Raw genomic sequence first — 120,309 nt, 5'->3', positions numbered from 1 at the left:
AAGTTGTGGTTAACGTTAACCTTACCTTACGACCTTCCATGGGGCATGGGTCGTTACTTAAACATAATACATGTATGATAGTGTTGATGCATAATATGTAGTGTTGCTATTGGAAAGAGGACCAGTAAAACGAATGAAGTAGGCTAATATTAAGTTATTTGACCTCCTGATTTAGGGGCTGTAGTGTTGTATGCTCATTGATAGATCTGTCATATAGTGTATGTGAATGCGGGGGCATTTGGGGAACTTCTATTAGCAGAAATATAATGCCGACAAGTAAAGGGATTTTTAGTTTGTTTATGGTAGTGTTGGGCTTCATGTTCTTCATTTTATAGCCTTGTTTGCCATGTATGCCATGTTTGATGACTTACACCGAGGCATATGTTTAGATGCATGTGAGTGCAGTAGTGCATCAGTGATGGTCTTTTCATGTTCTGTGAGTTTTGCAATGTAATAATGTTAGCCTTCTTCTGTTCCCCCTGTTTGCAGGTGGTGTGAGGACTGCTGCCCTGAGACCGCTGTGTGCATTTTGGAATGTTCCAAATGTGTGTTACGTCCATACAGAAGAAATTCCAAGCCTGCAAGTGAGTTCACTCACCAGATAGAGACACATACTGTATACCCGCATATAGCATTATAATATGTGTGCATTTCTGTCTGTAACAGTTTAGTTTATCCCCTCCTTTCATGTGTCTGTTATGACTTTGTAGTGGGCTCTATCAACTGTCCAGGGCAAAGTCGGTCTACCCTGATGGCACTACCTGTTACCCTGACCTCAACGTAGTGGGTGTGGACTACAGGGTATGCTATTGAGCATGCTCTTTGTTTGTCATATGTGCTATGTAATGCATTAATCCAGAAAGTAATCATGATTATTGCACTTACCTAAAGTAGTATTGAATTTTGCAATTTAGCCATATTTTCCATTGTTTGCTACTAATTCAGTTTGTTGTACAGTATACACATCATTTTGTTTAACATTATATTTTATTGACAGAGCCCTGATGTCAAGAATTAATATAGACGGTGATGGTGGCAAGGGTGCCTCCATAAGGTAATTATCATTTCTACCTGATTGACTTACCTTGCTTTTTTTTATTCTATGATTTTATATCTTAATCAACAATAACAAATTGTATGGCAATTGCTGTTTTCTTTTTTTTTTTGTAGGTGCCAGAATTCCCAGCCTGGAGCCAGAGGCTGCTATTGCAAGTCAGATGGGGGATGATCTATGTTAGGCGTCAGAAAGGTGGTGTACGCAGGAAGACAAGGCAAAGATGTGATTAGGTATGATATCACATAGACATACTACTGTGCAGAAGTGTAGGGTCACTTTGAAATGTCCTCTGTATGAAAATAAATCTATAGATAAATATATTGCATCCCCAAACTTTCTAATTGTGGTGTATATATTGTATACATCTGCATTACTTCTAACTATTGCACCTGACTTGTAGGCTGCTAGTGTGGGTTTGCTTTTATTTGTCACACAAGCTGAGAAGTTTGCATTAATTACATTCATAGAAGCTGTCAATTGTAATGTATGCTTCCTTCTCTCTTACAGACTACAATAAGACAGGGCAACAGACACATGACAGAAAGTGAGGGAGGGACTTTGAATGGACTGGCCTGAAACTGAACTGGGTTTCCAAGTTTATGGTTGAGTTTAAATGTTAATGCTATTATCAACTGTACTTTTATCAAATTGCTCATGTATGATGACTGGATTTACTGCTTTTTAACTTTGTATACATTTTAAATAAATTTAAGATTAAATGTTCAAGATTGTGTTAATTCCATCTCATTATACTGTAGCAGTAAATGTGTAACACAAAAACACATACAGTAGTGATAGATGTACTATGTAAGTAATGATAAAGCACTAAGTGAGTAATTTGTTTAAAATTGTCAGCATTATATTCTTTAAACTTGTTTGCTTCTTAAAAAGGCTTTCTGCCATCTAAAAAATGAGCATAGCATAATTCAACATAATTGATGGGTCAGATAAACCCAATTAAAGAAGTTAATCTAAACCATTATTGGGTCAAAAAGACACAGTAATATTCTGGGTCACTGTAACCCAACATCCTGGTCAGAATGACCCAATATAACCCAATATATGGGTTGACTTTCTTACCCATATATTGGGTTAAATAACCAACCCAACATGCTAGGTCATTCTAACCCAAGACGTTTGCTGTCCAATAGTGACCCAGGCCCTGGGTGAGAAACAACCCAATTTGGGTCGTTTTCAACCCAGTAGTTTTTAGAGTGTACCACCATGCCTGTCATGAGTAATTTCCTGCTATTATTTTCTGAATTACATGCGCACCCTAGTGCTGATTTCAGGCATTGCACTATTACACAGAGTTAGGGCCTACAGCTAATGGAAGCAGGCTGCTAGTCAGACACAGATGACGGTTGTTGAGATGGCACATCATGGCCATCCCTAACTCAAAGTGCAGTCCACTGAAAATTGGACTATGGAAACAAATTGACAAGCGTGATTTATTTTTTGCAGAGAGAATGTTCAGGCCTGAGCGGCAGTCATATTTACCGCTTTGCGGTACATCTAGTTATCATTATTATTTTTTTTAAAACAATATTGACCAAAAAACATTTCCTAAAAAGCCAGTTCTAGCAATTAGTTCTACAATCATTATGATGCAGTTATGTGTCATAATCCAACAATGCATAAAGTTCTATGGGTGTCATGGTGATCATGGTAACATTTAAAAGGGGATGCCAAGAGCTGCAGAGCTTCATTCTACAGCAATCAGTCAAAAAGTACAGGTGATTACAGGTGAGTGTAATGTAACATTGTTTTGTTGTGTCAGTATCTTTGAACATATTCAAATAGCTTACATCAGATGATGTTCTTATTACATATGAAAAGATTTAATGATAAACAAAATTCTTAAAGAATGAGACTTTTCTCTCATTATTCTCTTTTTTATTCTCTCCGTTTTTATTCTTTTCTTTTTTTATACATTAATAAGCTGATACTGAATGCTTATGTACAAGCACGATACTCATATTTCAGTTGTTAATTGCATGCACTCTTAAAAGGAATTATGAGTAGTGCAATTCTTGTGCTCAACTTTAAAGAATAAATGAAAAGTAGTCATTAAAAAGGTATAATGTGTGAGGTTATGGGGGAGTTTGTGTGTGTGTGTGTGTGTGTGTGTGTGTGTGTGTGTGTGTGTGTGTGTGTGTGTGTGTGTGTGTGTGTGTGTGTGTGTTTCTTTGTGTGTGTGCTGGGGGGTGATGAAATGGTGTGTGTGTGTGTGTGGGGGGGGGGGGGGGGTGGTATATTGTGTGTTTAGGTGATGGTTATGATTATATTTGAAATTTTTCGGCATGTTGGTTGATTTATAATGTATGGGTTCACTCATTAACACAGTGTTTTTAAATCTACAATATCTATCAGGAGAAGATACAGAGAAGGTAAAGACAATAGAGATGGAGGTGAAGAAAGAGGAAGAAGGGATGAGAATGCTGGAAGAGAGAGTGAAAGAGCAGCAGAAGATGAGGAGAGAAATGCAGAAAAAAACAAAGGAGGAAAGATTATTGAAGGAGATGGTAGAAGAAGCAATAGAACGGAAGAGAAAGCTGAGAGAGATGGAGAACAGAGCAAAGGAGATAGGAAGAGGACTGAAGAAGATGGTAGAGAAAATGAGAGAACAGGAGCGAATGCACAGAGAAATGGGGGACACAGAAAGCCACACGTACACGGACTCGGACGATTCTTGGATGGAGGAGGATGAGGATAAGGAAGCACTCAAGAGACAAGAAGAAATAACAAAGCTTAAAGAGAAGATATCTCTGGAGGGCCAAAGGATAGCACAAATACAGAGAGAGGCAAAGGTGAGAGACGAGGAGAGAAAGAAGAGAGAAATTGAACAAAGAGCAAGAGAGGAGGAGAGAAAGAAGAGAGAGACTGAACGAAAAGAACAATTAAGAAATGCGGAAAGGGAAAAGAGAAGATGGGAAGAAGAGGAGCGGCTGAGAAATGAGAGCTGCTGGCGGATAGGAAGGGAAATGTTTGAGGATTTCTATACTTTTTGCGTAGAAACATATCTACTGCGAAGGATGATGAAGAGAGAGGAAAAAATGAGAAAGAAAGCGGAGAAGGAGGAAATATTGAGAGAAAAGGCAAGAGAGAAGAGATACCAGGGATGGGCATCGATAACCGGTTCCGTCTTGGAACCGGGTTTAACTTATCAATTCCATCGACATCGTACGTCTTTTTTGTTATCGATTCCCTTAACGATTCCCTCAGCCTGCATGACGTCGGACCTTTTCCGGTTTTCCTGAAATTTTGTGTTACTACACGCCCTCTGCGACGACTCATACAACAAGTCAAATCGTGTAAGGGTAGTAATACCAGCAATATGTTAAAACATTTGTCCGTGAAGCATGGGATTAAGCTCCAAGAGTGTCATGTGTTTGACAGACTATGGAGGGGCTAACGTTGCCCGGTCCAGGGCTCCAGAGTGCATATGCGCCCAAAATGTTTAAGAGTGTGCCTGAAAATAATTCTAGGTGCACCTGACGCTGCTCGGGTGAAAGCATACGTTTCCTTCACAAGTTTTAATTGTAGACTATGCGTGCAACTTTGCCAAACTTAGTAACCCCCTTGGCCCGCTCTCTCTCCCTCTCCCTCTCTCGTGCGCGACACCCGCCCCTCGACATGCACATTCACAATCGTGAAAGCAATGACGCATAGAAGACAACTAGCGACATTTAATTAATTTCGGTTAGCATCATAGCGTAGGCTACTGAACAAATTTGATTCAAACTCTTGCATTCAAGTTGACTGATCATCTCAATGTTTTCCAACTCTAAGACTCAAAAGGGCCTGTCCCAAGGAGACAAAGTATTAGCCTACCTTGCAACTTAAACACACGTGGGGAAACTGAACAGTCCAACCAGTAGACTATAATAAGCTAGCCAACTATGCTACTTTGTTTACAATTTGAGGCTTCAAGCCGACAGCTGAATTAAAGAGGCAGAGTTGTAATATGAATAGTCATGAATGTCATGAATATCAGAAATGTCAGTAGTAGGCTATAGATTAGAATATATAAAGAATTATATTATATTATATACACTGTAGGCTATACATCTTTATAATTCTTTATAAAGAATATGTAGCCTATATTATTGTGTTTTAAATAAAGACAAGCTTTTTCTACGCCTTGTTAAAAAATCATTCACAATATGAAAGGAGAGCGATAAAAGGTGACCTTTTGGCGTTAAAGGCGATGCAATGAAAAATGTGGGTGCACCTAAATTTTTTGGGAATCGATAAGAGAATTGATAAGGAATTGGATTGATAGGCAGAATCGATAATGCCATCGATATTGATAAAAACTTATCAATACCCATCCCTAAGAGATACCGTTGAGAGAGGCAGAATAAAAGCAACAGAGCAAGAGAGCAATGGAGGAAGAAAGAAAAGTGACAGACATGGAAGAGTGTTACTAAGAAAATAAAAATAAAATAAAAGTGTTAAAATGAAAATGTACAAAGGCCTGATTTAGTCCGTTTGTCAAAAACTGCATTTACAAATATTAAAGAAAAATGAATGCATGATTAAGATTATTTAAAAATAAAATACAGTACAGAGTACAAATAGTTAGATACAAATATCAATCAGTTTGAGGGTAAACTTTAACATTGCACCTCTTCCTTGGATTTTGTGTCTCCCAACTTGTTTGGTGTGATAATGCAAATTTAAATACGCCAATAAAGCCTTTAGACTTGAGATTTTTGACAGCCTCATCAGATGATCAGCTGCTTTGTTTTGGCACCATGGTCCAGAAATCTTGCAAGGAGATGTGTGACAGAGAGAAGGACCACACAAAGTTAATTGTGTGAAAAAAAAATCACTTACCTGTTTGGTTATGTGTGCACACACACACACACAGACGTAAATTTATTCTGCCACTGTAGTACAACCGCTAGCATAAGGTGTACCTCAGAGGTCAAAGGTTAAACACTAAGGCAGGGATCACATTTACCAGTGACAAGGGGGATGCCCATCGTTTGCTATGGTTAGGCAGCAGAATAGTTGAAGCGGCATCGTAACACTAGCATTGAACTAGCATTGAACTTGGCTCAACTTTAAAAGCGTAAAATGAGCGATCAATTGTCAATAGGCTATAGAACTTAGACTGTTTTTGTAACTTATATGGTCAGAGTGTTGCGTTCCGGGGCACATGGGCATGTAGCCCCACTAGACTTTAACAGAGAGAATTAGTTTGAAATGTTTATAGTACAGTGGTATGTTGTTGGTCTCAAAGGCCAGCATCAACCAACCAACTAACTCATAACCACTCATTTGTGAATTGCCCCCCCTCCGCCAGCAAAAAAACCCAAAATGCAACAATATACTGCTTAAATTGCCCTTATTTACAGTTGAGCTCTTCTGCACCAAACACACATACACACACACACACACGCACACGCACACGCACACGCACACACACACACACACACACACATACATACACATGCATGTTTGCACAAATACAGTACATGCATGTTTGTACACACACACACACACACACACACACACACACACACACACATACACACACACACAGAAACACACACATACATACATACACATGCATGTTTGCACAAATACAGTACATGCACGTTTGTACACACACACACACACACACACACAGAAACACACCCACCAAAGTTACAAGAGTAGGACATGGAGACAAATTAATTTTTGTGGAGAGAATGTGCAGGACTGAGTGGCGGTCATATTTTGTACTGCTATGAGGTACATCTAGTTTTGCAGACACTTTTGTCCTCAGTAACTAACACAACTGGGGAAAAAAGACAGACCAGCACTGTCTGAATTTTCTGTATACTATCAGGTGTAACAGCTTTTGTATTTTAGGTGTAAAAGGCCCTCTCTTGGGGAGAAATGGGCTCCAAAGTACAGTTCACCACCCCATCAACCGCTAAAAAAAAAAAAAAACCTGGGTAAACTGTAATAGATTGGATTCGCATTCTCTGTTCTCTTTTTGACTTTTTGTTGACCTTGATGGAACATGTCATGACATCAAGGAAATATGTTAAGAAGGACTTAGGAAACTGTGGTATTACAGTTTTACCCAATTTTGCAAACTAGACTGTTTTTATTTATTTATTCATTTATTTGATCAAAATTCACACACAATGCCCCAGCCGTGGCGTGACTGGCTGGGGCACCTGCACTGCACGCTGGCCACCCGGGTTGGATTACCGCACCGTGGTCCTTTCCCGATCCCAACTCAACTCTCTCTCCCACTCGCTTCCTGTCTCTCTCTCTACTGTCCTGTTCAATTAAAGGCATAAAAGCCCCAAAAATATACTTAAAAAAAATAATAAAATAAAAAATGCACACGCAATTCAGAAAGCCAAACACACACACTGCAAAATGCTTCATATATCCTGCAAGCACTGTGGTGACAAAACCTGTCAGCAGTTAAGCTTTGTCCAACCAGCTAACAAAAAGATTACCTGGGCTGGGCAGGCTGAACTTGCTGCGAATAGAGCTGCATGAATTGCAGAGATGCAGATATGTTTGGAAGCCATATTGGTGGGACCCACTTTATACTGGCCTGCTTCACATAGGCCTAATTGTGAGTATAACAGCAGTATCCACCACTCAGCATGTGCCATATGGTTTGTCCATGATAAAGGCCTACAGTACCATTGGAATTCCTCCTCATGATAAGAATTACTCTTATTGCAACATTAATGATATAAACGAGCTGATGAAACGTTTACACTCACAATCAATGGCAGCTCACAGAACACGAACAAGTAAGGCAGAAAACAAAAATTCAAACTGTAGGTGAGGAAAAAGAGTTGATTGTTTTACGATAAACAGGATTAGGCCACTTTTTGATATGACTTGTGGATAAGGTGGGAAAAAAGTGAAATAGGTAATGTTATAGTCTAGTCACCAATCCCAAGCCATTACAGCGAAGCATACTAGATCTTGTATATATAATATGCATATATTAAACACTGCTGAGCTATGTTTGATGCAACAAAAATATTGGCATGGTTTGAGACTCTATCCATGAAGAGCTTACCACCATGCCTGTCATGAGTAATTTCCTGCTATTATTTTCTGAATTACATGCGCACCCTGATTTCAGGCATTGCACTATTACACAGAGTTAGGGCCTACAGCTAATGGAAGCAGGCTGCTAGTCAGACACAGATGACGGTTGTTGAGATGGCACATCATGGCCATCCCTAACTCAAAGTGCAGTCCACTGAAAATTGGACTATGGAAACAAATTGACAAGCGTGATTTATTTTTTGCAGAGAGAATGTTCAGGCCTGAGCGGCAGTCATATTTACCGCTTTGCGGTACATCTAGTTATCATTATTATTTTTTTTAAAACAATATTGACCAAAAAACATTTCCTAAACAGCCAGTTCTAGCAATTAGTTCTACAATCATTATGATGCAGTTATGTGTCATAATCCAACAATGCATAAAGTTCTATGGGTGTCATGGTGATCATGGTAACATTTAAAAGGGGATGCCAAGAGCTGCAGAGCTTCATTCTACAGCAATCAGTCAAAAAGTACAGGTGATTACAGGTGAGTGTAATGTAACATTGTTTTGTTGTGTCAGTATCTTTGAACATATTCAAATAGCTTACATCAGATGATGTTCTTATTACATATGAAAAGATTTAATGATAAACAAAATTCTTAAAGAATGAGACTTTTCTCTCATTATTCTCTTTTTTATTCTCTCCGTTTTTATTCTTTTCTTTTTTTATACATTAATAAGCTGATACTGAATGCTTATGTACAAGCACGATACTCATATTTCAGTTGTTAATTGCATGCACTCTTAAAAGGAATTATGAGTAGTGCAATTCTTGTGCTCAACTTTAAAGAATAAATGAAAAGTAGTCATTAAAAAGGTATAATGTGTGAGGTTATGGGGGAGTTTGGTGTGTGTGTGTGTGTGTGTGTGTGTGTGTGTGTGTGTGTGTGTGTGTGTGTGTGTGTGTGTGTGTGTGTGTGTGTGTGTTTCTTTGTGTGTGTGCTGGGGGGTGATGAAATGGTGTGTGTGTATGTGTGTGTGGGGGGGGGGGGGGTGGTATATTGTGTGTTTAGGTGATGGTTATGATTATATTTGAAATTTTTCGGCATGTTGGTTGATTTATAATGTATGGGTTCACTCATTAACACAGTGTTTTTAAATCTACAATATCTATCAGGAGAAGATACAGAGAAGGTAAAGACAATAGAGATGGAGGTGAAGAAAGAGGAAGAAGGGATGAGAATGCTGGAAGAGAGAGTGAAAGAGCAGCAGAAGATGAGGAGAGAAATGCAGAAAAAAACAAAGGAGGAAAGATTATTGAAGGAGATGGTAGAAGAAGCAATAGAACGGAAGAGAAAGCTGAGAGAGATGGAGAACAGAGCAAAGGAGATAGGAAGAGGACTGAAGAAGATGGTAGAGAAAATGAGAGAACAGGAGCGAATGCACAGAGAAATGGGGGACACAGAAAGCCACACGTACACGGACTCGGACGATTCTTGGATGGAGGAGGATGAGGATAAGGAAGCACTCAAGAGACAAGAAGAAATAACAAAGCTTAAAGAGAAGATATCTCTGGAGGGCCAAAGGATAGCACAAATACAGAGAGAGGCAAAGGTGAGAGACGAGGAGAGAAAGAAGAGAGAAATTGAACAAAGAGCAAGAGAGGAGGAGAGAAAGAAGAGAGAGACTGAACGAAAAGAACAATTAAGAAATGCGGAAAGGGAAAAGAGAAGATGGGAAGAAGAGGAGCGGCTGAGAAATGAGAGCTGCTGGCGGATAGGAAGGGAAATGTTTGAGGATTTCTATACTTTTTGCGTAGAAACATATTTACTGCGAAGGATGATGAAGAGAGAGGAAAAAATGAGAAAGAAAGCGGAGAAGGAGGAAATATTGAGAGAAAATGCAAGAGAGAAGAGATACCGTTGAGAGAGGCAGAATAAAAGCAACAGAGCAACAGAGCAATGGAGGAAGAAAGAAAAGTGACAGACATGGAAGAGTGTTACTAAGAAAATAAAAATAAAATAAAAGTGTTAAAATGAAAATGTACAAAGGCCTGATTTAGTCCTTTTGTCAAAAACGTGCATTTACAAAGAAAAATTAAAGCATGATTACGATTATTTAAGAATATAATAAAAGAGTGCATTCAGTGCAAACAGTAAGATGGAAATAGAAAGTATTAATCAGTTTGAGGTCAATTTTAACATCGCACCTTCCTTAGATGTTGTGTCTCCCAACATAATTTGGCAAGTAGCCATATAATAAGCGGAATGTAATGTATAGAATGCAGGTATATCGGGAAAATAAGTACCTTCAGGGCAAAACAAGTCCGGTTCGCCCTGTCGGTCCTTATTTTCCCGGTAATGACCAGCGTTCTATTATCCCTTACTTGAAATAGGCCAATAAAGCCTTTAGACTTCGAGATTTTTGACAGCCTCATCAGACCATGATAAAGGCCTACTATTGGAATTCCTCTTCATGATATAAGAATTGTTCTTATTGCAACCTTAAAGGTATACTATGCAGGATTGGCGATTTCATTGCCGGTTTCGCTTTCACATTTCATTTTCGCTCGTTTTATGCTTGCATATTTCTCTGCAGAGCTTCCCCTACAGCTTTAGCGTGTATATTTGACAAAACTCCTCAATCGGTCAGTCTGCCGTGCCTTTTCATGAGACTTTACACGACACTTCCTGGAGTAGAGCATGGGTGCGTGCCCGGTGTCTCCTGAAGTTGCAAGTGTGGTTTTACCGCTACAGACCACTAGAGCGGCCAAAAAACACACCGTTTGACGGGTAATGACTCATTTAATCATATATAACAGTATGGAACGAATTGATTAACTGAAAAACGTTGCATAGTATACCTTTAATGATATAATTGAGCTGATTACATGTTTAGGTACACAATGTGGCAGCTCATAGAACAGAAACAAGTAAGGCAGAATTATGATGAACTGTATTATGTTTTAGGCCCACTTTTGGATAAGGTGGGGGGAAAAGGTGAAGTGATGTTATAGTCTAGTCACCCATCCAAAGCCATCACTGCAAGGTACACTTGAGAGTTCAAAAAGGACTATCTTTTAGTGTGCATACATTTGTGAAACACTGTTGCAACAAAAATATTACCATGGCTTGAGACCATAGGCAGTAAAAGAGACTCTTTCCATGGAGACCCTACCAACATGGCTGACATGAATAATTTCCAGGCTTCACTTTCAGAACTAGATGCGCACCCTGGTGGTCATTTTGGACATAGTGCTATTACGCAGAGGTAGGGCCTACGGCAAATGGTAGAAGGTTAGGCTGCTAGTCAGATGCAAAGATGCCGGTTGTTGAAATGGCACACCATGGCCATCCCTGCCACATATCGCAGTCCACTGAAAATTCGCGGTCTCTTTCAATTTTGTTATCGCACCAAATTGCAGATGACGTGGAATATTGCGGACAGGCGTGAGTTTAGCTGCTCGGTGGATACAAGGTAAATCATCGCTTCAAACATGCCAGAGAATACCAGAGTGCCTCCATGCGGGGTTTAATGGGTAGTACAGATTATATGAAAATAATTTGAGTTGAGCACATGAATGGGAATGTTATTTAAAGCGATTTAAGCAATATTTCGACTGTCGACTGGTGTTTTGCTTTTCGCGAGGTATAGTTGGCTAATTGCACCTGCTCGTTCGAACAGAACTCAAACAAAACGGATATTAGCCTACACTACAATTTACCATGCAATTTACGCGCTGCTAAAATATCCATTTAGCACGTTGCTGATCCTAGCTCTCCCAACAAATATAAACAAGACTGACATAGATTTCTTTTTTTTGAGGACCGGGGACCCAGATTATTTCATGCATTGATGTCAACACAGGACGTAAAGTACAAGAGCCAAGTGACTACCTTGTTGTGTTAACCCATCAGTCGAGTATATCCAGTTAACGCTGTAAATAATACTGAACAGGACATGCCATGCTGACTGTTTTGATCATGCAGTGATATGGACAGATTGAGGCTTTGCCAGTGTGTAATAACTCATCCTTGAGTAAACTAGGCTTGGCCTAATTCACCCTCGCCCAGCCTATGCCACAGACAGCTTTTATTATTGTCGGTTGGCCATTACACAGATTGTCTAACATGAAAAAGATGGAATTACATTCCAGAAGCATTTATGTCGTGTTAATCAGTTACCAAGCCTGTATTACACAACAATGGAGTAGACAGAGAAAAGAAAGAGGAGAGAGAGGAGACTGTAAAAGTATAAGAAACTGGAGAAGTATGAGACACGGGTACAAAACTGTAACATCGACAGGTGTGTTTACAGGTATGAGAGGATGGCGTAGAGTGACCTAAATAAATAGGGAAGTTGGCATTTTCCCACATAGGCTATAGCCTGAAAGGCAGCCCGAATTTACCGCACCTCAAAATTTGAGAGGGAAATTCGGTCTGGAGTTGCTCCATTGGTTAAGATTTGTTAAGGCCAATTAAATCGTTTAGGCGGGCTTTGTACATCAAAAATAGCTGTTTACCGCCAAATCAATGCCATCCTGCCACTGGAGAAGCGAGATGTGTAGATTCCGCTATAGCATCTGTTATAAGATATTGACAGAGTGCATTCTTTAAAAGAGCATTTGGCATATTAAAATTTTGTGGGCAGGGTAAATTTGGTTGAGACAGAGAAAGTTGAGACACACCTCATAATCAAATTCAAATGCGTGTTACCAGACTCTCATAAGAATTCAAATCTGTATGTGTTTCTGTGTGTGGGTTTGTAGTCATCCTGCTATAGTTCTGTCTGGCACAGCAATTGCCCGGCAGATCCATAAGGAGATACAGGCCAGTGTGGAACAGTTAGTGGCTCACGGAAACAGACGACCTCACCTGGCCGTGATCCTGGTAGGAGATGATCCAGCGAGCCGAGTGTACGTCAGGAACAAGACCAGAGCTGCCTCATTGCTAGGTAACGCCCTGATACAAATAAACACACGTGCAGTCACACACACACACGCACACACACACACACACGTGGTGCTCACCCAACCGTGCGCATCCGTTCTGGCGGTCATGTTCTACTTCCCTTTGCAGGCATCTCCAGCAGTGCTCTGCTGCGACCTGCTGGTGTGAGTCAGGCAGAACTGCTGGATCTGATCGATCAGATGAACAGAGACTGGAGAGTCAGTGGCCTACTGGTGCAGCTGCCACTGCCAGGTTTCAAACTCTCTTTCTTTCTCTCTCTCTCTCTCACACACACACACACACACACACACACACACACACACACACACACACACACACACACACACACACACACACACACACACACACACACACACACACACATAGACAACACACAAGCACTGTGTGACAGAGTGTCTTATCCCCATTTTATGTGTGGATGATACAAATGATGACAAACTTATCATTTTTCTGTGTCTGTAGACGTGTGTGACGAATATGGGGGTTTTGGGAATACATGGTACAGTATAATACTTGGGTGTGTGTATGTAGAAGACACGGTAATGAGTAGTCTTGAATGTGTCCGTGTGTGAGTGTAACACAATAATGAGAGGGCCGTGTCTGTGCTTGTGTGCAGGGCACATTAATGAGAGGGCTGTGTGCAACGCCATTGCCCCAGAGAAAGACGTTGACGGGTTTCACATTGTTAACATCGGGAAGCTTGTGCTGGATCAAAGGACAATGGTTCCAGCAACACCCGCAGCTGTGTGGGAGATCATCAAGCGCACAGGTATCACATGTGCACGCAAAAGACATTCAAACACACTAAGAGGAGTGGAAGGATGCTATTCAAAATCACATTGCCACTCTAAGTAGATAATCCTTCTAATTCGTTGCGACCAAAAGCATGAAGCCTCCCAAATAATGATCACTGTCAACTATTTAATTCGATCTGTCTCATGCCCTTAGAGATGACATTAGTGACGGTTGTGTGTGTGCGTGACCTCTAGGAGTGGCCAAAAGCTAGATAAGTCTTGGGGCCCTATTTTAACGACCTGAAACGCACGGTCTGAAGCGGGTGGTTTAAATACGTTAGGGTGTGCCCTGTCCAAAATCGCTATCTTGACGGCATAACAAGTTCTAAACTTTAAAACAATACACCTACTGTAGCGCCTGGCGAACTTAAGAAACATAACTAAGAACAACCCTTTTGAATGGAAAGGGTTGTTCTTATGTTTCTTAATCAGTCATGGGTGTGTTTTGGGCATAAACCAATGAGAGTGACATCCCCTTTAAGAGCAAACAGCAGGTCAGTATTTTAACAGTCTGCACATGTGAAGGAATCTGATTGCACGCTGGACCTTGAATGCAACACCAGGATTCTACTAAACCATGCGTTACTAAAACGAGTGTCACTAGCAGAGTATAGCCTGCCAGCAGACAAAGGAAGGTTCTCCGCGCTTTTGAACTTCAGCGGCGATCTGGTGCAACCAGGCCAGGACAGATAACGTGTGAGAGGGAGAGGGGCACTGGTGCACCTCAGATGTTTTCCTTAGTTTTTATTTACTTAGATGGTGCAAAACATCACTGACTAACATTTCGATGTACTATACAAACATCTTCATCAGAATCCTTGGAGAGAATGGGGGTAAGGCCTTACTATAGCCTACCCGCATCTGCCTATTATTAGAACTCATAGGAAAACAAGACTTGGCACCGCGTTGCGCAAGGTGTAACGTATAGGGCCCTTGATGTGGTGCGCCACCTCCGCCTTGTGGGTGGATTGAAGGTTCTATCCATTGCTCATACTCACAAACCCTACATTCCTTTCTCTGTCCCCATCCTGACTGTGTTTAAGACATGTTGCTGGCATTCAATTTGAATTGAGCTGATGTAATAGTCACATTTTCAAGTTTCAACATTTGATACATTATCTTTTCGCAATTGAATATATTTGCATTTTACCCTTTTCTGGTTACAGCATGTAACTCTGACGTGATATTGAAATTTGACGGGTGATATCAGGGAATTACAAGCGAAGCTGGACAACTGAGAGGAAAAGAATGTCTAAAGGAAAGCTAGAGAACCGCAACACTATGCAGTCTCATACATATACTGTACATATCCGAGTATCATCTGAGTGGGGACAGGCATGCAAGGCCCTCAAGGGAAGAGCAATGCAAAAATAGCTAAATGTAGGAGAAAATGCTTTGTCTTAGGATGTGTATTTCTGTGTAGGCATTGAGACAGTGGGCAAAAATGTGCTGGTGGTCGGACGCTCCAAGAACGTGGGAATGCCAATCGCAATGCTGCTGCACTCGGACAGAAACCATGAGCGTCCTGGAGGTGAGACACAGGTTCACTTACTCACAACATTTACATTTACAATAGATTCCTCACAATGACCATTTGATTATAGTGTAGGCTACCTATTATCATTTATAGCTATTTCATTATATTTTGTAATCATGGGTTCATTGCTGTCAGCGCATAATATCTATGATCAAAGTGTTCCATAAATATATACTATCCCAGTAGCAAAAGGTACAGAGTAGTGGAAATCATTGCATTTTCATGAATGACATGAGAGTAGGCATTAGGTTCATATCAAAATGGTGTATTGTATCCCTTTAGTGTAATGGACACCTTCACTGATGTGTGAAAATAGATTGATAGATAGACTGTAACAATGTACTCAGCAACTGCCAAATGTTTATTATGAAATATTCTTGCAGTTGTAATGTAAAAGCAACTTGATATTAGAGGGACCAACCTTTAGTGAAAGCAACTGTTTTATCTGAAAGTTTTGTCTACCTAGAATTGTTTTCAGTTAAGTGTGTGGTGACAGTAACACTTTGACATCGCTGGTGAGCCACCCTGAAGCCTGACTGTAGACATTTGGCTGAAGGCTAATTGATGATGATGCTACCAGTATCTTTCTGGTACATGGGACTCAATGAATCGTATTCCAAATGAATGTGAAGTATGACGTTTTGAGAAATGCTTAGTCAAGGAAGAACCACACCCTGTTCTGCCAGAGGGTGTGCAATTAGGATTCATTAATTCAACTATCACGGTGTTAAGTTTGGTCTTGACAAACTCTAACCGCAGTTGAAAACCCCCAACAGAATGAAATCACACCCAGGCAGTGTACGCAAAGCAATAAGGCTCAAAGCATATTTACGAGTGGTGCTGGCTCTGCTTCACGCAGTGCTGCGCCACAAGGCATCTAGCTGCAGGTGCCACCATCATTCATTTTTACAGGTTGTGCTTCTTTGCCATGTTTTTTGTTGAATAAGGGTGTCTATCCATCCTTCATGAATCTGATAAGCAGAGAGATAAGGTGAAATATGGAGGAATAAAAAATCCTGTTGCTTACTCATCAGGTTGAGACCAGTTTTATCTTGCGCAAGATCCAACACTTGTGGACCAAGGTTGCATAGTTCTATTTGTAACTATGCTATTTATTTTATGTTACATTCCTTTTGAAGAAAAATAGTTTTCAAGAGAAATGCTTTCACGCTAACCATTTCTATGCTTTTCTAATTGATGCTAGTATGCTCCTGTGCCATACTGCAGAGTATAGAACATAATATGGCCATTAGTGTTTATTCAGTGGTGCTAAAGTGAGCATGAGCATCCCTGCATCACTGGGTTTGAAGACCGCATTCAGAGAACAGAATCAGTGCATTCAGAAAGCATGCAAATCCGCTCACTTGTTTACATTTTGTAAGGTTGCGGTGCAAGAAATTGGCCCTGGTACCTGAATGGTCCGAGTTTAGCTTCCAGAGGGACAACTTTCACTGAAACATTGCTCCAACCAGGGCTTATTGGCAGAGTGGCCAGACAGAAGTCTTTCCTCAGTGAAAAACCCTGGAAAGCCCACTTGGAAAAGCTCCTACGGAACAGTAGATTCCCTGATGACACCGAGATTGATCGGTTTGGCCTCAATCTAAGTGTCATGTCTAGAGGAACCTCTCATTACCAGGTCAATAGTATCCCAACAGTGAGACAACACAGCAGTGACTTTGGGATGTTCTTGCTCTGACTTGAACCCAATTAAATACGCTAGAGAGACCAGAAAATGGCTGTCCACAGACAATCCTCCTCCAACCTTATAGAGCTTGAAAGGATTTACAGAGAAACAGAAAAAGAGCTTGTTGTATCTTACCCAAGGTGACTTGGGGCTATAATTATAGCCAAGCACCTTTTACTAAAATTCTAAAGATAATGGTAAAAGACAAATTACAAGAAGGCCAGAAGTGCGTCTGGGGCTTCTGGCCAACATGAATGAATCAACCGCTTTCACGTCAACACAGGGATCATGCGTGTTGCTCAATGTTGTGATTTCCCGGTAAAAATGAAATTGGTCAAGGAAGCAGTGGGCACTTTGCCAGCCCCAATAAACAGGATGTGGTTTGCTCTGAATACAGCATAGGCAGGACAGGATGTAGAGAAAATATTCCCCATATATGGTCTTAACTGCCTTTTAAGGAGGTTGTGAAAGTTCCTTTTATTTTTGGCCAATCCAGTCTGCAGCCAGAGAGAATTCTGCTGTGTCAGCCAATAGCTAATAGGATGAGCAGGCTACACTCTCTTAGCTCTTTACATGCACACATACTGTACCAAACAATTATTCCATGAGATATGTGTTATGTGCTCTGGATATGCACTGTGGCCAACAGCTATACTTACCCACAGTAAATGATCCTGGTGTAATGCTGTAGAGCCATGCCCATTGCCCATTTTTAAGACATCTTTGTTTTTATAGGCTACCTGAAGTGCATTTCTTAGGAGTTTCCATTACCCATTCTTTTTTCTGTATTTGTGTTCCTTTGTGAGCTTTGTTTTTGGCTCTAATTGGCAGCTCTTTCACTCTGTTGGTTGCTCTCCCCTGTGTCTTGTTTTCCATTTTCCGTTGATAGGGGTTATTCAAGATATGTGCGCTAATGATGAAATGATTTGAAACATTCAAATGTATGAAATACTGGATAGAGGCAGTTATGTTGATGTGATAAGGTGCAGGGAGAGTTGTATAGAGAAACTCTCTCTGCATCATCAGTAGTGTCAGATATATTCATTAATTAACCTTGCATGTTGTGGCACACAACAATATAGGCACAAAAATAATTATGAAATACAAAAGTGAATACAAAACAATTAAGAGAAGTATAGTGACTAGACACTGGTGTGGCAGTAGGAGGAGGATATACACAGATTCCACCTCTCATTTCTTTATTCATCTTTTGTGTAATTGCATAGTTACCTGAGAGGGGTTACTTGATCATAGGCCTTATCAAGCTTTTTGCCTCCCTCCTTGTCCAGTTTATGGGGTTTTTTTATGAGGTCAAGTTAAATAGAATATGAAAAATAGTAATTGAAGACATGGAGCTTATACCGGTAAGTTGTCTGACTGACCGACATCTGACTATTACTGCTGCCAAAGGGGAAAAAATCCACACAGTAAAGGAAATGCTTTTTGTTTCGTGTCGGAATCCCTCCCAGTGTCTCAACTTGCCAGAATGTCATTATCGCTCATTTGTCAGTGCTCATTGTCAACTGTGACATGCACGTGATGATGAGACATGACCTTAATGTAGCTGCAAAGTTGGTGTATCCAACATGGACAACATTCTGACAAGAATTCAGTCACACAAATGTATACATTTGGATCAAAATGTAAATAGTTTATACATGCACAAGCATATACACAGGAATTTCCATTTAGGTTTGAGATACACAAGAGTTAATCCAGAAAAAAAGTCATCACATAGGCTATACATATTTTCGCAGACACACACACACACCCTTGATCATGCTATGACTAGCAAAGCATTCCTCGGAAGGATTGCAGAAAAAAGGGCGGTGTTCTCTGAAATGAAGGTTGATTGCTTATTATGGCACACCTAGATATTGTCTCACATTGAAATGACTTCTTTATGGTATTAGCAGTGCACTTGTTAATGATTTATGTCTCTGAAAATGCTTGTGTGAAGGTGTTTTTGTCCTTTTTCCACCATTTTTCTTCTCTTAATGTTGAATGTGTTTTTGATAGACTTTGACAATGTGACAGATATATGCCTTCACTGACACTTGCAGGCTGAAGAGATTCATGATTTAAAATACCAGAGGGGTACTGGCAGGCACAGCCATGTTTGCTCTCTACATAACATCCAAAGCATTTGGTGGACTAATTTGGTTTTGATTACATTCATTAATGTTTAGGGTTGAAGATATTTCTATTCATTTGATTGTGTGGGAATATATATTGTAGCATGTTTACAAATTAATATATGATGCATCAGCCAGGATATCCAATTTACCACCTCATTCATGCATTATGCTCACCTTGCTCAACACATTATAGTTTATGTCTAAAACTAGCAAGCTTCATAGCAGAAATCATATCAATCCTTACAAGAAACTCCATTTCCTGAACAATTCTGATACAGGTTGTTGTTACAAAATTAATGGCTTCCTTCCTGTTGACTCGTAAGGGGATGCAACTGTGACCATCGCCCACAGATGCACTCCTCGTGACCAGCTTGCACATCACTGCCGGTTGGCGGACATCGTCATCGCCGCTGCAGGTGAGGGCAGTTGCACCAGATCTGGCCAATATACCATTGATGAGTGAGTGCATACAATGCGTGAATATGAATGGGATTTTGGATGATATTTCTATTATAGAGTGCTTAAACATGTACTGTTGTTTGGCAAGTGTAGAGTTGGTTTGTAGTTGAGGATGCATGTGAGTAATGCCAGTATGAGAGATGGTGATTACTGTACTTGTGTAGTTGCAAAGGTGTTTATGGCTGCCACAGGCTGGCTTCGGATTAAGGTCCTGTTAAAAGGCAGTGTAGTATTCAGGAAGTGGCTCTTGCTGCATGGATAGACATGGCCGTTGTCTGGCTGTATAAGTGTTTAGATAACCTGGAACTTTGTGTTTGTTTCAGGTGTTCCACAGCTGATAACGGCAGACATGGTAAAGGAGGGTGCTGTTGTCATTGATGTGGGCATCAATCGCATCCATGAGACCGGCTCTGGGAGGATCCGCCTGGTTGGAGACGTTGACTTTGAAGGTAAACATAGTAATAATAATAATAATAATAATGATATAATATGTTTCATTTATTTAGCGTTTTTCTCAAACCCAAGGTCATCTTACATAGTGCGAAGGAAAAAACAAACAAACAATACAACAAAGAGAATCTAAGTGCACAGAGCTATGGTGGTTTGGAGGAGAAGTGATCATTAAACAACTACTGTAGAAAGGCTCTCCGAGAGCGCAGACCTCGGCCAAACGAAAACATAACCGCTTCCTGGATCCAGACGGTAGTACGGATCACTCCCAAAATGTAATCGTTGGGTCATTTCAGACCTCTCCTTTGCAAACAAACACACAAACAGACAGACAAACAAACAAACCCTGATGAAAACATAATCTCCTTGCAGAGATAAAAAGGTCTTGAGGTGTGCTTTGAAGAAAGGAAGAGAAGGACAATTACGAAGAGGTTGGGGGAGGGAGTTCCAGAGTTTGGGGGTCAAGGCAATGAAGGACCTGCCACTCAGGGTGGAGAGTCTGGTGCGGGGCATATTTAAAAGGTTTTGGTGAGCGGGATCAAGAGGTCCCAGGGGGGAGCAAGGTTGAGGAGGGCTTTGAAGGTGAGTAGTAGGACTGTGTATTTAATCCAGGATGGAACTGGTAGCCAGTGGAGGTCATGGAGAAGATAAACAGTGGAGATACAAGGGTATTGGATTCTTATTGTGGTGACATTAGAAGACATGTATGTATCAACTTGTCACTTTAATGATTGTTGAGAATGAAGCAGCTTTCATCTAAAAATGTGAGGAAAGATTGGCAAGGCCAGCAACCACCACATCTGTCACACCGTGAAGTGAGTGTCTCCTGCTGGAGCCTCACTTTGAAACCACAAGGTGTTAGTTCTAGGCAAATGAGGTAGCAGTTACGCAAGACACTATTCAGTACAAGCCACTGCAAACAGTAATATGTCAGGCTATTGAGGAGGAGATATGCTTGGCAAAATTGAGTAGTTACGATGCAATAGAATACAAATTCAAACAAGATCTTACCACTCCTCCACGTAGACACAACATGCCACTACGGCTCACATTTTGTTGCTCACCAAAGAAAAGAACCTGATGCAAGACAGAGGATGATTTTATACAGCGTATGATTGGTGTCTTAAGTGTACAAATCTTATATATATATACTACAAACACAAACTGTGGAAAGATTAGGCATGACTGTCTGAAGAGGTTTTTATTAAATTAGTGCTCTGCTCCTGTGAGATAGTAGGCTGGGTGAACCCTGCCTGAACTTTTGGGGAATTTGAATTTTGCCCGGCAGCTCAGGCCGGACACCAGCAGGTCTACTTTCGCTGTTTCATTGCCAGAATCTTTGGCTCCAATCAGAAACGGCCATACTCTAGTCCTGGTACGCTATTGGCCGGTGACGTGACTATAATGAAACTTAAGCAGCAACGAAACGAAAGCAGCAGCTGCTGTCGCTTCTGTTTTGGAAGATGTTAATGGCAAGTTTTCTTTGAAAACATAACAAAAACTTGCTCTGGAACAGTTCATACAGCAGAAGGACATGTTTGCGATTCTACCAACCGGCTTTGGTAGGCTAAAAGTTTAATTTACCAACTAGCCCCGCCCGTAGTCATTTGAACGATGCACATTGATCACGCCTCTTTTGCAGTAGAATCAAAGCGCATCTTCCCCAGACAAATGTTCAATCTTAAAAGATTGAGCTTAGTACGGTGAAAACCAGACTAGTGAGATAGGGCAACTTCAATGTTTTTGTAGCCAAAATGGGCCCTTGAACACACCAAAAACCAAGACCCTGTAACTTTGAATGCATTAATCCAATACTGATATTGTTTATCGGTTCAGTAGGCTACTAACACATATACTGTAGCTTGATGAAATATTGGCGAGAATGGGGCAAATCTATTCAACTGAATTTTATATTATTCTAAATTTATATCTTCATGCTCAAAGATATGGCTAGTATGGCTAAAATAGCATCTAGCAAGCTAAAAATAGACAGTAGGCCTAAGCAGTTTCAACTCACGCTTGCTAGGCTAACATGTTCCACTGCCATATGGCATATCAGCTCAATACTCAGTGCCCAATATCCCAAAATACCCCAAATCCAGTTGTTGTTATCGGTTGCTGAAAAAGAGACCAGTGCAACCCCATAAACACTTGATCCTTCATCCATGATGCAGGCACAATAATATTACTCTGTTCAGGTGGAAGTATGAGAGTTGAACCATGGCACACATGTACATTTGTCACTAAAGACCCTCTTTATTCGAAATGGCTGCAGCAAAATGTAGAGATTTATATCCTTTTACCTGCACTCCCCCTGTCACTTTATTCATGCCCAGGGGGCAATTACAGTTTTTCTCAAATGCTAAAACACAAAAGCCAATCCTCTAAACCAAATGACCAGTTGTCTAAACACATTTACTAAATCTAGCCACAATTTTTCAATACCATAAACACATTTCACATGAAGACACAACTCACAAAACACAATCCTCCGTTCTCATAAATCTAAGCAAATTTTTCCTTGCTAAAACACATGTTGCAAAACATATTCTCAAATGAAAGCTCATGTGATGCAAAATGCTTGCCACAGTCAGCAATAACTAAACACAATAAACACACCTGGCATCATTTATTATACACAACGACTCAAAATGTAAGACACTTGTTGCTAATGCGCACAGTGACTGTGGTGTGTGTGTGTGTGTGTGTGTGTGTGTGTGTGTGTGTGTGTGTGTGTGTGTGTGTGTGTGTGTGTGTGTGTGTGTGTGTGTGTGTGTGTGTGTGTGTGTGTGTGTGTGTGTGTGTGTGTGTGTGTGAATGAAGAAAATAAAACAACTTCACACCCTGATCATGTTTTCAAGAGTACTGTCTGCATGTGTGCAATAGATTCTGTTTTTTGCACTGAGTTGTGTTACAGTAGTGTACTTGCAGAATTTTCTGTGCTCTTCATATGAAACTCACAACTCTAAATGAAGAGCTCTTTTCCAAAACGCTATAAATCCATTTTTGAAAACATTACTGTACTGTAACAAAACATGTTACTGTATTTACAGTAATTGTGTGTTTATATCCATAAAATATTTTTATTGAGTAAAGATAAATTACAGTAACTAAACATAACCAATACAGTTTCCCTGAGGTTAATGTAAAAATATATATTTATGAAAATTCATTAGTAAAATGGTGGATATAGTGTTTTGGAAAAGAAATCCTCTGCAGAGATCTAAGAAGATCTGTTACTCTAAAGTTTTTTTTAAAAAAATGCATTGGCGGTTATGAAACAAAGAACCTTCTCACAAATTGAGCATTGTGTTTTCAATTGTTTTGCTGAAGTGTGTAATGATGTGTATAGTGTTTGCATTTTTGAAAGCTTCGAGCTGCTCTTTTGGTGTGAAAGTTTGAATTTTGAAGTAAGAAGGTGTGGTTGTGCTTATGTAGCTTTAGAAAATGGTATTGTGTTTAGACATTGGGGAACATGGAAGAAACGTTTGTGAAATGTGTTTTAGCATTTGAGAAAAACTGTAACTGGCACAAAGAGCAGCATATTCCACAGTCAGTGCATCACTAATAAATAAGTACATAAACAGTGTAAGAGAGGGAAGGGATCAGTCATTAGTCCACTGTGTTGTGCTCCAGTCCAAAGATTTGGCGGTGAGGGCTAAGGGCTGTCAGTTTGAGCTGGACAGCTCTGAGCACAGAGGTCAGCTTCCTCCTCTGGGTCTTGCAGCCTTGACAGCGGAGTCTACATCCTGAGGGGAGGCACTCAAACATGGGGAACATGACATGTGATGGATCACAAAGAAATACAGGCAGTCTTCAGGGTCACATAGGGTGGACAGAACTCTCAGGGGGTGTCCAATAATTCTGGAGCAGACCTTAATAATTTGATGTAAGCAGTTCCTGTTTTGAAGACTGATCAACAAGTGAAGGAAAAGGTTATCACACTTTCAGTGAATGAGTAGTAGAATGTGGTCAGAATGGCCTTGCTTACAGTACATAAAATTATCTCAGTTTCCTGAGCGGGTACTGCTGCTGATGGCTTTCCTTCAGAATTTCATTTGTGTTGGAGGAAAACTTCAGCTGTTTGTCAAAAATAGCCCCAAGGTATTTACATTCCTCTACTGGCTTTCCCTGGATGGTGGTAGTGACTGCTGCAGCTTGCCTTTTATCCAGAACCCATCTTGCCATCTTATCATCTTTTAGGTTATTGGTCTTGCATCATGTATCAAGTTTTAACACTAGAAGCGCCGCGCCGTTCTGACCCACTTATACCTAGAAGCGCCGCGCCCCGGTCATTTGACCGCTTTGACGACCTACTAGAAGCGCCGTGCTGTTGTGAACTACTTAAAGCGCGGCGAGGCGGTCAAATGACCGCTGAGTCCTTAGACTGGGAGGCTTTTACTTACACATAATGATCGCAAGATGGCGCTTCGTGCACGAATGAAATCGTTTGGTCATAAATTCAGTTTGCACTAAGCCATGTCATTCGTGTCAGACCGTGTTGTTGATAATCTGTGGTTGTTTGTTTCATTATGACATACAGCACGTTTGAGTTATCTGTTAATGTATTTGTGTTGATTTGTGTTGTTAAAAACTTTGGAAGAGTTCTTGAACAAACCTTAAGCAAACTTGACTTTCAACTAAAATGCTCTAAAAGTGAATGTGGCTAGTTCTAATTCACTCCCCAAATTCACTTCTATTCATTTAATAGGTAGCCTATGTTCGCGCTGCCGAAAATGATCGGACCTGGTCACCTGGAACAAAGAGACTAATAGTCTGGTTTCAATTACACAGTAGCCAGGATTTCATGCCGCATTTTACAGGCTACCGTGGCTACGTTCTAAAACAACTTTCATTCATTTAGGGAGAAGATCTAGGGTCTAGCTACATCGGAGGGAGGGAGATAGAGAGAGCTATGCTGAGCAGGCATAGGCGTGAGAAGTAGCATAATTTAAAATAATGAGTGAATGATATTCTCTGTTTTGCGAATGTGTAGGCTGTTTGCGATGTCTGCTGAAAAAAAGCTAGGCCTATTGTTTCTACAATTTAAGCTAACTTCTATGTGAATTCGAGATTCAGCATTGAGACACACATTTTCTCCAAGTTAACAAGTAGAGTCGTAGCTCACTGGTTAGAGCTTCGGCTTGATCACCCAAGGGTTGCTGGTTCGATCCCCAACCTATTCCTGACGGAAGTTCTTTTGAACAAGGCATCAATAAAGTAGGCTATATTTAGGCTATATTATTTTCGATTCACATAACTACACGCACGCTGGCGAATTCGAACATTCTGAAACGCGCATATGCGATGAAACATGATTGCGCATTCTTCCACGGGTTGCCTAAACAGCCAGCTTACAGCCTAGTCTATGCAGGGGACAGATAGATGGGGTGGGGGTGGGGAGGCAGTTCCTCAATGCCTCGGTAATATCTGTAGCCTAAGTATCCTAGACGAGTGTATGGGGGAGGGGGATGATCGGTTTCAAATAGGCTGCAATGGATAGTGTGTTGTATAGACCCCGAAGCCATTTGCTTTGAGAACGGCTGGCTAATGAAGTTGTTGGCTGGCTAGCTGGCTCAGCCAAAACCTTAATGCAGCCGTCACAGTTTTCATGACTGATAATGGCTTTAGTTGCCACTTCATGTCTACAGATGTGTATATTGTATTAGATATCAACACACAATGTTATTGTATTGTTTTGGACAACGCTCTGCACGTTTCACTTCAATGTAGACTGCATGCGTTCATTGCGTTGTGAACAGCGCAGCAATCTCTGGAAAGGAAACGGTGGAAGTCGCATCAGTAGGCTAGCTAATAGCCTATCACGTTCAATGCTGTAAATCCATCTGTTCCAGAATATTTGGTTCATATCATCAATCTTTGGTTTTGGTGTTTGTGCAACCGGGCCCTGACGATTTAACAAAAGTCTGAGTAGCCCTACGTAGGAATTAGGAAAGTAGCCTATGTAAGGTGAGATCAAAATCAGGCTACTTTGTTTGCTGCTTTTCCCCATGTCATTTTCATTGGTCGTCAACTCACTGGGAGTCCTGTGTGTCGTAGCAACGAGCACAATACTGATGTGGTGTGTCCAGTGGGAAAATCTCATGTAGGCCTAGTTTCTAGGCTATCGTTTATTTTTTCGCGTGCCACTATGATATAATTATTTTTAGATGCAAAAAGTCTAACTGGCTTTGTCAAAGTTTGTCAGTTGGCGGCAGAAAATGATTGGCTGGCGAAATTATTTTTCGTTAATGGTAGGCCTAAACATATTGCGATTCATCCGTTTATTTCAGATAGGTTGTTATTAAAAACCATTAACAAAAAATAATTGTTCATCGACGTTGAAAAATGGTCAGTAAATTCTATCGATATAAGGTTTTGCATTTCGCTCCTGCCGAGATGTGAACACGGGTCTCCGGCGTTGCAGACAGAAGTGTTAACGATGCGCCAATTGACATTATACAACAAGTGTGTTAGGATAGGTCCTTGACTTGACGTAACTCAGTCAGTCCAGCAAATATGTAAGAAAATGCTTATACATTAGTCTGAGCTTTAAAAGATAGCCTACAAATAGAAGATAAGATGTACAACTATGAATGTACGTAGGCATACGCGCCCTACGTACATAAATAGGCTACGACGAAAATTACACATGTAGGCCTGTCGCAACGTTTTCAAAACAAACTCGCATTTTACCACTGTAAATCGCCTCCATAGACTATGCCATGTAAATGAAAAATAGTTATTAAAATAAAGCACATATATAATACATGTTGCACATATAAACGATATGTTTTATGGTAAAATATTATTCTCATGCCCGACTGACAGGAAATCCTTGCGACATCTGCTGTGAGAAAAGAGAATAGCAGCCTGAACAAAAATGGCCGAACGCGAGACAACATAGTGTTGTCACATAAGTGAGCGCAAAATAGCTCTAAACTAGCTTGTACCGGTGTGCTTTTGATCATGTAAAAATTCTGGGTGACAAAACACGCGTATTTAGGAAAAGTCGTGAACGTAGGGTCCTGGAATTTAATCGAGTGAAAATATTTTTTTTTTTTTGTAATCGCTGCGGTCAAATGACCGCAGCCCGGCAGTTCTAGGTATATCTAGGTCAAACCCCCACGGCGCTTCTAGGAATACGCGTCAGCGGTCAAATGACCGGCGCTTGGCGCTTCTAGTGTTAAAAGATTGCTTGGCAATACTACTAGACTTTCATTTATTAATTTAGCAGGCACTTCTATCCAAACTTCTATCCAAACCGACTTACATGTCACAAGAGCCATTATCTCCAGAGCAACTAGGGGTCAATTCCCGCACAACTTTTCATGCTACTACATACTAGTCCAGCGCCTTAACTATTACACTGCCCACTGCCTACTTTCACTAATTAATTGTATCCTTTGATGCTTTTGACCACACTTTTAACTATTTTTCTGAAGCATTTGCTTGGTGCATACATTTAGATTCTGCCTCTTTTGAGGACAAATGAGGGCCCTGTGTGTTCTACTGTACAATACTTGGTCTCATGTAGTTTCTGTGTGTGACTATCTTTCCTATAAATGTGAGATAATACAAAATCTGTGCAACTCTTGAAATTCCTTTCAAGGAGAAGCGTAAAACACCATCAGCGTCACACCTCAAGAGAGACTTTCTCTGATGCTTTTCATAACATTTTACATTCCCTGTGCCTTCGTGTCTTGACACATCAGATATTTCAGATAATGTTGCTACACTGATGGATGGCAATGGCTTATTTCAAAACAGGGAAATCAGAGAAGGATGAGAGGATTCAGGAGGGGTAGGGTGGAAGGTATGGGGTGAGAAAGAATGTCTGATTTATAATTTTTTTTTAATTCTTTTCATCTGTTGCAGGTGTGCGGCAAAAAGCAGGCTTTATCACTCCAGTTCCTGGAGGGGTTGGTCCAGTGACCATCGCCATGGTGATGAAAAATACTGTTACTGCAGCAAGAAATGCTCTGGCACACTGAAACATGGAGACAGACAAACACACTGCACACATATTACACCGTGACAACTGTCAGAAGTTCCTTTGGGGGAATTCTATGCTTGAAGAAACAAAGACAAATGTCTGACAGAGCCAGATGACAAAACGTATCACAGATTTTTCTGTGCCACTCTATGTGTGTTAATGTGAGGTCTGAATGATCTGTGTAATTCTGTTTATGTATGTTGTGTTTTATTTATGGGGTATTGGAGTAGGCCAGTATTGATGCTTATTTAAGTGGTAATTTTGTTTCGATGTCCATGGTATGCTTGAAAACGGTTTTTGTGAAGAAATAGTTTTTAAATGCTGTTATGGTGAAGTCATGGAGAAATGTCATTCTGATATGGTTAAATCAAATGAGAATATAGAGCCTCTGTTGTACCAAAATGGGATCTGGGATATTGGCTTCTGTACAATAAAACATCAGGTTATTCACACATCGTTGACTATGCCATTGCTTTTCGTTGGGGCCTGTTGTCAGACATACTGTACCAATTCCATGTTATAAAACCTTAATAGTTTAAATGTAAAATATAAAATGGATACATATCAACATTCATAACATAGATAGATAGATAGATAGAGAGATAGATACTTAATTGATCCCTAAGGGGAAATTCAAGAAAGTACACATTAACAACTTGTCTTGTTTTGATGTGGTAAGGTATTGTAGGTTGTCTGAACTGCAACTTATAGTATGTAAGTCATAAGTGTTTAAAGTAAGGATTTCAAATGCAGTTCGTTACCTCATGAAATCTGAAGCACAAAGGGACATGCATCTCAGTCACGAAGAATCTGGCTTTCACTCATGTAGACTTGTGAAGGTCCAAAAATATATTCTTCCAAACATTGTGTGGTCCAGAAGTAAGAAACAGCAATCTAGACTGTTCCTCAATAGACAAAATAGACAAGGAAAAGTCCAAACGTTCTTTTTACAGTTTTTGCCCGTTGCTTGAACACTATAGACCCATGCTTAGACTAAAGTAACACAACTTTAAGTTTTGTTGCCATATCTCAAACACCTATACCTATACCTTAAACAAAAGTGCTGCTTTGCACTCTAGTTGCAATTCTGCAACACACTTACTCCTTTATGCAACACACTTGGTCCTGCATACTACTCTCTATGTCATACTAAGACACTTCGGTCAAAAATGAAATCTCAGAGTACCATTTGTTAAACACATGTATCCAAAATACAAAACACATCGGGTAATTGCAACCACTCAAATACACACCTGAACGCACTTACTTGCAAAACTGAACACCAATCAGCCATCTACAAAAAGTCCATTCGTTTAGCCATTGGAAATGGTGATGTGAATGGTATATTTCCCAGTGTTGTGTCATTGTTTCCTTGTGTGTAGAGTTTTGGCACAATGAGTGAAGTTTTTCTGAATGTATTCAAGCAAATATGTTTTATATAAAGTAGACTAGTGTATTCCTCCTGATTTGCAAGTGTATGCATATGATGCAAGTGTGTTTCATTTTGTCACCAGAGTTACATTTTGACAAAGGATTGTTGGGTTTTGATTGCAGAGTTTAGGTACTGATAGAAGAGTTTCAATTTGGCATACATGTGAAAGGTTTATTTCCTAGTGTTGTGTTATGTTCACTAGTGTGTAGAGTTTTGGTACGGTGAGCGAAGTTTTGCAAAATGTGTTCAAGCAACGGGCAAAAACTGTAATACTGATCTATTCAGTACATTGCCATGTTTGCTGCCTATGCAGCTCACTTGTGTGACCTTGTCTGTATCTAAGCATATAATGGGAAATAATAATAATAATAATAATATGTAGGTATCATATAGCACTTTTCAGGGTACCCAAAGACGCTTCACAAAGACAAAGAACAAGAAGGATACAAAAGGACTCTACAGTACATACAATACAGACATGTATACAAACAAATACGCAAAAAGAACAATACAAAGAGTAGATGGGGGGGTGATGTTGAAAAGATGGCTTTTGAGGTGATTTTTGAAGGATGGCAGTGAGTCAGCATTGCAGATGGCCAGGGGGATGGAATTCCAGAGGGTAGGGGCGGCGAAATACTTAGCCTTGACAGTGTCTACCTCCTTTAACTTTCTGTCTCTTGTATAATTGTTAGAATTATGTGTTTTTTGTTTCAATTGGGGTAAAAGGCTTATGTTTTGGTGGGTATTGCTGCGGCTGCCATGGAGTTTTGCGGTACTTGTCTCATGCAAATACACATAATTCACGTTGCTCATCCTAAAATATTAACCCTTGGGCAAATCACCCCCAGGTTGTGGTTAATTACAGAGTTATGAGAGTTTGTAGTCACCAGTTTAAGTGTCAGTGTTTACATTCCTGAGTGAAATTGCCTTGGTACGAATATCACTGTTTTTTTCTCCTGTAAAACATGTCTATGTAAACATATGACAAGTGTTTGCCCAAGTAAGATTTAGTGATGTTAGATTTAGTAGTTTTTTCAACAGTTTTTTTATCTGACTGGCATAGACATGTCTGTGTTTGACTCTGTGATAACAATATTGAGAGATAGGACCTGATGTTCTACAAAACTACAAAACTGTTAAACCTAATATTAAAAATCTAAAAGTCCTCAAACTGCTTGTGGCCCTACGTATATATTATAAAGTTCAAAGTTTATTATCATGTACTCATAAAATGAATGAAATTCCTTGTGCTCAAATGTCCTTTCAACTACAGAAATGAAATAAAAATAAAATAAATAAATGTATACCATATAAAAAGAAAATGAGCATACTGTATCTAAGCTGGGGATGGCTGTGCTCCATCAAATTAGCTGAATAATGAGTCAAACATTAAACAATTCGAGGAAAACGGATCTTCTTGGAATTACTGTAACCTGAGGCGAATGCTTTCACCTCCATGATTGTGTGTGTGTGTGTATGTGTGTGTGTGTGTGTGTGTGTGTGTGTGTGTGTGTGTGTGTGTGTGTGTGTGTGTGTGTGTGTGTGTGTGTGTGTGTGTGTTGGAGGAAGCGTTTACGGGTGAATGATTCTTCTTTGCCGGGGTGCAGTCCCTGCATGCTGCAGTCCTGAGGGCACAGGAAATGATGTGTTTTCGACATACCGGCAAATATTTTAGCTCTGGATTTCGAGCCTGTGATTGGTTGACTCATGTATCATCAAAAAGTATAAATCCCATTCCCCAAGGGGTAAATGAAAGGGAAAACACGGGACTGGGCTGCTGGAAAACACTTGTGATTGAGAAGTTCAACAATTAAGCGCTTAGAACCTTCGGAAATTTCTCAACAAATCTACACAGCACAAGCAATGGCTCAACAGACATTTCACCTATTTCTGCAGCACGGTGAGTATCAGCACACACACACACACACACACACATTGTTTTGGGAGTGTTGACTGAAATTGTAGCGCATTGAACCATTTAATGAAATCTGGAATCTTCTGGAATCCTGCAGTGTCTGCTTTTGCTGTCATGGCTCTTCTCATGACTTTGAGTGGAGAGTCCACAGAGATGCCACAGGGTAGTTTGTCTGCGGCACAGAACCATTCAGCAACGTTGGAGAACTCTACTTCTAGCCAAGGTATGTATGACTGTCCATATGCCATGCACCTTTTGTTTTGTTTTCCAGGAGAGAGTTGCAGAAACCCAATAAGTTTTAATCAGGAGAAGTTTTTTGGGGGAATATACCTGTTTGTAGAGAGCAAACTGCTCTTCTCTGTCCATTGTACATATAAACTGTCCTAGTTCTGTAAATGGGAAATAATCATAGAGGCTTGGACCAAGTCATAAACTATTCCATCTAGCCTGGGAGGAAAGGGAGTAATTTGAACATCCCCGTTTAGATAAACGTTTTGCCATCATTGCTGATGGTACCATTTTAGGTGTATTTTTATGTTTCTGTGAGGGGAAGTTAAACCATAGTTGCTATACATGCTGGTCCCCCATTAACATGTACAATGGACTCTGAGATGTTCCTTCCTTCTCCTCATTATCTCTCCTTTTTCTAGAACTTGAGATGCCAAGACTTCTGAAGTTGCAGAGATCTTGCACATCAGAGCACACAGACTTTTGTGTAAATGGTGATTGCCATTACACCCCAGACACAGACACACCGAGCTGTAGGTAAGAACTGAGCAATTACCAAACTACACACTATTCCATAATCATTGTTATAAATACCAATGTGTCAGTTTGAAAAAGTAGACCAAAATTAATAGATGTGTATGTGTTTCTGTGTCATAGATGCCCTTCCACGCATGTTGGGGTACGTTGTGAGCACCTGGCACTGAATACAAACTCTCAGAACAAAACCACTACAGAGGAGATCATTGGCATCTGCCTAGGTGTGGCGTTGCTGCTTGGCTGTCTCACTGGCGCCATCTACTGTTGTGTGAAGAGAAGGTAAGCTTACTGTGAAGTTCAGATCGGTGCACTTATGGTAGCCTACTCAGCCCTGGTACTGTATGTCTCCTCACATCACTGACTAAAAGCACAGTGTCTCACATGTTGAGGAGTTCACAGTCAAACCTGTGACATACATTTAGAGTGTACCTGGGACTAGGTGGTCTGTGACATTTGTGAAAGAGGATTATCTTGATGATAAAGATAAAACAAGTAAAGCCATATGATGAATTTCTAATTCCCATTTTGTGGCAGACTGCTTCTGCTGTTCTGACATGTTTTTGTTCTGTTTTATCACAGATGTAAGACGGAGACTCTTCCATATAAAACCTGTGATGGCAAAGAAAATGTTTGACTGATCCCTACACTTCATTGCACTTCACTTGTTTCACTGAACTTATTTATTAATAAATTAATTGTCATGTATTAGATATTTAATATTCTAATAAAGTTACTAAATATACTTGCCCTGTCTGTGTTGCACTGTGTTTTCCTGTCTCGTAGCACTAATACAGACAATTGCACTCATGCACTTATTACAGTCATTGATGCACTTATTGTTTTTTTTTTTTTTTAGAGTTGCTCATGGTGTAAGTCACTTTTGGTTCAAAAGCATCAGCCAAATGTAATGTAATGTAATATATGCTTTAACCACATAGGAAGAATATTGTTAGTTGTCTCATATTCAGTTCAAGTGCAACAGTTCAATTTTGTTATTGAACTGTCTTTAATGTTTCAGCACAGGGTGGGATCAGCCACAACCCCTTTAATCATCCAACATTATGCTGTTTTTTCTTGTTGCAACCATACCTCCAACATTCACTCATGTCTGCAGTATTTTGTACTGTAGGCTACAAACATATTCAAACACCCCCTTTGAAAGTAGTCTTCTGAAGTGTTCTAGTGGGACATGAAAGGAACTAAAGAATTCTGGTAAATTGAAAATCTAGACCATCACTGGCCAAAGGGCAAATGGCAAATTCTACAATAAGCTTGAAATAATTAGCTATGCCACCATACAAAACTACAAGTACCAGATAAAAACTAATATTGTTTTTAGTTGCTCATATTAGGGGCATACGAATCGTTTAACTGTTAAACTGGATATTGGCAAGACGTCCTTGTTGTTATAGTAATAATATCCTCAAGCCTCCTCTCAGCCAACAATCCTTTCCTACCTTAATTTGCATCATATGTTTTCTTCCATGTCCTTAAGGGACCAATTTAGCCTATAGGACTCTTTGATCTCTCGCCTAAATATCAGGGGAGTTCATGCGTCCTATTTACACCTGCTCATGATCCAGAAGCGGTAAACACAGCGCAGCGGTTATCATCATCATCATCGTCATTATTATTATTATTATTATTATTATCATCATTATCATCATTATTGTGTTGTCTGCCAATCCCATATTTTGTTAAAACTGGGCTATAGGTAGGATAAGCGCTATGCGCGTGTGTCCAACGTCTCCCCGTTCCCGTCTGTGCGCCACTGATCTGCTCGCAGCTAATATGTTTTTCAACAGCACGAGTTGGGTGTTATTGTTTGAGCATGGATACCGACACCAAGGACGCCTTTATCCGCTTTCCTGGCATTCTTCTTCGCATTTGACTGACTGGCGCTCTCTCCTGGCTGCACCTAAATGCATCCAATCCCCGGCAGATAATGAATGAAACGACAATTGCATAACGGGACCTGCATTTTTTTTTACACAAATAATTTACACGCACATACGCTCACATTCCATTCACACACTAGCACACAAACACAAACACACACGCGCGCGCGCGCGCGCGCGCGCACACACACACACACACACACACACACACACACACACACACACACACACACACACACACACACACACACACACACACACACACACACAGAGAGAGACTCTGCATTAATTAGCCTCTTAGATCTGAACAACACGCGCTCTCAAACAAAAGGGAGTGCAGAAGGAGAAGTTAAGCTGTCAGCAACCTTACTGTACCTCTTCTTGCACATTCTACAGCAATTTGAGGAACACCTACTAGAACTTTCTAATTCCTTTTCGCAGATCTGGAGGAATCGCGGCTAAAACATAAATGAATTTCGATCAGATTCTATCTGTTGTGGGTGGCTTTGGTAGATTTCAAAAGACTCTGTACGTATGGATCTGTCTTCCGCAGATCCTGTTGGCATTTCACATGATGGCCAGCGTCTTTACTGGCGCTACGCCTCCGCACTGGTGCCGGGATTCGCCGTCGTTTCCTGACCCAGATCCTGGAACGGTGGGTAACAGCTCTGACACCGGAATGGCAAACCAGAACTTGACCGTCTCATTCTTCCTTAAGCGCGCGCAAGCCTGTGGACTATTTGTCAACCAAAGCAGTTCTGCCTCGTGCAGTCATGGATGGGTCTATAGTCGCGAGACATTTCACAGCACCATTGTCACCGAGGTGATGTAACTTGTTTTTAATTTCATAATTTCTCATAAATAAACTATTCCTCACACCACAAAAATAACTATGTCAACTGAACATGCCATTCAATTGTTTAAGTGATTAAAGAAGTGTGTTCTTTTGTGTTCTTTATGAATATGCAGTGGGATTTGGTTTGTGACAGAGCCAGTCTGAACAATCTTGGGTCCTCCATCTACATGCTGGGTTTATTAGTGGGAGCAGCCGTGTTTGGAGCAATGGCTGACAGGTACTCCATTCATTCTTATCCAAGCTTCCACATCCACCTTTACACTATAGTGTACCTGTCTTTTACTCCTCCTCACTTTTCTTCCCTGTCCTCCTGGTGTTTGTTTATGCCTGTTCCACTCTCCCTCCCTTCCCCCTCACTGTTTTGTCACTTGCACTTTATCTCCCTTCCCCCCTTTGCTTCTCCTTGCCTCTCCTCCTCCCATATTACCTGTTTCACTTCTTCTGGCCCTCCATCGCTCTCTCCCCCTCTCTCTCCCAGGTATAGATGTAGGTTCATCCCTCTCTCCCTCTCTCTCTCTCCCAGGTATGGACGTAGGTTCATCCCTCTCTCCCTCTCTCTCTCCCAGGTATGGACGTAGGTTCTGTTTGCTATTGTCTCTGGCACTACAGGCTGTGTTTGGCATCTCTGTTGCTTTTGCTCCAAACTTGCCCACATACGTGCTGCTGCGCTTTATGCTGGGAACCACCATCTCTGGAGTCATCATCAACGCCTTTGTGCTGGGTACACATGCTCATAAACAACACACCCACCCACATGCACTACACCAAGAGGCCTCTGGCACTAGACAGAGTAGCTTACAGTTGGGAGGGGCTATGTTGCCCATACTGATTTCTATGGTCAATGCTGTTTGAAGTGATAGACTGCATAGAGACAACATTATTGGGACGTCTGCCATTACACCCACATTAACTTCAGTGCCAATCCCATTTTGAATTAAGTTTGTCTCTCCTTTACAGCAATACGGCTTCCATGGTTCTGGGAAGGAATTCCTCAAAATATTTGTGTCTAGAAATATTTGGTCATTTAATCAGAGGAGTATTGTGAGGTCAGGCAGAGATGTTGGACAAGAAGGGATAATGGTAGAGTGGCTGTTCAGCGTTGGGCCTGGCTAAGTGAAGGGAAATCGTAATGCTTCAGTATGCCAAGACATCTTGGACAATAAATGCCTCCAACTTGGCAGCAGTTTTGGGAAGCCCTTTTCAGTTCCAGCACGACTGTACCCCAGTGCACAAAGGGAGGTCCATAAAGACATTGTTAGGTGAGTTTGGTGTGGAGGAACTTTACTGGCCCACTGAGGACCAAGTCCTCTTTGCCATCAGACACTTTCGGGATGAACAAGAAGAGAGAGCCAGGCCTTTTTATCCAACATAACAAATACTCCAAACTCATCTGAATGAATAGGCACAAATGTCCACAGACACTCTAAAATCTTGTCGAAATCCTCCCCAAAAGAAAGAAAGAGTAAGATCTTGCAGAAATCTCCCCAAAATTCTATAATTTGTTATACAGCTGCAAAAGGGGGCCAATTCCGTGTAAAATGATGGGTTGTCATTTAAGTTGCCGTGGGTGAAATGGCAGGTATCCCAGTACCCTTATCTGTATACTGTATCTGGAATTATACAGAAAGCAGAAGTCGGTTAAGCTCTTATTTGATGAGTCAAATTTTCATCTCGATTAAGCTACTCAGCTGTTTACATTTTGATAACAAATGGAACCCTCAGGCTCAAGAGGCTTCAGGTACATAGCATGTGCGTTCATGCGCCAGGGTCAGAAATCAGGCAGGAAATGTCTTAACTGAAGGTTAAGGAACATCTCATTCAGTTGCCCTCAGTCTGACCCTCTGTCTATGACCCAAGATCAACTAACCAGTTTAGTGACACAGATGGACATCTTCTCTGCATGTGTTCTCGTCCACAAAAAAGCTCCTCACTTTGCAGATGCATGCCACCTTTGTAGGGAGTGTCTGTCTGTCCCCAAATGTTCCACATAATTCAAATAACCAAGATAAGTAACACAGCACGCCACAAGAGTTGATACTGACCCCAGTTATGACACCTTGACCTGAGGCACTTGCTTTCTCCGCTGGACCCCATCACAGGCACCGAGTGGACGTGTACGGAGCGCCGCATGCTGGCGGGCATCTTCACGGACTACTTCTTTGGCGTGGGCTACATGCTGCTGGCGGGCATGGCCTACCTGCTGAGGGACTGGAGGCAGCTGCAGCTGGCCATCTCTGCCCCGGGGTTCCTCTTCATATTCTACATCTGGTAATTCAGACCATCAATCCACACACACAAGCCACGGTGTCGCACAACACTGATGAACTGCTCTAGGTTAAATGGCATGCTGGTTCTTTTCATACAAAGTATTCCTCCCGATGAGAGGGCTTCCTCATCATTGTGTTCATTTTTCCATGATAAGTGTGTTTGTGTGACTGTGTTATCTCCCTGACCACAGGCTCGTCCCTCATTCTGCTCGCTGGCTGCTGGTGAAGGACCGCACAGAGGAGGCCGTTACTCTCCTGAGGAAAGCAGCCAAGGTCAATGGACGACCTTTCCCCTCCTCTGCGCAGGTGTGTCTCTCGAGTCTCATCCCAAAAAGTATTGAGAAATGTTGTTAATGTTACCACTACTGAATCAACTTTTACAGTAATGCTAGCAGTCACACTGGCATTGGCAGAAGTGATTATAATTAGGCTAAGATCACTGGTTTAATCAAAGGATTGGGTGAAATTGCATTTCTTTGTATTCTTGAAAGTTCCATGACTGACAGTCTAACGAGACTATACTGTACGTTCTACTATTTGTCTGGCTTATTTCTCCTAGACACAACTGTGCTTAATTTAACATGAATAAGCATCTGTCCATTGTCTCATATTCTGTTGTTTGGGCTGAAATAGGTAATTTCATAGGAGTTGAGTTCAATTTAAGGTCAACGTATGATTCCTCTGCTATTATTGTGTTCCTAAAGAGGTTTTTAGGAGGAACAGGCCAGAATTTGGCAAGGGCTGATTTATTTTTGTGAGACTAAGACGAGACTGCTTACAACAGGAATCTTATTGTTTAATCATTGATTTCGCTACTGCCAATAATGCTGAATCAGATGTTTTACATAACTGGGTGGACATCATAGGCCTCATCTTTCTCCTCTTTCCCTTTCTGAGTGCTCTAAAGTCTGGCCTCTCTCTGTATCTCTCTTGCATCTGTGTCTTCCATTGGTCTGTCCTTCTCTTTCACTGCCCACTCCACTCAACTCTGTTCTTATGGACGGGCCAGAGACAGATGGGCCTGCCAAATGCTCCTCAGCAGTCTGCTCCAGGTCTCTCCACTTCCTAGGATTTTTTTAAATTAAAATATGGACAAACATCAACTCACTTCAGATAAATATCCTACTGTCACATTTAAATAACTAACAAAGGTTGTTCAGTAGATAGATAAATAGATAGATAGATATAGATAGATAGATAGATAAATAGATAGATACTGTAAAGCGGTGTACACTGTTGTCAGCGATATAAGTATTTGAAATGAGCATGATTTCTTAATGTCTAGTGACATATCAGGGCCATTTTACGATTAATTGAAATACATTTCTTACATAGGGTTCCTCTAACATTGCAAATCTTGACCATTCACATTGAGAACTTTATCATTACAATATCATGTCATTAGTTTTGTCATTACGTCCATACTTTGTCTTTGTTTATCTTGGGTCCTGGCGTCCATAATGATTCTGTGCTCTCTGTGTGGACAGCTGGAAAGGTGTGATATTGCTAGAGACGGGAGGGGTCAGTGTGGCATCACCGACCTGTTTAAAACTCCACAGATGAGGAAGAGATCCTTCATCCTGTTCTACCTGTGGTACGGAAACACACCTGATGTGACACACACACACACACACACACACACACACACACAAACACTTATTGAATGCTGAAATGATAGCATTTGCAGATAACAATTGCAGTCTGTGAGTGCTGTTTTTATGGTTTTCAGGTTTGTGAATGTGCTGGTGTATTATGGCCTCTCTCTGGGTGTGTCCAGTCTGGGGGTGGACCTCTACCTCACGCAGTTCATCTTCGGATTGGTGGAGATTCCTGCCAGGTCAATGGTTCTGGTGGCGTTACCATGGAGTCGCAGGATTCCCCAGAGCTTCTTCTTGGCTGTGGGCGGTGTGGCTTGTCTCCTCACACTTACTGTGCCAGCAGGTAAACATGCGGATCACCACAAACATGTTTACCTGTCTAGTAGAACATAAGTCACCTACATGGGGCCGTGTTGTATGCTGCTCCACTGTTTCTTTCCACAATGTCTTTTTGTTCTTTACTCAAAGTTGTTTTTAAATGTGCTCTATAAATGAATTGGCACTGCCGTTCTGTTGTTTGTTTCTTGTTGGCTTTCAGATAAGCCTCAGGTGGTCACAGGTCTGGCTCTGGTTGGAAAGTTTGGGATCACCGCCTCCTTCGCTATTATTTACATCTATTCTGCAGAGCTGTTCCCTACAGTTCTGAGGTACACGTCACATTTCACACAAACCCTTTCCTTTGGACCAGCCTCTCTCTCACACACACAGAGCTACAGTAGGATTTCACTGGATATGCTTACTGAAGCAGACAGGCAAATTATTTTTGCTCTCTGTTACTGTATCTCTATCATTAACATAACACACACACACACACACACACACACACACACACACACACACACACACACACACACACACACACACACACACACACACACACACACACACACACATACAGTATATTAATTGTGTGTGATTTTCCTCCCTGCAGACAGACAGGGATAGGCATGGCTTCCATGTTTGCGAGAATGGGAGGAGTCTTGGCCCCTCTCATCAACATGCTGAGAGACCCTGCCCCCACCGTTCCCATGGTGATCTTTGGCTGTGCCCCTCTGCTGGGGGCAGCTCTCGCTTTGGCTCTGCCAGAGACGGCCAACCAGCCACTTCCAGATAATCTCGAGGACATCCAGGAGTGAGTGACACACACACACACACACACACACACACACACACACACACACACACACACAAACACACACACATACACACACACACACACACACACACACACATGCACATACACACACACACACACACACACACACATTGCATAACACCATCAACAATCACTATCACATCAAATATGTGGTGCTGTGTGTATATGCATAGTAAAGGGGCTCTGTGTAGGATTTGAGTTGTCTTCAACACACCTTTACGTTTGGAATTATTACAGCACTGACCATATGTGGTGCAAAATGGTATAGGACAGCTGGCACCAGCTGTTTTGCATGCTAACTTTAGAGGATATCTGGGCAGCACAGAGCATAGGTGTTTTTAACATTACATCTTCATTATGTTACATTACGTTTCTTCATATTCAGACTAGTTGCTATTTTGTAAAGTAAAAACAACTACATATACTGTAGCACTATTAAAATAATGAAAGGCACCCTTAAGTTTTTTTTTAACTTAACATAACGTTTCCAAAATCATTTTGATGGCACGTAACCTCATGACATGACGAAAGGCACTTCTGCCATTGTCTGAGTGGTCCTATTTAGGCGACTACCGACCTAGCAACTTTCAGTGTTCGGGTAGAGCTCCCTACACCCACCCCCCCCCCCCCCCCCCCCCCCCACACACACACCTTTTTCCTAAATGGAAAATAGCTCCATTTTCTACAGATGGTTGTCAGTGCATTCCCTCTACAGTATATTGTATCAGAGTTATGTTTATGCTCAATGTTGCAAAAGACGCATGTTTAGTTTGTTTCTTATTGCGCTGTTCAACTGCAGGGGGACCCTGAGAGCAAATCTTGTTTAGCGCTGCTCCCACCGTCTTGTCCTAACCATGTGCTCATGTCTTCCTCTCCTCCTCTGTGCCGTAGACCTTCAGTGGGGATCAGCCAGCCTCACAGTCCATCAGAGGGACAGCAGCTACAGCACTTGGCATCCGACTCTTGACCCAAAACCACTGACACACTAAATATACACAAGCTCAGGTAGCAAGAGGTTGGGGTTGCCAACGTACAGTAGGGGCCAGTGGGTGAACTGCACCAACGGAGAGCATGGCATGGCATGGCATGGCATGACGGCATGATGAAGTGGGTGATGGGTATTGTAATGGGGGCAAGACAGGAAACGTTGTGGAGGCTGAATTTGAATGCTAAAAATACCGCTCTGATTCTGATCCAGCTACTCCCACACCGTCTGTGCCAGGAGTGGAACTGGAGCAGCAAATCACAACTAGCTCTTCAGAAGGCCATTTCCTGCGTTCTTGGAAAGCCGTGACAATATGCAAGTGACCTATGGTCATCATTATTCCTTTACTCAACAATGAGGAAAGTCATTTTAGTATTTGAATGAAGTTGCTTAATTAGGGATTAATACAGGAGTGATGGAGAGTTAGTAAAAGGGTTCAGAGAAAATGTGGTGAGTTTCAGAGGTGTGTAACTTAAGGACCTGCTGTGTTTTTTCTACACTAGTCTACAAGGCAAGGTTGCACTTAAAGCTGTACCAGTGGACAGTGGAGTTCTACATAGATAGACATGCAATTCAGAATGCCTTTGAGAGCTGTTCCCATGTAAGGGTGTTCAGATCACTTAGTCTCACGACTAACTTTGCCACGTTAAGTCTGAGTAAGTGACTAAACCACATACTTGGGATATCCCCTTGAACTCTTTCGGTAGACCACACAGTGCATGCAGAAGTAATGTTAGTATATATGCAATACATGGTCTGTGTATGGTGATTTGCTTAGGTATAGAGGGGTTAGGTTAGGTCCAAAGACAGAGGTGCTTTCAATGGGCTTTGACATGTACTTTATATAACCAATAAACACTCCCATTTTATGCACAAATGCTAGTCTTCACTTGATTTTGATGGCAAAAATAGTATGCATGTGTATGTACTGTACGTAAAAATAAATGTGACAGACATTATCCATCATTTTGTTTTTTATTAAAAACGATCCGTTAAAATCACTCATTCAGCATTGCATTAAAACAGTAAAAGACTCAGTCCCCACAGGAGGCCAGTGTCTCAGTCTGGGAGTCGTACATGTCCTTGATCTTCAGGCCAGAGTGACATATGTCGCATCAGTCGCCACTCCGCAGTTGTTGTCTTTCATGGACATGAGGATGAAGCCACTGTTGCCCCAGTAGCTTGACCAGCTATTCTTCACCAGCCAGTAGGGCTCCTTATCCAGCACCCCATAACCCACCGCAAGCACTGCATGGTCCAAGTCATCGGGGCCATTTTCTGCAGAAGAAAACCAGAATCAGAAAGCATGCTAACAGAAGATGGACTACATGCCTAGTCATATTAGCAAGGCTTCATAACACACATAGCAGTGTGTGACAATCACTAGACCATAGCCCATGATTATAGTGTTATGCTGAGAATGTGTGTGTGTGTGTGTGTGTGTGTGTGTGTGTGTGTGTGTGTGTGTGTGTGTGTGTGTGTGTGTGTGTGTGTGTGTGTGTGTGTGTGTGTCACTCACTGCAAGCAGGTTCATAATAGACTCCATGGCTGTAGAAGGTGAAGGACTTGTGTGCAGCATCAATGCTGACTGCATTTGGTCCGTTTTTGAAGAGCGCCACCTTCAGGGCTTGTGCATCACCACTGGTAACATTGGTGTAGCTTTTCACACGGGCGGTCAACTTTGAGGTGTTATAATGGCAGAAACCGTTCTGTGAAAACACATACAGTACACCCGATGGTTAAAGACACAGACAAATAAACATTTCTGTTTCAATGTGATATGGTGCAACACCTTTACCAGCCATCTTACCAAACTAGTATCTTTGCAAAAGAAAGTCATACGAGCTCTGTCCAGGTCAGAGATAAATTCCCCCACCCATCCCCTATTTCATCGTTTTCAGTTATTAAGACTGGCTGAGCTAAATGTTTATCATAATGCCTGTCTTATGTTTCAAATTGTCAATAGGCTCAACCCTAGATTAAGTAGTCTTGTTCCAATCTCCAGTCCCCAGCACACATACCCAACTAGAACTAAATCACAAATCTCAGGAAAACTGCGCCGACATGTGCACACTAGTATGAGTGTTGTCTGTAGGGGGCCGCAGATTTGGAACAGGATTGATGAGGGCCTTAAGGTGTTGCCCTCTATCTCCAACTTCAAAAAACAACTAAAAAATAATCTTTTACTAACCTATATCTAATATAAATATTGTCACTTCATGGACCGCTGGGATGTATGTGTATGATTGTATATGTATGTAATGTAAGAATGTATGTTAAGTGTTTTGGTGTACTATGTATGCTCTTACTGTACCACTACCTTCCCTATGATCTTTAGGCCCCTGCCTATAAGCTTCCCTAGCTTCTTTGGGGGACCCATTCACTTTACCCATCTTAAGTTTAAAACCCTACTGTAATATTTGTTTGAAGTGGTATTGTGAATAAACTAAACTAAACCAAATGCCAATTCCACAAACCCATCTAGCATTTGAACCATTTAAAACTTGCATAAGGTCATAGAATTTCTTTTAAATACAACAGGATTGATTAGATTTCCCAAATTGTCAAAACTTCAAAAGTGTTCCGTAAAATGATCAAATGTCAGTGGAGCTGATGACTGGGTAATATGGGGTGAGACCTTTTCTGCTTGAAATAATGGGTCAATACTGGCAACTGATGCCAACAGCACTGAAGGGTAAAGATATATCAGAATATACCACAACAATCCATGTATCGTGCTAAATAACCATGTTGTTTTTAATCTTAATGTGCACTGTGGTCCATTTGTCACCTACCATGCCAGTGTAGGCTCCATAGTCATCAGTGGTGCTGATGCCGCCATGTTTCATGAGCCACTCGTATGCCCTCCACTCCTCTCCACCATCACAGCCGTTATTCCCGTAGCCCCAGGTGCAGTCCACCAGCATCTGCTCCGATAGCACCTGCTGCACCCCCGTCTGCACGAGGGCACGGAGAAGGAGAGAGAGAGGGAAAACATGGGAGGAAGTTGAACTGTGGTCAGTTAAGCACAGGTGCAACCAGTTTGATTTGATTGCCCTATGACTAGTTTCAAAGTCTCAAAGATTCCACAATACATTATTGATGGGACGTTTCCACCAATTGAATTCAATAATAAATGTGGTGCGTTTCCCCAGAACTTAGAAAAATGTATTCAAATACAACTGGGTATTGTGGTGGTCCAGGTGAGCATACTCTATATGGAGCATCCCAACTCCAATAGTTTCATATTGATATTCATGAAGTGCAATATGCCTTTGTTTTTGGTGTCTCAGTGCTGTTCCAAGCTATAGCAAAAATATAGTCCATGAACTCCATCTTTCCTCATGTTAGACATACCTTCGTTTAGCCATTTTACGTAAATAGTCTGACTATTGGGATATAAATAGTCTAGCTATTGGGAATGTCACTGGGCAGAAATGCATATGTGACAATTACTTACCTACAGTACGTACTGACAGCCTAAACAACTACACTATGAACTGCCACTTGTTAAATTGTACCTTGAGTGTGCACATGTAGCAAAAATGTTCATTGCAGCATTAAAGAAATGTGTAGACACACCTGGCTGCCTACTTGTACGTTTGAAGCAATGCGGTGTTACCTTGAGGAAGAGTGCGCCCTCTAGAGACCCTGCTGTTGCAAAACTCCAACATGATCCACAGATTGCTTGATCCTTGACTGGAGTTACAGCACCTGCACACAGATACAGACATATTGTCTTACAGCAGAGTAAGAATACTTTTGACTAAAATCACACACACACACACACACACACACACACACACACACACACACACACACAAAGTCAAAGTCAAAGTCAAAAAACAGTGACTGAAATATAGACATGACTGAAATAGGTACCATAGAGTCTCCAGTCCAGCGACTCTGGGGGGGTGACACTGTGCAGCTCTTGGGGGAAAGGCAGACCCCTGTTGGGTGTCCGGTGACGCCTGCCCCTGAGCACCGCCAGCTCGGCAGAGGAGCGATCAGCCAGGTGATTCACTGCTAGGGTGTATGTCAAGCCCTGCCTGTTCTTAGAGTGCACATATCTGAGGGCAATACAAAGACAAACATATTTGTACATTATTAGAACATGAAAGTAATGTATTGGACAAGACTGCCATCTAGAGGCCCAAAATACACACCCTCAACAGGTGACATTTAAATACACACACACGTTGAGTCACAGAAGTAGAGGGGGCATTCCGCGGCTACACGACGGCTGCCTCATTTACAGAGAGTGCCTGTTCCCAGAGAGTGAACAGGGAGACAGCACAAACAGGCACCGCTCCCCTGCCTCACTGGAAGAATTACTCTGGCACTGGAATGGAACCCAAACTTCAGACAGGGTGCTGAGGCAGGTTACGAACAGTGCAGCTGCTCCTGATTCATGCATCAATCTAGCCAATCATACTGTATATGCCTACATTGCTGCATGCAGCTAGTCGCAATGTACTTCCTACTGAATGTCCCCTTTAAGTATACTAACTGACCACATATTGCACTACCAGTTCCTACCAGAGAAGGGTGTCCATCTATCTTCAAAAAACTCCTGAAGACCCAGCTCTTCAGCGAGTACCTCCTCTCCTAACTCCATGCTTAAAGGTGCACTATGAGATCCTGAATGATGTTACTTCTGTTGACGTTCCACGTAAACAAACAAAACACTACTTTCCAACGCATGCTACTAAATCAAGTTCTCACTCCCCCCAACACATATGTGCATGCTCACTAACACCCAACCCATCTTGTTGCATAAACATATTTTGGCTGAAATATGGCTTGTTACAGTATGTTTTGGTACACAGCCTGTGCCCTAGTGTTTGTTTGACGTTTTACAGCCCCTGTGTTGTCTCCAGAGACCAGATTTTTTCACAATGTATTCAAGGAGCAGGCAGCAAGCTGATCAAAGGGAGATGGCTATAATGAGACAAAAATGAAATTGCTCTAAAAACCATGCAAGATCTCATAGTGCACTGCACTTAGCACTTGGCTACCACTCTTCTAGAACGGTCACTTGATTCTGTGCAAATGGTACGGCTGTGCATCAATATCGAAATACCAATATCGCTAAATATCGATATTTTCTATTAAAGCATTAGGCTGTGCAAAAATGTCTATTGCAATATGTTTTAATTATTTGCCTGCTGAATCATTATAATGTGATCTACATATTGTACTGCCCAGGTGATGCACAGCAAGTTGTGTTTCCAGCTCCATTTTTAAATGTTGGGTAAAAAGTATTGCAATATGTTGTGATGTATTGCATCATGACCCATGCATCATGAAACCTATGGTGAGGTCCTTACATACACAGCCCTGGTGAGTAGCACGCATCATGAAACCTATGGTGAGGTCCTTACATACACAGCCCTGGTGAGTAGCATGCATCATGAAACCTATGGTGAGGTCCTTACATACACAGCCCTGGTGAGTAGCACGCATCGTGAAATAAAAAAAAATAGAACATAAAAAGCAATAAAGCAACAGGAGTAAGAGAGGAAAGCTATGTGATAAAGGGCAAGGCATCACAGAAGAGGCTTGCTTGTGAGGAGCATTAATGGGATCAAATCATGCTTCTACAACTCACCGCACATTGTGGACAAACGTGTGCTCTCGTTCCTCGTGCTCCTTGTCATCCTTGTACTGGCGTGCAAACTTGTCCTTAAAATGGCCGAAGAGGTGGTGGGCATGGCCCACCGGGGACGTGTGCAGCAGGTCTCGAATAGGATTGACCAGCAAGCGGTGCTCCACTCCAGGGCCAGGGAAGGGGCCACAGGTCATTCCTACAGAGATAACAAATAACAGAAAGCAGGAGAAATGTTTTCCTGGACAAACACCCAAGCAACCAAAATGTGCAACCAAAATAATGGATTCATTTTCAAATGTGTTCTGGGCATTAAGTCTCTGTACTCTGTATGTGCGTGTGTGTGTTTTGCTCTAGTGTGCTCGTGTGTATGCGTCTACCTTCAGGTAAAGAGAAATCTTTATCCTGAGTGTTTGTGCTGAACTCTGTGTAGTCCAAAAGGTACTTGTCATAATGGGATCCCAGCAGGGTGTTGTAGCCAATCATCTCATAGTGAACAGGTGTTGGTGTTGAGGGTCCTCCCTCTGGGCGGGTCACCCACAGGCTGTAGGTGTTTTGTTTAGGGCCCATTTGAGTGACATTCTGCCACACCTCACATAGGACCCCAGCAAAATAGTCCATCCGCACAAACTACACAGAAACGCACATATTAAACATAATCAAAACACATCATCAAAATTCAAGGGGTTCAAAACTCTCCTAAATAGTCAAAACTCTCTCACATGTGCGCGCGCGCACACACACACACACACACACACACCTGGAAGCTTCTTGTGTCTGGCAGTGCCCCTTGGGGCAGGACTGGGTCTTCCTTAGTTCCATTGACCTGGAAACACTTCATGACGTTCATTTCCGTTTCTGTGGTAACAGGGGTTACCTTGTAAGAAACTCCAGCAGGCTTCTGGCCGCTGAGCTGGTAGGTAGAGACTTGACCTAGTGAGAAACAGACAGGGTGAGAGTTGGCGTGTGAAAGTCAACATGTGTTTGGTTTTCTAGAAATAAATAGATAAAAACAGACTTGTGCAAGTCCCTAGTTTGGCAGCAGGAATGGCTGAGTGCACTCAAGTAGATTGTTATCAATTCTTTCATTTAACTCTCTTGAACTTTGTAGAACTCACATGTTGGTTAATAATAACTCAGGCGTGAACAGAAACACAATTCAGGATTTGGGGCTTAATGAAGTCAACACTCATGCCCTACAGTCAAATTGTGGGATTGACGAGCTGTCCCTCAAATACACAGTGGTTATCAACCTGTGTGCCGTGAGGCAGAGGGAGGGGTCATGGACTATTGAGGAACCCAATGTGAACCCCAGGCTCATGAAACAGGGTATTCTTAAATGCATCAATGACATATTCTAATTAAAAAAGCTCAGTCAACATCATGTGAACATACAGTATGCCGATCACTGTGGTCATAAAAAAGGAAAGACAAAGCCCATGTTTGACATGTGACGTGTGACGTGTGTGTGTGACCGCCTATAATCAGCAGCCATAAGTCTGTGTGCCTTGGTGTGTTTCGGTTTGACTTTTGGTGTGCCTTAGCCCCCAAAAGGTTGAGAGCCTCACTGACAGATGGTAAACTGAGAGAAAATCTTGTTCCTCAATATCACAGGTTTACCCACTAGCACAGTCTTCCCTTCTCTGGGGTCTTCCTAGTCCAGCGAGTGCAGCACTGGGCTTCTCACAACTCAGGTTACACAAGGGTGCCACAGAGTGCTTCCCCATTTTGGAGATGGAATTCAGATAGAGCATGTCTGCTTACCATGGTAATAGTCGACCCGGCTTCTACCTCCCTTCAAATCAAACCAAGCTTCAAAGGGCTCCTTGATCTCCGCATAAGGAAGAGAGATGACTCCTGCACACATGCATACAAACACAGTTATGAGTCAGATAGACACATCAATCCCAACACAGCTTTAAGTGGGCTGCTTTAAAGGGCAAATGAGCAATAAAGGATCCAAAACTGAACACAGCAATACACTGAAATAAGTGAATGAGTATTACAGGTTATAAAATGACCGTAAAGGTTTTAGAAACAGAGCTGGCTGTTTTTTTTTAATTCAGGGGTAGGACAGTTGTGTCTATATTTAAGCTACCACAGACAAACAGATTGCAGGGAGACCTTTCACGTGATATGCCTGTCCAAAGTCTGGCACAGCACGAAGGGGTGTGGCTTGGATATCTGCGGAAACAAGAACACGAGCTTTTCATCAGTAAGGTTAAAGTGAAGCACCAAACTTAGTCAGTACAAATACAAATGGAATCTCGTGTTAATAGTGAGCCAATACGTTTGCAGAGCCCAAAGAGAGATGAAGCTGAACCATGGTAGGCCTACGTTGTCCTGATTATGACAATTGACAGCAAATTGCGAAGGAATCATCATGAACAGTTCCTCAAAATGTGTGACAAACCATAACACACAGTTCATCACACTTTCGATTCAGATTAAACACAGAGCCTCAATGAATGTAGCCTACGGAATATAAGGTTCGCCAGAACAGCAGCAAAATCTTAATAAACCATATTGCCTACTGATATTAACCGTCAATCAACCTACCTTCCACGGCAAACAGAAGAAATGCGAACAAGAGCATGGTCTGCATTGTTAGCATTCGATTACATTAACCCTGCTAAGCCGAAGACAGACTGGTCACAAAAAGTAGGCTATGCTAGACTTTAACAATGTTGCTACCCAACAGATAACAGAGCTTCAGTGTTGACCGCTTCTCGTAATGCAATGTTGCTTCATTGCAATGTCGCTCCAACATCAACAACACGGACACAGACTGAGCAGACGCGCGGTTAAGGAGTAGGTCATATGACAAGGAGGTTGAAAGTCATCTGATAGATCAGCTGACCTACAGCTGAGACAGCGAACATCTTTAGAAGTGAGTTTTATCTGAAGCTGCAAGACTTTTGATACTCGTTAAAACAGCTAGAGAATGTCTGATTTTGCGCAGCTCTAGGCCTATATAATGAACTTTGGAAAGTTATAGACTCTAAACCTAAACCCCTCCATTGATCCAACCACCCCCTCTCCTGGACAGTGGGAAGACTGTCCGTTTGGGTTTTAAGTTTTGCTCAGTAGCCTAATAAGCCTGCATTTAAGTCGTCAAAAATACCAAAGATTAAACTCGTAACAAAAATACACATCGTTCACCTTCAAGAGAAGGTGTTTGAAAGAAAAAATAACATGCCAGGTCTAGGTCTATTTGTATTCTCTTGCTTACAGCAAGGTCAAAGTCAAGTTTCTCATGGATCCACATTCGCTGTAGTAGCCTAGGCCTATATTAAACAGTGTAATCATTGGCCACCATTCATCAACAGTACAGGCTATCTGACATCACATAACATTGACTTGGGTTTGACTCTCATAGAGGCCTGGCATTGATGCAGTCAGTGATCGTACCTTAATTTTAACGAATCCTTTGTTATAGTCTTCATGTAGGCTAAATGTGCCAACTGAATGACTGTAGGCCTAAATGACTGAGATTGTTCTGAGAGGTGCCAGATATGTAGGTTGTAGCTACACATGATGAATCTTGTCTGTTTTTTCTGGCATCTGTCTACACCAATTTCTATCAATATGTAAAATGTGAGGATTGGATCAATACAGTATGTGGTAGCCTACTGCTAGAATATTCTGTCGGAAACCTTTCAGCTTTCTCACTAGAAACATGCAAACAATTGGGCTTTTTATATAAACCCCATCAGCATGAACGACAGGTGGTTGATCTCTGTGCCCAGGTATTTAAAGAGCTCCACCTGTGCCACTTCCTGCCCCTCTTGCCCGAGTTGTCTGGGAGAGGGTGTGGTAGGTCTGTCACTATCAGGTACCCAGCTACCCTCACAACAAAGCTCTATGGACTTACTGATGTTAAATTCCAGAGTTCTCATCAAACCAAAAGGCAATGTTGTTTAGGCGGCTTGTCTGAGGATAGGGAAAGCTCAGCTGTTAGGTCGGCCACCAAGGCCATGCCATCAGCAATAAAAATCCCTCGCAATAGTTTTAAATTCCCTCAGAATAGTTTAGACTTGCAATGCAGAATGCAAAACTATTATGAGTGAACGCAACATGTGAAGGAATGCAAAGTTTATTGTGAAGGAACGCAATAGAAGATTAAAGCAACACTAAAGAGTTTTTCGTACTTTAAAATAATGTTTCCAAAATCATTTCAGCGGTTCATCAACTTGTAACAGGGTGAATGGCACTTCTGCTTTCACTTCGCGGCCCTCTATCGGCTATAACCGTACTATGTAACTTTACGAGGTGGGGTAGTGTATCTGTAGTTTGATAAAATGAGACATCAGAATCTACAAATTTGACTTGCTTCGATGTCGCAATACATCATACTTTCATAAAATCATGCAACATATTCTACCTTGTCTGTTATTTGCTGGATAAACAAATAGCGTGTGTGCGACAGAAGAAAAGTGCTTTAGTGTTGCTTTAAAAAAAAGAATTCTCATCTTCATATCAAGTCCCTTTGTGGGCCTCGTACTTATTGTTGTTCAAGTACATGGTGACTCTTAGTTTCATATTAGTCATGTGAACAATGACTCTGGGTTGTTTTCCTTCCCTAAATTCCACCAAATAGCTGAAATGGCAAAGTACCTTTTTGTCTGCTAATCTTTGCCAAACTTTCGGACGACATTCTGTTGCTCTCAACAAAGTGTGCAGTAATAGAAAGGTTGCTGATTCAATGTGTCAGTGTCCTTAGCAAAACACTGAACCCCAACTGATCAGTTGTGCTGGTTAGCACCTTAATATGGCAACCTCCGTCAACGGTATGCATGTGAGTCTGTGTATGAAGGGGTAAGAGTGTGAGACAGTAAGTAAAGCTCAGATGCATCAGATGACAGTAGCCTAATCTGAGTCCTCAGATGTAAATGCAGTTCACTGGAACTGACCATGAAAAAAATAAATAAATGAGATAATAAACAGGGTTGACATCAAGTTAAAACAATCAACATTTAAATTAAAAGTCATAGTAAATGTACTGTAACAGTGATCACTATGTTGCCCCTGTCAGTGCAGGACCCTTGCAATTGGCCAATTCATCCTATAGGTTTCCTACTGTAGATATCATAACACCAAAAACTGTTGTTGTGTGACAGAGGTGGTACACATCACATACTGTGCTTTGGGAACCAATAACAGTAGTTTTGCTCATTTGAATAACTGTTTACTCAATCAAACAGTAGACAGAGTATATTTTCCTACATTAACAAAAAAGAAATTGTGGTGCCCCCCTCTAACATCTCCCTGCTCTGTGTTGATTGCGCCTGACAAGCTTCATTAGCTGACTGTAACACTGAACCAACTACTAGCTAAAACAGAAATTACCTCAAAATGGCGCAAGAGCTGAGAGGATTAAAAAATAAAATCTGTGGAACGGCACATGAGCATGTTTTGAAGGTATGCTTGAAAATGTTAATTCTTATCATTGAAAATGAGCATTAGCAAGCTTGTACTTGTCCACCTTTATTCTAAACTGCCGGGCAAATAGCTAAGCCATAGCAAGAATTTGAGTCAGTGAGTCCGATTCAGGAGGTACGGTTGGTAGTTGAGTCACAATACATGAGTGCACATGTGTGTGTGTGTGTGTGTGTGTGTGTGTGTGTGTGTGTGTCAAAAATCAAGTGAAGACAATGAGCTTCAAATTTCTTGTGCAGTATAGTTCTATAGCAGCAATCACACATCACTCGGAGATTAATTCTACAAAGCACTAAGAGCAAGTCATACATTACATATCTGCACATGATTCTTTATGACCGTGCCTTACTGTATCTTCATCCTTGTGAAATGTCAGTGTTACAGAAGAGAGGTTAAAGAGACGCCTCACTCTATTCACCTACCAAAATTCTTCAACTTCACATGCCTGCTCTTTCCCCCCTTATACATCACACGAGTGGCACGAATAACACTGGCATTCAAAGTTCTAAGTGCAAGTAAGCAAATGTAAGCCTAAGAATTAGATTCAGGTGTAGGGCTGTAGGTCAGTTCTTAGTGGGAGAGCAGTCTCTACCCAGCGGTTGTGATTGTTCATGACTGCCATCCACACTTTCTGCTCCTCCTCCGATGAGTCCATCCAGAGCACTGTCTGCTCATAGCTGACACCTACACACAGAAAAGCCAAATAGGTGAGGTGGGACTACTGGAAGCAGAACTCATTGTGCACCTCTTGCAAATGTTCATATGGAGTGCAATAAACACCCTAGCACAAGTATATACAGTAAAAGACAGCACAAAGGTTGCATACCACACCACAAATCTCTGTACATACACTATACAGTATGTACTAGTCTAGAACACAAACAAGACATTGCACTTAACTTAAGCTACCGTATATACCCGAATATAAGACGACCCTGTATATAAGACGACCCCCCATTTTCCAAACTTATTATTTTATTTGATTCTAGTGATAATTGATTGGAAGAAAACATTTGAACACCATTCATTAAATGTTTAGATTAATTTATCCATGAGTGGGCATTTTTTAGTCATCATTTTGGTGCTCGCCACCTCCGAACGTTGTATTCCGTGACTCCAATTTCTTTGGCAGCTTTCAGCGCCATCAAGTTAATTCATAACACTGTCACTAATAATAAGCCTATTGTATTAGCACCCTCTACTGTTTCCCCCGCTTTCTCCCTTTCTCCTGTGATTTTGTCTAGATTATATGGCGAATATAAGACGACCCCCCCGTTTTTCAACCTATTTTTAGGACAAAAACCTAGTCTTATATTCAGGTATATATGGTAATACAGACATACAACTTAAAAGATGTATGCGTCGTTTATGATGTGTGCGACTGACCGGCGCCTGTGCTGAACCTCACTCCTCCCAAACAGTGTGCGGCGAGAGCGTGCTTGTCCCACACGGTCATCTCCACACAGATGTGTGTGAGGTCAGACGCGTGGATGCCATCGTACACCATGGTGTGGTTGAACACCGGAGACGCTGAGCGTCTGATCACGCGAGTCCTCTGGCCACTAGACTGGTTCTCATCTGGTAACACACAGCTGAGCACACAGAAACAATGACAAGGTTGGGATGCTTATTAGCAAGTGTGTCTGTGTGTGTATGTGTGTGTGTGTGTGTGTGTGTGAGTGGGTATGTGAATTTGTGTGTTTGTGTGTGCAACAGTGTACCTTTTGACGAATGTGCTGGGAACTCTGTGTTTTGAAGAGATGACCGCAGCTTCCCTAAGCCAGATGTGCAACTCTCCTGTAGGGGGCAGGCCAGAGCCTAGTAGGTGAGGAAGAGAGGTAAAGGGGGAGGAACAAATCAAGAGTCAGACACAGTGTTGCCAGAGTCCGCTTATTATAAGCGGCTTGGGCTTGTTGTTCGGTGAAGTTGCGGGTTGCGGTTTTGGGGGCATGTATTTTATGTGTTCGCTTCTTTTGGGCTTGCTTCGTATTTGTTGTTTCTGCGTAGAATCCACACGAAGTCTACACGTACACAAAGGCCATTTTAAACGTATGCCTCTGCATCGACTCTACACGGTAACTATATAGGCTCCTCTAACATGACCGCCCTAAAAATGTGACGTCAGGTGTTCGGGGAGGGGATGCTACTTGGGTCGCTTCTTTAGGGCTTATTTCAGGGACCTGCTGCTAGTTTTTGCTCACGTGACCTGGCAACACTGGTCAGAAACACAGACCCAATTCTCTCACACTTGTTCTTAGTATGTTGTGTGTGTACCTTCGGCGCCAGATGGCACGAACTTCATGGAGAGCAGTATGGTTCCTGTGGTAGTTCCCATGGCAGGATCCATGAGGAACTGGGTGGCAGGAGCACAAAGAAGATGGTTTAGAGTGATAAAGAAGGAGACTGAGGGAGATGGAGGTGACAGTATGGAATAGGGGCAAGTAGTTAGAGAATGAATGTTAATCATTGTTCACAAGACAGAAGTCAAAGTAAAATAAAATAATGAAAAACGTTATGACTAGATATGATATAAGAGATTGGCATGCTTTTATGTCAGTTATTAGATGCTCTCATTGAGCTCAATGCAATTCAACCCAGCTAATTTATTAACAGCTAATAACTGACATAAAAGCATGCCAATCTCTTAGTATGGTGAAGGGTATAGTGTTGATGTGGGGTTATTTTAATTCCAAAGGCCAAGGGGACTTTATCAGGGTGCATAGTGTCCTGGATCCATGAACTAACTGGTCTTTAAAAATAAAAATCCTCTATGGGAATTTAACATGGGCGTTCCAATACTTATGACCCCTGTATTTTAAGGAAAACATTTATTTATTTACAATACATTATTCATTCACAAAGAAAATTGATGTCCTTAAAGGTTGAATATTTCCTATTTTTTTCATTAAAGGCATTAAGATCAATTTCCAAAATATGATTTTATAATTAACTTTAAGCATGCGTTCCAATACTTTTGGAAGGCACTGTATTTTCACATCTCACTGCACTCATGGACACACTCAGAGGTCTAGTAAGGAGTCACATTGACATGGTTCCTAGATGGGTGGGAGGAGGCTGGACTCACTCTGGGCTGTAGGGAGTGCCAGCCGGGTTGGCTCTTCTCCCAGTCCCAGTGGTTCAGTTGGGCCTCCACTGCCCCCAGGAACACATTGGCCCTCAGGGCCTCGGTATGCCACACGGACAGCGACAAAACGCGACCCCTAATGTCAGCTACCTTATACTGGGAGAGAAAAAACAAAGAGTATAACCACACAGACCACCTCATGCTGAGGGAATGGAGTTGCAGATGCAGATGGAGTTAAAAGAGGATGTGTTAGGTCTGTACATGTTCTGTAGGTCTATACATATTCTGTACATGTAAAGGAAATAAGAACAGAGGGATAGGCATGAGGAACAGTGGTTTATCTCTAATGTGAGGACTGGAGGGGACTTACTGTGAAGATCTCGTTGTAGATTGGGTTAACTGTTTTCTTCTTCACAGTTGTCTTCCTTTTACTCTGACTGGACATATCCGGCAGCAAATAGACCTTTACATACCTACAATAGATATGATCTATTGGCACACACTGTACATACAGTAGATACAAAGTACACAACAATAAAACATTTCAGAAATACATTACAAGAAGCTTGTGCTTTCAAAGACTTAGACAGCGAGAGAGAGTGATAGACATGTGACTCTCTCTCTCTCTCTATCTCTCTCTCTTACACACACACACTCTCTCTCTCTCGAAATGTACTCACGGGTTTGTGCGGTTTCTGCGGGCTTGCGCAAGATCCTGACAGCGATACACATACACTACAAGCTCCTCCTTGTGGTGGTGGTACTGCAGGGAGAACTGGATTCGTCCACTCACAACCGCATCCCCGATTTCCCCAACACTCATCAAACTTGTCACACTGCCATTCCACTGAAACACATGCAGACATCAGATATTCATTTTATGTTATGAGTGGAGAGAGACAGACAGACAGAGTGACAGTTGCGGTGGTGTTTACCGTAGTATTGTACTGCAAACTGTTGGTTGAGCCAATTCTGATTGGATCAAGCTCCAAAATGCTGATGGAGTCAGTGTCCTGCACAAACAAATACAAACATTGTCATTCACAATGTCACAGTCACAGATTAAAACGTGTGACTATTTCTAAAATTGTACTTTTTTACAAATGATCTGTTTAACATCAGATAACATCAAGGTCTTACACTGTATCAGTTATTTCAGTAATCATTAATCGGACTGTGTGGTGTTGTTGTTCAGGAGAGAGACTGTCTGAACGTCTGCTATCAGGTGGTATCTGGTGTAGAGGCTCTGGGTGTGTGTGTACCTGCAGTGAGGAGGGCGGCGGCTCAGAGATGCTCTCCTCAGCGTCTTCTTCCTCACCTCTTCCTACTAGAGACACATCACCATGTGTGGAGACTAGATAGAACATTCATAAGTGTTATCTCATCTAAGTCTTTATTGCAGCTGTTCTTCATTTCATTTCTACCTTTTATTTTAGTCTCCCATCATTCTGCATACTACAACATCTAAAACATTAAACATATGCATAATTCTAGCAGTGCATCATCTAATTGAATGATATAATATCAATTTCATGAAGTCATCAAACATAGTGGCGTAGTGGCAAATTGGAACAAATAGTCTTGTCAGCTAGGATAAAAGCATAGTCAAACACAATGTAGTAGAGCAAATGATAGATACGGTACCTTTGCTTTCTGAATTCTTATCATTTTCATCTTCACACTGTAAAAAGCAAAACAAATGTTCAACATCAGTCATAGAGATATCAAAATTGAAGAGTTAACATAACAGATTGAATAATTAATCATACATGGCTGTGTTTGTTGTGATTTAGAAAGAAGACTGAACTGAGGTGTACTAATGTTTTGGTCAAAACGATAGAGCGTGCATGGCACACGTTTTATGGTGAAGTATTTATGATCAGAATTGACTGAATGGATGATATTAATGCCCTTGTCCTCTTGTTTTACAAACAAACAAAAAGTTTTGTCAAAGGAAGAAAAGTCAGTGCTTATGAAGTGTTCAGAGCATGAAAGTACAGTATGGTTTGAGCCCACACATTGACACAGACTTGCAGAGGTGTTTTGACTCTTGGCCGAGGTATGGGAGGCACCCTGGTCTCGGAACTGCAATGGGAAAAGACACAAATGAAACAAAACATCAAATGAAGAGCACATTGAATTAGCACTATTCTAATGTACTATATCAAGAAATTTAAACAGGACCTTCCCTCAAATGCACAAGAAAGCATAAGCAACATATTCAAATGGTGACACATTTTAGCAAATGGTTTATTAAGAGTGAATAGGCTCTGATTGATTGCATACAATTGAACAGAAGCTGCATACTGTTTTTATATTCAAAACTTGAAAATATACACATATACAGTGCAGCAGAGGGAACTTGCATACAAGACCAATCTGTACAGCATTTACATTACTTTCCCTGAAGAATATAGATACATTCAAATAGTGCAGTACAGTGAAACAGTTTTATTTTAATCGATTTACTATTGTGCCAATTACATGCGTGAACTGAACTGCAAACTAACTCATTTGTAAGTCAACCAGCATTAAAATGAGGAAATGTAACCAACTTGATAAGAGTTATGACCTGAATTCATGATACATCCAAGACTTCTCACCCCCTTCTGTGCTCCTCTTCCTCTTCCTCATCTCGGTCACCATCATCATCCTCTTCAGCTGTCTGCTTACATTCAATGTCTGTCTGCTTCTCAAAAACAGTCGTCAGAGGAATGTCTGTTGGGTATTCCAAACAGACAGTTCAGTAAACCTGAAGGTTTATCCGAGTGTATAAAGAGTTGATCAATCCTGATGTGATGATCCTTATCGCACAATGATTATTGAATATGGCCTGTGATGGCCTTTCTAATTTTGGGAAACTCCAACTCATTCAGTAGGATCGCTAGCCCACTGCATTTTCACTCACTTAACATCTAACTACCAATCTACTTTGTGAGAAAGAAACAAAACGATAATGCCAGCCTGCCCCCAAACCTCACCAAAATGTAAAACGACCTCCTCGTTGGATTTAGGAATGTCGTGATGAGTGTTCTAAACACATGATTACTTAAAATCACCAAGCACTTTCTGCACTCCCCAGAACACTAAACATCCCAGCATTATTTACAAAGTGGCATAACATATTAGCCTGACTCTCGCCAGACCCTTGTAGTTCCGCCATGCTCCACCAGAGGCGTTTCGCTGAGCTCCACACAAGGGTCTGGACGCGAGGGCAATCCAAACCCCTGGGCCAGTGATCAAAAAATAAGCAACCAATCAGGAGCGCCGAAGCGAGTGTTTGATTCAAATAACAATGGCGGCACGCAGCGAGGAGTCTTGTGCTGACATTGATTCTGCTATTTCAACCGTTTTGTCGAATCTATCGAGTATTCATTCTTTAAAAGATTAACAGAGAATAGTTTTGAAGACATTTATTGGTGGCAAGGATGTTTTTACTCTTCTTCCGACCGGGTTTGGCAAGAGCTTGAAGAAGCCTAGCACGTCATTCAAGATAACAGGCAAGTGGTTTTATCGAATCACATGCGAGGATGTTTTACAAGGACCCGCCTTCAGAAATACATCTCCTATCGAGAAGTCCCAGATCCTTGTGTGAAGCAGACAGCGAACTACAGGATCTGGCGAAAGTCAGGTTAATAACATATAGCACTTTTTCAAATAGTCAAATAATCTGATAACGTCCAGAAATGTAGCTAAAATCAAAATAATAAAGGCTGTGTAACGAAATATTGATCAATAAATATGAGCGAATAAATATGATCAGGCTGTGTGGCTATTCTAATTGTAAGTTGTGGAGGCCTAAAAACATGTCAGACGTTAACATGACCATATTAACAGGCATTAACATACATCAGTTAACATTCTCATCAGTGAGGTCACACTTAGCGGTAGGAGGGTAGGAGAGCACATGACCTTTGACACGTCTCTTCTGGCGAATGGAGTCATGCACTATGTCCACTCCACCTCTCTGGTGTCGCCTGTCCCTCTCCTCAGTAAACCATGTGCCCGAGAGAAAGCGCAGGCGCAGAGGGTCACATTCTGTCTTCTCCAGTTGGCTGTCACAGGTAAACACACACACACGCACGCACGCACGCACACGCACACATTGTCAAATGTTCAGAGATTCAGCAACTGACCCTAGAACAATGTCTGATACACAGCAAAGGGTCTCATCACTTCATCCCACTTTCTAATCACAACCAAGCATAGGACTGCAGTTCATTGCAATCTAGAGGTCTTGTAAAAGAGGACAACTGTGATCTTTCATCTGAGGGACAGAGACATGTTGCACCTGACAATATCCCACCATCATTTTTAAGCAATCCAATATCAGAGGCGGACATCATCCCTGTTCCAGAAAGTAAAAGGCCAGCCATATATTCTTTTTACCTGTGCACCGAACATAGGTCATATGTATCACTAATTATCTGATCTACCTGGCTGCTAATTAGGAGGAGCTGGTTTGCTAAATGGTTGGATCAAATACTTGGCAGGACTTTTAGTGTCTGAACCCGGAATGTCCGCCTCTGCCCAATAGTGAGGGTGAGTGAGAGTGAGTAAAGCCAGTAAATTCCACAATTCCAGAATTATTCCAGAAATAGTGATTTAGCACGTCTAAAAAACTTTGAGTTGCGGCTTTCACATGAACAGTGGCGCATTACTATTGGAAGGTAGTCTGGAAGAGTACAAACAAAAGTATTCCCCTTATCATAACTAGTGTGGGATATTAGCTTGCGTGTCAGAGTGTGTGTTTGTATGCATGTATTGACTTGTGCATGTATGTGTACACATCCAATGCAAACACAAACCTTAGTCTCCTCTCCTCCCGCTTCTGCAACTGCTTGTCTCTTTCCAAAACATCCAAGATGACTGCTGCCTCCTCATCTGTCAACTCCCCCAATTCAACCTCCATCTGATAAATGCAATCAGAGAGAGAGAGAAAAATATATATAGAGAGAGATGTTGTAGTTATTTGAAGAAATAAATACAATCCCTTCATCCCCAATCACAACAACTTAGGGTGTAAAATTATCCTGTGCACAGAAAGTCGTGCAGACACTTGAGAATGTGCACACATGCAACTGAAACTTCAAACTTTTCCAACCAGAAGTCTGTACCCCTCTGCTGAGTGAACAAACAACGGACCAGAGACAAAAGTGTGGATTCCTCTCCCATACTGCCATTAACCACAAACACAATGAAGCACTTGTCAACACCCGGGAAAGGGGGGGCCATGGAGAGGGGGGGGGGGGGGGGGGGGTGGACAGAGAGAAAGAGAGAAGTGGGATGAAAGCTCTAGATTTACCTTGCATTCATCATCACCACCGACCAGAGAGTTGGCCACTTTGCTTCCCAGCTTGCTTTTCCAGTCTGTTGCTTCCGTGTCTTGCTGCCTGTCTCCCCAGAGTTAAAGTTTGGTTTCTGCCTGATTAGCCCATTCTCCTCATCCGCCCACCCGGAGGATTTGAAAACAAGAACTGGACCGCTGCATGGACATGGATAGGCATGTGCAACAGAGTGCTGTCAAGTTGAGCACATGTACAGGATTACTTCATATGCTAGCGTTTATAAATAAATAAACAAATATCAAAGCACCTTATACCTTTAAACCACACCCCACCAACACCACAGACGGATATTAAGGTCCGGCTTTAGAAATGGGTGTAACCAGGGACTGTCAACTGTTATCTGTCCTCACCCACTAAATACACTTACAAAGACACACAAATATGCACATTCAAGCACACACAGAAAGAATGTTTAATGACATGTGACACTGTAGTTTCATTTTTCAATATCAAACTAATCTATAGCTCTCCACATTTCACAATCAAGAATTGAGAAGAGAAAGCCTCATTTCCTTACAATTCTACAGATCTGACAAGCAAATCAGACTCAACCAATCTTAGGAGCAGAAAACCTACAGTACATATAGCCCTGGCAGAATTTTGAAATGAAGTCAATGAGAACTTCTGTGCATTTCATTGTATTTCGTGACGCAACACATTCTTTTCAGGCCAACAGTTCATGCTTTACATGGTATCCCCTTGCATGGTTTCTGTACTGCAAATATCAGTCAAAATAAAGCTGTATACATTTTCAGTGTTTTCTAAAACCTCAGAGTGAGTGTTCTTAGTGCCAAATGTAGAAGACTACTGCCTTTTGTGAAAATATGTGAGACACCGAACAGCTCCAATGCAACAGACTGCATGCTATATACACAAACTTTTCTAAACTGCCAACTGCAATATTTCCTAAACTTATATCTGGTGCAGGTTCACAAAAGGGAACAGAAAAACCTTCTACCCTCTAAAAATCTTCCTTTAATCTGTTTCCAAGTTGGTATAGTACCAGACCTGCCAACGTTGCAGACATTTTTGTGCAGCAACTTGTCTTTCTCAAATTCCTGAAAAATCCATGTTCAGCCAAAGCCGGAAGTAACCTGAATAATTAGTGATGATAAGTGACATATTACGGCCTGTATTAACAGTGCTTTTTACTGTTCACTCTGTAGATACAAGGATTCAATTGAACGTTGAGAATTATATTCATGGATTAAAAAAGGAAACAAAGACACTATCCTGCTGATTGCCATCTCCTAATGCAGCTAGGCAGCTACAGCGCTACACTCTGGGGGCATGCACATGGGGGTCACTGTGCTATTTTCACTCTGTTGCAGAAGGCAAAGCAAGTGTGCAGATTAGGCACGAGGGTGTGCCAGTCTTTACTGATGCTCTGCTGAACACTAGGAGATGCACGCATGCACTACTCTTAGACAATGTCATTATGTATGTGTAGTGGTGATGAATTAATAGTCAGTAATATTCTACCCCTCTACAGGTACTTGGTGTGGCTGGAGGTATTCCTGACAAATATTGATCATCTCATCCCGGTGCAAAGGAGCTGTTGCAGAAAGGTGGCATTGCAGTAGCACAGTCTCTGATCCCTGGCTCACTGTGCAGCTTGGACAAAACAATGGAGGAGACATTTATGAAATTCGCATAGTCAGATGGTAGGCTACTTGACTATTGAGCTGATGCTGATTAAAACAAAATGTTACTATTGTGGGAAAGGTATGTTCATTACTAAAAATCTAATTACAATATTATCTTTTCAGGTGGGTTCATTGGTTCATGGTGCCGACCAGCGATGGTGTCGTGCCACCTCAATTCTGGCTCAATACTTTAAGAAGATGCTGGAGATCTGTGACCTCATGGAGAACCCTGACAGCTTGAAGGCCGGAAAACATAGTGAACTGGAGAGAGCTGAAGTCAAGAAATCAGACGAGACAGTTCAGTGTACTATCTCTGCTTCTCTCCAACTACCAACAGCATGCTCCAGGCCATTCAAGAGGATGTTGATGAGCATCAACATTTTCTTTTAAGTTTTGCGCCAGCACTGAGGAGGCTTGAGCCTAGCAAACAAGCCATGGCGAGGATGAGGATGCAGACTTTGTTTTTTGACTTGGAATTTGGGGAATAGTTTTATTATTAGTTATTTTTAGTTTTAAAATATTTACAGTGGTAGGCTATTAATAATATATGAAATTACTATATATCTGCAGAGCTCCAGAGTGCGACCAATTTAGTCGCATATGCGCCCAAAAATTTTAAGAGTGCGCCTGAGAACAAAAAAATCTAGGTCGCACTGGTGCACCTGACGCTGCTCGGGTGAAAGCATACATTTCTTTCACACGTTTTCATTGTAGACTATGTGTGCGACATGGTGAGTGAGGATGAGGTCTCTGAAGATGACGAGGAGGACGAGATTTCTCCTCCATTAGATTTATCCACTGCTCTGTCTGACAGGGCTGTTGAGTATGGTGTATCATTGGTGGCATTGTCTGCTCTTCTGTGCATCCTTAGAGTGCATCATCCCTTTCTTCCAAAGGATGGGAGAACCCTTTTAAAAACGGCAACCAAGTACACTCTGGAAAGGTTGGCTGGTGGGGTGGTTTTTTATTTTGGTATTTTGAACATGTTTCGCAAAACCTTTGAGTATTTGTCGTCCAAATTTCCAGATAGAAATATGTTTATGTTGCAGCTTAATTTTGATGGATTGCCACTGTTCAAGAGCTCATCGACTCAGTTCTGGCCAGTGTTAGGCATGTTGCGTCACAAAGATTATGTTTCCAGCAGGCCACTGTTATTGCTTTGTTTTGTGGTGAGACTAAACCCACTTCATTGCAAGAGTATCTTAGTGCCCTTGTCCAAGAATTGACTATGCTGAGAGAGGGATTTGTCATAGGCTCAAAAAAACATGTTTCTGATAGAGAGTTCGGTCATTTGTGATGCCCCCGCTAGAGCCTTTATCAAACAGGTGAAAGGCCATTCAGGTTATGCAGGATGTGATAAGTGTGCACAGCCAGGTGTTTATGCCAGTCACCGCATGACATTCCCAGAGGTAAGTGCTGCTGATAGGACTGATGAGTCATTTGCAAAGGGCACAGATGAGGAACACCACATGAGAGTTTCCCCTCTACTTGAAACAGGTATCGGTATGGTCAGTCAGTTTCCCCACGATTATATGGATTTGGTTTGTTTGGGAGTAATGAGGAGGCTCTTAGATTTGTGGTTTGGCAGTTCTGGCCCTCTTCGGTGTCGTCGATCAGGTCGTGACATGCAGGAGATCTCTGAAAAGCTTGTGAGTTTGAAGACATTCGTCCCAGTTGAATTTGCTAGGAAGCCAAGGAGTCTGGCAGAAAGACTGAGGTAGAAGGCAACTGAACTCAGGCAGTTCCTTCTGTACACTGGTCTGTTCTCAGGGGTGTGTTCCCTGTGGAAATAAATCACAACATCATGCTGCTGTCAGTTGCCATCTCGATTTCAGCCAATCCTCGCCTTTGTTCAGCTCTGTGCAACCCCCTGAGTCACTCCTTCCAGGAAACACCCCTGATGGCGCCTGGCAGAAGGTAGGGGCTGACCTCTGTCATCTAGATGACTCCACCTACCTTGTCATGTTTGACTACTTCTCACGGTCCATTGAGGTCGCCAAACTGCAATACACCACCTCCTCTGCTGTTGTGGAACGCATGAAGTCTTGGTTTGCACGCAACGGAGTCCCAGTTACGGACGTCACGGATAATGGACCACAATTCTCATCCGACACCTTCCGCCTTTTCTCAAGGGCCTGGGACTTTACTCATGTGACCTCTAGCCCGCTCTACCCACAGAGCAACGGTGCGGCAGAGAGGGCTGTTCCTCCAGCCAAGCTGGCCTGACCTCTCAGCATTCACAGGACAAGAACAGCAGTCAAAGCTGAAACAGAAGGTTCACTTTGACACCCGCCACAGAGCCAAACCGCTGCCAGCACTCAACCCAGGCGACTGTGTCTGGGTCCAGGACTCTAAAGGTATCGTACGGCGAGAGGCTGACGCACTACGGTCCTACTACGTGGACATAGGGGGCCGTGAAGTGAGAAGGAACCGTCGGGATCTCACTGTCGCTCAGAAGAACGGAAGTTGCTCTGCTGACCCAGTTCTGCCCGATCCAGTGGATGTCCCACTGGTCCCTGACAATCCTGAGACACTGTCACCCCCGCCTGCCCCTCGCCGATATCCTGAGAGGGTGCGGGGCCCCCCGATACACCTACAAGACTTTGAAACCAATCTACCATAATCCGGTGGCTACTCACACGGGCAGAATAATCCCAGAGTGCCTCCGTGGCAGGGCCAGGTAGTCCACCCTGGCCCTGGTAGTTAAGTGTGTTATGTTCACAATGTGATGCAATGTAAAAAAAAAAAAACACTTTGTGTGGGAGAGGGGGACAGACAACATGTTTAGTTGTTCACTCTGCTATTCACACATTTATGCAGTCTTGTTTAAAAGGATATTCCGCCATTTTTGGAAATACGCTCATTTTCCACCTCCCCTCGAGCAAAACAATCGATATTTACCTTGTTCCCGTTCATCCAGCCATTCTGTGAGTCTGGCGATACAACTTTTAGCTTCAGCCTAGCATAGATCATTGAATCGGATTAGACCATTAGCTTCTCGCCTGATAGCTTCATGTTTAAAAGTGACTAAGATTTCTGGTAATTTTCCCATTTAAAACGTATGTGTCTCCTCTCAAGTTAGAAAGTGCAATAAGAAAATGAAACCTGGCGTTTCTCTAGGCTGATTTGACATGGAACTACACTCTCATCTGGCGTAATAATCAAGGCAACTTGCAAACGTAGGGGAGAACCGGCACAATCGTAAGACTTTTTTACTGTCTCAGTTCAAACTAGCTTTACACAAAGACAATAGACTTGAGAGCTGTGAAACTTGACCAGCACAGAGTCATACATCTATACTCCATGAAAGTTGTTTTTTAGTTGTTGTAGAATTTTAAAAATATTTTATAGTTTGTTTATAATTTAACTGAACAGTGTCATGTACCTTTGTTACAACCTAGACGCAGCCATAAAAAGTGCGGTGCAGTTGTAACGGTACAGCGTCATGGTTGTAACAGTGCTAAAATCGTGTTAAAATCGTGAATCCTATTCATGGGTTTCATCCGGTCCCTTTCCACAGGTGTATACAATCAAGCACCTTGATTATGAATGCAGCCTGCATGGTGCTTGATTAATACACCTGTGGAAAGGGACCTGATGAAACCCATGAATAACATATTTTAACACAAAACACTGCTGGCTTAAACAAAGAACATCTGTTTTCATATATAATCAACAAAAAAAGTCAAAATGACTGTTAAAGCTAATTTATTATATGAGTGATTAGCCATTGCAGACCGTATGATACGATGTTATGCTAGCTAAGAACAACCTTTAAATATGCTTATTTTGGTCATATCGACTTGATAAAACCTGTTAATATAGTTGATAAACTGCTTATCTCTTACATGTCTGAAGCATTTGGTCCAACACTGATATTTGAAGTTGCTGTGTTAACTTTAATTGAGGGTGATCGCGGCACAAAAATCATAATCCATAACTCGCAATCATAACTGCTCACGCATGCGTGATAAAATCAGTTCATTTTGACATAGAGACGTTATAACGTGAAAATATCATGTTATTTCAAGATATGATATTTTCACGTTTTAACAAGATATTTATCACGTTATTACATGATATCATCACGTTATTTCATGATAACGAAACTTAACGAGACCAGGCTGGAGCATAGGCTGAGTGAGAACAGGCTCGTGTCTATGAACATGCACCCTGGCTGCTATTGCAGTGCTGCTTGATGAGTGTTTGTTTTTGTGCATGTGTGTAGGCTACAGTAGCCTACATAGTCGCCATCTGACCAAGTAGCAGCAGGGCTGTATATCAGCAGAGAGCCGCTGGGTAGGCGGATAGAGAGGTGAGCAGGAGTAGCCTGCTCTCACAGTCTGTGTATCGGCAGAGAGCCGCTAAGGAGGCGGACAGAGAGGTGCAGGAGTAGCCTGCTCACACAGCCTGATAGTTCTGCTTCTTCTTCCCATCCACTTAATGCAACTTAACGCAAGAGGAAGAGAGGGCCTTGATACATTTGCGAATGTTTACGCAATTTGGGCGCTTTGGCTAGCTTGCATGTCAGGTCATAGTGGTCATTTTTAGGGCTGCGGGGAGAGGCCGCTGGGAGTGAAAAGTGAAGCGCTGCAGTCACACAGTGCAGGCTGCTGGAGAGTACGGCAAAGGAAATGTTAAAACAACAAGCTTTTTGAGATCACTTCATCACAGTAGGCTAATCATCAGCATGGCCCAAAACGCCACACCGGGATTCTTCCCGACTCTCCCGATTGCCACTCTACTGCATACAGGTGCAGAATATTCTGGACAATGCTTGGGTGTTTGCATTTATAACAATATCATCCACAAGTTTAAAAACTGGAAAATCGCCATAAACCAAACTTAACATAGAATTTGATTGACTTGTGAGCCTAATAACCAGCCTTTCTTGCCCCTCCTTCTGTTTAGTTTCATTATCATGAAATAACGTGATAATTTCAAGTAATAACGTGATAAATGTCTTGTAAAAACGTGAAAATATCATATCTTGAAACAACATGATATTTTCACGTTATAACGTGAAAATCTCATTATCATGAAATAATGTGACAATTAAATATCATGAAACTTATCTTGTTAAAACTTGAAAAAGATCTTGTTATAACAAGAAACTTTCACGTAATTACTTGATACTGAGCCTTTTTTTTACATTTCTAGTGTGACAGCAAGACGCCACCGTAACAACTAACCCGCACAGGTCATGTTTTTATTTTTAGGGCCCGAGCACCGAGGTGGCTGTACTGTAGGTAGCTGCACTGTAGGTGCAAGGCCCTATTGTTTTTGCTCAGATTAAATTTCTTCTGGGCCACGTTTTGCCTTTTTTCACCAACTTGGCATGCTCTAAAACTTTTGAAATTTGGTAGCTATGTGTGGAATTGGTAATGCTACTCAGCGACAGAGCTCTGGCCTTGGGCGTGGCTCAGGGACTCTATAGCGCCACCTAGCGCATTGTCTCTTGTGCTTGACATTTACATGCATGGAAATGAACCATATTTGGTAGGCATGTGTGTTGTATTAATCTGAACAAGTTTCACATTTAAACTACATAGTGAATCTTAGAGGAATTTGAGTTATGATTATGATTATGATTTTTGCACATCATGTATTTTGAAACACTTCTCCCAGACGGTTTATCGAAATCATGTCATACAAGTACTAAAATGATCTTGAGGGGTTGCTCAAGAGGAATTGCGACCAGATTTTTTAATTTTTGAAGTATATTGAAATGGCGAAGGTTTGAATTATGATGTCTTATTTAGAAACAGGAAGTTGGTGTTATAGGCAGAAAAAAGGTTTTAAATTGGATGTAATTTGGCAGCTACATGTGGAATTGCTTCTGCTAGTCAGAGACAAAGCTCTGGCCTAAGGTGTGGCTTTGGGACTATAGTGCCACCTTGCAGCACGTTATCTGTTGTGATTGACACAAACATTCACAAAAATGAACCAAATTTGGTGGACTTGTGTGTTATTGCTATCAATAGTCAGAGACAGAGCTTTGGCCTAGGGTGTGGCTTAGGGACTCTATAGCGCCACCCAGTGCATTGTCTGTTGTGGTTGACACATACATTCACGAAAATTAATCAAATGTGGTGGGCTTGACTGTTATTGCTACCGCTAGTCAAAGACAGAGCTCTGACCTAGGGTGTGGCTTAGAGACTCTATAGCGCCACCTAGCCCACTGTCTGTTGTGGTTGACATGTACATTCACAAAAATTAACCAAATTTGGTGGGCATGTGTGTTATTGCTATAGTTATTCAGAGACAGAGTTCTGGCCTCGGGTGTGGTTTAGGGACTCCATAGCGCCACCTGCACTAATGCACCTGACGCTGCGGGTGGAAGCATAAGTTCTTCCGCAAATTGTGTAGACTATGCGTGCAACTTTACCAAACCGTATTCATGGGTTTCATCAGGTCCCTTTCCACAGGTGTACTAATCAAGCACTATGTAGTCTGGATTGATAATCAAGCTGCTTGATTTTATACACCTGTGGAAAGGGACCTGATGAAACCCATGAATAGAAGTAAACGAATTATCCTTGGCCCACTCTTGTGCGCACTCAATGGACACCCGCCCCTCTACATGCACATTTAATCCAAACAAAACATTCACAATCGTGAGCGCAATGACGCACAGAAGACGACTTGCTGAATTATTGTTAAATACGGTTAGCATCATTAGTAGGCTATGCTGCAGTGCACACATCTGATTAAAACTCTGCATTCAAGTTGACTGACTATCTCAATACCAATGTTTTTCAACTCCAAAATTTAAAGGGCCTGTCCCAAAGAGAAAAAGTATGAGCTTACCTTGAAACTTAAACACACATGGGGACACTGAACAGTCCAACCAGCTAGAGTATGTTAAACTAGCCAACTATGCTACTTTGTTTACAATATTTTGAGGCTTCAATATCAGAAATGTCAGTATACAGAATGTATAAATAATTACGTGTGTGTGTGTGTGTGTGTGTGTGTGCTTTACATCTTGTTAAAAAATCATTAAATAAATAAATTCACATTATGTGAAAGCAAAGTGATAAAAAGTCAGACATGAGGCGACCACCACACATTGCCTTCTAATCTGTGGGAAACACTGTTATTACTCTTTAGAAAGATAATCATTGTCTTTTTTTGAATACCTTAACTTAAATGGTTGCAACTAAATCTTATTCTTCAAATGCCTGCCATCCAATTTCACATATCCTGACAACATGACACATGACATGATTGTAGGTCAATTTGTAACCTGTCAAAGACAAAGATTAGCAGCAAAACTTGATATAAAAAGAAATACTAAATGCTACATGTACCATATTGTAGTGTGTTGGACTACTGCTGCCACCTATTGGCCTTTCTTGGGGTCCAACATCACAAACAAGGCCTGTGTTGTGTGCAAACACTCCAAAAAGTAAACCGGTTTCCAATCGATCGACCAACATAGTGTCGTATAGAGTCGCATGCACGAGTCTAAAAAAGTTCAGGCTCAGGATTTTTTTTCGCTTTAATCCCTGGACAGTACTGTACAATGTACAATAAGACAACAATACAACAGTGACAAGAACAGTACATAAAGATAAAGCGCAATAATGACAACATGCATAGACACTGGAAGAGTGTAGTCACTACACACACATAAATCACGACTACTCACAAATCACATACTTCAGAGTTACTGCTATGCATTAACACAAAATGAACTAAGGATTTTGAGCAAGAACTGGCTTTTGCAGGTAATCCATGTTTTGCTATTTTTACAAATTGTTTTGAGAAATGCACTTACTGTTTTGCAAATCTTGAGGATGATTCAAGAAATGTACCAAAGTGACAGAGATAAACTGTAATTCAGATCCAGCGCAGAACTGAACAAGGGAATCATAAAGTTATATCTTGAAGTTCATATAACTTGATATGCCTAAACATCTTCAACCTTCAAGAATGCAGCTAATCAGGAAATAGAGTTAGGGGACGCTACAAGGCTGGTTATTCAGGCTGATAAGGCTGGTAACACACCCAATGTTCCACTTAATTTCAGTTGAACTGCCTGAAGCTTTTTGGATACAGGCCAAGACCATCATAAGTAAGTCTTTGAACGAAAAACAAAAGACCTATGGCTTAACTATTGCTGAGCCCTGTCCATCGAACACAGATATTAGCCAATAACCGCGGCATGTAGACATCTTCCACCTTTTTATTTGCCTTATTCACGCAGCAGCCATGTGTAAACGAAAGGGAGGCTATGGGGTACACTAACTATCATTAACACACTGTCAGCAATTACTGGCAGATGCATAGAACACAACAATGAAATGGTTTGCGGACCCCATAACCAAGTTTTGGTTTACAATGACCACAGCGTGAATAAGGTGAATAGAGATGATTATATAGAGAAGTTGAAAACAATGGCAAAACAATATGCATATCAATGCAACACTAATACATATGTTTGCTTACAGTCTTGTATGCTCTCTCTGTAAATTAGGCCTATGTTCAATTCAGTTCCTTCCTCCAGATTCTGTGGATTTCTGACTGCACAAAATCATTTACTGACATAACCTAGACATGGGCATCAACACAAGGCACGTGCTGCTTTGTTAGAGTCTGAAATGTCATGGGTCCGCACCGCAGGTGCTCGGGCCCGCCATCGCCGCTTGCGGCTATATTCATTTAATTGCATTTGCTATGACTATATAAATCAAATGGCACTCATGTTAACTTGAAACAGAGGGACTGACGTGAATGGCATGTGATTGAAGTCTACACATAAAAATTTCGCGACGCAAACTTAAACAAACAGTTGCGGTTTAAATTTTTTTTTTAAAAATCGCAATGCTTGAATTTGGCTCTTTTTTTGCTTAATATCTCTGGTTGTATGTACAGTAGACCATTCATATTTGGATGGCTATACGATTGTAGATAATTCCTTGATATGAGTCTATTTACGTTTCTGTAGCTACACCATGTCTTGAGAAATAAACACTGTTACATTTGTACCGCTGTTACAATTGTCCCAGTTCTCCCCTACCATAGGCGCAGTGATATCGTACGCAGCATCTGAAAATAGTCCCCATAGACATCAAGCAGTAGTAGTGCCAGTAGTTTGCAAGTTGCCTTGATTATTACGCCAGATGAGACTGTAGTTCCATGTCAAATCAGCCTAGAAAAACGCCAGGTTTCATTTTCAGTTGGTCTTATTGCACTTTCTAACTTGAGGGGAGACACGTTTTAAATGGGAAAATTTTAAACATGAAGCTAGCAAGTGATAAGCTAATGGTCTAATCCGATTCAATGATCTATGCTAGGCTGAAGCTAAAAGTTGTATCGCCAGACTCACAGAATGGCTGGATGAACGGGAACAAGGTAAATATCGATTGTTTGGCTCGAGGGGAGGTGGAAAATGAGCGTATTTCCAAAAATGGCGGAATATCCCTTTAAGCTAGTTGTGTTTGACTCATGTTTAGTGGTTCACTCTGCTAATCACACATTTATGACATTTATGAAGTCTTGTTTATACTAGTTGTGTTTGGCTATTATAAAGAAAGAGAGATGTGGTGTTAGCTGGCCAGCTATATCATTGTTAGCCCGGTAGGGGCGCTACGGTTATAATTAATGTTAATAAACCGGGGGCTCGTCATTCGAGTGTTCACCTAAGACCTGTCGCCTGTCTGTTATTCAACTCCCCTCGACAGAGGTGAGAAGCTCAAATTTGCTGTATAATGGATGGGAGGGGTCACTGATGATTTTTCTGACTTTACTTATGGTGTTTTCTATGTAGATTATGCTCAGTTGCTTTTGTGGCTTCCCTAATCTTTGAGGCCATGCATGTTGACTATTTTCTGAAGTTTGCTTCTCCACTTGGCATTTAGGTTGCCATACCACATAATCATATTAAAGGACAAAATGCTCTCCGCTAGGTTTTTATACACTATTTGGAGGATGTCCTTATTGACACCAAAGTTATTAAGCCTCCGGATTAGGTAAAGGCGCTGGGAGCACTTTTTAAAAAATAAACTCAGTGTTTTCCCTAAACGTCAATTTGCTATCTATAAAAGTCCCCAGATATTTAAAATCAGACACACATTCAACTGATTGCCCCTTAATGATAACTGGGAGAAGCTGGTCCTTATCATTTCGCAGAATGAGTTCTTTTGTGTTTGAGACATTTATTTCTAGAAAACTACCCTGACACCAACGTTGAAGAGATGTTGCATGATGGATGTAGGCTTGTTCTCTCTCCAAGTCTCCCCTTCTTAATAGACCAATCAGAGCCATATCGTCTGCATATTTAAACAGTTTGAAATATTCCCCATGTATCTTAAACTCATTAGTGTAAATGGAGAAAAGCAAGGGTGACAATATACCCTGAGGTGCCCCAGTATTCAGTATGCTCAAGTCTGACATGACATTTCCAAGGATAACTCTTTGGGGGCGGTCAGATAGGAAGTGTCTAACCCACTGAATTATCCCCCCATTAAACCCCAGGTCCACAAGTCTCTGCAAAAGAATATGAATTTGCATAGAATTAAAAGCAGATGTAAAGTCTATAAACAAGTCTGGCAAGGGTGTTAAACAGTGTTACAGTAGCATCATCTGTGCCCCTTTGAAATTTATATGCAAACTGTAGGTGATCTAATGTGTTGGATACAGTGGTTGTTATGTGCCTGCTCACCACCCTTTCCATATATTTGCATAAAATGGAGGTAAGTGCAATATGTCGAAAATCATTACATTTTGTTGCACCAGGTTTTTTAGGGATGGGTACAATGTTAGACAGCTTCCATGTATTGGGAACTGTAGATGTCTGGAGCAGTACTCGGAATAAACTTGTTAACATCCCCTTTAACTGGTGAGAACAGAATTTAAGCACCTTGCCCCTCAAGCCATCATGACCAGCAGCTTTATTAGGTTTAATGCGGGCCAGACTTGCAACAACTTCATGTTCTGTCAGGATGATTGGACTATATGTTGGGATGGAGTTACACACTTCATCCCTCTCAGTGGAAAAATCCATTGTATCAAACCTACTGTAGAAGACATTTAAATCATTTGCAGATGATAGGGAAGGGACAGGCCTGTGAGAGCACCCCTTTGCTTGGTTTCTCTACCCATCATATGATTTAATCCAACCCAAGCAGCTTTGGCATTGCCAGTGCAAAAACGCCTCTCCACTTTATTTTCATAGTCCAACCTACCTTTCTGTAGTTTGGCCCTTAGTTCACATCTTTTTTCCCTTACAAGATCTGCATGTCCCTGTGCAAACGCACATTCTTTCTCGTTTATGCATACTTTTAAATCACTAGTATCCATGTTTTGTTGTTAGGGAAAACTCTAATAGTCTTGGTCTGAATGATATTACTCTCCCAGAACATTAAATATGATGTGATTGTATCAGTCAGTTCGTGTGGGTCAGCGCAAGAGTCAAAAAAGATCTGCCAGTCCGTTTCGTCCAGACAGTCACTGAGTTCCTCCTTATAGTCGTCAGTCCATTGGATGTCTCTGTGCTAAACTATTTGAGGGCCAGTGCTGGTTTGTACTTTTGAGTTTTGTATTAACAGCAATATGCAAAATGATAAAAAGTCATCTGTGCTCATTCATTTTGGTGAGCCAACTCTCACCAACCTAGTTTAAAATGATAAAGCAAAATTGAGATGTTGAATCTGAATGCATGCCAAGGTTCATGGAACTCCGTTCATGGGGGGGCCATATAATAAATGATTTTATGTGTACATTTAGTGACTGTACACCAACTGGCCTGTAGACACAGTTTTCTGTGAATATCTTGAGAACTGTAGGGCCTAGGGGGCCATGTCAACCTATCCCATAACAACTAATTTCATGTATAGCGCCACCTAGTCAAAGTTGAGAAAGCAAAAATGGGGCATTGTAATCGCAGGTATATTTGGTTGACAGGTTCCACACTGCATGAAATTTAAAGTGTAGGATCATTATGACTCCCTCTGAATGTATGCCAAGTTTGGTGCAATTTGGTTCACGGGGGACCATGTAGTGTACATGTAGCGACTGTACACTACACACACACACACGCATACACACACACACATACAAAGATAAATGCACACACATGTAGACACACACACATGCACGCACGCACACACACACACACACACACATACACATACACGCACGCACGCACACACGCACACACACGCATACACACACACACATACAAAGATAAATGCACACACATGTAGACACACACACACACACATGCACGCACGCACACACACACACACATACACATACACGCACGCACGCACGCACGCACACACGCACACACACGCACACACACGCACACACACACATACGCACACAGACAAGCACAGACACACAGCAGGCACACACGCACGCATAAACACACATACTTAATCACACAGCTATCCTGATTGTTTCCTAAGAAACTACAGGGTCTCAGCTTTCCAAAGAGGTCATTTGATAGGCCAAAGTATGTAGGAGCAATGCCTTCCTAAGTAGATGATTGATGTGCAATGCTGGGCAAAAAATGGGGCATGTGCATAAGAGTTTAAACACAATCATACATTTTTGTGCATATTTTGACCTGCTCTCAGACATATAAAAACATAAAGACACATGAAAACATTCAGTTCTAAATATGTAAATCATGTGGGATTATTTGTTTCAAGACTACTATGTTAAAAACATAGTGGCCCTCATTTATCAAACGAGCGTACGACCAAAAACAGGCGTAAAACAGGCGTACGCTTGTTTCCACGCAAAGTATGGCATTTATCAATGTGAATGTGATCGGTGGCTACGCTCAAATCTCACGTCTAGTCTGAACTCGTGTACGCAAGTTTTTCAGGCGGCATGCATCGCGCAGCAGTAAATCGGCGGTGCATTAGAAAGTTGAATAGTTGAATTGATGGACTATCTCGGACATAACACCTTTCCTGAACATGTGCAGCCTATTTTCTGTAATGAAGCATATTATATTGACACATTTCATGGTTTAGAATAGCCATAGGCGATGATTACTTTCTCTTTGGCAAACGCAACATTCATGAATTAGGCCTAGGCATATATATTTTAAAAGGGCAAATTTCAGTGTCGTACGGTTTTGTAATGAATGTATTGATAGTATGATGCGTTCTCTCTGCGAAAATAAAGTCTGTTGCGCTCAAATCGCTCTAGTTTCCCGCCTTCCTTGATGACAGCTACTAGCTGTCAAAATTAACCCTATGAGCCCGACGGACGCAAAGTGCGTCAAAAAACGCACACATTTTCTTTGTTACATTGCTCCGCTATTATTAGTCACAGCAAGATGAAACTTATATTGCAGGAAAGAGCAGAACCGGGGCTTTCCAACGATACTAGACACTTGTCTGTACGATCAAGTATGAAAATAAAATAAAATCATGAAGTTAAATCAAAGTATATCATATTTACAGTCTATATTGCTCTGCGTTCACCGGCGCATCCAGAACTCTCGCTTAAATTACTCGCGGACCACGCATCGCACAGACATGACACGCATATCAAATGAAAGAGGAGAAGCAGAGCTTTGCATTGATACCAAATACATCGATCATTTCGTATGATAAAATCAGACGAAGTTACAAACAAATAATAATGTCATATAGCTTTGGCTACCTTTACTCTTGTTTGATTTCCTCCTGAAATCGCGATCAAAAAGATTTGGCACGCATGTCAGATGAAAGAGGAGAGCTAGAGCTATCCACAGATACAAAATACAACCTTCTAGGCCATAAAACAGACGAAGTGACAGCAAAATAATAACTTCATTTAGCTCCACTTACCTCGTGTTTTTGTGTAGAATAGCCTATGTTCATAATCCAATGTTATCATGTGTTTCTCTATGACAAGTCACGTTCATAACACGGTTTTGAGATCCTAGCACACTCCTGTATGGTATCCAATTCAAGACTCATATTGCATCCAAATTTGTTTGACAAATAAACACTTTTTGCCTTTACTTTGTTCATTGCAATGCAGTAAAACAAATATTATAGAGAATCATCATCTGTGCACGTCATGTGTGCTACCGCAAACAAGTCATGTCAGATCAGCTAGTGTCACAAATATGGAGTGCAAAAAGTGCCAAAAAGTCATTTTTTCATCACTAAATAAAAATTGCCATTTATTTCTGGAAGGCACACACCACATATTTCTGTAAATTGCTCAGCCCCAAAGTATACCTCCACCATGGTTCTTATATTGCCGTGTTCAGGACAGTCAGGCCTACATAACCATGTAAGTTTTGTCGAGATGTGAGCTTGCTGTGGTGAGATACACATCAAAATGTAAGAATTTGTATAGTACGCTTTTCAACTTTTTATTATTTAAAAATCTAAATCAAATCAATGCAAGTATTTATACATGATATTGTGGCAGATCTGGATAGCCTAGACTGCGCTGAAAAAAACAATATGTAGCATGTGTGAATGGCACTTACAATGACCAGGATAAATGCTTCTAACTAGAGGTAGTGAAAATGCCCTTAAAACACCTTAGGGCTCATAGGGTTAACAAGGTTCAGCTGGACGTCACTGTGGCTCGAGATCACTAATGATCTTTTTTGGACGTATAATGCACCTTCATGTCGTAAATTCTAGGGGCGAGGCCATTAAAATGAGCATAATATAGGGGTGTGATATTTAAATCACGCTTGTTTCCAGCCGCCACATTTATCAACAAACGTTCATTCTTACGCTGGAATTGGAGTGATACGAAAGTTTGATGAATCACACGTGAACCCCGTCGTAAGATCATTTCTGCGCTCAGATATACGCTGGTTTCTACGCTCTGCTGATAAATGAGGGCCAGTGTTTTCCCCTTAAGTTCTCATATCATTTTACACCCGTTTAGACGAGATGTCCACTGTAATGGACATTAAAAAAATCTTAGAAAGAAAAAAAAATCATTCTTTTTTCACATTTATTTCTACATTGGATAGGAGTAAGAATTAGCTGAATATTTTTTTTTTTGCCCAACAGAAAAAATGCGGGTCTGAAGGGGTTAAAACCATCACATTCACACTGATATTGGTTAGAATGAATTTCTCTGAATTGCAATGAATTCAATTCAACATCCTGTGGGGTGGAGCCAATTCAAATTCAAATTCAAATTCATTCACTGAATTGAATTAAATTCTGAAATTCTGAATTTTGCACAAGCCTGCCGCCAACCCGCCAAATGCGGGTAAAAATTCATTTTGGCGGGTATAAAAAACCCCACTTTGGCTGGTGGTGAGTGATAGAAGAAAATTGTGTCCTGATTAGAACGGTACAGACGGGGCCGCCGCCGGCACCCCACCGAGGGCCGCAACAAACTTTCAGTTTTGCACCTGTGGGCCGCGGGACTGACCTCAGGGGTGTGTGTTCAAACTACGGCCCGCGATGCACTTCAATGCGGGCCGCCGAGCATGCATTAGTTTATCATGAACCAAGTTTCCATCCAGTTTTTGCAACGTTTTGTTATCGACAAACAGAATATGCGTGAAAAAAATTGTGCGATATTTGCTGTCTCCAGCCTATTTCCATCCAACTGGCTTTCTGTCGATAAAATGCTGTGCGTGATGACGTCACACACCCCTAAAATATTTGATCTGTTATCCATTTGCATTATAATTTTGTAGCACTTTGAGATTGTCCATAATATAAAGTGCAATACAAATAAAATGTATTATTATTATTAAAATAAGTCTTGGTGTATCGCCAAAAAAATCTGCCTTTGAGCCGTTTCCATACAGAATTTTGGGTATGTCGCAAATTAGCTACCTTTTACTTTCCACGTGACACCCCCTTCCACAAACAAACAAAAATGGAGAGATTAGTCAGACAGTTTTTTAAATTTGCCCACTAACAGTAATTTCAGTGTCACAAATGTTGTAGCATTCCTTTGCCGTTTTCAATTAAATTGAGGAAATACCGGCGGGTCTCCTCATCTGTCCATGCGAACCGCTCGCGATATTTGTGTTATTTCAACGTGATGATAATGCATGATGGGATACATGAATGTGCGATAAAGCCAAAGATCCTTAAGGCGGAGCAAGATATGTCGTTGTAGTTCATGTCTATGGGTGCAAAACAGGGATCACTTCCTCTGCATAAAGGGGGTGTGTCATGCGTGTCATGTCCATAGACTTCAATGGAACAACTCTGCATAAAGGGGAATTTTGCCCCCCCTCCTTCTTGCGATTCGGGTTCCAGGATGTGGCTTGTCATGAAGTATCTTGCTCCGCCCTTAATGATCTTTGATAAAGCCTTTTTTTCCCGACAAAAAGTGTTTCCAATCTAATTTTTGCGACATTTGAAGAATCAATATGGTGTTAATGCGCTAAAGTTAAACGGAAAAATATTCTGTCGACAGTTGCAAAATTCTATTGATAATTAGCGTTTCCATCAGCTATATCGGTAAAAAATAAAAGCGCTAAAATATTTTCTCGCAAAAACGCCTTGGAAGGAAACCAGAGGGGTATTTCACAAAACCTAGATAAGGGATTAAGCCGGGATTTTTTGGTTATCCTGGATGAACTTACCCTTGACTCGGTTTCACAAAAGAGATGCTACATAAGTTGCCATGGGAATTTATTCTCTGAAGCTAGCCTGCTCCCGACCAGGCTAACAGGCCAAGATGAGTTAATTCTAATGGTAATTACATGATCTGATTGGTTCAGCTAGCTGTCATTCAAATCAGACCTGCATGCAATTTTTGAAAGAGCTGTATTCCATTTATATACTATTTGCTACTTGCATTTACTCGCAAAACACAACAGAATGTCTGCCTAATACCATATGGATATCATTTAAATTATGGTGGGCTTATAATTAATAACAAAATCGTTGTTTGCGTCTTCTTTTGACCGACGTTTGATGAATAGCCTTCTAATTGCTTAACGACCCGATTGTGATGTCATAGAGGCCAATGTTAAGTCTATGGGGAAATTTTGAATAGTTTTTATTTAATAGTTTAAAAAGTATAAAAGTTTCAAAGTTGAAAAATACATTCCACAGGTCTCCTAAGTAAGATTTACGTAACACAGTTTGAATGAAGTTTCTACGTTAAACGGTTCAAGCTGAATTGTGTGCGTTAGACACGTTGTTTTTTCGCGATTTTTTCGCTAATTCCTTTTGAAGACCAGCAACATTGATATATGGCCACAAGATTGAGTACAACATAAAACAATGATCGTTTTAATTTTAGAATCGTTATTAATGCCAAAATGTTACATTAATGAGTCCTTCTGTCCTGGTGTGTGCTGGTAAGGCAGTGAAAGGCAGGGAATTCTGGGAGTTGTTGGATTTTATCCACATGACCCAAAAATACATTTTCTGCTTTTTTCTCCCATCTCAGGGGGAAATGAGGGAATGATGCACAACCATTCGAAAATATGACTGGGTTTCTAACAATAGAAAGCTTAATGGCTGAAATGCTCCTTTAAGTGGATAGCAGAATCCGCTTAGAGGAAAATGCGCGTAGTTGCACGGTTTTTTGGACTTACGCACCCTTACGCGCATGGGAGAATTCCCCCCAATATCAATTTATCTATGCTAAGACATGTAGACTGCCATCTGCAACTTCGAACACAGTAGAGAGACTGACATAACGAGTTCAATCTCCATTGTAAACGAATTAGAAGTCGAGAGAATAAAATGAAAGCGTAAGCGTCAAGTTCTGTCAGGAAGACTCAATTCTCATTCATTATTTTCGTCCAATCATCTGTCTGCATCAGTCTTTAAAATGTCACGTCTTTGCACCTGCTTTCCGCTTTCAGGTGCCGATTTTTCGATGGTCCGCAGGCATGCTCAGTTTTCACTAAACCAAACCTTACAGGTCGTGCCGTCTAAGTAGGCTATCTTGCCTCACGTTGCTCATTCAGATCCGTAATTTATCAGCGCACGCATCCCAGTTTCGGTGATTCTTCCAATGTAATGCTCTCGTATCGTCTGAGGGTAAGCCAGAAGGGGAAGAAGAAGAAGTCGAAGCTAGTCATGCGTCTGAAGAAGGAGAAGATGAAGGAGAAGAAGGAGAAGAAGGAGAAGACGGAGAAGACGGAGAAGACGGAGAAGAAGGAGAAGACGGGGAAGAAGAAGAAGCCGAAGCTAGTCATGCGTCTGAAGAAGTAAAAGAAGCCGAAGCTAGTCATGCGTCTGAAGAGGGAGGAGAAGAAGGAGAAGACGGAGAAGAAGGAGAAGACGGGGAAGAGGAAGCCGAAGCTAGTCATGCGTCTGAAGAAGTAGAAGAAGTAAAAGAAGCCGAAGCTAGTCATGCGTCTGAAGAAGGAGGAGAAGAAGAAGGAGAAGACGGAGAAGAAGAAGGAGAAGACGGAGAAGAAGGAGAAGAAGAAGGAGAAAGATAAGCTAGGTATGCGTCTGGTAGTCATTCACGTAGCCTGATTCGGTCTATTAGCTCTCGTCGGAGAGCTAGCCACCTTGTTGCCATTGTCGGCTCGTATGAAGCAGATCCCACGATTTTGAAGGTTCTCTCACGCTATGTATGCACCTAAGCTGTTTGCTAACCGCCAGAAGAAGGAGGAGAAGACAAAGAAGAAGAAGCTAGTCATGTATCTGGTAGGCCTAATCAATCAACTCTGTCAAAAAATATCTCTCGTTCGTCGGAGAGTAAGGTTGGTCACATTGTTGTCATTGTCGGCTCGTAGGCTAACGTCGTTAGCGGACGAAGCAGATCCCATAACTTTTTGAATGTTCTCACGCTACGTGTAGGCCATGCACCTTAGCTGTTTGCTAACCGCCAGAAGGAGGAGAAGAAGTATAAGGAGAAGAAGCTAGTCTGTGTCTGGTAATCATTCAACTCTGTCAGCTCTCGTTCGTCGGAGAGTAAGGTCGGCCACATTGATGCCATTGCCGGCTCGTAGGCTAACGTTACGGCTGTTGTTATTGAACGAAGCAGATCCCACAACTTTTCGAAGGTTCTCTCACGCTATGCATAATGCACCTAAGCTGTTGCTAACCGCCAGAAGAAGAAGGAGGAAAAGGAGAAGAAGAAGAAGCTAGTCATGTGTCTGTTATCTTCAAACACTTCGTTTCGCTGCTAGGCTACTCTTCCTTGTTGGAAGGTGCAGTGCACTGGGGAAAACGCTTCCTCAATCGTTCACGAGACGTGCTGTTAGTGTACAGCTGAGTGTCTTGTCTGTGAGGCTATTTCATTATTCCACATGCACCTGAAGGCGGATTTTAAGTGGTCTTAGAATATTTTCTTGTTATCAAGTGTTAAATTCATCACGTGCTCTCCTTTTTTAAATTTTCATCACAATTGTTGCATTTTATCATAGTCATCGGTTAAATGTAACATCATGCTGGCCTGTAGGCCTACGTTTTTGTTTGCTGACTAACCAAGGGGAATGCATACGCTGCTCTTACCTCCTCCCATAAGGTTATGTTTCATCCGGGTTGTTGCATGTTTGTTGTTTCTATGCCAGATTAGCTGGGGCTTACGTCCTAGCAATTCTTCTGGGGTCCGACATTACCTTGCATTACCTACCTTGTCTGGTGGTGGTTTTTCAGCTGAGCTAAACCTTAGTTAATCTTAATGGAACGCTATCTTACTTCAGTCACTTCGCACAGCCGGCACTTAGGCACAAGGTTAAGTATTCGTACATATAATCACATACGCACCGCCGTCCCCTGGTCAGCTTCTGCAAGCTCAAACCACGGCACATCTAGCCACAACATGACTCTTCTTCAAATTCACATCTTAGCTTGCACAACACCTGCATTGACATCGCATATAGCCCCCATCACGGACAACTCAGGCAGTTGTCTCACATCGATCGAATCGCTCGATCATCATTCGAATCGCTCGAATGCATCATTCATCAGCCTCATCCGCTGACATCATGGACAACTTTCGCAGTTGTCTAGATTCGAATCGCTCGAATCTGATGCTCGAATCGAATCGCTCGATCGAAATGCATCGTTCAATCAGCACGCTGGTGCTTGCATATCTGCTGTCATCATGGACAACTTTCGCAGTTGTCTAGATTCGAATCGCTCGAATCTGATGCTCGAATCGAATCGCTCGATCGAAATGCATCGTTCAATCAGCACCTCATCTGCTGTCATCATGGACAACTTTCGCAGTTGTCTAGATTCGAATCGCTCGAATCGAAACGCATCATTCATTCAGCACTTAGCCACGGGTGCTTGCACCACATCTGCACCACATCATACATCGTAACATCGCAACCGAGTTACGAGAGCCCAGAGCTTATGCAAGCTCCCGATCTTGTTTCTATCTCTGCATATGCCAAAGCTGGTTATGCTCACCTCTCCCCTCGACCTGAGCTGCTGTTTAATTCAAAGGCATACATTTCTGTGTACAGGGTTTACAGGAGGTCTTCCCCTATCTACATTCTGAGATTTATGAACTTGTTTGCTACATTCATGAGATTTATGAACCTGTTTGTTAACTTATAACTCGTTTGCTCTCATCTTATTTTGGGGGTGTCTTCCAAGAGCAAGGTGAAAAGGCGTGGCTCACACTTTTCTATCTTGCCCTTGGGTCTGTTTAGCTTGACTCTGTTGCAGGATACGGCTTGCCCATCCCATTTCGTTAGGGGTTGATATTTATTATCGAACATAATCTGCCCTGAAAACTGCTTCGTTGCTGTTTGATATTCAGGTGGGTCAAAAGGTAAGTCAATTGAAACTCGCTTATTTGTCTTTTAATCCTACCTGTACACTTCGTGACAAATTCTGGAAGTTTGTCTTAATCATGTCTACATCTTGATCGATCTATTCTCTTGTCTTGCAACTTCGGTAGTCATTGAACCAGAAAACGTATCGACTTCCCAAACTCCAAGTTAGCTCTTAAAGCTCCAGTCTCAAGACTCATGTCTATCCTCAGTAGCCTACTGTGACTGTTTGAATGATGAAGTCTGCTCTGCAGCAATGAGTTTTCATAATATATGTAAATTGTCTAGCAAATGTCTGGTGGTGGTCTTTCAATTAATCATACTCTACATGGTTCATCTGTGCTTGTGCAGGGTCCGGGCTTCGGCTCGACCGCACTTGCGTGGCTGGCGTTTCTGGCGACTCTGCTCCGGCATGTCGAGATAAGATCAGGCCTGCTGGGCCTCTAAGCCGATCAAACATCAACTCTGAGACTTGTCATTGAATTATTGCAACTTCAAGCGCTGACCTGCTGCACCGTCTTCAAGCATTTGCAACTGCAAGCTCATTGCCCAGCGTGTCATGCAAGCTTGCTTCACCCTGAACCTTAGAATGTGTAACTGCTCTGTTTTCTTCGTTATCACCAGCCTACGTCACCAGCTAGGCAAAATTCAGTCTAGCTTAGGAGATTTGCATAGTCTTGATTATCGCAATGGGCTCTATTGTCAAGATCCTTTTACGGTCTCTCTTTCGTGATTAATTTCCTTGATTCAACAGGATAATGTCATGCACCGTTTAATATTGTTATGCTCTATTTCAGAAGGATGTCCAATCTAAGCATTCGTGGTGGGTATCTTTTTTTTCTTATTCTTTTGGGGAAGGCTCCGCCCCCCTGCCGTCATTCCGGCAGGATCTGCAAGGGTCTGCACACACAGCGACCTGGACTGAGGACGGGGCCTATGCCAAAGACTCTCATTGCTGCTTGTGTCATTTGTAAATCCTTTGATGGATTAAAATATATGTTAACTTTCATCATGTCTGTCCCCGAGTCTTTCTGATAGAAATGAAAGCGTAAGCGTCAAGTTCTGTCAGGAAGACTCAATTCTCATTCATTATTTTCGTCCAATCATCTGTCTGCATCAGTCTTTAAAATGTCACGTCTTTGCACCTGCTTTCCGCTTTCAGGTGCCGATTTTTCGATGCCCCACCATCCCTCCCTAACCACCACCAGTTTGGCCTTGTCCAGTGTCCAGGGGGAAGGCTCCGCCCCCCTGCCGTCATTCCGGCAGGATCTGCAAGGGTCTGCACACACAGCGACCTGGACTGAGGACGGGGCCTATGCCAAAGACTCTCATTGCTGCTTGTGTCATTTGTAAATCCTTTGATGGATTAAAATATATGTTAACTTTCATCATGTCTGTCCCCGAGTCTTTCTGATAGAACTATGCTGTTCCACTATAGTGCAGACGTCTGTGCAAATGTATGGATGTATTCAGTGAAGTTGGAAAGAAACGGACAGAGTCGAACGAAGTATGATATGGGATAATGACTTCTCGTCAAGTTAAAACTGAAGATACATAATCGGTAAGATCCATACAGAAAGTGGGTGATTATAACGGGATTTTCACTATTTAACAATGTAGCCTATGAAGCCAGTGAAGGTAATGGCGCGAAATATGGCACCGTGTGACACTGTAATGCGGAAAACATGAAGCTGTATCAGCTTATAAGCATCACATTTGATACTGTAATGTCAATTTGTAAATTCCGTATTGCCTACATGTATTTAGAATTAGGCCCTCTGCCGACATGAGCAATATGCTGTTTCACCTTGTAGTGGCGCTCGACCTTATTCCAGCCCTCCAGAGTGCGTAAGGTGGAAAAGTGCAGATTTTGGGGTTGCTCCACCCAAAACGCGCAACTCTCTCTACCACGCGTAAATGGCCGACTTCAGTGGATGGCAGAATCCGCAGAGGGAAACGCGCGTAGTTACGCGGTTTTTTGGACTTAAGGCCGTGGCACGCTCCTCCGTCTGCGTCACGCGCACGCGGCACTGGTGAGCGCGTGACGAGAATTGCGTCATTTTTACGGCATGCGTCGCGTTTTTGAGTCGACCAAAGTCTCTTTGAGTCTCTTTCACGCGTAGACTGCGCATGTGTGAAACGGAACTGCTGTAAAGACGCCGCTCCAGTAGGTGGAGCACGTACAGAAATAGCGCTTAAAACTCAGCAAACAGAGACAGAAGAACACTTAAAGGTATACTATGCAACGTTTTTCAGTTAATCAATTCGTTCCATACTGTTATATATGATTGAATGAGTCATTATCGGTCAAACGGTGTTTTTTTCGGCCGTCCTAGTGGTCTGTAGCGGTAGAACCACACTTGCAACTTCAGGAGACCTCGGGCACGCACCCATGCTCTACTCCAGGAAGTGTCATGTAAAGTCTCATGAAAAGGCACGGCAGACTGACCGATTGAGGAGTTTCGTAAAAAAAACACACGCTAAAGCTCTAGGGGAAGCTCTGCAGAGACATATGCAAGCATAAAACGAGCGAAAATGAAAAGTGAAAGCGAAACCGGCGATGAAATCGCCAATCCTGCATTGTATACCTTTAAACTGGCGTTTCCTACACGCTAACGTTGTTATATGATGACAAAACATTAGTCTTTGAGTATTTTAATAGTCAGTTGTAAACAAAGACCTCCTATGTAATCCAAGTTGTGTAAATGGACTGAAGTTCGCTCTAAATATATACTTTTATCGATTATGCTAACCGTTAGCATCTCTATGGGATTTCCCATACACATTAGCCATAAGCTAACCCATTAGTTTAGCTGTAACTTGGAATGCTAGCCTACGCGTGGTGTGCTGTGCCTGTTCTGGTGGATGATAAATGGAGAGATGTGAAGAACCAACTCATCAAACTTTTCAGCAGACATGAGAAAGTACTCGTGGTGCTTCTCCTCATCTAACAGCTGCATCTTTTGTGTATTTAAGTGTGGAACACTCCTTCCCTGGCTCTTCCTAGTTCAGTGGTCGCACATCCCAGAGTATCACAGTTAATTCGTAGTGCGCCGGCGCTAACCTTGATCGGCTGGCGCGCATTCAGGACACAGACATTGGAGTTTGCCTCTCATACGCGTCTAAAATGACGCACGTCAAACGTCCAGTGCCGCGTGCGCGTGACGCAGACGGAGGAGCGTGCTAGAGCCTTTACGCACCCTTACGGTGTGGACACATATGCACTACATATGTGTCGGAAGGTGTTGCACGTCTTCCCCTCGTTTGTCGTGAGTGGGCGTTTCGTTTGAATTGTCAGTTAGCAGTTCATAAGCAGTTCGTTTTAACTTGTCTAAAGTGTTTCTCACAAATATACACCATTTTAGGCGTGTATTTAACAGCATACGAAAATATTAATAGCCTACACAAACTATGCAAGCCATTTTGAAATATTGTTTTATTTAAACTACTCAATGCAATCTCAAATCCTCACCAGAAACACCAACAGTCAATGTATTTCTCCAAATCCAAGTTTCGTTTATTTTATGGACAACTAGCTGGTCGTGGAAGAGTTCGTTTAAACATGAATTTGACTTGTATACGGAACCAAGTTTCACGGGCACTGTTGTACTACAACGACGAACCTACTACCTCGTGCTTTCATTGGACAGACGGCTCGCGTTCAACGGACTCATTTGCATAGAGCTGGGGATCGGCCAGCTTTTCTGTCGCGCGACAGGTTTTCAAATGCAGCGCTGCCTTCCCGGAATGCTTTGCGGGTCCGTTAAAGTCGCTTGACGTCACCCATAGGGAAATAGCGGGTTGCGACACGACAAAGTGAAGTGCCGGAAAGATCTGTCCGTACCGTTACGCACCCTTACGGTACGGCCAGATCTTTCCGGCACTTCACTTTGTCGTGTCGCAACCCGCTATTTCCCTATGGGTGACGTCAAGCGACTTTAACGGACCCGCAAAGCATTCCGGGAAGGCAGCGCTGCATTTGAAAACCTGTCGCGCGACAGAAAAGCTGGCCGATCCCCAGCTCTATGCAAATGAGTCCGTTGAACGCGAGCCGTCTGTCCAATGAAAGCACGAGGTAGTAGGTTCGTCGTTGTAGTACAACAGTGCCCGTGAAACTTGGTTCCGTATACAAGTCAAATTCATGTTTAAACGAACTCTTCCACGACCAGCTAGTTGTCCATAAAATAAACGAAACTTGGATTTGGAGAAATACATTGACTGTTGGTGTTTCTGGTGAGGATTTGAGATTGCATTGAGTAGTTTAAATAAAACAATATTTCAAAATGGCTTGCATAGTTTGTGTAGGCTATTAATATTTTCGTATGCTGTTAAATACACGCCTAAAATGGTGTATATTTGTGAGAAACACTTTAGACAAGTTAAAACGAACTGCTTATGAACTGCTAACTGACAATTCAAACGAAACGCCCACTCACGACAAACGAGGGGAAGACGTGCGACACCTTCCGACACATATGTAGTGCATATGTGTCCACACCGTTACGCGCATGGGAGAATCCCCCCCCCCCCCCCCCCCCCGGTACAGTTCACGCACCCGACTTGTCGTGCGACATGTTGACGTCACGGGGAACGTTGTAACCATGTATACTTGCGCGTGGTAGTCGCGACACAATTTGCAGTATTCTCCTGAACGGAGGCATGGTATCCATTGACGTTAATGGCAGTAGCAACTAGCTTCTTTGCTGATATTTCAGACTTAGCTTGCACAACTGAAGGATTAGCCTACCATCTCGTTTATGAGATGAGCTTGTGTAATCTCCCTAAATGGAAAGATATATATATATTTTTAGGTCTAGCAGATATCCTTTGGTTGAAAATAAATCTCTTCCTTACCTTTTGCTGGAATACTTATGTGCCTCGGTCCTAGTCATTTCCCCCTAATATCCTCCTGTTGCAACTCTCACTGGTAACTTCGTTAACTTATCCAACGTAGTTCACGACTGTAAACAAATCATCCAAACGGCAACTCTCGCTGCAGCCTAGCCAAGTTAACTTCCCACTTTTCAAACTTACTATTATTCAAACTTCATGACTACAGTCGTTTTAAAAATGAATGGGCTTATTTAAGATGTTGGATAGGCTATATGATAATGCCTGAATGTGGTTTATGTGGTTGATGACTGTATAAGGACACTGGCTCCGTGAGCTTGGCTTCAATCTCTTCCTAGTTGTCGTGCGAGGTTGGCGCGCGCGGTTGATATCAAATGTTCGGTGCGCGACAGGTCGGCGCGCGGCTGAAATGTGGCTAGCGACACAGGAAATTACGTCATTTTGACGTCACATTGTCGCGCGACAGGTCGGGCGCGTCGAGTATACTTCTAGCATTGCTTATCATTGGCTGTTCGCTATTTTTTCCCAGCAACGATGTTGTGGTTATCATAAAGTAATACTTTACACTCTTCTTAGAGAACGTTTACATTTACAATGTCAATATCAAAACAGCATGTTACATATAAAAGAGATGATAGGAAATAGCTCTTTGAAATCTCCGCAGCAAATCTGATTTACGTTATGTTAGGCTACTCATAACGTAATTGGGAACGTGTTTGAGTGCGCATGAAAGGGAGAGAGAGCACCAGCTGGCTTGTCATTGTTGATAATTGATATCTCCTTTTTTTATATAAGAAACGTAAAAGAAAAACGCAAAGACAACAGTAGTTCCACAACTGAAAGATAAACTGTGAGAGGGCAGGCATAGCAGCCATTGAGTGGAGCCAAGAGTATTAAAGTGACAGTGCACCATTTATAAATGAATTAAACAGCATCATATTAACCGTATTAACAAATGCATTTTCTACAACAAAATGACTTTCTCATTATTATCATTTAAATAATTCTATATGTTCACAGGTTAATATTTAATGGGTTGTGGAGAACGAAAAAAAAAAAAGAATGTGGCGATGGTTGGGAAGTTCGGGGTGTGTGAGTAGCCTAATATGGGCACGTCTAATTTTGGTCAGAAAAAAATGGCTAGTTGAATTTCTGATTGGCTAGTAAGAAAAAAGATCTACTAGCCAAGTTGGCTGGTGAGGAAAAAAGTTAATTTAGAGCCCTGTTGGCAACAGAGGGGTTACCAGGATGTAATCTTTGGGGGGGCATTTGGCTTATTTGGGGTGGCAACAAAAAATGGGTGCAAAGGTATCAGCACAATCTTTCAGCGCATGGCCACTTTGCAGACACACGGGGCCCATAGCCTAGGCCCCAGACTATAAACATGTGGTAGTTGTTAAACCAGGTGAATAAATATAACTGTATGGGTTTCCCAATGTCATTTATAGTGGCGTTGTGACCGATACAAATCACATTCAATAATAGGTATACAGATGATCTGTAGCCAATCTATCTATCTATCTATCTACTGTATCTATCTATCTATCCATCTCATGCATCAGTCAGGAGCCATAATCAATGAAAAATACATAAGAGTGTGTAGCAATTGTTTTGATATTGATAATAAGTTAAGCATTTTGATACTTTCTTGATTTGATTTGGGAGCCACACCACACCAGTGGAGATCAAAGACATTACAAGGCATATACTTCCCCCAACACACTCAGTGAAAAGGTGGCTTGTTTGTATTTCAAACATTTTGAAATTCATAGTTTACATTATTTATGATAGCCTATGAGTAGGCTAATTATAGTTAAAGTAAGTCAGGACCTACCGGTATAGATTTTTATTTTGACTCACATTTTATACAATTGTCATATTGACTTACATTTATCTTTAATGTCATCGAGTGCCTGTCACTTTAACCCTTTCATGCGCAACGTCCACATGCGTGGACAGTAACTTTAACTCTGTTTTCTACTTATTTATCATGTTGATATACACCAATCCACTTCAGGGCAGTTTTAGTAGGTCCTTGGCAATATATTAACAATATGTATCATCTTATATTTGGAATATTGACTGCTTGATGACATCATCAATTCAACATGAGTGACAGTAATGGCCATATGCTGAATGCTCCAGGCATATCTGTAAAAAGCTAGTACTCAAGAAGGCAAAATCATGTAAAAAAAAATATTATGCTGTACAGGAGAGTGTGTTGAACAACTCTATGTTTTCAGAAATTAAATCGGATGTAAAATAGAGTTTGTAGACCCTAAAAAGCAACTGTCCACGTATGTGGACGTTGTGCAACAGAGGAGTTAAATGGCCAAAAATTAGATTTTGTAACTAGGACTTTTTTTTTTTTTTTTTTTTCAAATATGATTTTAATTGCTTTAAATTACAAAGAAACAAACATTTGGTAAGCATATTTATAAATAATGACCTAATTACATGTGGTAATGCCAAGGTGGTATGGTAATATGGGGGTAGTAGAGGGGTGGGTGGGTAGTAGAGGGGTGGGTATGAGAGTACTAGAGGGGTGGGTGGGTTAGTAGTAGAGGGGTGGGTAGTAGGGATGTAGTAGAGGGGTGGTTGGGTAGTGGTGGTAGTAGAGGTGGGTAATATGGGGGTAGTAGAGGGGTGGGTGAGGGTCGGTGAGCAATAATGGGGGTAGTAGAGGGGTTGGGTGGGTAGTATGGAGGTAGTAGAGAGGTGGGTGGGTAGTATGAGGGTAGTAGAGGGCTGGGTGGGTAGTATGGAGGAAGTAGATGGCCATAGTTTCCACATTTTCTGTCATTACATTTTATTCTTTTTTACCCCTTTGTTGCGCACTGTCCACATACGTGGACAATAACATAACTTCTATATAAAAGCATATTTTTAAAAAATTCCAACTGATTTTCAATATTGGGCTCATATAGCTAGAGTAATAAAATCAATACTAAAAAAATCTAGACACTTTTTTTCATAATGCGTGCATGAAAGGGTTAAGAGGACGTGAGAGTAATGAGGCTTCAGTAATGATATTAGGCTAGTTTAAATAGGCATAATGCATAATTATGTGGAAGCAATGCTTATGTTTTCTATGTAATTCTTTGTAGACTAGTTTAAATAATCGTTCAAAAACCAAACAAGTCGAAGAGCACAACATTCATGCAGTGGTTATTGTGGGGTGCTATTACAGACTGAAGTTGGAGACCAAGTAGAAATGTGCAGCAATTTAAAAACTGGATTACTCGGGAATGGCTTATTGTACCGATGAATGCTTCAATTCATATCCTCGTATTTGGTAAGGTCTGACGTTTATTTTGATATGGTTTGCCACGTGTTGGGTTGAACAAAGAACTTGAGATAATTGGGTAATGTTGTGGAGATTGAATGTAAAAGTGATTACATTGTAAATTCAGGTTGATTTTCTCCCTAACTTTTTATTACAGCAACTATTTAATACCATCGGAAAGCTAAGATCGTGCTCTGTCAGGTCATATGCATGTGATATCAGTGTGATTAGAACTTCGTGAGCAATCCAACACAGAAGAATGTGTGTGCATTTTGCATTTTCTGGCCGTCGCGATAATGCGCGTAATGTTAAGGCTATTACATTTCACGTATTCATGTTGATTTTCTCGCGAACCCGTATTACAGCAACTATCTTAATACCAGAAAGCTAAGATTGTGCTCTGTCAGCAAGTCACACGCATATCAGTATGACTAGAACTTCGTGAGTAATTCAACAGAGAAGTAGGCCTATAAGTGTCCATTTTTCGCCCGTCCACATAATTTCTCTAGGGGGGGCAGGGGTTATCTTTGGGGAGGCACTGCCTCCCCCAGCCTCCCCCTAGACACGCCCTTGGTTGGCAACCCTACCTGGCTTTGAGCGCAACATACCTCGCTAAGCCACTAATCGAGCTTCGTAGGACACCCCACAACTTCTACGAGCCTGTGGAGTGGAGGAACTGTTGTGTTTCTTGCTTTGACCACACATAGTATTTCTCAACAAATGGTAAGTGATGAGATGCACACAGCTTAGCTACTGTAAGCTAAATGTTATTTAATCTTACTGCACATTTGGCATTAGGTCTATATTGCAGAGTTCGTACGGGTGCTTGAAATCCTTGAACATGTTTGGATTTTAATGTGGTGTTTTCAAGGTTTGAAAAATGCTTGGATTTTGGGTAAAGTGCTTGTGAATGCTTGAAAGTGCTAGGCCTACATATTTCTCGGCAGTCTGACAATAGACCAATGAAATGAAGGAAAATAAATTAAATTGCTGTATAATGGGCCGCTGACAATGACGACGGGTTTGGTGCTTCTTTCATTGAATATCACTCCGCAAGCCGTCCGTTCTCTAGTGGATTTAATTGACAGTGAAAGCAGACGTGCTTGTCACGAGCATGGCCGTAACTACCATTGAGGACACCGAGGTCATGTCCTCGGTATTTTCTTCTTCAAGTTTCGTTTTGTAAGTGTTATACGTTAAAGTCTTCTTCCGTATTGAACTGATACGGAACGCTCTTTGTTCTGTATTTAAGAAACTGCTCAATGCACACACGCTACAATGAAAAGCACAAAAAAAAAAACCTAAACATAGGCTATACACCCTAGTAATGACACTTGTGCAGCGTTTCTCAAACTATGGGCCGCGCAACGTGGAGACTGCTGGTTAGCGAAGCATAGAGTGAAATTAGGCCCGGTGCTTCACCTGATAATTTGCTGCGCAAACAACCGCGGACCGACAGAAAAAGAAAGCAAACGTTGCTGGAGGAAATGCTTGCTAATTTGATGTGATTAAACATAGAGCCATACAATTAAGTGGTGGTATGAACGTTCATTGAATGCAGGCCTACGCGTTTGCGTGACAGAAACTAAAACTATAACGTTGGTGGCCAAGCTCCGCGTCAACCTGTAGGCTATAATTATTTAACGACATTTAATAGAACAACGTGGATTCTCGCTACTCCCATAAAAACAGAGCAGAGACTGTACAATACTTGTTTAGCATAGATAGATACTTTATCAAGGATTGAGTAGGCCTATTGTTTAGTCAAATTTGAACATGGTCAGAAGATTTTGTCTTTCATTTAAAGATCTCCTGATTTCGCCTATGTGCACGGCCGTTTACCATAGACAAAAGTTGGTATTGCGTTTCCTGAATCCTTACATTCAGGCATTCAAATGAAATTTCATTATAAACCATATCCATTTTTTCTCCATTCGCCTATCAGTATGAGTATGATATGCTTGTATGAGGGAAACATCCCAAAACAATTAGCACCCATTGCTGTTGTTTTCAGAAGTGTCTCCCATGCAACCATGCAAAAGTAATGCACTATTGTACTTATATCTTACATTAGTAAAGCAGGCCTCTGATGTGCATATGACATGTTAACATGTGCATAGTTTTCACAAACTTTTTGTGAACAATTTTGGCACTTCAAACATTGACTGCTTTGAAGTGAAAGTGCATGTCTAATAATATAGCATAATATAATTGTGATAATGATCATCATAATGATGATTTGATGGGGGGTGGGGTGTAGGTACGTGTAGGTGGGCCCAATGACCCCAAAGTCTGCCATAACCAGGCCTCAACTTAAAGAAGTTAAGCTCCACGCCCCGCACTCCATTTCACATTGAATGTTCCTTATGTTATTTTCTCATAGTTGGCATTTGGCAACCCTAGCTATGACCCTGCAGTTTATATGCAGCATTCCCTACACTGATGAGGAGATGCAGAGCATTCTTAATCACAGATGGAGTAGGGTCCAGTTTAAATAACCAAAGTCAGTTTGGGAAAAGGCTCTTGAGGCTCTACAAAAAGAATATTGTGGAAAAGTGTGTTGGTTCAAGTTATGAACAAAACATGTTATACAATGAACAAATCTATAGTTCTATGTCGTTGGCAAAATGATCAGAAGGCTCAGAAGAACCCCCCTGGCATTTCGGGCTGCCCAAAATTTCTAGCGATGGCCCTGACCTCGGTATTTTAAAAATCCTGGTTAGGGCCTTGGTCACGAGGTGAACGCGTTTTTCCAGCCGTTCACCTCCGTGTGCCCCATGTCATTCAAAACATATTTCGGGATAGCCATCTCACTGTGAGAACACGTATGCTAAGAAATTAACACGTTGGCATGCTTGGTAAATAAAACATCAGTCTTGCACATAATATTGAGCTGATTTTTTTAGTGGAAATGGCCTACTGTAGCATTTTGCTGATAGATGAAAAAACTCGCCTATTTAAAGGCACAGTCTGAATTTTAATCCTAGCTCTCCATTTAATGTGTGCACTTGAACAACTAGTGATGTAGCCTATAACAGAGAGGTGTAGGACATGTTACTTTGGAAGGAGAGGGAGTGGTGCAATTTGATTTTCTATGGAACTTAAATATCATCAAGCTACCTCTTCAAACAGCAATATCAATAGGCATATGGTTCACTATATTGTACAGGGGCAGGCTATATGTTATCAAGTAGGCCTATGCTAAAAATGTGGTCAAAATTATAACTTTATGTTGGTTTAAGTGAAAACAAAACATGTTATGAGCTGAGAAAATCCATGGTTCTACATCATTGTTGGCAAAATGATCATGATAGCCTACATATTTCAGCCATATCTGGTTTAGTCTTGAGTAGGCCTAGGCTACTTTGCTATAAATGAGTTATAGACATATATATATATATATATATATATATATATATATACATATATATATATATATATATATATATATATATATATATATATATATATATATATATTGTAGTATGTTATAGCCTAATGTTTGAATATGTATCACAGTTTATCAATAGTTCTTATAAAAGTCATCTGATGTCATCATTTAAAGAGTCACTTCACCCCATAACTCCACCCACTTCACATTTCTGAAAACGGCTTTCAAAATGGGCGAGACGTTCTGAAATTTTGAGAGGGAGTGCAGCACTGCTGCAACCAATCAACCATGGTGATTTCGTGTCAATCTGGGAATGAGTGCTGCAGACATGGCTTATCACAGGTAGGCTAATCAGGGCAGCAGGTGTTGGGGCGTTTCATTCCTAATTTGTAACGACCCGGTGACGTAGTGTTGGACGAGAAGTACAGGACTTCATCAGCATTCCAATAGTATTTTGGACCAACATGCCATGGCATGTCTCAACCTGTAGTATGCGCGGAGAGCAATATCTCCAATACAAAATCAGACGAAATGTTACTTTTGTCGAGAAACACGATTTTTGTCAATATTAACCCTGGTAATAGTACAGTTCACCACTTATGAGTATTTTCAATCAATAAACAGCTCAAAAAACATATTTTAGGGTGCAGTGACTCTTTAAGGGGTTATTTTTCAAAAATTTCTCCTGGGGGTGTTGGGTATATTTTCCTCTTTTTTTGTCCTTTGCCAATCACACTCCTGAAATATGGTGTGAATCAATCCAAGCTGTTCAACATCATCGAGTGCTGTCAGTAAAAAAAAAAAAACAAGGACACTTGACATGACATAGACCAGAGCAGCAGCAAACACTAATGAAATGGGGCACACTCATTTTCAATGCCCCATTCAGTTAACCTAATGATAGCTGCTGGTTCTGTATTCGGCTTGTTCACGCTCGATTTTGGTACTGGAAAACTTGTCTTGAAAGTCCTTAAAAAGTGCTTGAATTTGGCCATGAAAAAGGTGTACGAACCCTGTGTTAAGCCCACCCACCGACTCTACACACGCCGTGATGGGCCCGTCCGTTTCTCGGTTTCTCAGCTCCTAAGCTCAATGGAGCGTAGCTACTGCCCCGCCAGCCAAATTACATTTGCTGCCGCTAGGGGCGTCTAGATTTCTAGGCTAGTTGTGGAGTATCATAGGAGGAAATTTGACAGCTTCAAGAAAGCCACATTGAATAAGTGATTATGTAACGTATAATGTTGTGTAAGTATAGTAGTCCTTAATTTCCTTCGGCATTAATAAAGTATCTCTATCTATCTATCTAGTTGGATGTTCATAGTAACCCTGATATTGTGTTCCAACTAACTTAGTAATTTGGAATGTTCCAATGTTATAAAATATATTTTCTTTCAAACTTCTATTTGCCACTATATTTGGTTGAATCAGTAAACATGTCTGAGGTACAATGGTGTATTGTCTGACCTGACACCTCTGAAATTCCCTAAAATGTACATATTTTCGTTTCTAAGCCATAATAGTCTAGATTGTTAATGTATTGGGTATCATAATTAAAGGAAATTTTATCAGCTTTCATGTGGTACGACATATAATGCTCTAAGGTTAATTCTAGTCAAGTTATAATGTAAAATAGAACACCAACATCCAAGATTTCCAGCGTTTTTCACATAAATCAACATAAAAACTTCATGGCTCATGAGGCAGGCCTTCCCATGGTCGAAAATCAAAATGTTTACCATACCTGGTCATTACACAGCTTGGAGAATGGGAATCACAGCAATTGGCTTGAAAATAACAAAAAAGGTTTTTTTTGAACAGGTCTTCATTAGCTAAGCATTATATTTTCATTAGTTAATCATGTCTGTGGCTCTTCAGGTAAAGTGATAAACAGGTTGTGCTTTAAAATGTGTGAATGAAGTTTATAGTCATGCATAAATAGTCAATTTACATTAATTAACAGTGAATTACTCATGAGTTCATCATGTTTGTGGCCCCTCAACTAAAGTGGTGAATAATGACATGCATTTAGAGAACTTTTACAAGTTGTATGTATGTTCTATCAATCACCACAGGGTATTAATAAGTGTACATACTTTAATAACAACCTGTTCATCACTTTACCTGAGGGGCCACAGACATGATTAACTAACGAAAATATAATGCTTAGCTAATGAGGACATGCCTATATTTAAACAATGTGGATTCTACAATATTCTCTGAAAATGATCTAATTAGTTCATGATGAGTTAATGTATAGTTTACTTACCCCTTGGAACACATTTCAAAAACCAAGAAATCTACATGATCATGTGTAATTGATCATTATTCTTAATGATTTATCCACTGTACCTAATGCTCAAGATGAGTTGTTGTCCATACCTGATGTCATTAATGACAGACAATTAACTCATGTTATACCACTGCTTGGTCAAATTTCCTATTTGATGCGCTATTTGGAACATGCATTATTTTTCGATGAAGTAGTTCCCTTCTTTTGGGCTTATTACACTTGAATATTAATTCGCCAATGTGAATGTAACGGTAAAAACAGCAACGTAGAATCTAAGACAGTGGCAATATAAACGAAAATGATAGTAGCAGTGGTATAAGCGGGATAATCAACTCCGCGCCGTGCGTTTATAGGAAAATAATGCACTTATCGAAGTGTAAAGTCCCCTCCTCCTGCGGCGTCGGGTCCTCATTACCACTTCGAACGTGCATTATTTTCCTATAAACGCACGGCGCGTCGTTGATTATCCCTTACATAACTCATAACATTTAGTTAACATGAATTCATGTGTAATTACTTTTCTTTTTTCTCCATGACAGTGACGTCCATGATTTTGTCCGACAAAAAGTCATCATGATCATGCTTAATTAATCATGATTCATGATGATGTGCCAACCATACTTAATGCTTAAGATGATGAGTTGTTTATGCATGAATTCATTCATGACAATCAGTGAATCCATGTTAAGTAAGGGATAATGTATAGAACGCTGGTCATTATCGGAAAATAATTCCCGACAGGATGAACAGAACCCCGACGCGCAGCGTTCTATACATTATCCCGCTTATTATATGGCTACTTGCCAAAAAGAGAAATGAAACTTAACTCAATGTGTCTTTAGCAATGACTTGGCTACCGTTTGGTGGCTTCCGCTAACTTCTAGAAAATAAATAGTTCGCCACAGTTGACAGTTGTTAGGTGTTGCCTGGCAACATACTTGGTAACTTTCAATGAAATTCCATTGCAACCAGCGAACGGCTTTGTTGCGGATTGATATGAAAGATGTGAATTAGAAGCACAAAACCCGTTGCCATTGACAGCGGTCATTATATACTTTCACCGGTGATTATACATATTAATCACCGGTAGAACGTTGGGGAGGCCCATTCAAAGTGAATGGGAGCTCTCTCAACATTCTAGAGAGCCATATAATAAGTCATAATAATTCATGATATATTCAGGGATGAATTAATGCATGATTCATGCATTCATTTATGCATGAATTCATGAGAATTCATGTACCCTTATCGTGTTACCAACGGGGTTCTACATTTGTGCAAATCATATCCTCGAAGACAATTTGCGCAATGCACAAAATAGGCCTATTTCTACAAACTACAAAGTTTCCGTGCACAAGCATACATGTTTTATACAGCTGCAAAACTTTATTACACATGGGAGTATCTTTTCACGGGTACAAAATCTTTTTGCCATGGTATTGACTCCATGAGTGTGTACAGTGGGTACGGGTTGAGAATGCACCTTCTCCCGCGGGACTCCCGAAGAGATCCCGCAGGCCGTCAAGCCGATTTTTTTCGAGGCTAAGGCAATGTACCCAAACAACCACCAGGTGGCAGAAAGTTTCATCCCGCATTTCAAAATGATGAAGATCGCATATCCGTCAATAGTCGACTCCTTAATCTCATTTAATCATTACAATGAAGGTGATGACTGGCGAAATTATTCAAACGACGTTTCAATGAACCATTGTTGAAATGAATGAAAATGGTTATAGAAAATCGCCTACAGCCTAACGCCGACACAGCTGATTCTTTGATTGATTCTAAGCTGTTTTGATGTAGGGGATGGGTAAACTGGCGCGCTACAAACATGCTACCAATCAAATGTAATATTAGTAGGACTAGCCTACTTAAACACTTTAGTCATAGACAACGTTGCCATGTTAATTTGGGCTAGAAGTGCTTGCTTGTGGTGGCGCTCTTGTCCGCTGCTTCTCCCGAATTGTGTGGCAAATTTGTCAGCAATCAGCTTAAATGTCAAATCATATTTATTTCTCTTTGTCGCCATGGTATTGGGGGAAACGCGGAGAAACGAGATGGTCAGTGTATTTTTTCTTTGCGTTTCGTTATAAGAAATATATAAGTAATAGTTAGTCTTCTTCCGTATTGAACAGATACGGGACGCTCTTTGTTCCGTATTTTAAGGAACTACTCAATGCACACACACTACAATGAAAAACACACAAAGAAATCACTAAACATATAGCCTACAACCTAATGACACTTTAATGCAGCGTTTCTCAAACTATGGGCCGCGAAACGTGGAGACTGCTGCTGGTCCGCGAGACATGGAGTGAAATTAGGTCCGGTGATCTGATAATTTGCTGCGCAATTGACCAAGCGGACCGACAGAAAAAGAAAGCAAACGTTGCTGCGGAAATGCTTGCTAATTTGATGTGTTTAAACATAGAGCCATACAATTAGGTGTGTCTGTTATTATGACAATTTTCGAGCATAACTGCGTGTCCATAGCTCAGTGACAGGTGTTAATAGCCTTGCCATAAGCACTGCTGCAGGTGCTTCTTTTATTATGCGGTTAGAGCATAAGCGCTTACTCATATAGACTATAACTCAGGGACAGGTGCAAAACCACCAACTGGGATGGATCGAAGGGCAAGCAAGCACTGCCACACAACGTGTCAACACTAAACAGAAAGTTTCCTACGATGGGGAGAAGTGGCCGCAAGGACTGCATCGATAAGATCAACGAATAGGCTACAGTAATGTTTGACATATCCCCACTCGGCGGTAGGCCTAGGCCTATTTAACTTTTTTTTTTTTTTCAAACAATGTGCCATTCCGACATGAGGTCATTAATAGGCTATTAATGTCATAACTATAGGCTATCATTAGGCTTACTGTGCATGGCTGTAGGCAGCTATGTTTAGAGCGAACGTTTCAACTATGTTTGCCATGGTAGACAAAAACACTCAAATAAAACAATAGCCTAACAAATAACTGCATGCGTAATGGACACGGCTCTATATCCTAAATAATTTTCGAGGTTCGCCATTTGGTAATATGACCTATCCTTACTGACAATAATTTAGATTGAGCACAACTAAAGTTGCACGAAGGCAAAATACAGTCCTAAAAGCCTATTCTATATAGCCTGGCCAATATTGTAGATGTGCAAAATCAGCATTTGCGTGCGTGCTTGCCGGTGAGGTGTAGCCTACAAAAATGAGCATAACATCTGATTATTAAAGTATGGCTATAGGATATAGGCTAGAGAAGAGTTGGTTTAAATTTCAAGTGTAGTAAAAACGTTTGTGCACATCCCCGGTCAAGGTGCAGAACAAGACTAGGCTAAATCATAAAAAAATGGAAAAAGGTTCGCACACTTGAAATCCTTCTTTTTTGATTTGATTTGATTTTCTTTATCACAAAGGAATGACGTTTCGACCGTGTGGTCTTCTTCAGATTAAAATTCAAGTACGTGCGCTATTTAACCCCTCGAGACCGACTGCAGTCTGCTGACACAGCCAGACGACTCTCCCAACCCATTCATTCGTTTTGGCCGATATAACCCATTCATTCGTTTTGTGCGTATATAGATTCCTGCATGCTGCATTACCGTGACCCTTAGCCTACCTTGTGGATGATTTTTTCTCATTGGAATACAGCAGGACAGAATGCCTTTTATCTAACAAACGCAAAAGCTGAGATTGTTGCAAGGACTAGGCTACTCAACAAACTTGTTTTTCGTTTCTGGGAGATCTCGTTATCGTTTTGGATTGTCGGATTTTTATACTTATTGTTTGGACTTATGGACAATGAACGTTGAGGGGTGGTTGTTAGTGCTTTACAAAGCTTTGTGTTAATAAGTGTCGGTCCTCCTATCCTTCAGCTCACTGCGCGATGCAGTTGCGCATAGTGGCCACGAAGTCATTAACTGTTTATGACACAATACATGATATTTGTGTTTTTCGTTTATTAGATTTAATGCATGTTTGAAATGTAAACAGGCCTTCAGTCCGTTAACTTAAGGCCTTCTTTTGCATGGGGTTGCTCGCATGTAACCTAGGCTATTATGTGCGTAGTGGCTGCATACTCTTTATTATAATAAGAGGCAAATTGTTACAGGACAACTTAAACTGACTTCCCCAATGCTTCCCCGCAGCACATTACATTTTAATATAGGCTAATATAGGATGAACAAAGTCTATGCTTGCTATATTAAATCCAGTAGCCTAATAATTCTATGTGCCACGTCTTTTCACGATTTCGCAAGTGATGTAGTAGGCTTTAAACATCGACAAACGTCTGTGAGACTACCCATTTCATGAAGAGCAATTGTCTTGTGCGATCATTCCCCCTCCCCCACACTTGTCTAACCAGTTCACTAGACATTATAGCCTACCTATATGCGGCATTGAGGACGATTGCCCCCCTTCCCCCTCTCTCTAGACAGACACTTCCTGACACTAGGGCTCGGGATCATGACATCAAAACTTCGCGGGCACAGCCACATTGGCAGCTTCACTCCTTAGTTTACTATGGATTACTATGGATTTACTCCCGCCTTTTAGTGTGTTCCTGTTACTTAGTTTTTGCCTTCTTGGTAGTATGTTGCTGTGTAGTGGGGTGTAACAGTGCAACCCACGATCGCACGAGGAAAAGAATAAATCGCTACTATATTTCTGCTTCTTGTCTTGTGCATCTGAATGAATGGATATTACGTTCAGTGCGCTACCAAATGGCGGCGATATTCCTAGAATGCAAGGCGTGTGCCCGAGTCCTATTATGTAAATGTAAAATGTGTGTGTGTGTGTGTGTGTGTGTGCGCTGAACCACGAATTCACATATTAACTTTTCTTTTCAGCAGACATCGCAATCATAAAAAAATCGCAAAACGTTTTAATAAAATAAAGCCTCTTGTTTTAATGGGTTCCGGAGATTCGTAGAGTGAGTTTTGAACCCCGGTCGCTGACGTATAATTAAGATGCTTCAACCAGTTACGCCACAGTTCGAGTGTCAATCTCTTCGTACTCAGCCAACAAATATAAAGAATTCAGTCAGTCGAGTTCATTTATTCGCGGCATGCACTTGAAACGCCGATCAAAAGTTCTGACAATAATAGCCTATTCACGGAAATGCGGTCTTGTAACCGTAATGAATTAATGAATTAATCTAAGGTTGCCTATATCGAGTCTTTCAGGTTGAATTGAAGGCTTCTAAAACCATTTTCATTAACTTCAACAATGGTTTATTGAAACGTCGTTTGATTATAATTTCGCCAGCAGTCATCACCTTCATTTTAATGATTAAATGAGACGGATATGCGGAGCATTTCTCTCCCTCTCCATTGACCAAAACGTTGCTCTGGCATCTCTGCTGGACTGACTGAGTTATAGGCTACGTCGAGTGAGAGAGCCAGCTGTGCGGTACGCTGTAAAACATTCGAAAACTCTGAAACTGCAATCTGACATGCCGAGCGTGATGTCTCTGTTCTCCGCTTGTCGCCAGCGCGGTGTCTTCGGGTTTTTCCGTGTTTTCCGGTATGAGCCGAACCTTCATTTTATTAAGGCGGTCTTATGTTGCCCCCTTGCGGTTGCAGTTTTAATTAAAGTCCCGATGCTTCGGGAGTCCCGATGTGCGGGAAAGAAAGGAGCATTCTCAACCCGTACCATCTGTATTTAACTGTAGCCATTGCAAGTGAGACAGGACAGGCATGATATGTTTCTTGGTGCCAGTTCAAGCATTTTGGAGCATTGCCGTAATCTAGTCATGAGGCCATAAATAAATGTATGCAATTATTACAGATTTAAGTGTTTCATGGGAATAATTTAGAAATGGTATGACATAAGGAGTTTACTGATTTTCCAGTTTTCTGTACAGCTTCTCTTGTTTACAGTATGTACTATATTAATCAAATACAGTATATATTTCTCTAGCATGAATTTAGTTTGATCTGACTTCAGCATTTTGTGTGAATGATTTATTCTATGTATTTTGCACTTACAGTTGGCAATGGCTTCTACAACCACTAACATCAAGCAAGTGATTTTCTACCCAGTTTTTGTTACTTGTGGACTGATGTTGATGCTGCTGTTTTTTCATTCCGTTGACAAACTGTCATCCACAGTCTGCCCAACTTACTTTACAAAGGCACCTAATGTGACTGTGGCAAAGCCAGAGAAACCCATTCTTTTGATCTGGTTGTTGTGGCCGGCTTTCAAATTTGACTTCGACAAAGACTGCATGACCTATTTCAACATAGACAGCTGCGTTCTCACAGATGATCGCTCCTTGTACAGTGCTGCAGATGGAGTTTTATTCTATCATAAGGCCATCGATAGGAAGCTCAACAATCTTCCTAAGGGTCCACGGCCAGCATTTCAAAAGTGGATCTGGTTCAATAATGAATCTCCAACCAACACTGGCAGAAGAGCTGGATGGGATGGATTGTTCAATCTGACTTTGACCTTTAGACGAGACTTAGACATTACTGCTCGCTATGAACTGAGCATTGTGAGAAGTCAGGAACAATTTGTGCTTCCCCAGAAAAAACAAATTGTTTGCTGGATTTCAAGCAATAACATAGCGGGGACTGGTGCATCAACCCGACTGAACTATTACCATGAATTAAAGAAGCATATTGATGTGAAAGTATACGGTCGAGCTGTCTCAGGAGCAAGTTTTCTAAGGTATGAAGACTATTACTCTACCATTGCTAGCTGCAAATTTTACTTGGCCTTTGAGAACTCCATTCATGAGGACTACATCACAGAAAAGTTAAATGGACCAATGGTCAGTGGGACTGTGCCAGTAGTTTTAGGCGCATCCAGGGAGAACTACGAACAGTTTATTCCTGCAGACTCATTCATCCACGTGAATGACTTTCCTAACCCAAAAGCTTTGGCTGAATACCTGCTTCAGTTGAATCAAAACAAAGACATGTATATGCGTTACTTTGCATGGAGGAAATACTTCAAAGCTACACCTCATCTTTTATCAACACGCAATGAATTTACACAGGCCTTCTGCGCTGCCTGTGACCATATTGGTAAAGACAACACCTATAATGTGGTCCAGGATCTGTTCTGGTGGTACCAGAAAAATATTAGTGGGCACTCATGGTAATGCGATGATAAGATCTCTAAGGCTGCATTTACAGCAGCAGTTTTTGAGTAGGTGCATAGAAAACCCAGGATGAAGCTTTACATTTTGTCTTTTAGTCTTTCAGAGTGCAAACCTCTCCAGCTTCAATTTTACATGACCTTAATGACCTGAACCTGACCTGAAAAAGTTAGGATTAGCTTATATAAGGTAGCCTTTAAATCATTAAAATGTTTTTCAATTTCTCCTTCTGGTGTGGGCTTTAGTTAGTTACCTCCACCAAGGAGGTTATGTTTTCATTGGGGACCAGCGTTTGTTTGTCTGTCTGTCTGTCTGTCTGTCTGTCTGTCTGTCTGTCTGTCTGTCTGTCTGTTTGTTCCAGGGAAGGTCAGAAATGACCCAAGGAAGAAATTATTAAATTTTGGGAGTGATCCGTATCACCGTCGGGATTCCGGAGGCGTTTGTTTTCCGCTTAGCGTTGTAATGGCATGGTATGGCCACGTGGTGGCCATCTGAATAGTTTAGGGTCAAATGTATGACAACCTAGGAAGAATACAGGCGGAGGTCTGCGCTCTCTGAGTGCTTTTCTAGCTTAGTCTAGATTAGTTTGATCTCTGTGAAGACTCATCATCACACATCATTGGGATTTCTTATAGCTGGTCAGTGGTCACCTGTTCATCTCTTTAGTTATTGTTTTAAAAACTTAATTATAAATCAGAATGAGAGAGAAGCGAATTCATACCGTCACATTTAGTCACATTATTGAGTGACCAAATGGAATAGGGTGAATGTTCATTTTAGCATATGACGTACTGTATATTAGCAAGTACACTGTACAAAATGTCACTACCCCCGACCTCCTGCCTCGTGCCTATGGTAAAGACAGTCATGGATAGCCTGTCCCACTGACCCAGATGTCTCCTTTATCAAAATCAAACCAAAATCCTACAGGATTCCAATAGCAACAATCAAAAATACCAAAATCCCAATCAACTCTACGCTGTAAGGCTCCTCTAACATGACCACCCAGAAATGTAACGGCAGGGGTTCGGGGAGGGGATGCTACTTGGGTCGCTACTTTGGGGCCTATTTCAGAGATCCAGTTGCTTATTTTTGCTCACGTGATCTGGCATCACTGATGCTGACTACTCATGTTTTCATACATATTTACTTAAATAAACCTATTTTTGTTAACGCTTTATCCGTGTGTGGTCTCCCTTATGTTCAATCACTACAAAAGAGCCTGGTGGTTGAAACACACTATAAACAATAAATCGATTGATTGATTGCATTCAAGAACAGTAATTAAGTGACATACTGTAGGGTAAAGGAGAAAAAGGGAAATTTTACTTTTATTTGAATTGCCAGAATGCCAGTAGAAATTAGAGCCATGTAGAGTATAAAAATCAACAGACATTTTACTGTATAGCTGACATTTATAAAATAACAACAGGTAGAACTGACCAGGCTACATCAATAAGTGTTGCTTCAGGGAAGTTGCACTTGTAAACATTTTTTGTCTGCAGCACTAGACTTATAAACAAGAGTTTAAGCTTGCAACATTCTGCTAGTAAAGGATGCACAGCAAAGATCTATGGCACTGAGAGGGCAAGTAGATTTGCTCTTATTGGACAAAAACACAACAGACAAGTGACTGCAGACTCCTTTAATACAAATGCAATTGAGCAATTCAGGAGAGTTGACTTCTCAGTCATTTTAGCCCATTGCTGTTACCCTCATTAAGTTCACAGTGGATAAGATGATATTACAGTTTTTTTCAATCGCTAACAAGCGTTTGTCCATTCATTTGACACATTTTCAAAACTCTAAACACAGACTCTCACCTACAAAACACAATTGGCCAAATGGATCATTTTCCTCTCAAAAGCACATTCCATGTTGTTACACCACATTTTGTTACATATACACTAACTCGTCATTTCTCTGCACACACTGGCCCTCATTTATGAAACGTGCGTACGACCAAAAACAGGCGTAAAACAGGCGTACGCTTGTTTCCACGCAAAGTATGGCATTTATCAATGTGAACGTGGTCGGTGGCTACGCTCAAATCTCACGTCTAGTCTCAACTCGTGTACGCAAGTTTTTCAGGCGGCATAGCATCGCGCAGCAGTAAATCGGCGGTGCATTAGAAAGTTGAATAGTTGAATTGATGGACATAATACCTTTCCTGTAGATTTGCAGCCTATTTCCTGTAATGTAGCATATGTGACTCTCCACGGCAAAACCATAGACAGTAAAAGATATGGACAGAGCTATCACGTAGACGTCAGCAGAGACCGAGGAAGCAAATTTCAATGTTTTTTTTTGGTCTACTATTTCCGTCATATGTCTCCTGCGCAGGCTCAGGTGTCGTATATGTGACGTAGGCACGTAGTCTGACCGAGTCTGACCTATGGCGACGCTTTACTCTCTATGGACGCATGCGCATTCCCACATTAGCATTGATTTCGGAAAAAGTTTATTACTCTGCCGATAAAACACTTACGAGATTATGACGCCAATTTCACAATGTAGTATGCACTCCGACAATAGAAAATGTTCATATAAAGGCTTAAAACGCTTCAGCTGTAACGTTATTTGATGTCAAATAACGCTTACGCCCCATAGGATTCAATGGAATGGCCAGCTAGCCACGGTCTACTTTTTAGCATGGCGGCCGCCATACTGTCTACACTCTCAGAACGTTCGCTGCTGTAACCCCACGTACACACTGTCTCCGTCCGTCAACGGATCACGGAGGTTGGATCTGCCGTATGTGTATTTGCATACACGTGATCTGATTGGCTGACGGATCCGTCGCTGCCTGAAAAGTTGAACATTTCTCAACTTTCTTGACGGAGGCAACGGAGCTGAAGCGACGGACGGACCCACAATGCATTTCGAGTCCGCTCCATGCAAAGTGAATGAGATCCGTTGACGGACGGAGACAGTGTGAATGTGGGGTTAGGTCTGACTCGCTGCAGCAATCGGGACAGCAACAGACACGCCCACTCCAATCTGGCGCAGCTTCCCCGGAGTATTGACACCTGTGACTTGTAATTTGTAATTAGTGTTTGCCCTATAAAGGAACTCATTATCTGTTGCCTCAACGTGAGGTATTGATTGTTTGTTGGAAGAAACTATACTGAACCTTTGTAGAAAGTTACCTGTTAACTACGTTTTCGAATTTACGTTTTTGGACTACGTTTTTGGATTATCCACTCTGCTTTTTGGACTGAGGCCTTGCTACTCTTTAAGTAAAGAAAATCAAACTGCATTTGAGTCTGAGATACTTTATTGAATCATCACAGCTGCCCCCTTGGGCAAAACCAATCGCTTGACGCAACAGGTGTTTCTAAGAAAAATTACCATTTATGTCACTTGTGTTAAAATCGTGGATTTTTTTTGTGTGTGTTTTGAAACAGTGGGAGGTCTACTCTGTACAGCCGTGAATACATTTCGCCGAAAAACTGACCTTTTCTAGTCTAAAAACGTGAGTTTCTTGAGGTGAGAAATTAAATTCCAGCAGGAAGTTAGAGGCGTCTCGTTTTTGCCGCTCTATTCCAATATTTACGGTAAATGCACTCATTGACAACCACCAAGCCATCCGCGTGCTGTGTCGTTGATACAAGTACCGTAAATCTTATAATAGCGGCGACCTTACAAAGCGTTCGTGAGTGTTGAGCCGACGGTTAACTTCAGAGGCAGATTTCTTCGTTTTTCTCTAAGCATGACAGGATGAACTCAACTCCTTTGAATGTTTATATTTCAGTAATATGACGTTCAATTCATTAGATATAGGTATCGTTTTGAAGGTTGATTATGCCCCTTCCTGAAAACGTAATAACTATGATTTTGAAAATGTGGACAATGTGACTGATTTCGCCGTGGAAGGTCACATATTATATTGACACATGTCATAGAATAGCCATAGGCGAATGATTACTTTCTCTTTGGCAAACGCAACATTCATGAATTAGGCCTAGGCATATATATTTTAAATTATTTTCAAAGGGCAAATTTCAGTGTCGTATGGTTTTGAAGTTAATGTATTTATAGTATGATGCGTTCTCTCTGCGAAAATAAAGTATGTTGCGTTTAAATCGCTCTAGTTTCCGGCCTTCCTTGATGACAGCTTAAGGCTGGCTTACATTGCACGATTTTGGTCTGTTTTAACAGTCGGCGACTAAATTTCCAAAATCGGGCGGAAATCTTGGGAGTTGTACTGAAATCGCAGCGCGCTCCCGTCATCTAAATCGTTTAGTGTAAGGTGCCAATCTTAGCGGTTTTAAGTCCGTCGGAGGCAGTCTTTTTCTAGTTTTGCCGTTACGACAATATCAAACATGTTTGATATTATCGGAAGTCTTTTCAGTCGTGGCTCATGCAAATAGTGACGTGAACATTAAAAACCAATAGTAACCTTGCGCGAACATGAAACAGGAAGGGGCAAAATAGGCGACAGCTGTAGCCTTTATGATTATTTGTTATTTCATTTCTTATAATTTATTAGTCGGTTGTTCTACGTGACAGAACAGCTCTATATCTGTTAGTGATGTCACACATCAAACAATGCTGCAGAAACGCGAAAAAATTACTTTGATATGAGTAGGCTATCATGTGATTTCCTGTGAATGATGACGTGTAGCCTATTGCACGATGGAAATAATTTGAAGGAATCTAGCAGCAGTCTTGTAAATAGTGACCCACAGTCTTTGCAAAATCCTAATCTGAGACTGGCCTGTGACTAGACTGTGACTAAAACCTCAATGAATTGTCTTTAGATGTGAGAGGGTCTGAGACTGTAGTTTTTCAAAAATCTTTTCCAAATCTTTGCAAAGTCTGGCAATGTAAGGTAGGCTTTAGCTGTCAAAATTAACAAGGTTCAGCTGGACGTCACTGTGGCCTGGGATCACTAATGATCTCTTTTGGACGTATAATGCACCTTCATGTCGTAAATTCTAGGGGCAAGGCCATTAAAACAAGCATAATATAGGGGCGTGATATTTAAATCACGCTTGTTTCCAGCCACCACATTTATCAACACATGTTTATTCTTACGCTGGAATTGGAGTGATACGAAAGTTTGATGAATCACACGTGAGCCCCGTCGTAAGATGATTTCTGCGCTCAGATATACGCTGGTTTTACGCTCTGTTGATAAATGAGGGCCACTAACTTTACCAAAACACTGGAAACCTGACTCAAAATGAAGTTATTTTGTCAAAGAATGAAGCTTGTTTACACTTCACAAGATACATGCAGTCAATCAGAGTACACTAGGTTTCAAAATACTGGATACTGTTGACATTACAAAAACTGCATAGACTTTTATGTTTCAGTTTTACAGGTATTGGCATGCAAAACATGCAATCCAGCATTTTTACACTAAATTTCTTGGTTGGGAACTGTATGTCCAGATGTAATGTTCACATTCAAATGCATTCCAGTAAAAAGCAAATCTTTTTTTTTTTTTTACTCTTCACTAGGCCTACAGGAGGTGCAGTATAAATACTGTTTACAGTAGACTATGATAGAACAGAAAACGTTTTACAGCATTGCAGTGAACAAAATATCCATGAAACACGAGCATTCTGAACAAAAAACAACAGCAAAAAGCCCAGATAAAAAGGGGGTGAACAAAAGCACAATATTACTGTTTCTTCCTCTCAGTGCTCCTGCACCTCTCACTGCATCTCTCACTGGGCCTGCTCTTCTCCCTGGGCCCCTTACTCTTACTCTTCCTCGTCCAGACATTACAGTATTTGTGACCCTGTAAAGCGGAACCAGTCGTTTCGGTAACATTTATTAAATTAAGTTGTTGTGCTCACATGAGCGGCCATAAACTAAGCTTTCCAACGATATGTATATCGAGGGTATTACACAAACTATCGCTAAGATAACCACATCCAAAGTTGACATGGTTCTCCTGTCACGATATGCCAGAAGAGGAGAAATCACCTTTTTAAGCGGCGCGTGCACAACGGGAATGACAGCAAATGTGTTGAATCTTCGCCGGGTTTAACAGTCTAAACGTATGTTTTTCCGTGAAATGCGTTCACGATATGAAACTGTAGACTGTATACAGTCGAATTATGCGAAAACGTGAAATTCAACATTTTAACCCGGACGTTTGTTTTTGTTGATTTTCTCAAAATAACGTGCGCAAAACGACTGATTTCGCTTTGAATGGTCACATTTGTCTTTTTCTGTTTCTGCTTCCAAAAACATCACCTCCTCTTTTTACTGTGTAAGTGTCAATGTAATAGAGAGAAAAAATCCCTGCCACTGAGTCTAAGATAGACTGGAATCAGCTGTGGTTGGCCCATTTACCCAACATAAATCATCTGTGTGTCAATTATTCGATTGTTTGTTTTGTTTTTCTCAATTGTTTACACACAATTTCTGGTACTTGAGACACAATTCCAATAATATGTAGCTCATGCACCAACCTCCTGAACTGATTCTGCTGAACTATAAGCACAATTTCTGCTTTACACTGAAATTGCCGTTCTAAAACACACTGTTTTCAAAACACTACACACTAGTGATGCGCGGTTCAGCCCATTACCCGCGGATATCCGCGGGTTTACCTGCGGGTCGGGCGGATTTGGGTAGGCCTAGTAGTTTTTTCTAAATATTGCGGGTGGGTCGGGTCAAAAAAGTAAAAATGCACATTTCTCACTTGTTAACTTCCGACATAGGATACACTTCCGCCTGCAATACACAGGAGGTGTGGTCGAACGCAAAACATAATTTCTCCTAAATTCAGCACCCAATGCGCCATGCGTGACTGACTGAAAAAAGTCAATCGCGCATTCGCTACTTTATTGACATGGAGCCTATGATCTGGGATATCGAAGGTTGTGCACAATGCGAGAACACCTTGCTTCTGTCATATACACGAATAAACAGCTGTGCTTGTTAAATGCTTCGCAGTGTTTCACGCAAAAGTAGGCTATCCTATGAAGTTGCAAGGGGAAATATGAATGGAAACTTGTTATGTCCATGAAGATGAGATTTAACACTGGCTATGTCTAGGCTGCAGATTATGGTGTGGAAGAGCGCAGATTGTCAAAATGACCGATTATTGTAACCCGCTGTTGTGCTCATGTGGGAGAATTAGGCTGGGATTATACTTGCCGTTAGACCAAGCGTAAATGTATGCGCCCGTGTGCGACCTGCTGTGTCTTGTGTACAGACTCACTGCAGCATTACGCACCCAACTGGAGGTTTTCACTAGGGGGAGACTATAGTAATATCAGACGTGGAAGTTGGCCATGTGCCATTGTTTACTCTCACGATTGCCCCCATCGTTGATGTCGATAATGCATCTTGCGGTCACTTTTTTGGCAATGATCGCCCCCTACTTTCTTGTCAGTATTGCATCTCGCGGACGCGTCGTGTTCGCTTGCGACGACGTGCACGACCGACGCACCAAATGACCGCAAAATACGCGAGGCAGCCATGATGTGAACACGAACGCGTTGTCTGCGGCAAGTCTAAACCTGCCTTTAGGCTAATTAAGCTACAAAAGACGTTAGGTGCGTTTTTTCCTTTCCGCGGGTTGGGCCGGATTTGGGTCACAATTCGAACATATTTTTGCGGATTGGGCGGGGCGGTTTGGATCTCCTGAAGAGTCGGGTTGGGGCGGGTTTTAAAAAAAGCCCACCCGCGCATCACTACTACACACAATTTTCATGAAGAAAATGTCTTGTTCTCTCAAGGAACACACTGCCATTCAAATTCTAAAGCCAACTGCCCTACCATGCACACTGACTCATCACATGGTCAAACACCTGTCACACAGTTTTACAATTATCAATCACAGCTTCAGTATACAGTAGTAGTACAGGCAGAGGCAGAGCCAGAGGAGCGAGAGTAAGAGGAGGAGGACGGGGAGGCCAAGGACCGTAATCTCCGATGAGATCCGAGCCACTAGAACATTGCAGTGCTGCGTATCAATACAGTACAGTACCGTACAGTACAAGCTCAATGAGCACAGTAGTACAGTATTGCCTGTGGGCTGTTCTGTAGGACTGTAAAAATAAAGTATGTTTCAAGTATTTGGGGAAAGTATTCCTACTTTGTATTCCTACACAGTTTAAAGTATTTTACTATTTGTTTGGCAGCTGAAGGATTACCAATACAAGGGCTTCTGTCTCCTGAACAGGAAACTGAAATCATGCGCAGAAAGAAGAAAGCGCCATAACATTACGGCAAATACAAAGAAAAATAATAGAAAACAATGAGATATTTAAAAATATTGATAGGGTAAGCATATCAACTTACTGTATCAGTTTATCTACTGTTTGTAGTACGGTTTGTAGGGTAACACTGAACAAAAAAAGGCCCAAGTAATTATGATGAATGGAGAAGAAGTGTTTTCAATTCATTGCAGTGTTTTACACTGAGCACATCAGTGTTCAACTGGTCCTTATAAATGTCTTGATATACAGTGGGTATAGTAAGTATTCACACCCATGCTAAAGTTGACTAAAAAGAGGAATATAAAATCATCTTTTGAGAATTGATTGTAATGCCTTAATTAAAAAAATGAGTAAAAGTCAAACCGCTAAGGACACTAATTTTCTTTGTGATTGAAGAATGTATCGTAAATAGATAAATGTTCTTCCTTAAATACAGGTTGCATAAGTATTTGACCCCTATGTTAAATTCCCATAGGAGCAGGAGGATTTTTAATATGTTTTTATTTTTAAAGGCCAGCTATGTCATGGATCCAGGATATTATGCATCCTGATAAAGTTCCCTTGGCCTTTGAAATTAAAATAGCCCCACATCATCACATACCCTTCACCATAGCTAGAGATTGGCATGGTACTTTTTCCAGTTAACCTATTAGCCTGTTTGATGCTCATTGAGCTCAATGCAAATCATCGTGATCGTGACCTTGCGGATCGGAATCGAATCGATTCAGGAAATCTGGATCGATACCCAGCCCTACTATTAATGTCATAACTATTAGGCTACCATTAGGTTTACTAGGCATGGCTGTAGGCAGCTATGAGGCCACTGAGATCTGGACCTCATCAGTTTTGAGATCTGGAAATACATGTGTTTGCTTAATATCGGTATATTGTTGTGCATGTTGCGTGCGCGACTCGGGGAAGTGAAAGTAGTTCTGTATAGACATTGCAAGTTTTCATGGTGATCATCGGCGCAGCTGTAGCTGATTGTGAAAGCCGATTGGAAATACATAAGTTTAGAGCGAACGTTTCAACTATGTTTGCCATGGTGGACAAAAAACACTAAAATAAAACAATAGCCTATAGCCTTTAACTCTAGTGCGTAATGGACACGGCTCTATCCTAAATAATTTTCGAGGTTCGCCATTTGGTAATATGACCTTTCCTTACTGACAATAATTTAGATTGAGCACAACTAAAGTTGCACGAAGGCAAAATACAGTCCTAAGCCTATTATACAGTATATAGCCTGGCCAATTAACCCCTCGAGACCGACTGTATTGCAGTCTGTCGAAACAGCCAGGCGACGCTCACAACCCATTCATTCGTTTTGGGCACGAATGATTGGGTTTGCCCTTAGTTTAAATGGAGGCGCGGGGAAAGCGCGCGGCAGCGATTATGTATGGAGCCGGCTTAACAAAGTTTTGTGCGTTAGAGATTCCTGCATGCTGCATTACCGTGACCCTTACCTTGTGGATTATTTTCTCTCATTGGAATAGCAGGACAGGATGCCTTTTATCTAACAAACGCGAAAGCTGAGATTGTTGGAAGGACTAGGCTACTCAACAAACTTGTTTTTCGTTTCTGGGAGATCTCATTATCGTTTTGGACTGTCGGATTCTTATGCGTTTGGACTTATAGACAATGAACTTTGGGGGGTGGTTGTTAGTGCTTTACAAAGCTTTGTGTTAATAAGCAAGAGTCAGCTCACTGCAGTTGCGCGCTAGGTGGCCACGAACTCATTAACTGTTTACGACACAATACAGTGTGATATTTCTGTTTTTCGTTTCTTAGATTTAATGCATGTTTGACGTGTAAACAGGCCTTCTGCCCGTTAACTTAAGGTCTTCTTTTGTATGGGGTTGCTCACATCCGCCCGTAACCTTATATTATGTGCGTAGTAGAGATGCACCGATTGCAATTTTTTGCCCGATTCCGATTTCCGATTTTTCATAGAATTTGACCTGCCGATACTGATTTTGGCCGATTCCGATTTAATTTCTTCTAACCACTTTACAGCACACTCAAATAGCTATTTTCTATCTTTTCTGTAATAGAGTGCGTAAGTGTGATGCCACTTTTCCTTAGCAACCAAAATTTCTGTTCTAAACAAACCAAATTCACAATGCGAAATCCTATGCCAGATGATTGTTTTACAGAAAAAGCCACGTTTTTGCGCAAATTAATTTACGAGTTGACATCGGTTGACATTAGCTAACTTCATGTAATCATAGATTAGCCCAGTTTGCCGTGACATTATAGACTTTATTTTTTCACGCTAGCGTGAACGTGTCCTTTTAGTACACCAGATGCATACATAAACGCCTTGACATCGTAGTGATATTTACCGCTTAAAATGAATTTATTTTCATTTTGAAAGAAACAACACGGTCAGGCAATGGAAAATGCCACTTGCAGGTCGTGTGTTTAGAACAGGAAATCGTGTTACCGGGACAACGTGACACTTTCACTTACGCACTCTATATAACATGTTAATATGGAAATGTAATCAACTTATAAATAATCCAGTTAAAAATTCTTCTTCAAGTCTAATTTCAGCTGCAGTATCAAACTAGTCTAATGCTTCCCAGTGTGGGACATTCATTTCACACACTAGGTAATTGAAATGCATAGGAACATCTATTTTTTATTCTCATATCCAATATCCAACTAATCTTCAGAATACTGATAAGTGTAACTGGAAAGTTAAGTGTACATAGGCTATAGGTGCTACAAACCGTAGGCTGAGATGTTTATACTGGAAAATGACAACAACAAAAGAACTAACAGCCAATGATATGCGTTCTCGTCTACACTCAACTTAGAACTTTAGCGATTGCTCGCGGATACAAAGGAAGTGTCAATATTTGGATTTCTTACACAGGAGAAACGCAGCTTTCCAAATGACACCACGCAGGAACTTTTGGCGAATTTAGAAAAAATAAAAATGTGCAAATCAGGCCCCAGCCGTGGCGCGGCTGGCTGGGGCACCTGCACCGCACACCGGCCAGAGACACCGGCGACCCGGGTTCGATTCCCGCCCCGTGGTCCTTTCCGGATCCCACCCCAGCTCTCTCTCCCTCTCGCTTCCTGTCATTCTCTCTACTGTCCTGTCCAATTAAAGGCATATAAAGCCCAAAAAAATAATCTTAAATAAATAAATAAATAAATAAATTGTAAATCAGATTTTGTTGTTGTAGTAGTGTGAAAGAATACATGCTAAGGTGGCAAACCGAAGCAAAACAATGTTTAGGCTAGGCCTACACCTGCCGTGTCTCGTTATAAGTGGAGAATAACTACTCCTAGGCTACTGTAGGCTATGTCACTGCTTGTTGACTTTTTATGATCATGTAGTATAGTATAGTAGGCCTATAGCTTATGGTCGCTAAAGTTTGATTATTTTTAATGTGACTATCTGTGACTGAAGCATTGAGAGTAGCCAAGTCCTCTGCTCAGTCATCAGTGTTAATTCTGTTAGATTTATCTGCAGCCTTTGATACGGTTAACCATGACATTCTCCTTTCTACACTATATGAACTGGGAATTTCTGGGAAAGCTCTTGACTGGTTCAAATCTTACCTTAAAGGGCGTTCTTTCAGCGTGTCTTCGCAGGGACAGATATCAAAGTCTCATGACCTCACTACAGGAGTCCCTCAAGGATCAGTATTAGGGCCCCTCCTTTTCTCTATTTACACCACTTCTTTAGGTGGGATTATTCGCTCTCATGGATTTGAATATCATTGCTATGCGGACGACACTCAACTTTTCCTATCCTTCCCACCTGAGGACTCTAGTGTTTCCCATCGGATCTCTGCATGCCTGAAGCAGAGCCATAGATAGAGAGAGTTGCGACACTCTTTGAAGTCGCCGCCGCGCCGTCACGTGGTTCATGTACGCTACAACAGTTCTAACCAGCCCTGGCGCTGCCATGTTATTTCTATGGGATAGACAGCAATGATCACGAGAAACATCGAAACATTCCAAACACGAGTTCAATTTGAAGTGCTATAACGTTGGTTAGCATGTTTACATTAGTGCCCATGACATATCGCAAGTTTGCTCTGCAAACATCGTTCTGAAATAGTCTATTCTGTGGTAGCTGACACTGCCATTTAGCCTACCTCTCGGCATCAGCTCCATTCCTGGTTCCGTGATTTGCCTGTTTGTCGTCATGCATAATAAACTTACATTGTTGAAATGTATGTATTTTGTATCCAAAGTTACCGTGGGTATTTGAGATGTTCAGTGATCCTCTCCAGTTATTTTGATGAGATGAAGGTGGCCACCCTAACTATATAGGCCTACACACCCACAGCCTTCACAATTTTAGGAGTATGAACATCTATAATATTATGGCAACCAGTAACAGGTTATACGTTAAAAGTTAGATCAATGCAGTCAATCAGTTAATTTGTTTATTTTAAGGAATAGCCTAAATATGGCCACCACACAGCCTTAGTAATATTTTCAGATTAAGCCATAAACATATGTAAATACATTAACAAAGAACGATAAATAACAGCCAAAATGTTAAAAGAGTGTATGTTAAAGTTAAGTTTGTTCAACAGTTCGTTCAGGACACCCACTGTTTCGATAACATTGTAACTCAATACGCAATCATCTGTTTCAAGAAAGCACTTAGAACAGCATAAAAAGGATGACTGATACATTTTGAGTTTTCAATACATTTGTTTATTACATTTTCAATGTGTGGAACAAGTAGGCTATGTTTTAACAACATCAAGAACAGGAATACACACAGAAAAGGCTTAAGGGAGATATGGTGAGACTGCAATATAAAAAGGAGGGTTAACACCCATTTATATTTTCAAAGACATTCTGAAAAACATTTCAGATTCCCAAATCTGAACAACCGTACCGTGTGTACAACTAAAGACATTAATGTGCAAAGGATGCTGGACATGCACACCTACAGTACAAGAAGGTTAACTGAGGAAGATGTAGCACATTTGGCTGGAGGTGTGACAGGAGGTGTTGGAGATGCTGAGGTTGGACGGGTCCCTTCGTTTGGACCTAAACTATAAAAAATGACCTTCTCTGATAATTTCAGTCAATACTACACACCCGTCTTGTCCTCTGCATCCTTGGTCCTAGGCAAGAACAGGCACAGTGGAAAATGGAGAGAGCAGGTAAAAGTCAGTGTATACTTGGTACAATACATTCACAGATGCCACATCAAGGTATTAGCATAAACAAAAGCAAAAGGCCAGCAAGAGTTTTACATACACGGCTGACCCCTTCAAGGTTGGTTGGGGGTGCCACACCTTATAACTTTTATAACACCAATGATTCCCAACAATATCTTTCATGGCTATTTTGAGAATAAAAAGCTGACAGGCTATAAGAAATCACTGCACTTTAGCCATTGCATTCATCAACACAAGGAGACTTTTCTTATTGTAATAAGAACAATACTGAGGGTAATCAGTAACTGACTTTGTGAGGAATGCCAGCATGCTGTACAGACAACAATTGGGATTGATTACAGTATACCCACTACAGCTAACTAGACTAGGCTACATCATTGCAAACATTGTTCTTATTCTATGGATGGACCTAATTCTGCCCTTAGAGCATCATTAACCTACACTTTTCAGTTATCCATACAAGGTAAAAATAAATAAATAAATAAATATTATAGCCTACTTACAAGGACCACTTAATTGAAGACAATGTCTTGTCACATCACTTTCAGCATCTGCAAGATAGTCATTGCAATCAAAATTATTCCATCAAAAACATCGACCTGCTGTGGTGATATAGACCTCAGAAATGTACATTCAATGTAGAATAATATTGACTGCAACCTGACATCCAATAGCAGTTGAGACAAAAATAAGTACTGCACTGTACACGCGCCCCTATCCCAAGCTAGTCTCGTGCCACTGTCCCGACTCCCGAGTTGGAACAGTGGCACTAGGGGCAGGACTGGACAGTTAGGCAAGTGACACACGGCAGGAGAGTATAGTACAGTTTTTACTTCTACAGCTCCCCTGGCCTGAAGTTCATAATTTAAATTTCTGTTGTGAAGAGATGTACCCGAGTTCATATCATGCTCTCTGATCACAAGTTTAGCTTCAGGTTCACTTCATAGTGCCATGAAACATTCCATCTAGCAAGCTAACAAGCTAGATCAGTCTAAATGAAATGTCATCCCATTAATTAGTTCCACTGTTCATCTGAAGAACAACTTAATCACAAACTCGTTGATAACGAGCACATCTGATGCCATTGCATGCATTAAGATCACGTTACTGTTCCCCCTTCATTGCATTTCGAATGTGCGTGAGCTGACTAGCTAACATTAGCTAGCCATCAGGTTCAGCAAATAGGATTATAAATGTCATACAAACTCCTTCCTTGATAACCCCATATATTATCTAACGTTGCTCTACTACAGTAGCGTAACCAAGTGTGATATGTCTGACATTCCTTATTGACATAGGAACATTACATTTAAGCTAGCCTCCCTCCACGTCTAAGGTTAGCTTGGTAGGCTAACGTAACGTTATGCTCTGAAATTTCGGTCATAACTAAGATACAAAAATAACAGTTAAACGAGCAGCACAAACAACTCGAATAACACTATGAGTACATACTGGTACAGTTGATATAGGAAATATATAACAATTTCAAAAAAGGTCGTGCTTTCGTTTACTTACCGCTGACAAAGTTAGGCAGACTCCGATGGAAGTGAATGAGGCAAACTCCGCGAATGTCACTGTTAAGAACTGTTGAGCTCTCCATAACGCGGAAGTAGCCTGAAAAAACGTCCGCCATTGTTTCCTATGGAGGTCTATGGGAGTGTCGCCACTCTGTTATATCTACCGCTCTGGCCTGAAGGATATTTCAATCTGGATGAAGGATCAGCACCTTCAGCTTAATCTTTCAAAAACTGAGCTCTTGGTGTTTCCAGCAAAAACAGCCATTCCCCAACAGATGAACATCCAGCTTGATTCATCCTCATTGACTCCAACTAGATCGGCACGTAACTTGGGTGTCATAATTGATGACCAACTTACTTTCTCTGAGCATGTTGCCTCAATTGCAAAGTCATGTCGGTATACCCTGTACAACATTAGGAAGATCAGACCTTATCTGACACAAGATTCCACTCAGCTTCTTGTACAGGCAATGGTTATCTCCAAGCTGGACTAGGCCTACTGCAATTCCCTGTTAGCTGGCTTACCTGCTTGCGTATTAAGACCACTACAGTTGATTCAGAATGCTGCAGCACGACTGGTCTTCAATCAGCCAAAGAGGACACATGTAACCCCTCTCCTAGTTACTCTCCACTGGCTCCCTATAGTAGCCAGAATTAAATTTAAATCTCTCACTCTGGCCTATAGGACACTGACTGGATCTGCTCCTATATAGCTACTTCAGTTCTTTGATCAAGATGTACATTCCCAACCGCCCATTGCGATCTTCTGAGGAGCGTCTGTTATGTCGACAAACCATTCATGCTAGGTCAAACTGTAGATCCTATTCTTCAGTGGTTCCGTGTTGGTGGAATGAGTTGCCCAGTACTCTCCGTTCCAGCAACAGTTTTGGATCTTTCAAGAGGGGTCTTAAGGCATATTTGTTTAATATGCACTTAGTCTTTTGAGCGTTTGTTATGTGTTATGGTTTGTATAATAGTATTGTTTTGTTATAATTTGTCCATTGTTAGAATTTGACATTTATTCTGCTATTGTCCTTAAATTTAGCCTCACTATGCTATAGTTATTGTTATTATATAATTAACTGAGTGACTTATTTGATTGCTATTCTCATTTCATTGTTTTATTTCTCATTAGGTTAGTGCTTAATTGATTGTTTTATTGATAATATTGCTATTCCCCCTTTTTGTAATTGTTCACTGTTATTTAATTTGTATTGTTATTTATTTGTATGTCGCTTTGGACAAAGGCGTCTGCTAAATAACCATAACCATAACCATAACCATAACCATAATGTCGCAATGGGTTATCTCTGTTCAGCTGTGCTTGTGGTTCAGCTGTGGGCACGCAAGGGACGGGCAGTGAGCGCTGTTTACGTAGCCTAGTGAAGTGACCGCTCAGTAAATTCCACGCAATTCTACGTGCGAGTGCATTTGACCGGCATAAAATCGGCAGGTGTCGGACTGACCGGCTGGTTGCCGGTCATGGCCGATCACGTGAAAATCGGCCGATTCCGGTCACCAGCCAATCTATCGGTGCATCTCTAGTTTCATTCAAAACTAGACTGTTTTAAGTCATTGTATAGTTTTTCTTTTTTACAGCACACACACACACACACACACACACACACACACACACATACACATCTAACTCATCTACCACTTCTGCAATTTTGTTATTGATCTTATTGTTATTTATGCATGGTGCTAATGAGTGGATGAATGTTGAGTGAGTGATCCACACTATACTTGAGCAA

The 120,309-nt window shown here is 41.3% G+C and overlaps 7 protein-coding genes, 1 long non-coding RNA gene and 1 other non-coding gene across 12 annotated transcripts in view; 6 read left to right on the top strand and 3 right to left on the bottom strand.

Annotated features, from left to right (window-relative positions):
• Positions 1–1,281, top strand: part of LOC134089649 (uncharacterized) — a 1,713-nt gene extending 432 nt beyond the window's left edge. The window contains exons 2-5 of one of the 2 annotated variants that reach the window (XR_009940097.1): positions 490–584; positions 711–801; positions 998–1,054; positions 1,171–1,281. This is a non-coding gene — a long non-coding RNA (uncharacterized LOC134089649). Of the gene's footprint in view, positions 1–403; positions 585–710; positions 802–997; positions 1,055–1,170 lie in introns of those variants that run through there. The other variant, XR_009940096.1, reaches the window with a different exon arrangement.
• A 2,165-nt stretch (positions 1,282–3,446) lies between these two features.
• Positions 3,447–4,472, top strand: LOC134089743 (golgin subfamily A member 6-like protein 2). The gene is made up of 2 exons (XM_062544185.1): positions 3,447–4,043; positions 4,457–4,472. Exons 1-2 carry the CDS (start codon positions 3,463–3,465, stop codon positions 4,470–4,472), a joined length of 597 nt encoding a protein of 198 aa, XP_062400169.1. The 5' UTR covers positions 3,447–3,462.
• A 6,886-nt stretch (positions 4,473–11,358) lies between these two features.
• On the top strand, positions 11,359–28,556 carry mthfd2l (methylenetetrahydrofolate dehydrogenase (NADP+ dependent) 2 like). The gene is made up of 8 exons (XM_062544106.1): positions 11,359–11,560; positions 12,852–13,036; positions 13,162–13,284; positions 13,670–13,822; positions 15,271–15,378; positions 19,530–19,622; positions 19,989–20,114; positions 27,994–28,556. Exons 1-8 carry the CDS (start codon positions 11,397–11,399, stop codon positions 28,107–28,109), a joined length of 1,068 nt encoding a protein of 355 aa, XP_062400090.1. The 5' UTR covers positions 11,359–11,396; the 3' UTR covers positions 28,110–28,556.
• A 2,744-nt stretch (positions 28,557–31,300) lies between these two features.
• LOC134089645 (epigen-like) lies at positions 31,301–32,970 on the top strand. Its single transcript, XM_062544104.1, has 5 exons — positions 31,301–31,443; positions 31,556–31,681; positions 32,109–32,223; positions 32,344–32,502; positions 32,803–32,970. The coding sequence occupies exons 1-5, from the start codon at positions 31,407–31,409 to the stop codon at positions 32,855–32,857; spliced, it is 492 nt and encodes a 163-aa protein (XP_062400088.1). The 5' UTR covers positions 31,301–31,406; the 3' UTR covers positions 32,858–32,970.
• Positions 32,971–34,590: 1,620 nt separating this feature from the next.
• On the top strand, positions 34,591–40,999 carry si:dkey-166k12.1 (solute carrier family 22 member 6-A). Its single transcript, XM_062544105.1, has 10 exons — positions 34,591–34,944; positions 35,091–35,194; positions 35,544–35,698; positions 37,077–37,245; positions 37,436–37,593; positions 38,757–38,838; positions 38,974–39,185; positions 39,381–39,489; positions 39,774–39,974; positions 40,890–40,999. The coding sequence occupies exons 1-10, from the start codon at positions 34,591–34,593 to the stop codon at positions 40,963–40,965; spliced, it is 1,620 nt and encodes a 539-aa protein (XP_062400089.1). The 3' UTR covers positions 40,966–40,999.
• A 940-nt stretch (positions 41,000–41,939) lies between these two features.
• On the bottom strand, positions 41,940–49,384 carry zgc:110239 (uncharacterized protein LOC550326 homolog). Its single transcript, XM_062543557.1, has 11 exons — positions 49,151–49,384; positions 48,716–48,775; positions 48,356–48,448; positions 47,352–47,524; positions 46,972–47,221; positions 46,595–46,790; positions 44,866–45,053; positions 44,606–44,697; positions 43,779–43,940; positions 42,503–42,692; positions 41,940–42,261 (listed from the first exon to the last, which is right to left on the bottom strand). The coding sequence occupies exons 1-11, from the start codon at positions 49,203–49,205 to the stop codon at positions 42,074–42,076; spliced, it is 1,647 nt and encodes a 548-aa protein (XP_062399541.1). The 5' UTR covers positions 49,206–49,384; the 3' UTR covers positions 41,940–42,073.
• Positions 45,247–45,381, bottom strand: LOC134089772 (small nucleolar RNA SNORA54). The gene has a single exon (XR_009940130.1). It is a non-coding gene; the product is annotated as a small nucleolar RNA SNORA54 (small nucleolar RNA).
• A 1,533-nt stretch (positions 49,385–50,917) lies between the features above and the next one.
• Positions 50,918–60,659, bottom strand: sytl1 (synaptotagmin-like 1). 3 transcript variants are annotated; one of them, XM_062543553.1, is made up of 15 exons: positions 60,421–60,659; positions 59,924–60,027; positions 59,028–59,170; positions 57,719–57,833; positions 57,134–57,200; positions 56,760–56,796; positions 56,378–56,469; positions 56,051–56,128; positions 55,796–55,962; positions 55,486–55,588; positions 55,116–55,271; positions 54,305–54,383; positions 53,752–53,848; positions 53,417–53,622; positions 50,918–52,714 (listed from the first exon to the last, which is right to left on the bottom strand). In XM_062543553.1, exons 2-15 carry the CDS (start codon positions 60,025–60,027, stop codon positions 52,575–52,577), a joined length of 1,584 nt encoding a protein of 527 aa, XP_062399537.1. In that variant the 5' UTR covers positions 60,421–60,659; the 3' UTR covers positions 50,918–52,574. The 3 variants fall into 3 exon arrangements, with proteins under 3 accessions (XP_062399537.1, XP_062399539.1, XP_062399540.1); XM_062543555.1 differs by having other exon boundaries at positions 57,146–57,200; XM_062543556.1 differs by lacking the exons at positions 59,028–59,170; positions 59,924–60,027; positions 60,421–60,659 and having other exon boundaries at positions 57,688–57,800.
• A 30,836-nt stretch (positions 60,660–91,495) lies between these two features.
• LOC134089195 (4-galactosyl-N-acetylglucosaminide 3-alpha-L-fucosyltransferase 9-like) lies at positions 91,496–104,864 on the top strand. The gene is made up of 2 exons (XM_062543552.1): positions 91,496–91,622; positions 102,569–104,864. Exons 1-2 carry the CDS (start codon positions 91,620–91,622, stop codon positions 103,685–103,687), a joined length of 1,122 nt encoding a protein of 373 aa, XP_062399536.1. The 5' UTR covers positions 91,496–91,619; the 3' UTR covers positions 103,688–104,864.
• Positions 104,865–120,309: the final 15,445 nt, after the last annotated feature.

Source organism: Sardina pilchardus, chromosome 8, assembly GCF_963854185.1.
Source record: "Sardina pilchardus chromosome 8, fSarPil1.1, whole genome shotgun sequence".
Taxonomy (NCBI): Eukaryota; Metazoa; Chordata; class Actinopteri; order Clupeiformes; family Clupeidae; genus Sardina; species Sardina pilchardus.
The sequence above is the reverse complement of the archived record's forward strand: the minus strand, read 5'-3'. Positions and strand labels throughout refer to the sequence as shown.

Coding starts and splice junctions, on each gene's coding strand:
- zgc:110239 (XM_062543557.1), bottom strand. CDS start 49,205: ATGCTAACAATGCAGACCATGCTCTTGTTCGCATTTCTTCTGTTTGCC. Junction 47,525..48,355: donor CCGGGTCGACTATTACCATG/GTAAGCAGACAT, acceptor GTTTCTCACTAG/GTCAAGTCTCTACCTACCAG. Junction 44,698..44,865: donor GCTGGACTGGAGACTCTATG/GTACCTATTTCA, acceptor ATCTGTGTGCAG/GTGCTGTAACTCCAGTCAAG.
- LOC134089645 (XM_062544104.1), top strand. CDS start 31,407: ATGGCTCAACAGACATTTCACCTATTTCTGCAGCACG. Junction 31,682..32,108: donor GAACTCTACTTCTAGCCAAG/GTATGTATGACT, acceptor TCCTTTTTCTAG/AACTTGAGATGCCAAGACTT. Junction 32,224..32,343: donor ACAGACACACCGAGCTGTAG/GTAAGAACTGAG, acceptor TCTGTGTCATAG/ATGCCCTTCCACGCATGTTG.
- LOC134089743 (XM_062544185.1), top strand. CDS start 3,463: ATGGAGGTGAAGAAAGAGGAAGAAGGGATGAGAATGCTGGAAGAGAGA.
- sytl1 (XM_062543553.1), bottom strand. CDS start 60,027: ATGGAGGTTGAATTGGGGGAGTTGACAGATGAGGAGGCAGCAGTCATC. Junction 57,201..57,718: donor GAAGAGGAGCACAGAAGGGG/GTGAGAAGTCTT, acceptor TTCCCATTGCAG/TTCCGAGACCAGGGTGCCTC. Junction 54,384..55,115: donor GGCACTCCCTACAGCCCAGA/GTGAGTCCAGCC, acceptor CCTGCCACCCAG/TTCCTCATGGATCCTGCCAT.
- si:dkey-166k12.1 (XM_062544105.1), top strand. CDS start 34,591: ATGAATTTCGATCAGATTCTATCTGTTGTGGGTGGCTTTGGTAGATTT. Junction 35,699..37,076: donor CATCAACGCCTTTGTGCTGG/GTACACATGCTC, acceptor ACCCCATCACAG/GCACCGAGTGGACGTGTACG. Junction 37,594..38,756: donor AAAAAGTATTGAGAAATGTT/GTTAATGTTACC, acceptor ATATTGCTAGAG/ACGGGAGGGGTCAGTGTGGC.
- mthfd2l (XM_062544106.1), top strand. CDS start 11,397: ATGCAAAGATGCCGGTTGTTGAAATGGCACACCATGGCCATCCCTGCC. Junction 13,823..15,270: donor GGAGATCATCAAGCGCACAG/GTATCACATGTG, acceptor ATTTCTGTGTAG/GCATTGAGACAGTGGGCAAA. Junction 19,623..19,988: donor CATCGTCATCGCCGCTGCAG/GTGAGGGCAGTT, acceptor TGTTTGTTTCAG/GTGTTCCACAGCTGATAACG.